At 40.6% G+C, this 144,179-nt stretch overlaps 1 long non-coding RNA gene across 2 annotated transcripts; it reads right to left on the minus strand.

The window, feature by feature from the left end:
- Nucleotides 1-29,513: 29,513 nt before the first annotated feature.
- LOC121664897 lies at nt 29,514-102,852 on the minus strand. Of its 2 annotated transcripts, XR_006016166.1 has the most exons (7): nt 102,412-102,852; nt 89,403-89,708; nt 86,998-87,767; nt 49,152-49,197; nt 33,384-41,409; nt 30,895-30,969; nt 29,514-30,570 (listed from the first exon to the last, which is right to left on the minus strand). It is a non-coding gene; the product is annotated as an uncharacterized LOC121664897 (long non-coding RNA). The 2 variants fall into 2 exon arrangements; XR_006016167.1 differs by lacking the exons at nt 29,514-30,570; nt 30,895-30,969; nt 49,152-49,197 and having other exon boundaries at nt 32,580-41,409.
- Nucleotides 102,853-144,179: the final 41,327 nt, after the last annotated feature.

Raw genomic sequence — 144,179 nt, forward strand, 5'->3', positions numbered from 1 at the left:
TTCCAAAGCAGCAGCTTTTATTCAGCTGTGGAGCACAGGGCACTGCATCTCCTACTCTCTTGGCCTGTAGGGAATTTCAGATATGCATAAAAAAAGAAAGCAATCATAACACTATTGACTTCCGTGATGTTTTGATGTTTTGCTGGTAGAACAGAACATCATTTGGCTTTAAGCAAGTGAATGTGAAATCTAATCAAGAGAACCCCAAGGAGAGCCCAGGATTTACAGCTCTCTAACAGAGATGACATCATTTAACCTTCTGTCAGCTCATTTCTAAAGTACTAAAGCACTGTCTAGTGGGGGGAACTGCAGCACTGGAAAGAAGATGCCTTGAACTCCTTCACAATGGTAGGAGGTGTGATGGAGATTTCAGATCTGAAACTGTTCAGAATTGCTCCCAAGAGAGTAAGAGCACACAGAGCACCAGCACCATGGCAGGACACCACGTCTAGGCTCACATACTTTGCCAAGAACCAAGGCTGCTCAGTGGATGGACACCTTGGTGGATCCTGATAACCCCCATCAGAACCCACTAGTCTGGTTGATCTGTATTGTGCCTTCACACAAACTGTCAAAAGAGAAAACACCTACAAAGGGGGCCAAGTTTAAGGAGGACATGGTTGTCACTCCATTTTGAAAAGTGCAACAGAAAGTAGCATGAAACTTTAGGCTCACAGAGAGCAGGCTTAAATTAGATATTAGGAAGAATTCTTCCCTGTGAGGGTGGTGGGGCCCTGACACAAGTTGCCCAGAGAAGCTGTGGATGCACCATCCATGGAAGGGTTTAAGGCCAGAATGGATGGGCCCTTGAGCAATCAGCCCTAGTGGAAGGTGTCCCTGCCCATGGCAGTGGGTTGGAACTGATGGTCTTTCAGGTCCCTTCCATTCTAAACCATTCTGTGATTCTACAATTTGCTGGAGCTGTAAATTCACAATTCAGTGTGTAGGATGATGCAAATCAGGACACATGCTGCTGGGACGTCAATCTGTACTGCAGAAGTCAGAAATCAGAGCTAGCTTTGAATGGTATTTAAGTGCTCTCAAACTGTGCTACTGAATCATACATATTCATTTTGTTTATTTTTCTGTTCATTTACTAAATGTGTTTATCAATCAATCCCCACAACTATTTGTCATAAGCTCCAGTATTGCTGTCCCACACATGAGTTCTTTGATGCCAACCAAAGCAAAACTGGTTCCAGCTTGCTGCTCCAGGACAAGGATCTGGAGACCGCCCTTGCAGCCCCTCCACTCCTGCCACACATAGTGCACAACATGACAATACAGATGACAAGCCCATGAAGTAAGATGATTATGGGCCTCCAACCTCTGTTCCTCACGTCCTCCCACAATGGCTGGTTCTAAACAAAGGCTCTGCCAACAGATTTACTTTTTCTTGCAATGTAACCAGTTCAGGCTCTGGCCTTGCACGTTGAAGCTTCCTGGTTTAATTCACACCCATGAAAACGGCTGTAAAATTTGAAACATTTTTCCCTGGCAATTGTTAAAGAAGCTCTGGAGTCAAATTCGCATGAGGCAGCAGCGCCTGGTAATTCTTCCTTCTCAGCACTGTGTGTCATATAATCCCATCTCCCACCATACCATCAGTGCTGTGCTGAGCAAAGCAAACTAACAAACTGCAGCTCAAGCCTTTTATACTGCAAACCATTGCGGTCACGCTAAAAACTTCATCACAAATGGTCACACTGATTCATTAAAAGCTGTTACTGCACCAGAGGTAAAAATTCTCTTGTGTGGGTTACCTTCTCTGGGGGTAAAAGCCTCCTTCTCACCAGAACATAAATCATCATAAAGCCTTTTAAAAACTCTCGTCTGGAAGAGTTTGCATCTGGTTTTTCCCCTGACTTTTTTACCAAGAAGAAAAGCTGCAAGATTAACTACAGGATAGTTCAAGAAGTGTTCGGACAATGCCCTCAAGCACCTGGAGTGATTTTTGGGCTTGTCCAGTGCAATGCACAGAGCTGAACTCAATGATCCATGTGGATCTCTTTCAGCTCAGGTTATTCTGTGATTTTTTCTTATTTTTCCTAGGTTAGTGTTATTTTGATAACAACCTACCCTGATTTTGTGTACGATATTGTTCTCTTCAGTTTCCACTGTATTATTTGCACATGAATGCACCAGAAACCCCTTCCCTGAGATCACCACCAGCTAAAACACCATACAGCCTTTCAGGGCATACGTTAGCATACAAAAACCTTATTTTGCTCTTTTGTTTTCTTGTATTAGTGACATCTACTGGATTTTACCTAACTAGAATGTTTACATTTTCCCTCCACTAAAGTGTAATATAACAGAATGAGTGCTAGATGACCAACCACTCCCCTTCTCTCTTGCATGCAGTTACCATCCCCTTAAGAGCACAAAGAAAGCCAAAACAGTGCTGCACTTTTTGAGAGAAGCTAGAACTTACACCAATGTATTGAACAAATCCAAGAAATTATTCCGTGTTTTCCCTGCTTGAAACAAACAAAACCTTCATGGCCCTGAGTGTACCAGTAGCCTTTGGCCAACTTGAGCAGCCTTACCTGAGGCTTACATGACACCAGCCCTCCCCCAAAACAGCCTTTGGCTCCTGCTTTGCTGCCTCAGTGGGGCAGCCCCACTCATGCTGCTCCATCTCAAAGGGCTCCAAGCATTCCTCCCTAAAAATATCCTTTTATGTGTGGTGTTGTGTCAAGTACATACTACCCGTGTGCATCACAACAGCTATAGACAACAGCGATTCAAGAAAATAAAAAAATCTATAAATGGCATCACCTTGCATTAAACTTTTGACTCGAGGTGAACATGGAGTAGACTTGACATTCACAGTTATTCAGGTCAGACATTTAACTCTGCGTGGTCCAGGTCCATCTCTCCCCAAGGAAAGGCTGTTCTCTCTTAATGAATGCATACGCTCACTTTACATTTTCCTGAAGCCAGAAGAGGCTCAGATGGAGTTTGGCTGATATCCAAGCTCAAGCTGCACAGAAACACGAGGTGACTGTGAATACACTAATCAAAAATGTAGAGTAAAGAAAGGAACACTGTATTATGTCTTAAGAGGAGAGTTGAATTCTGGTTTCTACCCTGATATTATACCAATGTTGTCTCAAATATTAGCAATGCTATTTCTAATCACCCCTAATATGACAGAAAAGATAATTAGATTAAGTATAGCCAAAGCCTTTGACTTCTTTGTTCACCCAAATCATCGCACCAGAATGCTCACAAAAATCATGTACTTCTTCAAATAATCCTTTTGAGTTCAGAAATAAATATGGGCAAGTAAATTTCAAAATTAAAACAAATTTCTGAATAGGCAAGCCAGATTAAAGAAAGTGGGACAAAAATGCAACCCCTCACAGCAAGCAAAAAAAAAGAAAGAAAATTTTTCCTCTAAGGGTCAGTAAAGTAGGATTAGTTTCTTTTATTGATGAAGGTTTTAGGATTATGTTCAGAGGTTTACAGATGACTTCTGAAAAAGAAACAAGATGCCTAAGTGACCTGTGGTCAGTTTATGAAAAAAAACCCCAAAACATCACTCAGTTTTAACACCAGTACCTATGTATGTAAATCAATTCAATCTGAGGATACTTCAGATTAAATATAGGGGGCTTTTTTTAGCCAGACCACTGTCTTATTCAACACCTTTATTATCTACATGACTGGACACTCCAAAGTTATAAAGTGAGTAGAACTCCAATACTGCAAGACCTGAATAGCAGATGGACTCATTAAACTACTTTGGAAGGTCAACTTTGGCATCTCTCTGAGGTCAAGATCATCTGTGCACATGTCCTGGAGATTTCTGCTGGGCTGAAGCTCTGCTCCTCCTAAATCTGTTGTAATGCCACAACATATGCAGATGTGTTTAAAACAGAAGAATATTTGACATTAGAGGCTTGTCAGAAGCAAAACCAAGACCATCCAGGTGCCACCCAGTCAAAGGGCTGACAGACCTAAAGCTCTGTTTGAATCCAACCACCTGTTAATCTCCCTGCAAGACTGCTTGGAGCCTCGCTTCATATTCCGTGCTCCAATGTGTTTGATTTTATTAGATGTTCTCATTGATTCCACTTAATGATTTATATATTACTTATACTCTAAGTGATTTGGCATTTTGCTATTGAAGGTAAGACAAATTACAAAGGGAACCCACAATGGGTCACATAAAACAACCACAGCAATCTCCAAGGAGATATTAATTGCCAAGTTGTGGAAACAGAGTAACCAAAGAAAAATAATACAACAGAGCTGAAGGCAATTAGGGTGCTTCACATTACAGATTGAAACCCGAGGACCTCAGATTCGTAAGAGTGAACTTCAAAACCAGTGAAGTTGTTGAGTTATTAAAATAACAGACCAGCAACTTGTGTGCAGCTGGTTCTTGTAACAATAACGTTCTACAGTTCTCAGGCTGTACAATTCCAGATGGGAACAAGGAGCAGATGCAACAGCATGGATGTAAAGGGCTCAACCTACAGAAACCTCTGCCAGTTCTTCGTGCTGCTCTGAGGACCTGAGCCTATAATTCCACCTGAAGCAAGATGGAATTAGAAAAATTATTTATTTTCCCAGAAGACCACCAAGTGCTCTAGAACATATGGTAAAACAACCTTTTCACATCAGAATAGATGTGTGGCTCCAGCATACAATCCAAAAGAAATGAAAATAAAAAAAATATTTATCTTGGTTAAGTGATAGCTCAGCATGAGTAATCCAAAAGCAGAAGAAATTAAGTATTAATAGCAAAAAATTTGTAATGCAACATAAGCATTATTATACATTACATTAGAGGTATTAGCATTTCACTAATAAGTGAAGAAATAATTCTTTGGGAACCACCAACTGTTTCACTATTCCTGGCTTAACAGACCTTCTTTAGCTCCCAGCTGAACAGTGTCTATACATGAACTTGTTTCCAGAAGTCATCTTTGTTTCTTAAGCAGAAAAAAAATATAATTATTAATAATCCAAAGGGGTAAAAAGTTTAAAATAAGTAGTATTTTTTAATGTATTGTGTCAGGTAAGCTGGAGAAATCACAATATTTGTGTTAAAGTGGAGTAAAGATTATGAATGAGACGAGATTCCAATGCAGAACCTTCTCATCATGCCAAGAATTAATGAGCCAGAGGCAACATATTCATGGGCATCCAGAGGGGAAAAGATGACCACACTTCCCCCAGAAGAGGTGCAGCCCACACCCTGTGCTCTGCTCGCTCCTGGCAGAGAGAGAACAGTGTTATTCACATGGAGTGGGCTTGAGAGCTACAGCCCTGCTTGGGCAGGAGGGTGCCGTGATCCCGAGCTGACCTTGCCCCAGTGTGAGCCCTCTGGCTCAATCCCTCAGCCATCCCAGCCAGGAGAGCACTGGCTGTGCCAGCTCTGCCTCCCCGGGGCCACGGCCACCTCCCAAAAACCAGCGGCGGTGCCTGATGGCAGCAACACCGAGCAAAGCACGATTGATTTAAGGGGATGTGTGAAACACAGTGGGCTTCCATTACAACCTGTCATCCTTTTTATGCCTTTCCTACATGAGAACCTACTGAAAAAACCCCACCACTATAATCACAGATGAAGCCACAAATATGAAAACAAATAAAAGTAAAGCACTGCATGCTGTTATTCAGGACACCATACAAATTCAAGCCATAAAGAACAAGAGGAGGTAAGACGGAAGCGAAAGAGTCTGCAACAGTCCTCCTCTGGGTACTGCTGTCCCCCTTACTACCAGCAGCTATTCCTCTCAATTGTGACTCGAGGGGATAATTAAACTATTGCTGCTCCCATTTGCCCCCCAGAGCAGCCGTGCCCTGGCAGCGCCAGCTCCTGCTGCCAGAGCGGAGCCGGAGCCCCTTGGGAGAGCTGCGTGATGCCACAGTCCCGCCGTGTGACAGGGAGCTCTCAAATATTTTCTGAAGTCAGTAGCATCTCCTGCCTTCTTCTATTAGAGTTTTCAAACATCAAAGCCGCCCTTATTTCAGCATTTGCTCAAGAACCATTGAGGTTTCAGTGAAATTGGGAAGATTAATTAAGTGATAGCAAGTTTGAACATGGGAGATGAATGATTCAAAGTTCTCAAGGTAAGAGTGGGTACTATCTTTTCAGAAAATGGTACCTACTTATATTGATGAATTTCTTGCTCAGTGGTCTATAATGTCACTTCAAGATGAGAAGCTAGAGTGCTGTAAAGAGAAATTCTCTAAAAACTACTCTGCTGACATTGTAACACCACTTAAGTACAAAGTCAGATAATGCAGTATCACTCAAATACTGCCAGACTGATAATATTTTTAAGCTATTGAAATGAAATAAAGACTTCTGATTTATTTGTATTGCTGTAAAATTATCAGAGCAGTTTAGAAAAAAATAACAGCATAGCAGTTCAAATTATTATGTTTGAGTCATTTTTTCTACTTTTTTCATTTAAAAGCTGATCTGCACTTCTAAAAACTGCATGAGTGTTAGAAATGTGCCTCTGTCTGGTAAATTCTAAACATGTGGATAGAAAGGGAGGGGAATACAGACATGAGCAGCACAAGTTTTCCATCCACAGCCCAGTTCTGCATCAGGAGGATGAAATGAGAGGCAGCAGCATAGCAGGGTATCCACAAGACTCTTTGTTCTGTACTGAGCTCAGGGAGCGGATCCCGAGGAACACATGGTTGTGGCAAGGGTTGCCTGGCAGAGAGCACACAGGACAAATGACAGCATTTTGTATTGAAGTAGTGGCCAGGCAAGCTGAACAGAGAGAACAAGCTCAATCTCCCATTAGCAATGGTTTCTGGTGCTATCCACTACATTTGAATTCCTTAATTTATTAAAGTGGAGTAAAATTAAGTATTTCCAGTTTAGTCTTTAAACCAATGAAGGCTAACAAGGCCACACTGGAATCACATACGCATATTCACCAGTCATCTGAAGAGGAGCAAAAGTAAACAACTGCACTTAAGTTCAGGCATTCCTGCTTTTGCTTTTTAAATCTCTTGCTCCGCTATTTATCATAGGGCAATTACAGGTCAAACATCCCCAACTAAACACAAACAACCCTCTGCTGTGCAGTATAATGAGCCTCAGCTAGGAACCAGTCATCGATGGAGCAATCAATAGCACACATGTCTGAAGAAAGCACGGAGGTTGCAATATCATCTGTATGCCTGACAATTACCAGCAATAACAATCCCTAGAAGAAATCTGTGATACCTCTCAGTATTACTTTTTACCCAAAGAATTAATTATAAAGTTGATTTTAAACAGTGCTTTAAACTGGAAATTACTCTAGAGTTTAAATTAAGCAGTAGATTGAAACAACTAATGGTTACTAACCAGAGATTAAGTAAAAGAGCTGCAACTACTGGCTAGAAAAAGGTTTGTGCTGCTTATCAGCATGTCCTGAGACAGGTGACTGATGCTGAAATGCTGAGTGTGTGCTAATTCCTGCAAGTGGTGAGAGTGACATTCATAGCCTCTCAAAATAACATCTCAGGTTATTTAAATTAGCAATTTTCAGCTGTTTCCAGAGGCAGGACTCTGTGAGAACTCAAGAACTCGCTCAGACATCAGTCACTTTGCTGCTCACACAGCTCCAAGCAACATCTTGTTTATTCCCATCATTTTGCAGAACAGGAAAAAGAGGAGAGAAAGCAAGCACAGAAAAGCTGTGGCAGCAGGAATGAAGTTCATGCCAGTGAGGCATCTTGGACCAAATTTTTCATTTGTCTTTCATGTAAAAAGCTTGTGATTCACTTCCTATTTGGAGACATTGTGGAGTAAAAATCTGCCTGCACAAGGAAAGGACAACCACAGCAATGTCTCTATACCACACACTTTCCTGTGCACTGCAACCTCTGGCACAAAACTTGAGAAAAACTGCTTGAAATTCATGCCTCCCAGAATCCTATGTGTTGAATGTCTCCTGCCTTGCAGGAAGCTGGAACAATAGGTGAATCAAAGGCAGCAGAAAAATCACCCTGTCGGGGGCAGAGGATAGGAGCTGAAAGGCAAGCACCAGAAATAGCCCAAAAATTGATATTATTTCTGTAAAAAGAAAAATTTGAAGGTTTTGCCGGGGGGGAGAAAGAGAGGGGATGGGGAAAGAAATCCCAGACAAGAACACTTTGTTATTCTGAAACATCACTAAGGAATTTCAACTCTAAATATGCACTCAATCAGCTAAGCTGAGTTATATGGCTTAAACATGTTGGATGCTATGGTCAAAATAAACTATTGATTTACTAAAAAACTATAAAACACAATGTATTTAACCAGGAAATTTTCAAATAACCTGATTGTTTTTATTTTGTTTGTTTTAGCAGATAACATCTACTCATCCAAAGAGCCCCACCATCCCAAGATGCACTCAGCAAAAGCATACTCCAATGATTCCAGCTGCAGAGGGAATTTGCTTATTTGTTTTACAGAGGTGCTCAGGTCCCACAGACCTGCCTCCCCCCCTTGAATCCTATACAGCTGCAACCTGTTATCAGAATGCAGAGTGGGGGGATAGAGCAGCTTCTGGCTGTTTCTTCCTACTCGAATTCTACACAGAAACCTTATCAGCAGGCTGGCTCTGTCACTCAGGTACAATCTGTGATGGTGATCTCTACTGTATTAAAAGGAAGGCTAATAGCATTAGAAGTGCCCACATCAAGAACTGGAGTGCTAGGAAATATCAGAGTGTTCACACTTTTAGCTTAGCCCACCCCTCTTGGGACATATAAAAATAAACCATTATTTAAGTGTGCTTAGTTTATCATTTACTGTTCCAGAAAGGCTATTTTCCCTAGTCAGATCATGAAATAATGTGCAATCAGCAAAATAAGCCACCAAAATAACTAATGTTATGTGGACTAAGGTGGTTTTGTTGTTTGCTTTGGGTTAATTTCGGGAAAACACCAAACAAACAAGTATTATGTGGACTGAGGGGCTTTTTTTCAGAAACCAAATCCAGTGTGGTTTCTGAGAGACCAAAAAGGGACACTTTTGATAGAGGTGACATTTAGCTGCCAGATTCCTGTCTCTCTTCCAAAGTTCATGGGCAATCATTTCACAGAGATGTACTTATTTAATGTAGACCAAGTTGTAGTATCTCCTGGATTAATTCCTAGTGATGATTGAAATATTTAAATTAAATACTCCTAGAAAACGGGTATGCAAGTACCGCAAACATCCAGCCAAGAGAACATCAAGCAGAATGATTTATATCCATCAAAGCTCTCGGGTAATGGAAACAGGGCTTTTAATGAAAGGTGTTAGACCCCTCCACTGTGGGCACAGTACCTGCATTCTGCCTCTTTCCCTCTCTCCTCGAGCATCTGTAGCCACTTCCTTTACACTCTAGAGAGGATGAGGAGTGAGTGCTGATTTTCTCCTGGCTGTGCCAGCCCCATGCCATTGGACAGAGCTGTGTGTCCATGTTTGAGGCCAGTCTGTGTTCACAATGCCACTGGCTCTGAGCGCTCCGCAAGGGCCAAGGCTCCCTGTGTGCCCTGCCCTGCTCACAGTCCCCGAGGGCTGTACACACCTAAAGCAGGCACAGCCACAATGAGGGTGTTTTGACACACCAGATGCCACTCAATCAAAGCACTGATATTAAGAAGCCTAATTAGCAATTTACATCACATAGTGGCAGAGATATTTTTAGTGCATCGAACATAAATAGTTGGAGCACCAGTAGGAATTGCTGCATAAAGCTGTGTGCTTCATGTGAGCAAAAATTACATCTAAGTGAATAAATACCAAAAATGGAGATGGATACTGCCACCAGATAAGCCCGATACTCGTACCCGATAACAGCATTGCTGGGAGAAACATGCATTTAAGAGAACATAAAACAGGAGAGCTGCACTTGCAATTATAGGGTGACAAGGCTGTAACACCACAACATTTACATTACATATAAATCAGCTTCTCAGATGGTCCTTACTTGTAAAAGTGTCAGTCAGTCAAACCACTCTCCTCAAACTACCAGAGTTTTTCAGAATCATTTCCCTGTGCATTTAGAAACTCCTGTTGCCACCTAAAGAGCTTCTCAGTCAAACAGAAAGGCACTTGGAAGCTTCGCCGGCTTCCAAAGGGAAAACCTACAGAAGTAAACCACATGTTTGTGCTTTGCTGTGATCAACTGTTTCATACTCCCTGAACAGGAAACTTTTGGAAAAACAATTACATAAAACTGCAGGTCAAAATATTTTTTACATTTACAAATAGGACTATATTTTCAAAAATGCGTATGTTCAGGCTTAGCAGGAGTCTCCAAGCCATTTTCACATTTGTTTTAAGCATCGTAGTACAAATATCCTTAAAGCAGACCTCTAAAGCAGACAGCATTTACCAAGTTTGATTGTTCTATGTGGAGTTTATTCCTGAGTTTTAGATTAACCCCATTTCTACAACTAGTTTTATCACAGTGTCCTGATAATTGAACTTATATTCTCAATACTCATTCAGTTCTCCAGTCTCCAGAGTACTTGATGTTAATAATGAAGCCTATCCTGAGGATTGCTGGTGAAAACAAAAGACACCATGGGCTCTGAGAGAACCCTGACAAGTGACAGCATCTCCCGTGGCTCAGAGGGCTGAATTAATTTGTCCGCGTTGACAAAGGGAGTTCATTAGACAAGCTCTGCTGAATCATGATGGGGAAATCTAAGAGGCTGCTGCCCTTGTCTGTTCACCTGACTCCACCCTGTAATTGATGGCAGCATGAGTACACCCTGTATGAGCCATTCCCTCCTACCAAGCTGCAGGATTAGGTAAGGAGCACAGGATGTGACCTCCCTGCTCACTTTCAGGCTGATGGGCAGAGCTCACCTGTCACAATGGTTTGCACTGCCAGGAGTTATCCTCTTCCTGGCTCCTAACACCCTGCTCAGCTCACCCCACCTCTTGAACACAGTCTCATTTTTGCAATATTAATAGACAGAACAGAATGTTTTCCGTTTTTCTAGATAGTCATTTGTTGCATCATTATTTATCTGAAGAACCTAGGATACAGTACACAAAGCAACTAAAGCAATTAAGAACAAATCTTTGCAACCCTTTAAATACCCTGAGTGTTTTCAGGGTAGTAAGAAGGGTAAAATGACAGGCTGCAGACAAAGTCCCAGCCTTGCATAGGGTACATATCCATTCATAAGTGTGGACAGTAGAAAAAAAGTTCAACAAACCCTATGCCAAAACAAAGCAGAAACTTAATAGTATTCCCCATATTTAGTTTTGTTTAGTTACAAGATAAGCAAATGAAATACTAAACAAAGATTTAGGAACAGAAGACACAAAGGTGTCACAGTCTGGTAACACATTATTTTACCCAGGGTGAAAAGCAGCTTCCCATTATGATATCCTCATTAATACTGTTATTTATATTTTATAATCACAAGTATAACTTAACCAACTTTTGTATTAGTCTTAAATCAAAGGATTCTTGCCCATCCAATGAGACATATTTCAAGAGTGAAAGATACAGTAGATACACATCTCAAAATAAAGTCCAATTAGATTAAAGGAACAGAGAGACAAACCCATCCCTCTGCAATGCTCTCAGTATTACATGAGACAACAGATCCATTGTGGCAGCTGCAGTTGTCCCTTCCCCAGCTTTTAAATTCCCATTTTATAGGGGGAGCAAACCCCATCACAACCTATTCACCAGATTAGCTCTGACCAGGTTTGAAGCAACTCCCACCACACAACTGACCAGTCCATATCCAGTTCCCTGCCCTTCTTGACTGTGCCCACAGCACCCAGTGCAGTTGCCTGGCACCTCTTCAGCTCCCTGCAGCTGGGGCAACTCCTTGCATTAATTATTCACCAGCACAGCAAGAGAAACAATCTCCTCTGCTGAGGTAATATTGTTTTAAGGCACAACAATGGGTTTCCTATTCCTCTGGGGTCAGCACCATCAGCCACCGCCCAACTCAGAAGAGATGCTGCAGGTGCTGATCTAAAACTCTGAGCAGGAAAACATGGACACAGGGCAGCATCCTTCCATTTTACTCTGGGTATCAGTTTTTCCTCACTCATTCTTCATACCTGTGGTTGACGCTCCCCAAAGAGCTCACTGTGAGATCCTCTACACATGGACAGGATCTTGTCCCCACGAGGCTGTCCTTGACAAAGCCCCCACCTTCAGCAATATACCAACTTTGTATTAGCCAACCCAGCTGCACTACACAAACCACCTTTATAAGCTGCCTCCACCCCTCAGGTGGGTCATTTGTATTTCTGCCTTGCACATGATCCTCATCTCTTTACCTGCCTTCACCTGCACAGGCTCCCAGCCTCTTTGGGGCTGATCACCACAATTCCAGTTTGATAAAATCACATTTGGGGAAAGATGAGCCTAATTATTCCTACTGTTTCTTATTTTCTTTATGCATAAAGGAAAAAAAGCCTAAAATTGAGCTTCACCCAGAAGAAAAAAAACCCAAAAACACAATAAACTTTTTATAGAGGAAGAGAATGAGAAAAAAGGACTTGAAGCCAATGGCAATAAAGGGAACTCCAACAAAGTATCCTAGTCTTCAGGAATGGAGACTTTGAAAGCTCATTAAAGGTGTAGCAGTATGGAAATCCCACCAAAATCAACAGAAATCTTTCCATTTACTAGAGCAATCTTGAACAAGGCCTCTGGAAATTAGGCTCACACAGACACCTGAACAGACCATCGTGTGCACTGTCTCCTATCAAGTATTCTGAGTAATCTCTATTAATACTCCTTTCATAACAAGCTGACAGTGAAGGTGCTGACACTATTTGCTGGGTATTTTTTTTGCTAAAATCAATCCTTAACACTGACCACAATAAGCGAGTTAAGCTTTTTTATAAAATTCATACTTAAAATAGCCATGAATCTTCTTAATGTGTCATTTGACATTTGTTATTACTTGGCTGTGGACTGGCTTTGAATATTTTATGAAATATTTATGGCAGAAGGGGATATGGGATTCATAAGAGCAAGACACATACAATATGTGGAACATTAGTGACAATTACCACAAGGGTAAAATTATTATAATCAGCCATCACTTTCTTATGAAAAAATACAGACTTAATTGGTGGCAGGCAGATATTTCTTCCATTTTAAGACTGCAATTTTTTAGGACTGATTTGCATAGATTTCTTCACTTTTGCAGGATTAAATAAAATTCTGTTTAAATGTGAACTTTGGCTAATTAACTCATGGTAAACAGAGAAATGTTCTGTTTTCTTTTAAGAAATATTTTGCAAATTCCCTTTTCATCCCTAATAATTTGTCAAAAGGAGAGAGTAGTAATTATGTGCATCACATCCAGCTACTGGTGCAAACATTGTGAGCAGGTGAAAGTGAAAAAAGATATTTCTGTTGTTGTGTTTGTTGGAAAGTGGATTGAATTCAAAATCTTAAATTAAAAATTATTGTAAAAGTTCCATGGTTAAAAAATACTCTCCGGTGATAAGGACAGATCCCATTGTAGGAAAAGAAACACTGACTTGCTGTAGTGTCTCCAAAGCAAGGTGTGTTTGTACTTCCCAAAGGATGCTCTACATTGGCTGTCAAAGTGTAAAATCACACCCTGTCCTAGCTGAGCGCTATAAAATACCCTGTGCTGTGGGGACACCTTGCCCAGGGCCAGCAGCTCAGACTCTGTGAGCCAAACTTGGGCAACTTCCTTTGGAAGAAATGTTTAAGCAGTCGCTTGGTGAAAAGATTTCTCAGCCTGGATGGAAATTCACCTGCTTTTATTTGTGCAGGGCTTGAGACAACATGCACACTTGGAGGAGATTTTGCTTCTAGATTTATATCCACTGCTAGAGCAGAGGCAGGGAAAATAAGTCAAAACCGGCTGCTGTGTGTGTTGCTGCACTATCCACTGAAGTCGTATATTTAATGTAAAGCTGGAGTTTGCCTTGCATAGCAATTCTTAGTTACTACTCAGGCAACAGGACTTTCAAGGGATAGCTGGGGCTGAAGAGCCACTAAATACCCTCCTTTCAGAGACGTTTGGAACGGACTCCCTCAAATTACTCACATTTTCAGCTTGTGCCCCTTTTAACTGGGCTTAAGAAAGCAACACAGTCAGAAGAAAACTAGTCTATAATTACCTCACCCTAATTCATGTATCAGCTAATTAATAAATGAAAATACAAGGCATGTGGCTAGTTTGACCAGGGATTAGTACGCCCATGGAGGTTTACACTGTTGCTTTTCTTGCTATACACTTTTCCCTGAAGGAAGATTAGCATCTTTAGGGTCATATTTATGTGTGCGTATTTATTTATATGTATCAAATATTTATTCCATTTTTTAACAATAAGATTCAAAGCCATTTAATACCAATTTTCCCTTGCCCACTAAAGCACTGTTTCTCATGCAAATACTTGTACCACTGTGATTTTGTTCTCTAGAAATCTCTAGGGATTAGGTGCTTTAACACCAGCTGGGATTATGGCAACCAGCAATGCATTCTGCATAGTAGCACCCCATCTTAATGCATTTTGTTGCTTTTATCTAGGAGCAGACCTAAAGAGCTCTGTCTCAGGAAAAAAAAAATTAAAATAGATGTTTAAGCAGATAATACAATTCCTTTGGAGTCCCCAAGTTCTTCTCCAAGTGCATACATACAATTTCCATTAGCATTTAAAAGAACATGAAGTGAGGAGAGATCTCTGAGCCTGTTTCATTGGCTGTTGTGAATATCCTGGCTGCAGAAATGTTAATGTTTTTATGTATTACCTCCATCTGCTTCAATCCTGTGAAATTTGGGTGTGCTATTTATAAGTATGAATATGTTTGAGTTAGTGTATGTTTTGCCTGTTCTGTAGGCACTATTCATTTTCTTGCAGAAAGCACATCTGTCACTGCTTTCATTAGCAAAGGGTCCTTTTTACATTCTTTTTGAATTATAATATTGATTTTTTTTTCCCCCCAGCACTGCTGTTTGGCACAGTGTACTGTTAAACCAATTTTAAACCCTTGAAAATGGGGTTGGTAGTGGAAGTGCTGGCACACCCTGAGCTACATCGTCATGAGGCCTGATGCTGCGCTAAATGGATTGAGCCACACTGACACCCTCCACCTCAGGACTGAAGTCCCAAACACCTTGAAATACTATTTCAGCAACACAGTTATGTGGTGATACACTGCTTGGATTCAAAATAAATTCTATGAAATCCAAAGGAGCTGTGGGAATGGATAACCACAGCTGAGGTGCTGGAAATGTCTCACAAATCAATCATCCCAGGTGTGAACAGAATTTCCAGGTTGGTTTCCTACATATTTTATTTTCATGGGTTTCTTTGAAGTTGAAATCTCTTTTTATTTGTAACATCCTTGCCCTTGAGTCTTTCTTCTTTTCTAAATATTCACTCATTCCCCATAATCCCTTTATTCTGTTCTATTTTCCAGCCATACCTCCCCTGATACGCATTTCAAAGGCCTATTGTGCTCAGGCCCATCTGGATGCACTGCTACACTTGGAGTTTTGTCTCCACTTACCTCCCATGGGAAGTGGAGAGGCTGGAGTTCCTCTGGATCCTGCTTAACCAGAACTTGGGACAGAAATACCCTGATGGGAGTGGAAGTTACAGCGGGCTTTGAGCTGCTCTCAGGCCATGCCCACATCTGTCCTGCAGGACCCCAACATTCCTGTCCCCCCCAGAAGCTTTCGCCTGAGCATGTACAGCAAATTCACTGATTGCTGCAATGTCACACATAAACTCCACATAAAACATCTTTGTGTGACTATTCCTTTGGAAAAAAACCCACATTTCTGCAGACCTCATGAGAGTGTAATAGTCTACTATTTCTAGTGTAATTATATTCCCTTTAATAGTCACTGTACCAGGATGTCTTTTTTATGGAAGATATATAGACAACATCATACACACTTTCTGAGGCCTTTTCTGAAGTACAAAGAAGTGCAATCCATGAGGGCTTGGAGGCATTCTGGCTTCACTAATATTCATATATTAGAACAAAACAATGTGGATTTTTGGATTATATCCAATTGAAATATCACATTAGCCTGTGGTTTCCTTCTGAATGATTAAATATTGTACCAAAATAATTTTAGTGCTGCTATTCAGGGGAAAAACATGATGAGAAAAAGCAGAGGAAAATGTATGTATCAGTGGGCTATGCAGCAGATTGCAATGGAGGCACCCCTGCTTCTAAGTGTATTCCCTTCCCTGCTGCAAGGAACCCCTAAAATCTTGGTGGGAGGCCAGGCAGAGTGCCTGTTCAGGTGGTCACAGGGCAGGGAAAAGGTGTTCCACAGCCATGATTCTGATGGGGGCTGGCTGAAACCCTCTCCTGCACCCACACCCAAGCCTGCACTCTGGTTTTGCTGTTTGAGCAGCCCTACACCTGCACTTGGATCAAGGCAGGCTGGGGTATCCTGAACCCAAAATACCAGGTGTAGCTTTTCCCAAAGGCTGGCTAGAAAAGCCCCATCTCAGCTGCTCACCTACAGAAGCCTGTGCTGGAAGTGAGGGGGTTAAAAGTAGAGCCATTTGCAGCTCTATTTCACTTTTGAAATGCTAGATTTCTGAGATACTCATTAAAAGATGAATTCAGACAGTGTCCTTGAGACAGTTAATGAGATATGCTAATTTAAAATAAATAGGTCTGGTATGAATTCTTGATAAGAAAACATCTGCTTGGATCTGTTGCTCACTTTCAAGGGAGGTAACTGGCTCTGAAGACAGCAAGATATCATAAGGAATATGAAGCCATCTTGAAGGCAACAGTTTAAAAGAAATGATTGTTTTTCAGGTTAACCCTGAGGACATTTCTTCCATCTGACTTCTTTTGGATGTAGGGACTAAGAGAGGCAGGCCCAGGTCCAGGAAGCCACTAAATGAATTAAGGGGAACCTAATCAGCCACCGAAGCCACTGGGGAGAAAAGCAGTTCTAAGGCACTTCATGTTCCCCAAACAGCTTTGTCATGTCTGGCAAAGAGAGCAGATTTTGCCTGAAAGTCACCGAAGGAACTGAATCCCCCTCAATAACTGCAGAGCATGTCACCCTGATTCCCACCCATGTGGCACAGAGGGGGTGGCAGCCAGTGTGTTCCTCTGGGTGACCCAGCAGCAAGGGCATTTCACCTCCCCTGACCTTGGCAGTGAAGCAGAATGACTTTACAATACAGATGGACACACAGGTTTGTGTCCTGGGTGTGCTGCAGGTTTTATTATTGGGATGGAGGGTTTTTTTACTTGGTCAAAGAAATGTGCTATCTCATTTTTATATAGACATCCTTGCAACATCCCTGCCTTAGAAGCAGCAGCTTGGATAACATCTTGTGGAAGTCACAGAGCAGCAAAAGGTGGCAGGAGAAATCCTACCACTCCTAGTATCTTCTTAGCTCTGCTCTGAAAAGTAAGAATTGCCAGCCCCAAGATGGTCACATTTTGTCCAACAGCACAGAAGTGAAGTGTTATGGAGCAGGCAGTTCAGCTCTCTGGCTAGCAGTTGTAACAAAGCTTATGTACTATTGCTGTGGGGTTTGAGCTTCACAGTCATATAATGGTGGAGGGTACACGCTACAGAATTTTCTAGACATTTCAGAGATTCAATATTCAAAGATTATTGATACTGACCTTCCAAAAATTTCTGATCCAGACATTTAAATATTTAATTTAAGTCTATGCACCATACCCTGTTACAGGGTTTTTTTAATGGTACTGAACACTTTCAGGCAGTGTCACAATCTACGGGGCATTCAATCCCTTGTACTCAATAACACGAAATTAGGACTTTCATTCCCTTCCACCACACCATTCCTTTCCAGCTGCACCAGTGCAGCCAGGAGAGGCCTGAGATGAGGCTGTCTCTCTGCCTGAGGGAATGAGGAGATACTGTCTGAGAAGTACTCTTTGTACTCAACAGCCTGACTTGGACTGAGGCTGTTCTCTGTGGTAATCTGGGATCAAGATATGGCTGAAAGATCCTATTGCATTGTGACATTTCCTCACCTCTGTCTGCACAGCTTTAGGGCTGTGGCAAAAAGTCAATGAGCTGCACTTGCAGGTCTGAGCTCAGCCTTTAGGTTTTCCTTCTCTAAAATACTGATGCCTCCAAAACAGACCTGGCAGGGTATTTGGAAAACAAGACAGTACCTGCCTATGTGCAAGTGTCTGAGTGCCAGCTTTCTTGGGTGATCAGAATATGCTTACACAGATTCCTATTCCTTGATTTCATGTCTAATAATATTAGTCAATCTTAATTTCTGTTTCTGTCTGGTAAAATCTAACTACTCAAGAAGGTAAACCAGATTATATGATATAACATATCTGTTCTTCACCCCCCATTATTGTAACAATCAAATTACATAAATATTTCTTTCTCTAAAACATTTTGTTGAGGTAATTTTTTGGCACAAAGATTATTATTATATAATCATAATAATATAATTCACTACAATTATTGTCAGGCACGTCATCTTTCCTTATATTTTTTCTCAGAATCACAGAATCACAAAATCACAGAATAACGAGGTTGGAAGAGACCTCCAAGATCGTTGAGTCCAACGCATGCCCTAACACCTCAACTAGACTATGGCACCAAGTGCCATGTCCAGTCTTTTTTTAAACACATCCAGAGGTGGTGACTCTACCACCTCCCTGGGCAGACCATTCCAGTACTTCATTACTCTTTCCGTGAAAAACTTTTTTCTAATATCCAACCTATACCTTCCTTGACGCAGCTTGAGACAGTGATCTCTTGTTCTGTCAGTGGCTGCCTGGTGGAAGAGACCGACCCCCACCTGTCAACAATCTCCTTTCAGGGAGTTGTAGAGGGTGACAAGGTCACCTCTGAGTCTCCTTTTCTCCAGGCTAAACAACCCCAGTTCCCTCAATCGTTTCTCACAGGGCTTGTGTTCCAGGCCCCTCACCAACCTTGTTGCCCTCCTCTGGACACACTCAAGCATCTCAACGTCCCTCCTAAACTTCCAGAACTGGACACGGTACTCAAGGTGCGGCCTCACCAGTGCTGAGTACGGGGAAGAATGACCTCCCTGCTCTGGCCACACTATTCCTGATACAGGCCAGGATGCCATTGGCCTTCTTGGCCACCAGGGCACACTGCTGGCTCATGTTCAGCTGGCTGTCGACCAGTACCCCCAGGTCTCTTTCTGCCTGGGCACTGTCCAGTCACACTGTCCCCAGCTTGTAACATTGTTGGGGATTTTTGTGGCCAAAATGCAGAACTCTGTGCTTAGACTTATAAAACTTCATCTTGTTGGACTCTGCCCATCCATCCAACCAATCCAAGTCTCTCTGGAGAGCCCTCCTTCCTTCCAATAGATCGACACAAGCTCCCAGCTTAGTGTCATCTGCAAATTTACTAATGAAAGACTCAATATCCTCATCCATGTCATCAATAAAATATTGAACCAAACTGGCCCCAGCACAGATCCCTGAGGGACACCACTGGTGACTGGCCGCCAGCTGGATGCAGCACCATGTTCCTGAGTTGCTTTATTTCAGTGCTGGGTACATGTGCAGTCAGCATCATGCTGAGTCACTTAGTAAGTGAATCAGATATTTTTATAGCCCAGAATTTTATGTTTGGACTGGGAACTTACAGCTCCTAGTAACCTGAGCTTCAAATTCACTTCACTTAAGAGTTTGATCCCTGAGTTTATTTGTGACAATAAACAGAGAATTTTATAACAAATACTATGCACTGATGGTGCTTGGTTAGCTGTAATTATGAAAGATGATTGCCTCCTCAGTTAGTGCTGCTGCTGCAGATGGTTACTGGACTTCATGAATAAATGATCTATACCAATTCAGCAAGTTCTGTTACCCCGAATATTTTGTTCAAATGGTGTGAATGCCAGTACTCAATATATGAAATGCAAGGAGAAATGGTCCAAAATATTCTATACAATTAGTGTTTACCAAAACTGTAATGCTGATTACAAACTCTTACATATGCATAATATAAAATGGGTATATCTGAATATGTTGCATTTGTCTAGAAGAAGGTTTGAAATCAGGCCCAGATTTCAGCTTAACTGGTATTAACCAAGCTTTCATTAAGCCACCTCCTTTTTATTTAAAAAACACAGAACCGAATCTCTAGCTGATATAAATCAGGACCACTTCCAAAGCTTCATTATACATGTAATTTACAGAGATACAGTGACTCCATTCCCAAGTCATCTAAGTTTGAACTTTACTACCTAAAGGACAACAGAAGTCAATTTATATTATGAATGCTGAGTAATTCATGAGAGAAGGAAAATCTGGGCTGCATTATCCTTCACACTGGAAAAATTGCTTTCCATGTCTTTAATAGGGTGGGCTAATGGGCAGTCATTAACATGTTTATATATTTAGCAACTAGTCTATTATATAATATCAAGATTAATTTTGAGGAATATCCTTGTCATAATTCCCTTTGCTACAGCTTAATTCAAAGGTTCCACTTGCACTTTCAGCTGGGTTGCACAAGTGCTAATGAAGCACACACAAAGTCCTTGCTTTTCTGCTACTTGTACCTCGCTTAATCTCCTTTATGAACATGCCACTCATTCCTGTAAGACATCCTAATGGAGTGTCTGTGCCGTGCTGGGAGCCAGCTGGGAGCTCTTCGTGCACCACGGTGGGGATAAAGGTGAGCAGTGCCTGACTGGCAGCACTCACCGGGCTTGCACCGCCCTGCTCCGGTGACAGGCTTTGATTAGGAGGGTTAGTAAATATTAATAGCATTACTTGGCTTGCCTGGAAGGCTCCGTGGAGACTGGAGCTCCGTTGCTCATTCTGCTGCACAGGCACAAGAGGAGACAGAGCTGCTCTAGAAGGGGCTGACGGGGAGGGCAAACACGGGGGACGGGACCAGTGCCTGGCACATGAGGGCCAGGGCTGCACACTTCTGTGGGCCAGGGAAGAACGGGACTCTGCTGTCCTGAATTGTGTTACACCCTCCTCTCTCGTCACGCATTCAGCCAGCCCCTCTCTGCACAGCCGGGGTGTCACCGACCAGCCCAGGGGGCTCAGCAGCAGAACGTGCTGAGCCCCGCAGCCAAGCCAGGCCTTCCCACGTTATTTCTGGGTGGCTGCTCCAGGATCACTAAGCCTTGCAGATACCTGCAGTACATGGGCATTTGGCAAATCCTGCTAGTGCCTGTAATGTCATAATAAACTGACATGTTTATGTACATTTTATGTCTTTTTGTGATGCATCTCGGGGATATGATTTTTCATTGTTGTCATAATCAGTCAGTCAGAGAACTGGTACCTTTCCACAGGCAGAAATAATGTGTTGACACTGCCTGACTGCAATATATTAAAATTTAAATTACCCTCTGGTCTGGTGTAGGAATCATATCAACTGGTCCTAAACACACAAAAGAGGCAGAACAATAAAACTTAGAGAATGATAAATTACTGATATTCTTTCATATTTCATAAAGAAAAGATTTTATAATAGTCTAAAGTTTGCTTACTAAATGTTTATAAATGCTAAGATGATTTTTTTAAAAAATCAGTATAATATTCTAAGTTAAGAAGACATTCCTCTGACATTTGGCAGCTTCACAGCCTGGGTAAAAAAACAATTTGCAGTAATTACAAATTGCCATTCAATTTGGGGGCATGAACAGCTTAATTGAGAAAGTGTGTTAGAAGCCAACAAGCCAGAGTCACAAGTAGTAGCTTGAGTTCCCTGTGGCAAGCCCACCATGATCTGAGGATCAAACTGTAGCACCTTTGTTTCAGTAATTAAGTGCCAGCAAAGACTATTTTTGTACCTGTTTTGAGCTCCTGCAATAAAAAGCTGCATGAGCTTTCATACTGACATATACGTGTGAATTAATTTGTGTAATGGTCCAAGAGATATTTTGCAGATTTTTGTTCCTTTTCTGGATACTTTTATGTCAGAAAAAACTTGTATTTTTCAGTACATATTATTCTAGTCCAATTGCCTGGGTCCTTCCCATTCTGATAATTTCAATAACTGTGTATGTAACATGAAACCAGTCCCTTGTTGTTAATGTACTTATTTTAGTAGAGAAAATGGGGAATTTGCGGTACTTTTATTACAGTTTATCTTCATGTAGCTATGTTTGGGATCAATCTGGCTTTTGGCTATAGAGAATCAAATAAAAATCATTTTAATGCTCACATGAAAGAGCAGCTGTTACTTCCCAACTCTACCTTTTACATGTGTCTGCCTTTCCCTCTCCCCACCATGGCCAATATAATGTCTCTGGCCTATTAAAAAAAAAAAAATCAAATGGAGTTTGGCTGATGTTCTTTTGAAATGTGTTTAAAAATCATCAATGCAGGCTTTATTTTTGGGCAATTATCAAACAACCTCTTGTGAGATTTCTAAGGTTGTGGGACAACACTAAAACTTTCTTACTACATTGAAGGAAAGACTGTTAGAACAGAAAACTTCCATTACACATAGGTCGTTTCCTTCTCTGAATTCTATTAAATTGTTTCTGTTAGAAAAAAACAAGGTTCATAATGAGGTCCAAAGACAAACTGCTTTTGCAATGTGCAGGGTGGCACATGTCAGATTTTTTTTCTCTCCAGCTCAACCAACATTTCTCCTCAGTCATATTGATGTTCCTTCACAAGCTCAGTGTGTTTTCAAAGTATTTGCTGCAAAGGCGTCTCAGATTTTGCTTGCTATACTGAGCTGCTTTATTAAAACCACACTCAGCAAATCACTTTACTAAGGAGCAAAATCATTAAGAGGCTCCCTGGAATTTCGTGGAAGTGTCTTGATGCATATCCACCTCTCACACATGGTGTGCATCTCAGGGTTAAGGGAAAATTGCAAAAGGCTGGCAGGACACCGTCTGTGTTGGCATCACTACTACAATTTTTGAGTTTTGAGTTACAGTTTTGAGCTAACAAACCACAATACTGCCGCACAAAAAAAAAAGGATCATGGCTTGAACCCTGCCAGATGGAATATGGAGACAGCTCAGGAGAACTTGCCAAAAAAATGTGTGTGTGCATGCATGTGTGTGCACAAACCCTTTATAAAATTAAGCAATCTCTTGAAATTCCTCCACTTCAAGAAGCTTCAAATCAAACGTACTTTCACTTGCCAACACCAAGTTACCACCATTTATATTCATATACACATAAGTTTCATCCAGATGGTTTTACACACAGTTTCCTGTAATCTAATGCATTTTTCTGCTTGTGAATTACAGCAAGATGATACTGGTTATGACAATTATATTCACACTTGTAACTGCCTGATAAGGGCACAGGTAAATGTTTTAAAGCCAACCCATTAGCTTCAAACTTTCCACTTTTACTAATTATCTGTTCTTTGTAGTTGGTCACCTTGTCACAGGATATTATTTCTATTTTAAATGCGTGAATAAAATTTTCCAGAATAGCAGAATATGGAACAAAAAGCACGTCATTCTCACACAAATACATATTAATTTCTGAAAGACTGGGAAACTGATTACACAAATGTTACTGGATAGGGAATCATTCCTCCCATAACTGACACAAAGCTAAGCCTCAGTTGGCACTCATCTGCATAACTCCAGTGCCTTGTAGGAAGATACAGCAGTTTACACAAGCTAAGAGGATCTGAACTTTTGCTTCTTGTGTCTCTGCTGGATTCTCCTATTGTCATGGCCTTTTTACCTTGCATAAATATGTGTTAATTAGCTTTAATTAGGATAATTGCATCATAGCTATTCTACTCACACTTTCAATGGTATTAAAGAGATTCAGCCTCTTTAGATTTTTGCTAATGATGCTGGTTCACATGGAGAGCAAAGTAATATTGCCAGGCCTGATATAAAAAAATTTTTGGAAAGAATTAGGAATTTGGTCATGTCCTAAAGCTGAATAAAGGTCAAAATCTCAAATTTTTACACAAAATGAGATATATCTAGGTATTACCTAATAAAATCATGAAACAAGACATGTAAGAAATGTGCATTAGAACAGGTAACAGAAGAAAATGACAATGCTGTTGAAAGGCTTTTTCCAATGGATTACATTTTTAGTTACACCAGTAACGATATTCTGTAATCTCATTTGGTCATGTGCAAATCAACTATTTTTAACAGAGATAAACATTGTACAGGAATAGAATAGAACAGTTCAGCTGGGAGAGTCCTACAAAAACCATCTACTCCTACTGCCAACTTCCAGACTATAAGAGAAATCCTTGGCTGCCCAAGTATTTGCTTTAAAAAGGCTGGGTGGGCAGGAGGCTGTGCTAAGCCATCTTTTGACTCTGCTCGCTGTGGCTGTTGGAAATCAATTTGGGCTTTATTATAGAGTGCCATCTCAGGTCTGATCAAATCTGGGTTTGCTCCAGAAAATCCTTTTATAGCTTTGGGCTTTTGCTGCAGTTGGTGCCCCATCAACTGAAATAAATAGGAGAGTGTTTAGAGCTGGCTCTGTTGCCTCAAGGTTACCTGCAAGCAAGAAATCCCTGGATGTTGGGTTAGAGCATTTTGGGAGCTTTGGAAATGAGGCTTAGCAAGAACCATTCACCCTTAGTCAGTAATTAATAATACACAAATGTCCTCATGACTTCTGTTATATTATTAAGCAGTGCAGTGATGCTGTGTTACAAAGGAGCCCTGCACTGCCCTGCACTCCTGCTCAGGGCTTACTCAGTTTATAGCCCCTCTCACACTCGCAGATATGGACTCACCAGTCCCACAGATGTTTCACCACTTCAGCAAAACTAGCCCTGAATTCATCACTGCGGCAACATAATGTAGCTTGGCACAACTGTATTGTAGTATTGCATTCTTGTGCTATAGTTAAGGCCTGTCAGCAATTTCATTATTGAGTCCTATTTTTAGCCATTCGTAACTTAAAAAATAATAATAATAAAAGCATTTACAGTGCAGGCTTAATCTGAACAGTATTTTTTCTCAGTGGGAAATGCAATGACATACATTCTCTGTGTGTATGACAGTACAAGTAGTTCCTTCATCTACATAAAAAATCTGCTGACTTGTGTTTCCTTATATTTTTTCTGTGATTTACTGTTATTCTCAAATGGATTCTAATAAATTTGCAATTTATTGCAAAACTTTCATAGTGAGCCAGTAGTACTAATGTGGAATAATGTTATACATGGGCTCCATAAAGCTGAACATTCACAGAGTGCAGCAGTCAGTGATACAGGGGATATTGAGCTGATCATTACTGATGAAGACGTTCCCCTTGACTTCATGGGTGTGGTATATACCATGACAACCTTAAGTATCATGAAGAAAAGTTTTCTTGTGCCAAAAAATAAGCAGGATTTTATTCCTCTCCATAAAAACCCAATGTAAATCCAGAATAATCCTTGGAAAAACTCTGAAGATTTTAGTATCTAAATTGATTAAGAGCCACATTTTCTATCTGCTTTCTATACAAAAAGATTTTACCACCTATTTTGTGTTATTTGAAAAATTCAGTCATGAACTGCATCTCTGGAAATCCAAACTAACTTAAGGGATCCTGGTGGACTGCTGCCAACTCACCCTGGTGCAATAGAGCTCACATATTGGCCTCTCCACCTTGAAGGTGAAAAAGCATTTTTCATGTGATGGCCGAGATTACAAAACTAAAGGCAGTTCACAGCTCGTACAACGAGACACAATTCATCTATATATTGTTTTTGGAACAAAGGCTTGCTTTTAAAGGTGGCAATTACAAGTAATTGCATCTCTAATAGTGATATGTAGCTCAATTATCAAGGCCTTCCCGTAGAAGTGAGAAGAGAAGTATACGGAATAGCTTACTTTTTATTTATTTGCTAACATTTTTGTTAATTTATTTATTTTGAGCTTTCTACACCTGCTTAAGCTGACTCCATAATGACCTGTTCTAATGCAACACTGATGGGAATGTTTATTAATGGCTACTTAATTGCAAGATGTCCCAGAGAGCATTATAAATGCTAGAAACTGGGATAATTAGATTAAATGTTAAACACTGAATTTATGCTTGATAATATTCAGATATGCAAAATCTGCTCAAAACCACAAGCTCTTCTTACAGCAAGTTCAGCACATTTTCAGGCAAGTATTTGCTATGGAAGCAGCTTCCATAGCTCGGTCACCTCCTCACAGGAGTTCCATTAGCTGGCACAGCTTTAGCTGCAGCCTGCTCCCAGATCTCTCTAAAAGTCAATGGAAAAAGGAGACTTTTCAACAATAAACAGAGACACAGGCCAGCAGCAGAAAACGTGCAGCAGCATCAGTTTGTGCTAAAACATCAATTTTGATTAGTTACTGGCCAGTAGCTCCAAGATATTTTTCAATCTTAGCAAAGCTTCTTGTATTTTGCACTGTTTCTGCTATTACCCTACAAACAAGGGTTTGTATTCCTCAGATTTTTGTAACCATTTTTACCAAGGAAAGTTTTGCACACCTTCAGTGCTTGGCTTTCTTAGAGCTGCTCCTCTCCACTAAAATACATATCCTGATGGACTCCAGCAGGTGATGAGAAAGAGACAAGACCTGCCCAGCATCAGCAAAGTTGATGTTTGAAACAAGTTTATGATTTAGATTTCTCCATTGCTCTCAAACACCCATTAAACACTTGATGCTTTATGATACTGAGAGACCTTAATCATTTTCCATAGGCACAGTGAGACTGTGGGGAAAATATTGGGCACGTGCTCCCAAAAGCTTTGTGTGCTGGGATGACGTAGGTGATGAGTTATGACTCCTTACCCAGAGGTGGCTAACAGGGACCAGTTATGTGCCCAGAACAGAGCTGTGCCCCAGCCTGGATCCTGCAGGGTCTGAAGGGACAGCAGCCTCAGCCAGTTCTGCCAGGGCTCAGCAGGCTCAGGCCAGCTGGTGCTCACAGCGCCTTTCCTTCTGTGCCAAAACCACTAAAACAGTTTTATAATTTTGAAAGTATGTTTAAGGAACTGCTAAATCTGATTGCCTAGATGGGAGAAATGTCATTTTGTGGACAGTTGCATATGGAGACAAGTTCCATATTACTGTCACAGAAGGAGCCTGTATGAATGCTACAGCACAGTTGCAGGAAAATAGTGCTGGCAAGTGGGGCTGTCCTGTCATTTTATGGAGGATGAAGATCTATATATTTTTTCTAGGGAAAGGATGAGCAGGCACACACTGTGTTGGCAGCCCTGTACATTTTCAGCACTTTTTTTACCTACATAACTAATGCAGACTCTAATTTGGTGTTCTCAGATTTTCATCAAAGCAGCAAGAGCCTTACACTACAGAGCAGCATGGAGCAGCCAGGCAAATATCATCCTAACAGCAAAAGTGCAACTTCCTTGTCTGTGCCAGAGAAACTCCTTTTCCCACACCTTATAAATGATTCTTTTACTTTAATTGTGCACAGAGATGGAATCAGTTTTAATAAACCGTGACTAAAAATCTATCCTCACTCTGAAAAAGACTTTTCTATATATATATTTAAATATGTTACATCATAAAATGAAAAATATTTTATATATATATATACAAGCTCTATCAGACATATATATGCTTGTGTCCACATCACACTATTTACCCGCATGAATGAATTCCTTTTTAAATTAATTTTTTACTTTCTGTCAGCTCATTCACCCTGTGGCAATCAGTTCTGTAGTTTAATTACCTGTTAGGAAGAACAGCCCCTCCTGGTAAAAACAATTGGCTACCATTTTCATGGGGAAGTTTATGTCTCCAATAAGAGATTTTCTAAAATCTCTGCTTTATAAAAAAAGTTGATGATTCACAATTCATTTCCTCAACCTGCTGATAGTTTTGCAGGCTCCTGTTAGATCCTTACTGCAGTCATCAGTTTTCCAACACAGCAAGCTCCAGTCCACTTAGTACTTGCTACAAACAGATGCCATTTCATTTTTATGGTCATTCTCATGGCCTTCCTGCTATCTTTTCCACATCTCCTGCAGTCTTATGAAAATAGAATGAGGAATTCTGTACAGTATACACATTTACTACTAATAGATACAGCAGTATAATGATACATGCTAGTTTGTTCTCTTTCTGTCCAAAACAGTAATCAAATTGTTCCATATTAGGAAAGAATGACTGTGATATCATAGAGCTCCTCTGTTTTTTGGGGTTTTTCCCTTGGTGGCTATAAGTTTGATTGTCAAATTCACCATCTAAGGAAGAGACTCTGATGGTAATGTCAGAAAATGATTTATGTCACTGCTGTGCTGTGGAAGAAAACTCCAGGTTTCCATAGCTCTGAACCCATGTAACCTACTACTGGACCAGTGTGGAAGAAGATCCTCACAAAAACATCCCTTAAGGGACCATAAGGAAATCTTTGGCTTTGCCAAAAAATTCCTGCAGGGCTGCCACTTGTGTTGCTTGTGGGAAGATAATGTGCATCTGCTTTCAGTACTGTCAGTAGGGCATTTTTCATTGCCACATAATCTATTCATAAATCTAATGATCCATAAATTTGTCTATGGCTTGAACAAGAAGTGACTCTAAGCATGGGAGCAGACCTATTAACAAGCAGAGATGCTGCACATGTAGCATGACCATGGGGTCACTGCCTGCAGCCACCTGGGCTCAGCACTGACCTGGCCTGGCTCTGGGCTTGCTGGAGCTGTCTGCTGCTGGGAGCACACAGACACAGATACTCACACTCAGGCATGAATGTATAGATAAAGCTATATTAATAATAATTTTTAAAATCCTTCTAAAGGATCAAGATTCGCACCTCACAGGTAATGAAGAACTCATTATCAGGATCAAAGCCCTTAAAGCACTCCATCACCTGTCTGGCACACAGCCTAAAATAAGTATGCTGCTGGCTGGGTTAGGTTCTGCAGAATATTAATGGCTTTCATCAAAAAAGCCTGGATTCACAACTTCCCCAGGAGTGGGCAGACACAGGTATTTCTCATTTAGCCTTTCCTTTCACAACGTCCAACAGTATTTCCCCCCAGACACAGAGATGTCGCATTCAGCAGGGCAGGCCAAGGGCAGAGCTGCTACAGCCCTGGCAGTTCCACAGAAAAACTGGTCTCAGGAGGCAGGTTTGGGAATAGGGGCACTTCATTATTTCAGCTAGATGCAGGTGGAGCTGAAGAAGGAACGGTGGGTCGCCTAGTGAAAACAGATGGATGTGGCTGGGGCACGCACTGTGTGTCCCTGCATGTCCCAGCCCAGCTCTGCTTGCTGGCACAGGGACTGCCACGGGCAAGTGGCTGAACCAACAGCAATGGTGAGGAAGAACCTGAAAAATGTCTTGTGTCTTGTTCCATTTGGCGAAGGAAATGCAGGATAAATACATCATCCCTTTTCTTCTGCAGCAGACAAGTGTCCTCTTCACAAAAGACACAAAGATACGAGCAGTGGTCTCCTAGGAGGAGCCACCACAAGGATGAGGGCAACCTGTATCCCTGGAGAGCCCAGGGAACGGTCCTGGGTGGTACCTGTGGGTGCTTGTACCTACCTGGGTGTGCAGTCAGAGCACACTCCCCAGTCTCCTTAGAAGTAATAAATGAAGGCAAAAATACCTATGTATAAATCAATTTATTCATATACTATTCATTTATTCATGTATAAAACAATATAGTATATTAATTCAGGTCCACAGTGCCAAGACAACACTCCCCCCTTCCCCTTCTGAAGCAAAAATATCACATGGTACATTTAACTTGCACTTTTAATGACAGAGCTGTACAGATTTCAGACATGTTTTAAAACCTCCAGAAAATATGCATCACGCTTGTTTGTCATGCTAGAGCCTAATGTGGTTTGAATGAGAGGAGAAATTAAGCCTGACAACTAATATATTTATTGTAATAGACAGGAAATATTAAATACAAGTATTTCTATGAGATATAAAACCTGTTGTATGCATAACAGGAGGAGGGAATGGTATAGATGAGTCAGGGATCTGTTGGTAACCCCATGGCAAATGTAGCTGTATTCTGCTGTTCCAAGGAGCCGTAATTGCAGCACACAAGCCAAAGTTCTTCACTAGAGATTCATATTTCATTAATAATATCCAGGTCTTGAAAAGGAATCTTTTTCCCAGTTTGAGAGGAAATTAGTTCCCTTGCTGTGCTCTATCACGGTGCCTCCCTGATGCATAATTTTGCATTTACTTCTCCTTCCCTCCCACACTTCAGGGTAACCAAGCAAAGGTGGGTTTGGCAGATTTTCACACTGCCTCACAAGAGGCAGATAATCATGATTAAATTCCTCACTCTCCCAGCTCTACTTCTTTTTTACATAGTTTTTCTAATCATAATTGGATCATCTGAGAATTGGAGCTCTTTTCCCCCTCTCATTTCTACTAACCAGAATCATTCTCTCTTTTCTTCTTTTTTCCTCCCCAGAGATAATCCCCTGGAGATGGGAAAGGTTTTCTGTTGTGGTTTCCACGTCCATGTAAGCTTTGAACAATGACTGCTGAGCTAGCTTTGACAGGTGTTAAAATATCTTGGAGCCGGCTGAACATTCGTATTGATTAACTAATACATGGACAGAGGTTTTTAGAACTGATTGCTTCACACTGTTTCAGAAGGAAGTGGAGAAAATATGCTACATTATCAGTTTCTTTCTCATCCATTTTCATGTACTATATTCCATGTTCATCCAGTTTAACTGCTAAGCTGTCAAAGACCAGAAAATAGTGAAGAATGTAGTTATGTGCTTATTCAGAAGATTGAATCTTGCAGTTTATTGCAGCTGTTTATTCATGATATAATTAGGCAGAAATATACAGCTTATGGAAAAGTTAATAAATTCCTGAGACAGTCCTAAATGATTGATGAATATTTTTCTACCAGTCTATCTGGTAGAAATGCCTTTTCAAAATAGAGAATCTTCAAATTTGCAATTATCAGTGTCCCTTTGCCTCATCACTACAGCTAACTAGTAATAATAAATACCACCCAAAAAGATTTATCTTGTAATCCAAATACCTGATTTTATACCTGTGTTTTATGCCTCCCTTGTGACACGGTCCTCAGTGAAAATGTTCAGTGCAGAAAAGATGCAAGATGAGACCCCTTTAGGAGACAAAGCTGAAATTAATTTATCACAAATGCTTTAACAATGAGTTACATTCACAGCTGACAAGAAGATAGTAGGGCCTGATCCTCCTACTGAAGGGTGCATCATGGTTTAAAAAGACAAAACTTAATAGCACTTAAGTAAATGCTTGTTTTGATCATAAAAAGTGAATATTAAATATTTTATTGTAGAGATACCCCACAGCTAGCCTCTCAGTTTGGATTCAGACAGACACATAAAAATTTGAGATATTTAGGTCCATTTTGCCCACAACAGTAATACATTTTTCTAAAAGCTAAAATCCTAGAATTTCCAGGCTGTTCACATGCATAGCAGTTACCAAAGCCACCTCCTTGAGAAAATGCTGCATACACACCTCTAAGAAAACACAAATCATCTGCTCTTATATGCCAGCACTTGCCACTAATATAGCAGCCAATTCCCACTTGAATTGCTAATAAAAAATGTACAGGTATTGCATGGTATAAAGAAAGAGTGTTATCACAAGGCAGAACAGATGTTGATTTTTTTTCTTCACTTTTGACATTCTAAATGCCTGTGTGTGCCCAGCAGATAGCCCAGACCAACGAAAAGACTTATTTCACCTGCACTACATCCCCAGCATGGCCCTCGCTACGTGGAGACAAATCCTCCTTTACTCGGGGAGAACTGACCTTTACCCTGTGCATGAAAACCCCTTCTGGGAGGCAGAGCTTCCTTCCATGCAAAGGTGGAACAGAGGCACTGAATTTCAACTGACTTCAGGCCTGTGCATTCCTGACTCCTCCTTCAACTGACTGCCAGGATATTTTGTGGAACAACTCTTTTCTTAAGAGTCATGATTACTAAATCCAAACTTTTTTCTATCTATTTTCCTTTAATAGTACTAATGAGTTCCCATTATGCTTTAAGTACCACTTCTAACTCAAATTATGTTTACACAGTCAAGTCATGTGTGTAATGAACTGAATAGTTCTTAAATTTAAAGAGCATTAATTAATTTTTAACTCAGAAACAATTAAAAGTAAGAATAGGCTTCTTTAAGCCCCAAGGTGTGGCTTCAGATCCCTCTTTTACCTAATTTTTATTATTTGGGTTCTCCTCTTTTCAGAGTTGATTGAAACAAAACAGTTGGGCCCCTACACAAACCTGTTGCCTCTGTTAATGAATGCATGAGTACATGAGAGTTACCAAAAAGTCAGTGTAACAAAGCATTACCTTTTTTCTTTCTTTTTTTAAAATTTTACATATTAAATAATTAAATTATGGGCTATCCACTCTTTATGACTGCACACGAATCATGACCTTTCAAGACATAATGGACACATAAGAACTTCTGCCTGGACCTCTATTGCACCTATATATGAAAGTGGGGAGGAAAATTCTGGTCCTATTTATGTTAATTTAAATCTTGAGAAATATCAATGAATTCAGTTCTATGTCTCTAGATCTCTAGATTTACATTGCCATAGCAGATTCATTTTCCCTTTTTACCAGTAAAGGGCCTAACACTGAACCTAACATGAAATTACTACCTGAGCTTCAGAGTTCTATTAAACAGAAACTTATACCAAAGCCTTAAAAAGTTAAGATAAAGGATAATGAGTGTTTGCATCATACTAAAATTTATTTTATTCACATGTATTTTTAAAAACAGCCTTCTCTTTGGAATACAAAGATTTCTCCTAGTTGTAATAGATAAAAAAGTCATGTCAAGGAAAAAAGGTGAGACAATGCCAGAAGTTCTTTGTTTTTATTTATTATACATTCAGTACACTTAGTTTTCCAGATAAGCATTAAATGCATGCACTACTTTTCAGAAAACCTTCACTTATTTTTCATTAGTTGAAGTTATGATGCTCTTAGCACAATTTGTGGTAATTTTGTTAAGACAAAGCTTCACTGCATTACCCTGTAGGTCTCTTGTCAAGTCTGAGGAGCTATTTGCACAATTTCACGTAGAATTTTCAAAAATAGAAAATTAATATATTTTCCACTTTCAGGGAAACAATACAAGTCAAAGGGAAAAAAAAGTAACTAAGAAAGCTAAACCTACTCAGGGTGTAGCAGGGAAGTGGTGAAATCACTATTCCTGGAAGTGTTCTAAAAGCATATGGATGTGGCACTTGGGGATAGTTTAGTGGTGAGCTCAGTGGTGCTGGGTTAGTGGTTGGACTCAATTACCTCAGATGCCTTTTCCAGCCTATTCCAGTTCTGTGATTCTGTGATCCTGCTTAGCCTCCATGCGCAGATAATTAATCATACAGTGTGGCCTGACCTCTGCACAGAGCACCCAGGACAGCAAGATCCTTGCAATCTGGAGCATCCCCAGCAGCAGGAAGGAGGGAGGGGGATGGTAACACATTCCAGACACCCATACCTTCCAGAACCTTCTCCTTCCCTGACTCACCTTTCAAGAAGTGTTGTGGCCAGCTGCCCTATTGGACTTATCAGGATGACACTGCTTGCACTGACATCCAAACCAGGTTCCAGCCATCCCTTTGACACTGGATTGGACCTCCTGCTCACTGCACACTTCAGCATTCCCTCACCCATGGCTTGAAAGTGCAAACCAGAACCCACAAGAACATTTCCACTGAAGTCCTGTAATGGGAATAAGAGATGTTAAAGTAGACTAGTATTTCACACCTTACTGAGCTGATAACTATGCAGATAATTTACTATAGAAATATCTTTATCTTACTAACGAACAATTAGATTGGTGAAGTTCATTTCTCACTTTTAAAAAATGTTCTCTCTTCAAACTGCTCGTCTGAGATGGCCTACATTTGCACATTGCATTATTAGCAAAATGACTGTGATCATTTTAATTTAACAAATGGAAATGCACAAACACCTGCCTTCGTGCTAATGAGCTTGGCCTTTGGAACTCATGGTGAATGGCTGCAGGTTATTAGACAAGCCCAGCAAAACAGTGGCTGCAGCTTCCATTTGCAGGTCTGTTACTCACTGAACTTATCTCATTTTCCCAATTGGGTCCAATTACAACAGTGATGATAAATAACCTTCCATTGCTGGTACATTTAATTCTCTGGAAAAGTAGCTGGGAAATGGGTCTGGGGTACTTACATGAATAGGAAAGAGTGTGTTGTGCACCTTGGGGGTTGAGGGTGTACAAGCAAGAGAAACAGTTTTATAAATTTACTAAAAAACTTCCAGTGGGCAATTTAAAGGTGAGATTATGAGTAGTATAAGATTCTGTAAGTCTTTACATCATTCTCTGCATATTAAAATTGAAGTTTTTCTTAATAAGAAAGCCTGGAAATGTTTATTTTCTTGTGCATCTCTCTTTGTCCCCAGATAGGTTTCCCTTCAGTCATATCATCATAAACCTTTGCCTTGTAGATGACAGCTCCTTGCCTCACAACACTTCAAATCAAGATTACCTGACCTTAAGGAGAAGAAAAACCTTGATTTTTGGTCTTCTTTTCTACAACATATTTTTTATTTCAGCCCCCCCAATATCACCTCTTCTTTTTTTTTAAGAAAAATATTCTATTCCATTCTTTCATACTTTATCCTAGGGAAATCAGCTTCTTTATCTCAGACTAAAGTGATACTTCAGGCAAATCACTCACACTGGAGCGGAGCTGTCCTAGGCCCCTGGCTGCTGCTCAACACCAGGTGCTGTCATCTTGTAACTCAATATTATCAAAAAGCCAGTTTTCACTAGACTGTCCTGGTATTTCAGCATAGAAAGACAGAAAGACAGAAAGACAGAAAGACAGAAAGACAGAAAGACAGAAAGAAAGAAAGAAAGAAAGAAAGAAAGGTTATTTCTCATAGCCAGAGCTTTCTGCTCCCTGAACTATTTTGTTGATGTTCATTTTGTATTTCTATACATTCCCCCTGAGCACTGAACTGGAAAATAAAACTGAAGCTATTATTCCTCTCTATAAAAATAAAAATCTCACATGCTGAGCACTCATCCGGCCTTCATAACACTCCTTTGGTTTTTCCACATTGTGTGACTGGATGCAAGAAAATAGCTCAATTATCTATTGGACATGGGCACTAATGAGGCCCAGGTCACTCTGAGCTAATTAGAGGCAGCCCAGTTTTTTAATGATTGCAGTCTTAATATAGCTAAGAACCAGGATGGCAGCAAAATTAGTTGGTGCCACTCTTTCTATGCTTCCCATTTTGCCCATTCTGGCATGTAAATTCTTCCTTATTGTTACTCATGGCTGACTGCCCCACTAATGAATGTGATTTCTCCAGTCAGATGTTTATGAAAATGTCGTGCCACTCCATGCAAGATGCAGTCACTGAAATGACCCTCCTTCAGAGCAAAATTGTTCAGTCCCAGGGATTCACAAACAGAAAGACTAGTAGGAAACTGAATCAGTTGTGATACTCCAAATTTTCCTAGTCACACAGAGCTCCTTGGATAATTGTTGTTGTGTCCTGTTTGATTTTTCTTGTAACTCCTGGAGCAATGCAATTAGTGGCGATATGAACATTAATTGACCTAACCACTGAATCAGAAAGGCAATCCCTGGAGAAGGACTGCAAGAGTGACAACCCTGGAGGAAAAACCCTGACGTTTCTAGTTAGTGTTTCCACAAGCAGGTAAGCAAATGAATAGAAATTGGACTGCGTCACCACGTGTAAATGTCCCATTAACAAGCCCTGGGGAAATATTTTCTAGGAGCATCAGCAAGTGTGTGTTACGGGGCAAACAAGCTGCCATTCTAGGGAATTGATGGTTTTCATGCATAGTCAGGAAGATCCTTGTTTATGCACTGCCAGGCTGTGTCCCATTCCCAGCTGGGAAACACAGCTGACAACCATTCTGCTCCAGAGAAAAATGCTATTTCAGAGCTCAGTCCAACACACTGAGGGACATCTACCTGCTCAGATTTAACCTATTGTATGTGGAAAGAAAACTCACTATTTTCACAAAAACTCTATTAAAATATCATGGGATTACATCACCGTATCATAGAATCATAGAATGGTTTGGGTTGGAAGGGACGTTGAAGATTATCTAGTACCAATGCCCTTTCCATGGGCAAAGACACCTTCCCCTAGACTGTGGTTTCCTAGCTGGCAACATAAACCATTTCAAGTTTTAATGCTCCGTAAAGTACAGTTAATTATCATGGTGCAAATTTTTTTAGGGAGTTCAGTCCTTTTAGGTCTCATTTGTGGTTTTGTTCAGACCCCTCCACACAGTTTCAGCTCCCGAGGCAGCCTGTCCCAAACAGCAGCTCCTTCCACAGTCCCTGGTTATCTTATCTCAGCTCTCAGCCTGAGAACCTCCCATAACCAATTCCTGGATGGGTCTGAACAAAGGCCAGATGTGCAAATGTCCTGTCAGGGAGGACAACTGTGCTCACCCAGATCTTCACAGCTCTTACACACCTTCACTACAGGAAGCTTGGTCAGCTTTACCTGTCACTCCTTATAAAATCTTTTAAGCATTTGAGACCACCTTCATTGCCACACTGGCAATGCAGGGAATTTTTGTGGTCTAATATCTATCCTGTCTTGTAATTAGGCAATTTGGAGGACTGGACATTCCCACCACCGCCATCCAGATGGATTATGAGGGATTTGGAAGTGTGAGGTTCAAACCAACCCATCCTTGCCATCCTCTGCATCCGTGGCAGGCAGCAGAGGACTGGGACAATCTGTTATGGCCCCCCTACACAGCTCCAGGGCTACTGCTTGGTCTATCTGGAGGGGTGTGTGGGGCTCTTACAAGGCCCTGCTGGCTGCCAGAAACTCTCCACCGTGCCAGAGGGGCTGGCATGTCCTTCCCACTGCCACCTGCCTGGTGCAGAGCCCTTCTCATGCTGCTGACAGGCCCCAGAGGAAGGGGTGGTCTGAAGGCAGCCAGGGTTTTTCTCCCCCTCACCAGTGACAGGGACAGGAGGCCAAGGGGCTCAGGGAGCTCTGCCTGGCAGACCTCTCTACCCTCAGACTGTGGGGGAGCATCAGAGCAGATGCTCTTCCCTCAGCAACTTTGCCATTGCCCTGCCCTTTCTATACCTGAAATACAACTCCTGCCTGTCACAAATTTTTACATTGGATGTTCACACCATCAACGTTAGGCACCTACTTTAGCTGGCTAATTTAAGAGCTTGAGTCCATCTCATTGGGAACTAACAACAAGTTGTAATTAAATGACGTTTTCTATGCTATATTAAACTCTTTCAGTCAAAAAATATCTCATTGAAAAATCAGGAAATAAGTCCCCAGGGCTATCATTATCCATCTGCTTTCCTATCAAGTTTAGGCAACTGAAAATTTTAAAATAAATTTATACAGGATGCCTCCTTCTCTCATGTTGTTCATGATATGGACCAAGCTATCTTTCATGTCACCTTCTTGGAGAACATAAGTAACAGAGATATTATTTTGCAGCAGAGTGCCCCCAGCCAGCCATGAAGGCAGCAATCTCCCACATTCCCAGGTGGCCTTTGACTATTTACAACCTAACACTGAGCTGCTCCTCAGCATTTTACAGATTCATAAAGGAGGGAAGATGGTTACATCAACTTTGAACAGGCAGATGAGAAAATAGTTGACAGAGGATGTTCAACTGAAATAAACAGAAACAAATCAGTTTGGAAAGTCTGAGAGATCAAAGTGGGGAGGCTCAGTTTTGGGGAGACCAGTAGGAAGGTGAGGGGTTTTCTATCATCTAGATAGATTTTCACATGACCATGACATCCTTTTCTTAATTGCAAGCAGGGCAGAACTTGAGTTGGAATGACGAGTTCTACTCACACAGGAATGCATGAAGCACCCCAACACTGCTTAGGAAGAAGCTGAGAGGCTGGGGAGGGAGCAAGTTAACAGATTTTAGGCAGTTTAGGAACAGATTAAATCATCCAAATGGTCACAGTGTCTCTCTGCATTGTGTACACAGGCAAGCCCCCATGGCAGCTGGCCAGGTTGGCTGCCTAAAGCTGGGAAGTAGGAATATTCCCTCACAGGAGCAGCCCAAAGCTCATCAGTAAGAAAGAAACCACCACCCTGGGAGCGGAGCAGGAGGTTTGCAGGAGCAAACTCAAAGGACTGAAGGAACCATAAGTGGGTCACTGACATCTGAGCACAAAACTGCTAAGCCTGAAAATGCTTCCATTTGTTCAGTGCAAAGCACAGCGGAGTCCAGATGTTTAAATTCAATTCTTTAGACAATGAAGATGACAGCAGCTAGAATCCCAAAAAGTTTCTTTCATCTTTCAACATGATACATGGATATGTTTCAGAAAAACTTCTAAGAAAAAAAGGAACTCTGCCTCATTCCTATTATGCTTTATGGTTACACATCCTCGCTCACCTCCCAGCAGCAGCTGCCTCTTGGAGCCGCATTGTAGCAGGCTTTCCATGGTACAGCTTAGGGCAGTGGGTGATCATTAATCTTTGTGCTTCAGTTACTTAGTCCTTAGTCCAAATTTAAGCCAATAGAGACCATTTGTTTCATGCAGGTATATCAAAATTAAGATTTGAATGGCACCCACTTGACATTATTAAACTACAAGTTTTCCCATTTAGCTTCAAACACAACCAGGAATGTAAGTTATAAATAGACACTTAAATGTTCCTATCAACTGCTGTTAATCAAAAATCATGAAAGGTAAGTTTTACCTCTGGGTTCAGGATGGAAAAGCCTTCCAGTTATTTGAAAGATATGCCGTTGCCACATATCTTCCCCACCTCTTTGCTGTATGCCTCTCCACGGGGTGTGCAGTGACATGAGAGCCTGCAGAAACTGCTAAACTTCCCCTGCACAACTTTCTGGCCTTAATTGCAGCCTATAAAGAGTTGGAGCTGCTGCCACCTATAGACAAGCATCAAACACAAACATGGGTTTGCTGCTGGAAAATGGAAGTGCAAACTGACACAAAGTTGCTAATATTCCCCTGTAAATGTACTGTTCACCCCACCACTATTAATGCCAAGCTTTGTGCTAATGTGCCACATTAAACGTTTATGGCACAAGACAGAATCTGCAGAAAACATCCAGTACTTCTTGTACTGGTCCTTCTGTTGTCAGAGCTAATGGAGAATAACCCCCAAATTTCAGTAACATATTGGTTACTATGCTCAGCATGTTTAACCCATAAAGAAAATTAATTACTATGTTTAGCTCTGTCAAATAACCAAGTATGGATTAACCTTTGATTTAGATTTTAACATGCCTGAATCTTGTTGTCTAAGGACTTGGAAGGACAGCGCAACATTTTTTGATTGACTCACAGTAGCTGTACATAGATTATTTAAAAGTACATTACAGTCTCTCAGGAAAAAAAAAAAGCCTCTAGTGTTGTAAAATACTGCAACAATCCTGTCCTTTTTTCCTTGCATATTATACCTGTGTAATCTAAACAAGTGCAGAATGGAGCCATTTACAAGATGAAATAAACACAATTCTCAATATTATTGCAAGACAACAGTAGAATAAATTTCACTGTAATTTCCACTGCTGTTGTTTCTGGAATGCAAAAAAGTGATAAATGAGTATCTATCTCATATAAATCATTGTAGGATATCTGGAATCACTAAATCTAACATTGTTAAGAAGAATATTTCTAAGTTTTATTTTCCTTTTCACTACATATTAGGGAGTTGGAAGGTCAAAATTCTCAATGATTATTTATCTTGTTTCCTAACAGATGCTCAGTATCTAATATGCCTTCCAGGTTCTTGGGTTCAGGGGGCACTGTAATATCTGTAAAAATAAAATCTGAGATAGCTCAAGCAGAGCATCCAAAATCCCAAACTTCACAAACCACAGGCCATGTTTACAAAAAAGGTCCTCCTCCTTTGCCACAGAACACAGAACTGGCAGAGAGTGTGACATGTTTGCTGAGACAGGCATACACCTCACACAGCTGAGTTAGTTTCTCAGATCTGCTGAAAAGAGTAGATCTTAAAAAATAACAATAATAATTGTGAGAGATGAAAAGATAACTTTAAACATGCTGTAGACAAGATTTCTTTGTCGCAAATTTAAAGGTTCAGGAAATCACATTCTCCCAAGCTCTTTGAAGAACACTGAAAAGGAAAGGAAACCAGGAATTGTTTCATCTTCCAGTCCTTCTGAAATGGAGATGTGCTTGGCCATGAATAGCTCCACTTTCCCTCTATTGCTGGAAATATTGCTAGCCTGTGACTTATTCTGGAAGAGCAATGCAGGACCATCCTGACAATGTTCTTAAGAGCTAATTTTGTCTGTGCTTCAAACAATAAGAACACTGTTGGTCGGTCTGTGTGAAGAAACTAAAGGAGTTGGAAAATAGGGAAAAACAGTTCCTCAGAGACCACATGGCAAGGAGTAAAATACTTATAAACCAAAAGGCAAAATGGTGAAAGGAGTCCCCCAGTCTCAGGAGTGCCAGATGTGCTCTATTCCCTCTCCAGGTAAAATATGTTTTCCCTGTATGGCTTTCTGCCTGTCCTACTCTGCTCCTGTGAGGATCTGCTCCTCCCCAGGGGCATCTCTGTCCCACTAAAACACTGGCACCCCAGGGACTGCGACAACTGGCCCAAAGCCAGTCCCAAAGCCACCTCCCACACCATGGCCATGCTCATCCCAAACCCATGACTTTGCAGTGCATTTCCATGCAAATGCCTTTATTTTGGGAAGTTCCAGAAGTATATTAAAAATTACACTGAGCTTCAGCAAATGCATAAAATTGTTCATCAAAGAACACTAAATTGTTTCAGTAGCTAGAACTTTCTATAAACATGCATCTAGTTTCTTTTGGGTTAAATGATGCATTTTCCTCTGTTATGACAGAGATAATTCCTTTATCAATACACTGAGCACACATACAAGTCTGAGTCATTAACAGCGCCACATGTTCAGTTTGTACAAACTCAATTTGTCTTAAAAGCTATATTCAGATATTTCCCAGCACCTCCACTTAAATGCAATACTGGGACATCATCTTCAGAATTTTTGGGTTTGGCATTTTAGGGACGTAGCTGCCCACCTCATTCATTTAGTATTTTATTAAGTGTCAGTCATGTTCTCAAACTCCTCCTTACTTCAGCTGACAACAGTTGATATCCATTTTTTTGGGACTCCACAACATTAATAAAATATAACATATTTGTTACCAGAACACACCTGGCACATTCTAGTGTATTTCTAAAAGTCTTCTTGCTGCAAGCCAATAAAAATTGGCTTGAAAAATCTCTTCAATGCCTGTTAATTTGTGTGCAGGTTTTCTGCTCTAATATATCTAGCAAGTTTGGGTAGGCTTTGAAAGTTGAAGTTTTGAACATCCATCAGCTCAAAACATTTGATGATCTTCTTGATACAATCTTTGATGTGTTCACCATGGGAACCAAAAGAAGAATATGTAGCTGAGCTTCCTATTTATGAAGGCAGGATACCAGAAAATTTTCCAGTTGTGGGTTTCAATCCTTTATTCTTCCTTCAGTCTAGGCTCCTGTTGATTTAAAAAGCAGTTTCAGTTCTTTAGAGAGCAGAAAATGATGATGTAATTGTGCAATACATTATTTAACTGCAAAGCCACTAGCACTGGACAAACACAGTCAAAACAAATCTAGAAAATAATTAAATGAACACAGTTTTTTCTTTTACAGAATAATTTTTATACTATTTATCTCATAATAATAGATAATTGTACTGATAACACTGGGATTATGCGCAGTTTGTTTGTTTGATTTGATTATGTGCAGAATTGTAGCTAAAAACAGCAAGTGGTTTTGACATGGCGTGTTTGTTGGTCCGATGCTGGTCAGCACTGGTATGCCACGACCTTCCTAGAGAGAGCATCCTGCAAAGAGCAACTCCTCCAGGGGCGATGGCAGGCCTCCCTGGGCAGCACGGGATTTCAGCAAGTGTAGCAACTTCTCTGCTACAAGTGATTCCAGCTCTTGTGATTCAGCTTTGTGAAATCACCCAAGGCGAACTCGGGAACAGAGAGACAGGAGCCTCATTTGGTAACTCCACAGAGGTAGCTTTTATTGTCCAGCAGCCCCTGTGGAGGGAAAGGCAGAGACAAAGACTCCCTAACTGAGGCAGAAACAGGGGCTTTTTATGGGAAAGGCAGGGGGTGGAGTAGAAACCAGCTAGCCAACTGGGTACAGGCTATCACCACATAGAAACAAGGCATGCTGGGGGTGGTTCACTTTGTCACCATGGCCCGAGGAAGGTTGCTTATCTCTGGTAGTCTTTTTACACTTAGGCCTCTCTCCTCTAAGGGAGCGCAGAGGACTCTTGTGCCAAGGGCTCACAGCCCTCCACAGGTTAGGATTAATTAGAAAGAATTTTATGTTCCAGGGAATGGTATCCTGCCTGCTCCAGGCCTTTGTCTGCAAACAGAAACAACCCCGCAAAAAAATCAGTTCTTGCTCAGGAGAAAAGAGGCATGTCCCTAGGGAGAACATGGAGAGAGCAACGTATTGATGGAACTACCTCCTAAAGTAATAGTGGAGCACAGGGAGGAGCAAAGATCATGACAGAGAAGAGATAACAAAGAGGGAATAATTTCCTGAGGATAAGAGAGCTGTTTAGATTAGACAAAGTCAAAGAACAATATTTGCAGTTAGAAAGCCCGTCAACTTGAAAGGGAAAAAAAACAAACTGCAGGCTTAATTATACATAGAATTCTCAAATAAAGCAGTTACAGATAAAGTGTATTAAATAAAAATACACAACAAATTCTTCCTCAACTTCTGCTATTACTGGGCCACATGCTGTTTTTAAAAGCACTGAACATCCCTACCTTTCACTGCACAAATGATACCTTTGCAGGAAAAGCAGGATTAAATAGCTGCCATCCAGCAGGTACAGTGGGTCCTTCTGTCATAGGGTTAAAGCATATTGGCAAAACGAGAGTGGTTAGGAGAGATTCAGGTTGATGCACAGCAATGTGAATTCCATTTTATTAATCCCAGAGCTCAGTCCTGGGAGCTGCTGTCACAACGGGAGGAAAATGCAGTAAGAAAACTGAATGGGACTAGGGACCTGTGATTACATGAGAAAATAAAACAAGTTCCCCTTGTATGATTTATCAGCACAGCTACTGAGCAGCCATTTCTAGCAACTTTAGCACAAACTGCTTAATACTGGATGTTTTTCTCAAATGTCCAGTGGCTGAAGGCCATTCTCCTGCGGGAGAATCCTAGGGTTCAGCACAGGAACGAAAATGCACTTCTGTGCCTTGGGATTGCACAGAACTGTGGGAAATACAGTTCATCTAGCCTTGGGCATGTTACAGTTGTTTAAAAATGTCACCTGGCTCCTGCAAACTTAGCTCTGCGTGATGTTCCCAACACCGTGAGTACAATGTGATATTTTCTTCATGGGCAAGATGTGACTTGTTCAAACTGTGCCTAAAATTTCACACATAGATAATGAAACAATCAAATAACGGCCTCTGGAATATCTTTGTAAATGAGGGGGTTTTTGTTGTTTTCTCGGTTGGTTGTTTTCCCAGATATATTTTCATGTTAATTCACATCAGTGAGGAGCACCTTGAATCAGAGCCACTGACATCTCTGTGCTCCCAGTTTGGCAAGTTAGAGAAAATGTTTCAGTGCCTTAGCCCTTAAATTTTTTCTATTTTCTTAGAGTGCAATTGCATCTAATTGTACATTTTGAGCAAATACACATAATCACATCATTATGACATGTAATTACCTTATTGTGTTGTGTAATTAAGTAAATCACACAAGAAATTGTGCAGAACTTTCATAAGTTTTCCAAAAAAGAAGTTAATCTTTTCTGCAACTGACAGAAGAAGCCATTTTCACTTCTAATGATCATAATCAATTTAGCCTTTTCTACCCTAATTAGCGGGCACTTTGCAGGCATGTGCAGAATATGCACATTCAAGCAAAGTGCTGGGTGATGACATTTGTGACTTTCATGTGTATTTGCTATGTGAAGAGACAAACATCCTTATGTAGAATTTAATGACCAGTTGCTACAGAAAATGCAATATCAGGAGCATTCATGTATATATTAAACGTCTTCTGTTGGTAACCTTAAAAATCCACTATAATAGTTAGTTCTATCAGTATTGTTCAAAGCATATTATTACCTGTTAATGCTCATACATGCATTTCATCACAGAGCACAGCTTAGGAGCTGTCCTTTGACAGAAAGAGACTTTCCTTTGGAAAGGGAATTTATTTATTATCATAGCTGATTTTTGTTACTGTCACAGGAAAAGTCTGTGTATTACCCAATTATATATTTGCATTTTATATACACCCAAGAAAAGAGTTAAGAACTTAATATTGGCAAATACAAAAACGCACAAGTCCCTTTAACATCACATAGTCAAGCAACACAGGACTAAAGAAAAACAAGTGACTGCTGAGATTTAAATGAGATTCTTGAGACACATAAAAGGCTTTTCCCAAGTTTTTGGTTGCATTTTTCCTCCCTGGCATACAACACAGTCATGCCCAGTATGCCAGATTAGGGACTGTCTGCAGACATCCCTATGAGAGGTTTACCCACCTCCCTTAGAAACTGTTCAGTGCCATCAAGGCAAGCTCTGCAAAGCAGTAATGGTTTCTCAACAGGGTTTTCTACACAAATATAGGAAGATCATGGGTAAAGATGACACAAACACACCTTTTAGTCACAACTTTCCAGCTCACCCTGTTGATATTGACTGATTTTAGGAACAGCTGATTTATATCCAGGAGTTGGAAGCTTTATACTCTATATTCTTTATACTCTTCATGTTTCCCGATGGCAACAAAACCCCAAACTGCCCAGAAATAAACTGAATGCACATGCTTAGGAGCTACTGTCTCCAAACAGCCTGTTTCATTTAGCAAATATTTTGAGAAGTAAGGTCAACATAGATTGAGCATTGAAGAAGTGCTTTAGAGGATGCAGTAAACAGAGGAGAGATACACACAGAACATTCGACAGAGCAAATATGTGACAGATAACATTTGACAAATACAAAGCACTTTTCAAGGCATAAAAACCAGATTTTGTTTCTTCCTACATTACAAAAATAAACTGCAACTAAAGAATAGCACCAATTAAAAAAAAATAATTTGGCACTGTGTATTTAACTTAAGAGGAAAATGGGTAGTTTCCATACACACTCTGCAGCTATCTGAACAAAAATTGACATCCTCATTAGAAAGCATGAAATCTAAGTTGCTGGCAAAACCGTCTGAAAGCAGAATGAAGAAAGAAAGAAGAGAATCTGGGGTGACAGTAAGAATGTTACAATCAACCAAAACAGAGGCTGAAACTCGAATTCGCTTTTGCAGTTTCCAGTTATCAAAACTTGACACCTCTGTCACACCAGTATTCCAGGAAGAAAAAACATTAGCACTTCAAACACCTCCACCCACACCATCAAACACAACTTCTATCCACAACAACTCTTGTCAAATGTCTTTTTCTTTTCTTCTTAATGGTATTAGCTTAAACTAGATTGCACTTGGGGGAAGAAACATCAACACATAGGTCATCTGAAAAACAGAGATATGGCCACAAAGCAATGTGGTGCTATAGAAATGGATCTTTCCATCATTTTCTAATAGACTCAGACCATTAGAAAAATTTCAAGAAGAGTCACAGAAAAAATTTGGCAAGAATAATTCATATAATTATCCCTCTTAGGGAAAAAAAAAAAAGAATAGAGGGGGAAACTGTATATATTCTGCAGAGACAATGACACTGTAGCTGGGCTTCAGGAGAGAAACACTTAAAGCTTTCAAAAGAAAAGCAATCAAAAGACATTTTCTAGACACTGGTCTAACTGGTCTTTTGTTTAATAGAAACACTTCCAAAGACCGGAATTAATCCAGATTTGTTGGTTTAATAAAGGACTGAATCCAGCTCACTGATTTAATGCACTAGATTTACTGCTATGTTCTGGCCATGTGAAGAGCTGTAAATTGGATCTAGTGAACATGAGCAAGTCAATAAATGCCAGAAAGCAGACAAGATACCAGTAAATCCACACCGAAATCACTGCAAAATATCTTAACCAAAAGGTACTGACCCTGATTTTCCACTCATGCAATTGTTTTCAATATTTATACCTGCCTAGATGTAAAGAGCATAAATCAATGAGTTCCACTTAAAACCAGATTTTCAGGCAGGTAGGTAGGTCTACACTAGCTGAGAAGCCTGTCCCCACTCATTTCTCCCTTCAGAAGAAAATCACAGAATCGTTCAGGTTGAAAAGACCTCTGAGCTCATTGAGTCCAGCTGTCAACCCAGCACTGCCAAATTCAGCACTGAACCCTGTCCCCAAGGGCTGCACCTACACATCCTGTAGTGCCTGCAGAGCTGGTAGCTCCACCACTGCCCTGGTCTCCTCGCATGATTATTTCAATTCATCCTTGCCAAGAGATCTGTTAATAAACATTCTCTGTGGCAAATGTTGCCTGGCTGTTTTCTCACCTTCCTCCACAAAGAACCAGATACAACTGAGATCTCTCCTGTATCATTAATTTAACAGAAGTGTATTTTTGGCTATCCATGATATGGAATTTGACAGGGAAGTATCAAATTTGTTGAAAAAACACACAAAGTACTCTAAAAATTGACAGCTGAGACTGTATTAAACTATCATGTACACAAGTTTGGACACCCTGCAGATATATTTTAAGGCAAACAACTGTACATGCTCATTGTGTAATACTTCCTTTGTAAACGCACCTTTCCCCTCACGACCAGGCACCAGGAGAGCATCAGCCCACTGAAACACTCAATGGTTTCCTGCTCCCCAAGCACACAGGTACAAGGTCCACCAACATTCTCTACCTGCTGAGTCCTTTCCTTTTTGAAGGTGTACAATTTCACTGCAACAAACCATAAAGTCACTTTTAGTGACAGCCTTATATTCTTGAAATCCATAAACATCCAAGACACAACAGTGGGGGCAACTTGGTAAAATTCAAAAAAATCTCCTTTTCCTCAGTAGTTTGAGGAAATTGTGACTCTTGCATAAACTGTCATGTCCTCAGTTTTGAGGCAAATTTCAAGCAGTAGCACATCTGTTATGGTATGACTTCCTAAATCTACAAGGAGTCTGGCCCTCTCAGCTTTCTCATGCATGTACACAAATTAAATTTACACTTACAAAACTAACCTATTGTGTCCCTCAAATACACATTTCATAAGATAAAAATCTCTATTCTTATCAGTGAGAGCAACACAGACATTGTTTTTCCTGAGGATTTCTAAACACAATTAATCTGGGTTTAGATAGTTACATAAACCTCTGGATTTAGGCAGCACAAGCATTACCAGATCCAGACAAAAATAATCCGTATTTTTTGCCCTGAGGTCATATAATCCTCCTGAGTGCTCAGGATCTTGCTCTGAGCATTCATTTCTCTCTCTCTTTACCTGAGGCCACTTGCTTTAGCCTTTGCCTGTCTCACAGTTAAAAGAACAGTGTAAAGTTAAAAGAACTCATAAAGAAAGTATGTTCAGACTTTTTTCATTCTCTCTGAATTTTTGTGTACTCCTCTCCAAGTTTTCTTAATCATCAAAACTGTTCTGCTACAAGCAGGTGTGACTTAACATCAAGCTTTTATGCTGCCTACAAAGGACCTTTCCAGTTTCATGGAATAAACAGGAATTATTAGCTCCATATAATGATAGTCTCCAAGTAATCAAAAGAAACTCATTAAAAAAAGCACATTTACTACCAAACAAAACACAAATATATTTTGTAAATCCTAAAACTATACCCAGAAAGGGTTATGTATTGGTTCTTCTGCTTCACTCACGCATACAATGATGTGTGTTTATTAGCAATGGTACTTTTTTCCCCTTAAGTCTCACCAAAGATGCTATTAAACATGAAAAATAAGATGAAAGCCATAGGCCCCAAACTCTGATGCTAAAGCAAACCTCCAAAACAAGCCCCAGTTCGCACTGAAAATGCCACTGCTTCTCACCTCTCAGTAAGGAGAACATGCCTTTGACAACTGTGTTAGAAACTCAGTAGATGACAGTGAAAATTAGGAATTGGGCTGAGGCCACAAATAGGAAGTCTTTGAAGGTGAATAAAGCATTTCATGCTTTATAAAGCAGCTCACAGTTGAAAAAAAAATAACCAGAAGTATTCTAATGCTTCATGGTCTCTTCCATTCTGTGTGAGGTGTGTCCAGTGCAGTGTAAAGGTGACAGCTGCAGAAGGGATCAATGCAGACAGCATCGGGAATTAGAACACCTGTCATTCACATCCTACCTCATCACAGTTAAGTGAAAATTTCGTAATATCTGTAGTCTTAAAAACTAAATAAATACTCAGGACATAGAATAAAATTATACCATGCACTAATTAACACACAGTTTACAAATCCCAGACTCCTTTTCTCTCCAGTGACTGTCTTGGCAAATACAGATACCAGCACAGACTTCTTTTTCTATGTTTCCATGCTTTATCTAACTTTGCCTTTCATGGGTTCATTAAAACAGTGTTTTGTAATAGTGTCAGATTAGTAGAAAACCTGAGGCATAGCAGTTTGACAATGATATAGCTGTCATGATGGTTCTACTTTTTGCTTGTACCTACTCAGGCATCATTAGAATCAAATATCTACCTCTCAGCGTTTCTCTTGGGTTCATCCAACTCTGAAAGCTCTCAGGCCATTAAAGCATATCAATTAGTAATGATTTTTTTCCAGCCCCAGCAGCCACTGAAACATACATTAAAGGTGCTATCTGCAGTCCAAAATTTAATGTGGACATTTGAGAATTTCTACTTTGATGAAGAGATTATCAGAGAAACTCATTTGCTTAAAGTTTTAGATCACAGTTATTAAAAATATTTTATTTGCTGAACAAATGCCTGATGAACACTCTTGTATCCGTTAAATAACATTAATCGCACACTGGTTTGGAAAACACAAGAATCATTAAAGGATAAATGAGGTTGTGCAACAGCCCAGAAGAGCTAATGTTATCACTTTCTAGGCTGCTTTTACAACCTTCTGAGTAGGACTATTTTTAACTGAGTCATCACGGCCTAAGGACAGTTACTTTCATTTTTTCAGTATATCTATCCAATTGAGTAGATGTCACAGAGGCAGCTCATTACAAGCACTGGAATTAGAGGGCTGTCACATTCCTCGTAGCTAGGTTAGGTCCCTTCAGTCAGGACTATTTGGGAAAGCAATCCTTTCCATGCTCACAGGCATCCAAGCCTGAGAGGTCACTTACCTCTTGTTTCCAATGCAACTCTGAAGTCAGTTACTCAAAGATCAGACTGCAAAGAAAATGTAATTAATGAATGCAAAACTTCTGGACAATACACTTTGATCATTCTATCTATATTTAGTTATTTTTAAACACAAAAAAGCACTGCTCCTCATGGAAAATATCACAAACTAGTGAAACAGTAGGAGCATCTCAAAATCACATTTAATCCTAGTAGCCATCACCATGAGCCTCACTATGGAGCCAGAGATGCAATTGAATTTGTCACTCCTTTGAGCAGCAGAGGCTCTCACTCCTCCTTAAGAGATGTGACTCAGAACGATTTTTGGAATACAAGCATAAGATTCATTTCCAAGTTTTTATCCTACTGTTATGCCTGTAAAATTGTTTCTACTTGAACATACTTGACATTAGTTATAAATCTCTGGTCAAACAAAGGTGCAGTGTGGCAGTCTGTTAACCCACTGCTTTTGTCATGCCATCTTCCCCCTCCTGCTCTCCCCTGCCCCTAGTCCTGGCCACTCCCTCGGGTCCTCCCTATTGGTTCCTGTACCCCAACCCTGCCCAGGAACCGCCCCTGAGCCCCTGACAAAAACCCCCCACACCCAGACCACGAGGTCTCTCTGCCTCTGGGGATCGGGGGCAAGATGTGATTAAAGTCCTCTCAAGCCCTCACAGGAGACCCTTCTCACCTCCTTTGCCATCACTGGTTGTAGTGCTGCTGGCTGCCAGAGCAAGATCGTGGGGCCGTCCAAAATGGACTGCGGGAGGGCGACCAGGATCACACTGCCCTAAGCATCCCCACTGAGCTCTCAGGGAGCTACAGCCTGCTAAGCAAAATCTAGCAATTACAACAGTGAAGAAGGATGAAAATGTCATATACAGCACTCATTCTTACCTTCAGCTGCCAAGAACCTTCTTTCAGGAGAGTTGACCTGATCATCACTTGAAACATTCACGTTATGCTTTAATTATCTGTATAATCACCCAACAAATCTGACACCAGGTTTCTCAGCAGGAGTTTGCAGATTCCTTCTCAGCTAGTTAATGAGTCTTAAGGCTTAAGGTTTGGTCTGGACACAGAATACATACCTGGTATGACTCTTTCAAATTAGGCCTAATTTCTTTTTCATGTTATTTTTCCTTTGAATCTAAATAGTAGCTCTTCTGTGGCCACACATCCTTTTATATCTCTACACAAGTTTGCATACTAATGGAGATAATTTTTCTTTCCATGTGGGAATCCCCTCAAACAGACAAGATCAACATGAAAGAAGCAATTCAGCAGGTGGCATATGCTCACATCCCACCTCTTTCCTACTGCCCAGCCACCATAGCCATTCCTTCACCCTGGGCATGTCTGGCCAGCAGTGCCTGGCACACCCTTTGCATCTCTTCTCCTGCCTATTTAAACTCAGTAGGTATGTGCATACTGGGCAGTACTTCCACAAGATGTTAAATAAAAGCATATGTGGAAAGCAGATTTACAGGTTGAATTTTACGACAAGGATTTTTGAAATTGTAACCAAAAAAATCATATAAAACTTGAACGCTTTTATACTTCAGTGAATTACTTACACTTTGATATTAAAGCCTCCTTCCAATCATGGAAAAAATATTTCCAAAACAGAAAAATACTTCAGTCAAAGTGCCAAATAATCTATCTAGCCTTATCTACACACATATGCATGCAAGAAATATCTACCACCCAGGCAACAGTCTACACATCCCCATTCCCTTTCACAGCTATCAGACAAGTGTGACCTTTGGTTCAGACCAAAAATCTCCCAACCCATTCATTCTATCTTAGGAAGAGCAGTTTCTTCAGGGAAGGAGATGATAATGTATCTGCAAAGGCTGACTCTTTGTGCAGTTGGAGGGGGGAAGTGCCAGCATAACAAACTGCTCCTGTTCAAATCTATCAATTCAAAACAAGCATCTGGAAAACTTGACAAGAATACTCAAATGACCCTTGTGTTCTGACAGCTGGAAAAGAGAAAGCGCTCTCCACAAGGGGAAGATGTGTGTTCAAACTTTTTGCCTGGATAGAGAAACACATAAAACTGAAATATTTTTCCTCAAAGCTCATTAAATAAAACTTTCAGTGCAAAGTATGACTCATGTAGGCAACTATGTCAGCACTCACAAATCTGTGTTCAACACCACCAGCAGCTGGTCATGGCGATGGGCATGTTACAAATTCCCTTCTCTCATGAACTTCTATTGCTGTAACAGATCATTTCCTCCCTGTGACAGGAACCTCAATCTCCCTCGAACCCTGGCACATCAGGGCTGTTGCCTTGATGGGGAGAGCTTCTGCCTACTCCCCTTGGAGAGACCACTAAGAATGGTTCCACGAGGAACAGACTGCAATTCTGTTCTCTCCAGTCCTGCCAAGAAAAACACCTTGAGTAGGGTGTGGTATTGTAGACATAATTTCAATTTGATTGTATCAGGATTTCTGATTTGGTCAAAATATGCACTGAGGGGAAAAAAAACCAAAAAACCAAACCACTTCTGGAACTTTACAGTCCCAAATTCCTCTGTTTCTTTACTGCTGCCCCACAGACTTCCTTTTACTGCTGTGGATGTAGTCTGGTCCACAAGCCTGGTTATATTCTGTATATCTAGGATATGTGAAATATTCCAGTTTACCTACACCCTGAACTGCTCTGCAGGAGGAAAAAAAAAGAAAATTGAACAGCCAGACCCATGCTCCCACTGTGCTCAGGGATGTTATTCTTCAGACCTCTTCCAGGGAAGAGCACTCTGAAAGTGGTCTTCTTACTATAAGATACTTAAATAACACTTAAATCTACATTTATTCTTTTAGATTCAACATAACAATTGCCCCAAGTTTCCTGATTGAAACAGAAAATGGCAAAAAGAAAAAAAGACCCTCCGGAAGGCACAGGTCTATATGGATGTTTAAGCTCCCCAAGAGGTAGCAGCCCAAATTATGCCCAAAACGGATGTGGATGAAAATTCTGTATTTACCTAAAAATGTCTTGGGAAATGTTTACTAATGTATAGCCTTGTATGTTGGAAAAACAAAGTCATAATCCTCAATATTTTGCTGTTGCTTGTACAGGAGAAATGGCAGAAATTCTTTAAATTACTTGAGTTTTATTAAGCAAAAAACCCCTGGTCCTGGATTTAAGTTTGTTTTGATTAAAAGTGGCTCTGTTTGGAGGGAATCAGTAACATATTCAGTGTTCAAACCAATAGAGAACTGACACTTTATATATAGCAGCAAACACTGGACCTTATTTTTTTGTGTCACAAGAAAAATTAAACAAGTTACATTAGAAAATGGGTCACAACAGGATTTGCAATAAACACTATACACAATATCAGCCATTTGTACAGAACACAGCTGACACACACACACAGAGTTTTCTGGTTTATGCCTTACTTCTACGATTCTAAATTGATTTACAGCCCCATGTGAGACTCATAAAAGAGCCCTAGGCAACTCTACCCTGCTCACAGACTATTTGCAACACTGTGAATTTCTCAATTTGCCCATTTAAAAACATTTTCCCTTTTCCTTCCTTTCAATAACAGATTTCTGGAGGGAGTAGGGTGAGAGAGATGAGAAAAGAGATGGTTAATGTTTAGATAACTTGAGATACAAATAAGTACATCGCCTTCTCCTACTCCTGATCCTAGAGAAGCTCTGCTCTTTGGCTGGGGGAGTCACTGTTCCCCACTCACGTGCCCCATTAAATACAATGAGACATCTCTAAGCAGCATCAGCATCCTGACCACATGAGTGTGACAATGCAAACACTGCTGTGAAATGAATCACTGAGTCTAATGTGACTTCAGTTAGAAGAAAGACCTACTTTTGTTAAGGCAGATTTATAAAAACAGGGATTTTGTATATATGCACATAGGAAAGGCCTTAAAAATGAGGTATAGTTGCTCCATAAAGGAGTTTGCTTATTAATCCCCCCGCCAGCATTACACCCTGACATTGGTGGATAACTATCCATCTTCCAGTTCAGAAATTAGGTATGGAGAAATGGAACAGGGAATGCCAAGGTGGTTCAGGAAAATAGACACAGAACAAGAACCAGAATTTGCTATTCTGATGGTTAGTGCAATTGTCTTTCTAATAAGCCACATTGCTCCCCTTCATTACTGTTTTTATTTTACTTCTCTAATGGGAAAATGGCTATGGAGAACATTTTCTGTCAGGCAGTAGACATCTAGTGAGCAAATACCAAAGTTAACAACCATCTGTTCTGCTCAAGTGCAGCGCACTTCACTGGGGTTACACAGCAAAAGCTCAGTGCTGACTTAGGCCCTGTATGGACCTTTTTCTGCTGTCATTCACTAATTTAAGGCTTCATGATGAAATGGATGTAAATCTCTGCTCCTCCCCAGCACTTTGGCTGAACTGATAAGCCTAGCTAAGGTGCACCAGTGAAACCTGCCCTGGACACCCTGAATCTCAGCAGCTTAGAGTGGCCAGCAGAGCCCAGCTGCTGAGAAAGGCATCATTTAGGAACTGGGGGTTGCAGCACCCTGTGTGGGGCACACCCCATCTGTATCACCCCAGACAATCCCTGCATCCCCCAGCAGCAGCTGTTACCCTTCTCCCCCCACGTGGCCACTTGAATTCTCTCTCAGATTACATTCATAGTCTGTACACCTCTCTGCTGCTCTTTCACTAAAACCTTTCTGGTTTTCTACAAAACAACCCTTCAGTATGGTATGAAGAAGTAACAAATCACATGCAACTGACAATTTTTCTTTTACAGTCAGTCATGTGAGAAACGTGTTGATGGTTAAGATGAAGAGCCTTTTTTTCCATGAGTCATAAATTTTGAATTAAAAACTGCAGTATTTCAGGACTGTGGGTTTTGGGAACAAAATTGCAGTTAATCATAGAATCACAGAATAATTTATGTTGAAGGAAAAACCCGTGGAGGTTGTCTCATGTAACCCTGGTCTCTAAGCAAGCCAACTTTTACCTGGACCTTGTCAAACCTTACTCAGAGCCTTGTCACACAGCTTTGCCAAGCAGCTGGTCTGTTTTGTGTATTTTTTCCTTTCAAATGACTTTTTCTATAGAACATGTACAATAACAAATTGAAAAGATGATGTATAAATATTACAGCTGCTGAAGGGGTCAGTAGCTCTGACCGAGGAAGGGGTGACTGGTCCGGGGAGATGGTCCCGAAAGGAATCGCCTTCCTGAAGCCCGGTGTCTTCCCTCAGCTGCTGGCAGGAGGGCCCTTGCAGAGACTGTCAGCTCTTTAGTGATTGTCAGCTCATGATTTCAGCTCAGCTCTGCAGGGCAGCCTCCAGGCCAAGCCAGACCAGAGAGAGAGACGAGAGGCTCGTGTGGCTGGTTCCGCACGAAGGTAGCTTTATTGTCGGTCCGTACTCCGGCGAAGGGGAAAGCCAGGGACGAGCTCTCTGTGTCCCACAGGGGCAGAGGGCTTAGCTTTTATAGGGATACAGGGGATGGGTAAAGGCCAATGGGTTACAAAGGATCTGCATAGGGTCTCCTAAAGGATTGTGGGTCTGTCTTTTTTCGCAGTGACCAAACAAGTGGTTGTCTTTCCAGGGAGTCCTGCTGAACGATTGTGCAATCTCTTATCTCAGCAGACATCCTTCCAGGGCAGGGGCTAGGCATACCTCACATATAAAGGCTACTTAGAAGGCTCAAGACTAAAACAATGTCTAATTTAAGAACATTGTCAACATTACAAGTTTGAGCATTTTCTTTTTTTTTAATAAAACCCAACAAAACAGGCAAATCTTCCACAAGCTTCAGTATTCAATATACCAGAAAAGATTCTGAGTTAAAGAGAAAATAAGCAGCATGAGAACAAAATCTCATCCTTTTTGACTTGAAGCTGAAGCTATGTTGGGAATCATTTGTAATAGTGCACTCAAGATATAATTTTTTTCTTACTTAAAGAAAACAGATCTATGTTAGCATTGACTTACCATCAGACTAGACAGTGTTGTCCTTCAGTGCATCACAAGGGTCTTCCTTGATAAAACAAATCTTTTTCTCTCTCATATAAAAACAGTTTATTCTTGTGACCACTCTGAGGAGGAAACAAACCACCCCTCTGCGTGACAGCAATTGCAAAGCTCTACCAGCACGTTCACATGTGCAGACTGGTCCATCATGGGAAGGGAAGCTCCAGTGGGAGCTGTGCTGGGCCCTGGAATCCAGCTGCCAGACTCACACTGGCCACTGGGCTGGGGGCTGTTGACGCGATGCACGAGTGGGGAGGTGGAAAGAGCGTCGCATCCGTCCCGATCGCGTCCCCTGGAGCCGCTCGGGGGGTGCCGCGCTCGGACACACTGGGACACACTGGGACACACTGGGACACTCCGGAGCTGGGGGGTTCTCACAGCCACCCGCACACACAGAGCCCGACAGCTCCTGCAACGTCGCCGGGGACAGAGAGGCGGGAGGGATCCTTTGTATGGAGTTCCGAGGGGTTTGTTGCGGTCCCTACTCGAAGGGACCCAGGGACAAAGAACACAGAACACTGAGGGGTCCGGGGTTTTATCCGGATCGGCACCGGGAGAGGGCAGAACGTCAGAACCTATCCTTTGGGGGCAGGGTGGAGAGGGCGTGGGGTGACAGGACAGTGACCACTGGGGAAGGTGAGGGGTGGAACAAGGAAACCGGGAGCCAGTGGGATATCAAGGAAAGGAGAACTATCTAGAATATGGACTTTAAAAGGGTAAAAGGGGGTGGTCTTAGATCTCTGAGCCTGCCCATCAGCAGACCTCCACTGTTTTGGGGCTCTGTGACTCCTTGGTCATTCCTGCAGTGGACTCAACCACTGCAACATGCTGTGGCTCAGGTTCTCAGCATGGACATCGTCCACAGCTGCCAGGTGCCCTCCCCAGGCGCAGCCCTTCCCTGCTACTCCCTGGCAGCCACCACTGGGGAGACAGCCCAAACCTAAAACTGCTCCCAGGGCTCTCAGTAATGGTTGTTACATGCATAAAAGTGGTTTCTTTTTAACACATTTGTATTATATAACAATCTCCATTCTCCAATTATTTTTGTTGCAGTCACCACAAAAATTGTTCTTGCTTTTGCCTGTCAATTAGACCAAGATGGAGCTGTGTGCATCACAGGCCTGTCCATACATTTAAAAGAGAACGACTGAAGGGTAATTATAAAATATCACATCATGACAGCAGACACTGCTGCCCTGATCCAGTGTTGCACATGTGCACAGAGCAGCTCCTTGGCAGCACCACTGGTTTACATGGAGTGAGACAAGGACTGCCAGGGGTAAGGGTAAAGCGCAGGAGGCAGCAACAGCACCTCGTGTCTCTGCACTTCCCTCCTTCCTCCAAATGACACTAGATTGGATACTAGGAAAAATTTATTCACCCAAAGAGTTATCAAACACTGGAATAGGCTGCCCAGGGAAGTGGGGGAGTCATCATCCCTGGAAGTATTTAAAAATACGTGTAGAGGTGACCCCTGGGGACATGGTTTAGTTTCCTTGGCAGTGCTGGGTTAGTGGTTGGACTTGATCTGAAAAGTCTTTCCAACCTAAACAATTCTATGCCTTTATCACTTTAGAGGTGTCAGGATTTGTGGAAAAACCCAATTTTCATAGGAGTCCAAGTGAAAATTGAAGATCTCTGAAACCAGCCCTTCACCTCTCTGTGCCTCAGCTTCTCATTTGCAAACCTGTGATACTATTACCCTTCTCTGCCTGGTAAATGTAGATTTAAAGTTCTTCAGGCAAGAATTATCTCTAATGATGTACATGTACAATGCCTAAAGCTGGGTGTCCCAGTATAGACTGTGACCTCCAAGAATTCACACTTTACAAGAAAATATGGAGGGAAGAGGAGAGAGGAAAGTATTTTTGAATATAAGAAAGAAGTCAAATACAGCTAATTACCCAGAGCTTCCCATCAGGCTCACAGACTCCCACCGTGGACATGCTCAGTGGTTGTTCTTTATTTCTGAGCTTTACTTTAATCCCTCCTCATTTCTCTTCTTTCATTTTCAGTCAGTTCAGGTTCCTAATGTTTTTGCCAACTTACTTTTAATGGGATTGTTAGCATCCAGGAAGCCTTGTCAAATAATCATTATACAACTACTTTCAGGGACCCCTGTGGTTGCTTCCACTTGCCATGCATTCCCCCCCCCACCCCTTCTCTCCTTACATTAGCAGGGGAGATATTTTTCTTACTGGGAAGGCATCGTATTAAAAATCTGGCTGTTTGACCCTATCCTGCGTGTTCATCCAAAATCTTAGCTGCTCTGACTGCCTGATGGTCCTTTCACATTATTACATTGTCTTCGGCAATTCACATTTACACATTAGCCAACAAAAAGGCATTTGTAAAATTTTTTCTTGAGTAACAAATCGAAGTCTGTCAGCTACAGGAAAACCATAAACCCGCTGCTCTTCCTCACCCAAATGGAAGAAAGGTTGCTTTTAAATGAGACTTTTAGCCATTTCTATCTGAGAACATCTCACTGATTGCTCACCACCCACAGATCAGCCCTTTCAATGACTACTGCTTTTCAGAAATGCTGAACAATGTGTGTTGCTGAAGCTTAGTGCTTTGCCCACCTCTGCTACAGATGCTGCATTATCTCCCTATTTTGATATTTTCTGCTGTAAAGCTTACATTGTGGCAGATTTACTTTTCACCTAGTTTCCTAGTATTTCTTTCTAGTTTCATATAAAGGAAAATCATCATTACCACCTACAAAGTCTTCATGGCCAGAAATTTTAAGGTCCCAAAACTTTTAAAATTGAGGTGCAATAGTAGAGAGTTGGACCAAGGTTTCAGAAGAGCTTATCTCCCACAACTGCCACAGGAAGCTGTAGATTCTGTTACACTGTGGCCATTGAGACATTCAGAAAGCTTGTGGGATGTTTTCCTCTCAGTGGCCAGACCCACAGCTACAGTCAGCAGTAGCTCTGCAGGAGAGAGAGATTATGGCAAATCAGTCACACGCAGTGCCCTTTGTCAGCAGCCCTTCCTGGCATGGGGCAATTTCTCTTTCCTCTCTGGTGCACCAGAAACAAGAGCTCTGTGGTGCTGTGGGCTCTGGCTCACCAGGCAGTGCTGCTCCCTGGAGCACAGATCACTCATCAAGGTGCTTTACCCTTTTGAGACTGTGTGAGGTTTGTTGCCCTGGTTTTGAAAGGATTTTGAGGAGATTCACTTGATTCATGTCAAAACCATGATATCTCAAAAAGTTTCAAGAGGAAACTCAGGAACTTGAGAGTGCAGAGCCTAAATCTATCCTTCCAGGACCTGCCCTTCCTGCTAGCCTATTCCCATGTGTGCAATCAGAGTTTCCAAAGCTGTGATTTTGAACACAGTTTACCTTTTCCAAGTTTATTCTTGGTATAGGACAGGCTTGCTAGACTCCTGACATTTCATTAATCGACTGAAAAAGACGCTGGTGTAGAACTGCTTTTTATCATTTTAAGCCTACATTTTCTGGGGGGAGAGAATCCAGAATAAGTGTGTTACTTCATACATCTGGTCTGATGCTTTTACAGGGACTCAGGGAGAATCTGCTTGAGACAATAAATCAGTTGGCAGACATTCATTTTTGGCACTGTAGTACTTGTATTTTTCTGACAGAGACAAATATTGATGAGATCAACAAAACTAGCCAGCTGAAGACAGTTGTCATTCTCAAAGAGGATAAATCCAGCATTGGAAAGGGTCGACAGACATGCCTGAGGAAGGTGTTTTGTTGCTGTTCTCCTAATGGCCCCACCCAGGCAGAATTAAAACCAGTCTGAAACTGCTCTGCCTTTAAAGGAGCAGAACCATCTTGGGAGGAGCTCAAGCTGGCGTTGCAGCAAAGTCACAAAAACGCCTTTTAGAGCCTGTTTCTCCCTAGCAGGTCACATTGCTGCATGGGTGAATGGAATAATTTATATTCAGTCCAGGTCCCACTTAATTAGAGATTGACCTTGATTCTATTTATTAGCATTCAAAACCCTGAAAAATCCTGATCCATCCTAGCTTGTTACATTAAGGAGAGTCAGGTTCCAATCTCTAGCCCTGGACAGTGCACTCTGCATTACACCTGCCCTGAATTACGTGCCTTAGCAGAGGTACAAACAATTGTGCTCAAAGTAGAGATGCAAATAATTGTGCTCAAAGTAGAACGTATACAGACTGCTCCAGTGTTACCTTGCAAGGTATATCTGCAAGTAATGATAGCATAGCAGATTGCACAGAAACATGTTCTTGACAAAATTCACCCCTTTTTGGCTTGGCAAGTCGTTCATGAACCAACCTTGACTACTATGTATTTATTTATTGTCCATAAATATTTCCCAATTAGCTTCCACGAACTATTGTCAACATATTAGTTGCAACCAATTGATAGTCATGAATATTTGCTATTCATTATGAATGCAGTAAGGCAGGTCACCAGGGGTCTCTGTTATTGTTTCTGCATTTGCTTTGGACAACTGTTTTTAAGAGGAGATTAATGAATCCTGATACGAATGATGTAAAGAATAAATAATCCAAGCGACAATTATCAAGTGAAAAAAACCACTTCTGTCAAAATTCTTAGCTCAGAGATGGTAGGATTCCAAGAATTAACAACTCATAATTAGTATAGCCTCACAAATCACAACAAAATAAACCTTTTCTGTCCATACAAGTATTATCAAGCCAGTGCCTTTAACGATTGTTTAAAAATCTACAGTGCCAGACATCATCAGCATTCCTTTAAATGTAGCAGCTACTGTTTCAAATGCTAAAGATATTTATGTAGAAAGCAGAATTTGGTAATAGTTCTGAGCACTTGGAAATACACTAACGAGCATTTGCAGAAATAGCTCTTCTTGACTGGTTATTGCAACAGCTTCACAAGAGGATTGCCTGCATAATTTAACAACAATGCTCTTAAACCTTGTGAAGTAAGCAATGAAAATGTTTAAAGTTTTTTATACCTATTCTCTGTCTTAACACTGTTAGGAATTAAACCATTACAAGGAAGCTATCTGCTAGGAGTACCTGGGTTTGCAATTTCACTTGCACAGGCTGTGGTACAGATCTCAAAACTATGATGAGTTGTTTTTTGAACTGAACCCTCTTAATGTAACCACTCCACCCTGTCAATCCCTTGAAAATGAACTATGCAAAAGCACGAGTTTCATGAGGAACTCCATATTAAATATCAAGCCTGCAAATCAAACACTCAAAAGCTGAAAATGCCACTGATCTCCCTATTGATTTCTCGCTAAAGCCCTCCTGTCCAATCTGTCTGCAATAGTCACTCAGTCTTGCCAAACAAAACCTGAAACTTGGAATACGACGCATCTGGTAACATCCCAGTGGCAATTCTGATCCCATTTATTATTACCTGGCACCGTCAGCTATTTTGTATCAAAAAACCAAATGCTAGCAGTATGTGCAACAATGGGAAATCTGCATTGTAAAGGGAGTGTCAGCGTTGGCGTTCCCTTGGCCAGGACACATGGAATTTTTCCTCTGAGCGTTTCAACCAAAACACAACCATGAAATTCAATGCTCCAGCAAAACCCAGTTTCTTTCAATGGCTGAATGAATATGAAAACAGCATGTTAAGAACATCTACAGTGGATAACAACAACCATTTAAGTTCAGTTACATCATCTTTGTTACCCAAATTATGGCCTAAAGGATTTAACCCCAGACAACTCTGCAGTAGATGGGCTGTTCTGTTAAATGGAAACTTGAGAAAATGCTATTATATGGTTTATCATACCATGAATATCAGCTCATCGTAGCACATAGAAATCTAAGAATTCAATGCAATTTATGGAAAAAGCTTTTGAGGGAACAGTTGATAAATAAAGAGCAACATTAGGAATTAGGTGCAATTCCAAGTATTTCCAAATTAAATGCACTACAGTCCAACAAACCAAACAAGGACCACAGGAGTTCACTTGCTGACATGCAATGGGATTTGCCCTAATGCTATGACAAGTGCCACATAACTCGAGAAAATTAGAAATTCTGAGCAGTCATCAGAGTGGGAAACCTGACAAATAGGGCCCAATGCCACACACTGAGGAAAACCAAAACTGAACATCTGTTCATTAAGTGATCTCTGTCCATATTGTGCACTGAATGGAGCTGGGGCTCAATGTCAAAATAGAATATGCTTATTTAATTAAAATCTCATCATCAGAGACACAACATTGCACAAGCACCACTGATTCTCTTTGTTTAAAAATTCATGGCCTTGTCTTTGGAAACTAGTAAAATTCTTTTATTACAGTTCTGTGTGTAACAATTATACACAAAGCCTTGTGCTGTGGTAGGAGGCCTGAGCTGGAAAAGTAGCAAAAAGTGAATCTTCACAAAGCTTGAATGTCACAGACTTCACTAAAGGAAAGCTTAACTTTACATCTTTCTGTAAAACCATTCCCATGTCACTGATTTAATCTAAAAGGTAAGATTAGGTAGTGAAAGGGTAAAGTAGAGCTTTAATGTCTAGATTTTAGGTCTGGTTGCTACAAGCACTGTAAATTGGCTCTTCAATAAACAAAGGTGAAGACAGACAATGGATGAATCCCTGAACAAGATGGTTAAACTCAAAGAAGCCCACATAAGTGTACTTTGGCCTGTCAAAGTGAGCCATGTGAGGTAAATGGGCTACAGAAATGTGGGACTCGCCATACATTAGCAATCACAGAGGCACTCTAATCAGGACAGCACTTTAAACTTGGACCTCAAAGGCAACAAAAACTGTTGGCTGTGTTTGATTGGAGTGAATGTTCCTTGATTTCATAGTAACCTAAACTTCATTCAAGGTTCTTCTGGAAAGGATAAAATAAAGTGGCATGTGGTAATTGCCTTGACGTCTTTCAGGAAAAATCAATAATGAATGAGTGAAGGGTCAGTGAAAGGAACAGACCCACTACTGGGCTAACCTAGAGCGTTTAAATCAAACTAACTAGTTTTGATAAACAGTGAAGTCTCTCTCATCCATGTGTTGTAGGTGAACTTAGTTATATTGCTCCTGAGAGCAAAGTGCTAATTACATCCTGGCAGCATCCCCAGGCAGGACACAGCTGACACTGCGTGGTTCCTCTGGGCACTCAGCTTTGCAGGGTCCTGGGATCCAGACCCATGCTACTCCTGCCCTCCCAAGCCCTGTGTCTCTTCCTCTGCAGTGATGGGCAGTCACGATCAATTATGTGCTGAACAGACACCCCAACCAAACTCTACTGCCTGTGAGAGCAAAGAAATGGTGAGCCAGGAGGGCTGAAGGTTGCAGGGAGGGGGGAAAGAATGAAAGGATAATTCTGCTGCCAAATGTATGGGCAGGCTGAGATGCCTCTGGTGAACTGCCACTTGTCTTGCAGATGCAGCTGATCCTGGTCTTCAGGTCATGGATGCACTTCCAAAAGCATTTACCTCTACACTGGGCATGCAAAACAGTGAGATGTGTGGCTTGTATTTTAAATTCCCCTGAGAAAGGGTAAAATCCTCAGGTGGCAAAATTTCATTCCAAGGCTTCACTCTACCCTATACTGAAAATTCATAAAACAACTGCTCTTCTACTGCTTGATACTCAGGATTACAGTGAGGGGAAAAAATATAAATATGGTTACTCAAGATGGTCCACACATCCTTGACACATGCACTGAGAGTAAAAATTGCTGGAGATTCTCTGCTCCCTCATTTTCTACTGAGAAATTTCTTCTATGCTTTTGTGTGCAGGAATAACTGTTATACACTAAAGTTTTTTGTGGGGGCCTCTAATTAATGGTGAATAACACTGGCTAGCAATAAAACAAGTCCATTTTCCCAGAGTCCAGATACTGGCAGGAAGCTTTCCTGGGAGAGTACAAAGCTAATGAAAAGTCTGTTCATTTTGCAGCTCAAATACAGACAACATTTGTTCCTCTAGCTTTCCAAAATGAACATATAGTCATCAGATGTAATTGTTTACCAAATTTGATACTTTTATATAGTGTCATTCTGGAGCTTGAATAAGTACAAATAAGGCAGAAATGTAGCACAGAGAGGAGGAAAGAAATTGCTCCAAATCCAAACAAGCCCTCATTGTACTTCATGGTCTTTCTAAAACACTGCAGAGTCTGGCTCTGCTTTTTGTACCTTATTAGCACCATCTAAGGGAAGAAAATGGAAATCACCTAAGGCTGGATAGAATTTGTAAACAATAGTGAAATCTTCTCACTGTGGTGAAAATTTATGTCAGAATGTTTCAACTCAAGAAGACAAAAATCTGATTTTAGTTCTCAAATGACTCACACAAAAGGACTGATTAAAGTTATCAGTGAAAAAAAATCAGAACTTTAGAATGTAACTCATGGTTTTCAAATTGAGGTTAATATTCATATGCAGAAACAAGAAACAGTGAAGATTTTTTTCCTCTACTAATAGTTCCACATTAATGGAAGAGGAGTAGGATGTGATGGCCCACAGAAGAATGAAATAATTCATTTTGTCAGAAAAGATTGCAATTTATTCTCAAAAATAAACTAATATGCGCTTTGTGGGGAGGCAGGAAGTGGGAGTTGTTAACGCCTATCCAAAATAAAAACTAAAGACTTGGATTCACAGTAATGACAATTTGGTGTGACAAAGAGTCACCTAACAAATCAACTTGGAAAGTCAATACAGCTCAGCAGTTGGCTATAGGTGTAGAAATTACCATCTGCCACTCAGTGGGGTATTCACTGTCAATCTTAGGTCTTACTCAGTACCTGAGTTAGGGCTTTTGTACTTAACTACCTGAGAGTCCTCCAGCTTCTGACTGGGACAGGCTGGACAGATGCTGGGAGGTGCCAAGTCATTAAGGAGCCCTGCCTGGGCCAGTGCCCCAGGGGAAACCTTCCTTCTCCTTGGCTGGCCCTGCTGAGACCACTGCATTCATGAAGAAGAGCTGAGAGAGAAAACATACTGGGAAAGACTTTTTGGCGTTGGGAAATAAAGCAAAGACTGACTTGTGAAAGCTGGTGTCTTATTCCAGCTTTATGTTTGCTACAGCAAGCACCTTGTGCTGCCTTCTCTCTTCAGTTCAATGCTGTTCAGCTGATTACCTTTGTGTTTTCATCATAAATATCTACTGTACATTCGACTCAATTTGTGCCTTTATGCTGCCTTTTCCTCGTCATTGGACTTCTGTTTGTGAGTTCTAAAATCTTTATTTCTTCGGTTTTAAATTAAAAAACTATTTTATGTTAAGCAATTAGAAATTATTATAAAGATTCTTCCCTCATAAAATAGCTTTCCCAGTGAATATAGAAACAATTTATCAGCATGTGAGTCATGCTGGCATCTGCCCCATTTGCAAAATAAAGGGACAGCCAAACACAGAGTGAAATAACTAGAACATAAAGAAAAAAAACTATAAATAATAGGTTCTTCAATGTAACAAATAATTACATATGGCACCAAAGAGAGAGAAATTCAGGTTAGAGAAAAAAGAAACAAATCTTACAAAGAGGACAGACAACTACTGGAGTCCTTTGCCACATTTTATGCTGGCACCTCCACTATGTTCATTTTTAAAGCAGGATATGACATCTTTCCAGAAGCTCTACTCTGCTTCAATTAAGAAATAATTAATCCAAGTCTCCTCTACCATGCTATAAAGGAGGTCAGACTAAAAGATCACAATGATTAAAAAAAGTCAAATCACTCTTACCTGGACTGTGAATAATTTGTCAGATATCTTTCTTCTTGTTCAATCATTGGCGTTTACACATGTAAACTACTTGTTCTGTATAGCATAGTAAATAGTGCTTATGGAGCAAAAACCTTACAATAGGATGATCTATTACTTACACAGCAATTTCCTGTTTTCTCAAAGAAAACTTCCAGAAATTAATCTCCATTTCTAGTACTTCACAATTTTAAATGCAAAATTTGCTTCATGTACTCACTGTAAAATATAATTTTTAACTTAGATATTGTAACAAGCATTCCTTCCCTAAGGATTGTGCACAGAACACATAGGAAAAACACAGATGTGAATGTAATCTGAGTTTGTTCAGGAGTCTAAACTTTTGTCACAGATTTTATAGAAACAGGCTCAGTTCAATTTATTGGCTAATTCAGTATCCCTATAATGTAAAGGAAAAGGATGCAAGAGCTTTCACAGCTAGTCAGAGAAGAAAGACCTGAGAAGATGTCTATCTAAGCAACTTATTCAATCTTGTGCTGCAAGCCAACCCATTAATTTACTTGCTTTCATTTTAGCTGTCCCTATAAACAGATGCAGATTGCAGACAGTCAGTAAGCAGAACAAAATGAAACAAAACCTAAATGGAATAGAAAAAGGCAAAAGAAAACCAATGCAAGAGAAAAAGCAGCTGGTTCAACATGACAATTCAAGTCACCCTCAGAAACAATTTTCATCTGCCAAAGGAACAACAGGGCCTGCCTTTCCTCTTGCAGGAACACACGCACAGGGTTTATAGGAGTTGATAAGGAGAAGGAGCATGATGACGAAGAAAACCAGTTTGGTGGTATAAAGGTTTAGTAATTGTTTATTGGCCTTTGAATTTTCTGTGGCTTTAGCTCATACCAGCCTACACAGAGTGGAAAACACAGTGACAATGCTGGGGCTGCATGGCGAGCACATGAGAAGAACACACGCACTGAGCCAGATGTGTAGGAGATGCCATTATCAGGATCAGAACTTGCTTTGGTTTCCCAGCAGAGTGGGAATATGTGACTTTCTCTTTCTATGCATTAAACCTGTTTGATGTCCATCTCAAACAGCCTGCCTGCTTCTATTCCCTTTCCCTGCAGTGCCACTGGAAAGAGCCCATTACTTGGGTTGAATGTTTTCTGAAGGCAAGACAAGCCTTTTTGTCACAACATTTGTTGGCTGAATAACTTTTACTGAATTCTGTTTACAACAGCAAGATTTCAGCCAAATTTCCAGAGTTTGAGTTGCAAAGCCACTATTTTTCCTCCTTTCCCCAAACAAAGGAGGGGACAGAAGTCTTCCTGTTGTCCCAGAGCCGAGGACAGCCTGTGGGCTATACCTTCGCAGCACATACCACAGCGCAGTAATAGAAAGCTAAACATGTCCAAAATGCCTGTGTCTGCCACCCTTTCTGGACTCTCAGCTCCAACCTGTGCCAGCACTCAGAGCCAGCACAGGGCTGAGGCTCAGGGCTCCCAGTGGCCTGTTTGCCGCTGCAGAAAAGACAATGTCTCTCCCGGAAAAATACTGCTGGTTCAGTTTCCTCTGCTCAAGGAAATGGAAGGTGCTGTGGGATATATAGGAGCCAATACAGTGAAACAGGAAAACACACACTAGAAAGTCTAAGCCATAAACCAGTAGTAGAAAAAATAAAGATCTTCTCCCTTTTGTATCCATGCAGGATCTAAGTTCATCACTAGAGCATGTCCCTGCTCAGTCTGCTGTGTGCTACACAACATACATGATATTCTTTTATCTACAAAAGGTGTATATTTTACTTCCTTTGGGGAACAGCTTTTGTTTTAACACCTACCTGGAAATTACTAAGAACATTGCTAGTGCTATAAAAACAACGAATTGTTGTAATAACAGTAAATTGTATTTGTGACTACATTGAAGATTGATCAACCCAAAGTTCATGCCACAGCAAAGATTTCATTTCCACTGAAAAAAGTAGTAAGATGCTCCTCTACAATGGACTGCAATGTGCTTTTATAAACTATTTTATATCTTTCAAAATTATGTTCGTCATTCAAGAATTGCATTGACTTCAAATCCTCAGGATGCTCCAAGAGCACATTAGCTTTATTACTTTAGATTAGCTTTTCAGATAGTACTCACAGTGCATTTGAGTTAACAACTTAGCAACCCACATAGTGAAACACATCATTTCACGAATCCCCAGACTTACAGAACCGTGTTCTCCTGCACACTGACAGGGCTCCAGTGAAGTTAATGCATTGTTAATAATTTGTGCCAAAATATAAGGTTTATTGTGAATTTATGACCCCATCAAAGTCAATGAAAATTTCCACTGGTTTCAACAGAGGTAAGCTTTTTCCTCTAATTTTTGGAACTCCTCCCTTTTTCTCTGCAGCATCTTCTTTCTGCATAACCAGAGGATCAGCTTCATCCAGCTAATTTCACACATCCAACTGATGGTCAGTAAGATCTATATATGCATTTAAGGGAATGAAAGGGGTTGCCTTAGGACAATTCAGGAACTGTGGCATCCCAGCCATACTTAGGAAATCTTTTTCTCTCTCTCTGTAAATAAAGTCTGCTGCTGACTGAACTGAGGAGACTTGAGAGAGTGGAGGAAGGTGAACACTAGAAAGAGTGTATAAAGGTAAGAATTCTGACAGGAGGATGACTCAGAATAAGTGGTCCAGCCTCTGCAAGCAAAACTGAAAACAGAAATGCACAAAAATTGAAAGTTTGGAGATGAAGATTAGGTGTGAAGGACTTCCTTTAACCATCCTGCCAGTCCCTTGCAAAGCAGTGCTGGTACAGGGGAGGGACATCCTTGCCTTTCCCAGGAGAAAGAGCCCCATTCAACAACATTTATTTACCCAAGAGCACAATATGACCTAATTCCATTACTTAACTGCACTTACTGCTAGAAAAGGTTTCTGAAGTGTAATCTAAGTATCTCTGGCTGTAGGCATACATATAAACTCAGCCTATTATATCTTTTCGCTGTCCATTGAGCATAAAGGAGTACTTTTCTCTTTGTAGAAGCTTTCTGTATATTCGAAGATGTTGAAAACCCTCAATTTCCTTTCCTCTAAAGTAGACTACACTAGTTCTTCCATTGTTTAACATCTTGTAAGCAAGAAAACAACCTCAGCAAAGAAAACCCCTTGTCATTCTCCCTGGTTGAGATCTATTACTTGTCTTAGAAAAATGTGATAACAGTACCATAGAAGATGGAATGAACAAATTCTGTGTCTTAAACACAGTTCTCGGATTGTCCCAGAGCTACATTTGGCATCGTAAGGTAATGTTAACTCATGTTTAGTTTATGATGGAAATACTCAACTAATAATGAGTAGCTAATTATTCCCTATTTAAACACTGCACTTTGGGATTTTATTCATCCAAAGTGTACATTTATATGAATATTTGCATAAGTGTAAGACCTGACCTCATTGATTGCCAGAGTTCCCAAAATGATCAAGAATTCTGATCATTTTCTGCAAAGCCACTGCAATCCCTTCTGGATCTCACAACCTACAAAACCTATAAAATAAACTCAATTCCAGCAGCCAATGATGAAAATATAGAAGTGAACAAGACCAACAACCAGAGTTGACTTATATGTCTCTGACATGACTTGGTTATTGACATCCATGACTTATTTCAGTGCAGCTTTCAACCAGCTGTGGACTCACACTACAACAATTTTGTCTGGAAAACACTCCCTTTCTGTTTCAGGGATGGCATGCTGAGGTGTGCTGCTTACCTCCCATATCCATCTGACAACTGAGGGCATTCATTTATCATGACAAGCAACCTTGTGCTAATCTAAGTTTGCCTCTCTCTTCCTGCAGTCTCCTTATGCAAATTCAGCCTGGCTGAGTATCAGATCTCCTGTCCTGAGGTCATCTTTAGATTTTTTCCTTTCAAAAAGCTCTCACATTTAGAGTACAAAACACAGTGATTCTGACTCTCTACCAGGTAACAGCATTTTCACATGATCCTTTAATAGGACTTGCAAAAGCAGCCCAGCCTGACTGGTTTCAGGGGATCTATTACCTCTTGGATTAAGATACAAGTAGTTGCTTGTCCACTTCTATCAAAACCACAGCCAGTTGTAATCTCCATCACAGAAATCCCAAGACATTTGGCAGGAACAACCAGGTTTTGCCTGGATGTAGAAAGCAAAGCCACATGCAAAGCACGGCCTCCAGGGTTTTCCCACTGAGCCAAGCTGACACACTGCAGATCACAAAGGAAAGTGCCCAGGAGAAAGAGGGGGGACTTAAAACTTCTGCAGATTTTTGGAGAATTTCCTGGGAACATCCACTGGTGCTCTTCAGAATTATTGCACAAACTTGGAGGAAAAATCACCTCTGTGTCAGGAGGTTATATAGCAATATCTATGGAAAGAGAAGGAGAAATCACTCACCTCACCCCATTTAGTGAAAAAAAAAAAAGTATCACTAGAAAAAGTACATCAAACCCTTTAAAGGTAGCCTGACACATTGTTTCTCCATCTGTTTACTTCACACAAATATTCAGTTAACTCCATTTCTCCCTCCACATGACAAGAACTTAGATGAGGAAGGAGCCTAAAGACAGCAGCACAGAGCAGAGGGTGGGTTTTTTCACTCTGTAAAGAAGTCCTTTTCTCTCTGTACTGTCAGCTCCAGCAGCAGAACCATTGTGCACCATCGCAGCTTTTCCTGATTCATTAATTAAGGCTGCAGTCATTGTCTCAGGCATTCTCCCTCTTTTCCTATACTTATTGACAGAGAAGGACAAGGAGCTTCCAAACAGCACATCTTGCCCTATTCTCCAGCACACTTCAGTGTCATAGTTGCCCTTTGAGGCCACTCCTTTTGAATTTTCCTGTGGTGGTCTGTAACCTCAAAATGCTCTGAACAGACTTCAATGAAGAAGAAAACTGCAATCTCAAACGAAATTATTTCCTTTACAAATATTATTTCTTTAATATTCAGTCTCTCCTGATGAGCCTTTGCCCCTGAGGAATCTTTGTGCTTAGCAGTAATACCCCTGCCACAGTGTTGGCAGCCTTGGTGGTAGCAGTAGTTTACGCCTAAATATTTTTCTTTGCATATTCTGGAATGATGTACTTCTGTTTCATAACTCTTCTTTCCTGCTTGTGGGTCACATCCTGATTGTCCAGAGCCTTTAAAGCACATTCTTGCCTTGTATCTAGTCACTCTAAATCTCAGTAGATAGAAGTCATTGTTGCTGCATGGATTTTAGTAGTTTTATTTCCTACAGTTTCCTTCATCTAAGACAAGAATAGACATAGTGTTTTACTGGTCCAGAATGGATTCCTAGGTTCCTAAAATTTGTAGTCAAAACCCAGACAAAAGTAGATCTTAAAATGTGCTGAAAAAACTTCATTAAACTATCAAGGCAGGTTCTTCCAAAGCACTTTTCCCTCAAAGCACACATTTTACCCAGGGCAGTGTGTCCTCTCACTGAACTCTCACTGTGCATTACACCCACCCCTCGAGAGCAGCTTCTCTCTCTCCCACTCGTGGCTTTCTGATCTGGCTGGTGAGGAAGGAGGCAGCCCCTACTCAGTCCAGCCTGTTTCAGCAGGTGGCTTCTTTACTACAGCCATCTGTGTTCTGTGCTCCAGCCAGCCAGCCTTTTTCTTCACTGATGTATTTATATGGCTCTTGTTTTGAACCCACATCCTCAGAAATCAGCTGTAACTGGGCATTAGTGGACATGGAGCACGGGAACAGTCTCCAGGGTCCTGCTTGGCTCAGTCCAGGTGCTCCTGGTGGACACTCGTGCACCAGCCTGGCAAGAGACTGCTCCACAACCTACACACAAGATCCCTGCATCCTCCTCACCTGCTGAATGGGAGTTTATTTCACTTAAGTATGCAGAGAGCCTGAGGCCACCCTTATATTCAGCAGAGGGAAAACAGGAGCTGGAAGCTGCACACATAAAGTAGTGGGACCTTTACAACAGCATTGGATCACATACTGTAACAAGTAGGGGAGAAAAACATACTGAGACAGAAGAGGACACTAGCAGAGCACATTAAAGGAAGAGAAAATACACTCTTCATATGCAGCTTGCCTGAACTAATCAGCATTTTCCTCTTAATTTGTATGAATTTTGCAAAAATCCATTTTTTTCCTCATCTGATACAAATTGGGTTCTACTTCATGGACTGACAAATAGTTGCTTTGCTCTTTAGTAGTCTGCACTTTGCAAATGATTGAAGTCTCCCAACCTTGAAAGGTGTGTCTTCATTTCTAAGACTGCCACACTGATTCATGACTCATCTTCAGAGGTGTTACAAGGCTGGTCAGAGCAGGATGGCAAGTGGCTCTGCACCAGGCTCCTGTCTGCACCTGAGCTCATGCCTTGCTGTATTGAGATACTCGTGAGTGCTGATATAGCATTTCCCAAACTAGAAGGGACTCAAGAGGCTCCTAAGGAGAACTAGAGAAAGGTTCAAGGAAGTTTTCCCTTCAGAAACCTATGTGAGGTCCAGCAGGGAGGGAAGCAGCTGCTGAGTTCACTTGCAACATGAACACTGATCAAATTTTGCCAAAATCTCTGTGTTATGTGAAGCTTTCCTTTTCTGCAAGGAAGAAAAGTTCACGCTCTACAGACAGATACTCCTGAAGCACTCTTCTAGGAGTAACTTTAGTCTTGCTGAAGTCTGGCTGGTCTGATTCATTTTCTCACAAATGTATTGATGTGCTGCTCTTCCAGTCAGGTTGAGCCAAAATAAGTCAGTTTGTGCATTTGGTCCAAGTTTGCAATGAGGTGTGAGGTAAGATTTGCCCAGCTGGCTCAGTGCTGGCAAACCTCAGTGTGAAACACACTCCTGCCCCTTCCCCAGAGGGCCTCTTTCTTCATAGTTCCAGGCCCTGGGAATGTAAAACAGTATCAGCCATGCTGCACGGCAGGATCTCCAGTGGCTGAGCATGAGCAGGTCATGATCTCTCTGATTTTCGTGAGCTGTCAGATGAAAATGGGTGAAGTCTCGAGGAATTTCAGATTTCTCTCCTGTATCTCCTCATTTGTTTTCTCAGGGTCTTTGTGGTTCCGAGAATATCTAATTGAAAGGCAAATGCTCAACAGCAAAAGCTTTCTATAAAGTGTATAGCTTTTCTACCTAATTCTTCCATAACCTTACAGTAAAGACAAATAAAATAAACTTCTTTTTCTCTCTCCCACTGAGTTGCTATGTTTCTTTCCTCATTAACACCGTGTACTATACCCTTGATTTGCAGACTCACTAAACTTGGAGAATTTTTTTCTGCAATAAAATTACAAAATTTGTTTTAAAGATGAAACACAGGCATTTAACCTGTCAAATACAAAGTTCAAGTCTGCAGATTTCTGTATTTCTGCCATTAAAGATAACAGACCTGGCCCTGCAGGTTTTTTCACTCAAGGAAATCTCTCAAGTTTGAATGGGAATTTTGAGTAAGCAAAGATTCATGGTGAAATATGCCTTCAAAGCCCTGCTATCCTGTCCAAGGGCACAATAAATTGCTCTCACATTGGGAGTCTAACGAAGATAAAGGGAAAGGAATCCTCCCCTCAGTCTGGCATCCCAGTGCTGCTAATGAGTTGTAAGGATTACAGAAGCAGCCAAAGCACCTATATACCCTCTAAAGGAGGCTGTTTCAGTGGGAGCAAAGCTGAAACAGAATTAAACACTGTCAAAACCCCCATTTTTTATGTACATAACTGAATATTAACTTAGTGTCAGGTCAACTAGTTACAACCTATTGTAGCTCTCTCCCTCCAGAGAGGAGATCTCAATGACAATACTCTGCCAATGACCATGAACGCTTAGAGGGCATATCCAGCATAGCATAGTCGATTACAGTCAGTTCTTGCAAAACTCCTCATTTTTAGACTTTTTCACTTCTGAATATACTTTGGTGTCACCAAACCATTCAGAACTTCTAATGCAGATATCATTTTTCAGGGTGCAAGCCATGCCAGCTAGGCTGTTATTTATCTTCATTCTAAAAGTGAACACAACCCATGTTTATCTAGCTAGGGGAGTCCTATTTCCATTCCAGAACATCTCTCCCACTCCCTTACACACTGCAGGCATGCTCTTTAGTTGGTGTGCTCCAGGGTAAACCACCATTCATTTAAAAGTAGTGAATTTGTAACAATCTAAAACTGGTGAACTTAAAACTGGACCTTAAATGTCTAGTGCTGATAATCTCAGTTGTGAACTGATTCAGCACTGAAATTATGCTGCCCACTTTCAGTTCTCCAAGTGACTTTTTGTCATCATATGACAAAGTCAACAAAAATCCTGTTTATTATGGAGTCAACTACTGCAATCACCATGTATCCCCCATCTCTTGTGTCTCTAGATGTTATCTTACTGTTTGACATTTTATTATTAACAACAGACCATGGATTGAAAAAGAAACTAAGTGAAGAAGGCATCACTATAAATAATCTGTAGAGCAAATGGAGACAGAGAAAGAAAGCAGTTTTAAGAATGTCCTAAAAGCCTGTTTTATAAAGACAGCATACAAGTATTATACTATCATACTCCTGAAGATAACCAAATTTAAATTTCCCCCCCCCCATTGGGTTGCTGAGGAGACAAACACCCTTGAGCTTCAGGGTTCATGTAAGTCTAGTCCCAAACACCAACCCAAGTGTTAATTAAAAAAAAAAAAAAAGAAAGAGAGAGGAAGAGCAGGAGAAGCAGCAGATAATCAGGAAATTTTGGCACATCCTTTAAGTGAGAGCCAAAGTTATAGTCATGGTAAATCTGCCATCGGGTTGCTGGGCAAACATAATAAAAGGGCTCCAGCTAGAGAACTTAAGGATATCTAATACGAGAAACAGGGCAGGTAGTGATGATGGAGCATTGGTTTTGTTCCATGTTAAATTTGATAATAGATAGCATTCAGAATGAGGGAACAGCTCAATTAAACCAGGAGCAATGCGAATCACTCCAGAAATGTTAAGATATATGTCAATCTATAGGTCATGAACCAGAAACCAACAAAGAAATACTCAAATTTCTGCATGGTCTGAATGCGTTTCTACCACACAAATAAGGTATGCTGGGCACATTGCTGATGCCAAGACCCATGCTAAAGCCCCATCACTGTTTGCATCAACCAATGATCTATATTTTACAATAGTCTATTCAAAATGTTACTGATAAAAGCATCTCCTGCTGCTTTGCCAGACTTGGCAGACTTTAACTCCTTGTTCCTGCTGTCTCCTGAACCTTACCCAGCCTGTTTCCCACCTGCCAAGTGTTTCTGCATCTTTCTGTTCACTCCCAATCTCTTGTCTCTAATTTGTTGTTCCCTTCTCTGCCTGCTGCCTTCTCTCCTCACCTTCTCCCTCTATCTCCACAATACCAATCATCACCGCTCTTTTTCCAGCCTCCCTTCCTTAACACCTTCTTAGGACAGATACAGCAAGTCTAATTTTGTTTTCAGAAAAGAATTGGAATAATGAGCAAAGCCCTCTAATCCTTTGTGGATCTAGCTCAACTAGAAAAGCATCCCAAAATTTCCAATTTCTCTGCTTAAAAGTCTTGAAAACAAAACCTTACTACTAGACAGGGAAATGAGCAAGAAATCTAGTGTCCTTCACTGTGTTTGTTGTTTTTGCAACATGTTTGGATTGCACAGACTGGATACATTTCAGGAAAATGACACAATCTTATTAATGCAAATAGTGTATGGTTAGTGCAAAACATGTAAAAGTGAATTCATATTTAAAATGATAGTTGCAGTTATACACGTTTAGATCTTGCAATCATGAATGAAATATGGCAGCCACGTGCTTTATGCCAGCAAGAACATCAAGGAAAAGCTATTGTATGATATTACTAGGAGAGACCTCTAATGATTATTAAACCAGTGAGGAGACCCAAAGCTTAAAGCAGAGGTGATCCATCAGAGTCCTGCTGCCTCTGAAACTACAGCAACACATACTGACCCCCTTCACATTTCCATTTTCCAGGTCCACACAAAACTCAGTCAAAAAAAATCCCTGGACCAAGGGAGTATAACAAAGACATTTCCACCTGTGTGCATGCAGTGGCAAAACACTAGGATAAAAAAAATATATATCAGTCTCACATTCCAAACTTTCCTTCTGCACTACCTGCATGGAAGTCTGGCCTTGGTATCTGGATGAGAACCTTATACACACAGCAGCACCAGTACAGCAATATAGAAAATTAAGAAGTCTGTGGCACCAACCCTTAAAACATTAGGGGCATAAATAGCATTGAGACACTTACGTAGTTACCTTCAGGACAAAATTCTTTGCAGACAAAAGTAATTACTTCTCCATTAAGAAAATGCACTTAAAGATAACAGAAAGCATTTCAAATTAAAGTATCTGTCATACCATGATGAAAGCAGCCTTGTCTTCGCAAACACCTCCTTTCCCTTTTGGTTGGCTGAGCAAGTGGAGCCTAGGCTGTCCCAGGTCCCTTGGCAGGAGCATCTCCTACACTTTGAGTCAGTGCAGGTGATCAGGGAATTAAGCAAAAGCAGTGTCCTGGCATCCTCATTACACTGAAGCTCAAATGAATCCAGACCACAATCAGACCTTGTTCAGTTTGGTCACTGAGAACACACACTCCCACATACAGCAAATTGTATCATTTCCCAAACACATCTCAAAATTTATCCTCATTCTAATTTAAATAATCAGAAATATGTCATCTTGGTACACCACAAAGGTAGCCAAGGAAGAAACCAAAGTTGTTGTTGGTTTTTTTTTTTTCCAATGAAAGCTTATATAAGAAAAAGAAAACAGAGTTAAAGAATAATCATTGAGTTTCCCTCTCCTTCCAAATATTTTCTACTTTTAAATCACTGTGTGCCATCTGGATGAGCACCTTATCACTAGCCAACAGGGGGAATTCAGTGTTTGTATTTATATTTGCATTTATATGGCATTCTCATATACTGTATCTCAAACCACTGACAGAGCAATGAATCACAGACCTGGGGAGTGGTGACGCATCACGGCAGCAGCACCGCACAAACGGTACAGCTGGAAACACTTTGGGTGCTAATTAATCTTGGCTCCTAGTAATTCAGAGAGAGGAGAGCCTGGCCTGACAGATTTGGCTCTGCCTTACAGTTTGGAGGAGAGCTCAGAGAGACAGCATTTAAAAAAATTGCTTTGGGAATGCCTGACATAGCATTCCATTGAGGGGATGGGACCAGCACAGCGCTCTCAAAGGCAGCATGTGTTGTAGATGCTTAACTAAAATACAGTGCTATACTGTGGGCTTCAAGTAATTTCTTCTCTTATTTGAAAATGTAAACAGACTACATCTGAGATATTTGGAAACTTAGAAGATCAGTTCATTTAGTATGAGAGAATTCAGAAAAATTACTGAGTGTATTCAGGAGAAAAAAAAACCGAACAAATAAAAACACCGAAAAAACCCCCACACCAAAACAAATCAGCTTTCAAAGGATCATAAAAAGAATGTAAAATTCAGTCGGCTCTAAGTCTGGCTCAGGCTATTTGCAAAACCTGGATACGGTTTGGAAAAACAAAGGGGTCATCGCTTTTTTAATTTGCAATTCAAAGCTACAGACAGTGCAGATCTGAGACCACTGTTAGGAGCAGTAAGACCTGTCCTGTTATAGGGATCAACCCAGTGATTCTGTAGACAGTAATGCAGCCACTTAAGATGTGCACATCTGCCTGCTTCCCACAGAAACTGAAACACTTCCAGGGTCACTAAAGCCACTCTTGTGCTGCCAGCAGGAAGGAATTGCTGTACTCATGAGGAAGTCAGAATTCCTGCAGGACAGCCCCTTTTATGTGATGGAAAGGAATGGGAGTGACTCCCAGCAGCCTCTCTCTGTACCTCATGCAAAAGGTTGCTACATCAGAGCCCCAAATAATTCATATTTCTCATTTCTCATCCCCCCTCTCATTCAGTCCCTCTCTCACCAGCACACTCAGTTGTACTGCTGAGGCTGCAGACTGCTCTGATTAATTGCTCTCATTACAAGCTCATTTTTTAAATTTTCCTTCATTTTAATGCAGAACTTTTCTCTGGAACTTGACTTGTAATAAGCAGAAAGCAGTAATAAGTATGAAAACAGGTCCCAGTGGCTGGCAAGAAGTGACGGCTTCACCAAAGGGAGAAAAATGAGAAGGCAGCCTCTCAGAAGAGAGGAGCTAATGATGAGCAATCACAAGCCAAGTGACCTGCAGACATACATAACAGGGGCTGGCACTCAGGAGAGGAACAGCAAGAAGCAGCATTGCAGAAAGGCCATGGGAAGTGCCCTACAACACCTGGATAAACCCTGCAGCCCCTGCCCTGCCGTGGGTGCTGCTGGAGAGGTCAGAGCAATGATAGGGGCTTCACTCCAAATGACAGGAGAGGCAAGTTTCTCTATAAAAATGGCACATTTCCAGCAGGGATTTTCTTTGAGATAAGTGAAAAGTAGATAAAATTCCAAGCAGTTCTCAGAGGTGTATCAGAGGACTTGCTATGGAATTACTGTAAGTATGGAAAACCAGCAAATATCACTCTCTCTTCACTTTAACACTGACAAACATTCCCTTTAAAACAGAATGAATGTGAATGTAAACTTGAGAAATGAGGGGGACAGAAATATTTTTTTTCTAAATGGATGAAATGTTGAAGTTACTGAATACAGCACTCCCAGGCTGTTATTCAAATGCACTGCCAGTAAAAGGGTGCATGATGATTGTTCTTTATGGACCAGTTTCCATAAGTTCAATACTCAGAAAAGAAATATTCGTCTAAATCAGGACGAATACTTATACTTCTATCACAACAATTCAGCTGTACTGTGGTGGAAATGATAATTTAACTTAACTTACCTTGCCCCAGCTGATTCTGGAGTCATCCTGTTTCTGTGAGTGTATTCAAAGTTTCAGTGTCACAAATCAAAGTTTCTTAACAACCACTCTTTACTATGGAAAAGAGAGAATAAAGTCTATCTATTTTATTGAATAATATACTGTTTGTTACTGAATACTACTTGCTGTTTGAATAATACTAACAGGATGAGAACCATAGAAGCAAGGTACTGCTGTAAATCTCCAAATATAAGGAGGCAGATCAGGAAGAAGTTTCCATTTTCTCCAAACAACATTCCCATTTCATCACTAGCAGACACAATTCAAGGCAGTCATAGTGGGCTATCGGCATAATACAGCTCCTCCAGCTATGAAAATGGAGTTAGAAAAAAACCACAAGGTGCAAAAACACAGGTCCTGCATCTAGTTCTCCTTACATTTGGTGTTCTTCCTGTTGTAATAAAAAAAAGAAATGATAGTTTGCAACTCAGGCCACGTGTAAAGTTATGCTAATTTAAAATACAGGAGCACCTAATATGAGGTAATTTTGCAGTTATTAAGTACTTACTGAGCTCTAACTTCAAAACCAAATTTTTTGCAATGCATAAAGGATAGAGTATTCTTGTATTTAGTGAAATGGATAATTAGCTGAATGCTCAGTAAATAGCAAGCTTGCCCTTGACTTTCCTTGCCACTATTTGCCTGCTTAGCAGCGATTTATGGATGCTTGACTAAAAACCAGTTCAGCTCTGTGTTCACTCCCTGACAGCTCAGTTGCCTGACATTTCTCAGTTGCTCTGCACTGATGTATGCTGTTGAAAAACAAACTGATGTACCAACTCTGGTTCTCTGTGATTATGCACTGCATTTCCCAGTCCTTATTTTTACCAATTAAAATTACTTCTTTAAGATTTACAGCCCAGAAATCCCATGTTCCCTGACATCTCAGGCTGCAGTTCAGTCCAGAGAGAGAGGCAATTCCTCCAGAAAGCCCAGTCTGACACAATCAAATACATCTTGTCAAAGTCCAGCTAATCACAAGCCTGCACTTAATCACTTCAGCTTTTTCAGATAACTCCAGACAGCATTACATTTGAGGATTCTTGAAAAGCTCAATATAACCCAATATTCAAATAACCCAGATCACAGCTTGTTCATCAACTTGATGCTGCTTTCTACAAATATGTCAGTGTTCATTAAGAATGGTGTCATAATTTGATACACAAAGTTTCTGAGAACTTGCTTACATTCTGCATGTTGCCTGGATAGAGATCAATGTCCTGGGGACATTGGAAATGCCTCTGGGTTTCTGATGTTAATTTCTGCACATGTCATTTAAAAATAACATTCCTCAACTGTTTAACTGTTAGCCATCCATGCATAAAATCAATAAATACATCTCTATTTTTGAGAATGTTCTCAATTCGTGAAGCTTCTTGAAGAACTAGCTAAAATTAGGGACCAAATTATTTGTTTTGTTTGGACAGATCTAAGAGTTCAGTATTGCTGCCCACTGTTGCGGCTGTTTTCAAAACAGAAGGCAGACTGAACACCGAGCTAAACAAAGCTTAGGCTACCATCACACTTTCTTCTACAAATATCAATCCACCCAAGCTTCCATTTCATTCAAAGTCACCTTGGCTCTAATGTTATGTTATAGCTGCAGTGCAAATTATTGCTCCTTTTCCCTGCTTTTCAGCATTATGAATGAGTGGAAGACATTTTCCATTAAAAATTTAAACCAGGTAGAATGTCATGACTGTGAGACGAAAGTAAGGTTGCTCAGAAAGTAACTGAAGTAGATGAGAGAAATCTCCTCACAGGAATGCCATGCCCTGTGGAGAGGGGTAAGCAGTATCACGCCACAGCACTCCTTTATTTACAAGGCATGTGGCCACTTTTGAAGGAAAGCAAACGGAGACTCTCTGCAGCCCCTCAGCAGGAGTCTCTCAAAGCCACCAGGGTGTTCTGCAGCTCCAGGAGCCGTGTAAATGCCATCCTGACCGAGTTCAGCAGACACCCAGGGTGGCCAGGTTGGCCTGCACTGTTCGGGGCTAACAGCTGCTTCTAGCCCCAGCTGCCCCCGTTTTCCAGTTAGTGGGAATACTGCAAATCCCCACACATTTAATGAAATGAGACTGGGGTTTGCTGGCTTTAGTGATTAGTAGGACTTTAACTCCTGCTTTCCAGTAGTCCTGCTAACCAAACAGCAAAATACATGATAGGAAAGCCCCCAAATGCTCTCATTAAAAGCTTCCTATGATTTTAGCATTATTTAATGGCAAAAATAATTTTTAAAAATTCAGCTATTTTCAGTTTATTCTAACCTTCAAAGCTTGCTTGCCTTCAAAGAGAAGTTCCACTTCTCCTGAGGATTATTATTTAAATTAAGTATTATTAAATAATACTAAATCAGTTCATTTGCAAAGAAAATAATTAAAGTCACACTAGGTATAAGAAGAGGAGCATGACTGATCTGAGCTATTAATTAAATTATTAACACTAGTCAGCAACAACACAGTGAAACGACAAAGGAAAAGTGACCTTTTTATGTCTTCACTAAGAATGGAAACAGGGCACCATCAGCATTTAAATCTTTTCAAACTGTAAGTTATAGAACCACTCACCGCAGAAATCATTCATAATTACAACCTTCCAAGTGCAGTGTATATATGGAATACATACTCTGCTCAGTGCATGGAAAAATAGCTATTCTCAAAAGTGACCAAGAGGAAAAAGGTCAGCCTGTCATATTTTACTAGTATTTGTCTTAAAGGCTACAAAATGTATTCCTCTGAAATGGATGGACTCTGCTTCAGCGACTCTGTCAAAGCCATTATAAAAGTAAGTTACCAAAGTGTTAAGAGGTAAACTGGACTTCAGTGAAGCCACAAATACTTAACACTAAAAGTGAAAGACAGTGTAGGGCTTTCTTGCCTAGCTGTAACTCCACTCTTACAAAAATAAGGTTAGAAATAAAAAAAGGGGAGGGGGCATGTCTGCACATAAAGAAAATGAAAGCTGGCTAAGACAAAGAAAGTATTTTTTTCTTTTTTAAAGATTTCCTAACTTTCTATATTTTGAATTATAGCTTTCAAATTGAATTAATCCCAGCTTGAACAATAGGTTAAGGTCTTCATGTTATCTTAACACAAGGAATTTACAGATTGTGAGTGTTTATACCCTGAATGAAGCAGAGATAAAAGAAAATTGAAACAGAGATTTTTTTTTCCTGCCTTTGTGGGTTGTTCCTTTAATAAACTATATAGGCTTCAGGCACACAGTGACACTTGGGTTTCTGTGGTAGCTATATAGCAAATAGCTCTGAAATGTATACTACCAAATATATAGTCTGCTTCTGCAATTTACTTGTAAACCAAGTAGGAGGCAAGAGTATATCACATGGTGAGCTGCAGTTTTATTCAGATCCTCTGATCCAGTCATATCCTTCCCAAGCAGCACATCTAATTTGGTAACTGGAATTTTGTTTTACACTGCTTTCTACGACTGAACAAGGCTGAGACTTTAAGTTCTGGCAGTATTTTTGGACACCCACACAGTTCTAAAAGAAGCCTAAACCAGACTTCTGTTTTCTTTGCTAACACCTGGCCCTTTAGCTGAGATCAAGGGCAGCGTCAGTTCAGCACCTGAGACACCGCCTCCCAAGAAGCCTTGCTCTGCATTAACAGAGAAGGGGACTCAGTGATACTGAAACTTTTCCATCACCTCTTGTTAATAACCAAGTCATTAAAGTGCAAGGCCTTACTATGGATCACCTGGAGCCTCTTCAGCCCATTTTCTCATCCCAGCTTTTAGCTGTACATGGTTTGGACTCCTATGTTTATTTTGATGACTTATTTTTCCATTCTTTATCACATGACAGTGATACATATGTACCTTCCCAAGGCTGAATACCACTAACACAACTACAGGAAGTTGCATGCCCATCTGTATTTTTATAATACTTCATAGGCTACATTTCATGGTTTGCCTCCTTCTCTGTTTTTCTGTCAACACAGAATTAACTTCTGCTTCATTAGAATAATTTCAAATATAGAAAAATATATACAGGAAAAAAATTTTTCATTTTAATTTCATTTAAACCATATTCTTTGAAGGCTGCAGCACATAGTTGTATGTCTTCACAAAACCCATCTGAACACAAGAGTGAAATGAGCTGTACAGATGTTCCACATAAAGAGAAATCAGTAAAAGCTCTACTTGAAGAGCTCTGCTACATCTGACTTTGAGTCTTATTTCCACTGCCACCTTACCCTGATAAAGCATTTTCAACTAGCACAACAACCAATTCATTGATATTTTGTATTTTTATAGTTATTTCCTCCTAGGACAAAACAAGGTCAAAAACATAAAAAGTACAGCTAAAAATGCAAAAAGCCCGAGGGATTCCCTTAGGTCAGACATTGCAGCATCAGACACATCTCTCTTTAAGTGAGCTCACATGCAGACATTTTGTTTCTCAACTGTTTAACAGTTAGGACAGTAAAAAAGAAAAAGCCTATAGTTCTTTGCTATCTTAAGATTATTTCCAATATGCTGCTTTGAGAATTTGACCAGGATGACAGCTTCTTGCCAGTGCCAACATGTTATTGGCTTTTGTGGATTTTTTTGACCACTGCAACAATTAGGCATGAAGAAGAAAGAAAATAAACTTACCTCTTTATTTCTAACTTATCAGGTTTTTGTTATCTAACCCTGAAGTGAAAGAAATTCTATGCACTTTCCCACATTTGTTTCTCATCTTTGCAAATCCCAGTGGCTCCACAGTCTCAAATGTGAGATAATCTGTAGATCAATGAGGGCGGATGTAAAACTCTTGCTAAGCCATGTTTTCCCAGCTGGGGGTAAATTCACTTGCCTGTATGTAAAATTTCCTAATTAGAAATGTCAAGTCTCTGTTAAAAGCTTCCAGAAATTGATGCTGAGCTCTATAAAAAGTTAACTATTCCATAGCCGTGTCTTATATGACTCATCAGGAGAAACTTTCCCATATTATTCATAATTAGGGCTAGAGTAGCAGAAGAATTTCAGAATTTTACTAGATGGGGGTTTCTGCCTATCAGCCATAACAGCTCTGGGGATGTGTCCCAGAAGGACCAGAGCACTGGCACTGGGCACTGCCCAGGCTCTGGGCATCCGTGGAGAGCAGTTCCCTAATTCCCAGAGACTCCCCACAGCCCGAGTACAGTTTGAACAGAGCAATTAGGAAAACCTTTGATTGCCAGCCCACTGATAGGAGCTGCAATATTGCTCAGCTCAGAGAGGAGCAGGAGTCCAAACTATGTAATCCCCATGTTATAGAAATCAGAACAAAAATCTGGGGTTTTCAGTGCTTAAATTTACATCCTTACCATTGGTGATGGATCTATTGAAATTCTGATTTCCATGTGAGACTGATAAAGGCAATATAACATATTCAAAATTTATATCCTGTCCTCCACGTATTATGGACTTTTCATCACCATAACATAGTTATGCTCTGGATGGGTTTCTGCAATGTTGCTTTATTTCCTGGCTCTCAGTACAATTAGAAGACATTTTAGAATGAAGGCACCGTTACAAGTAACAATTTTCCTATGTTAAAACTCTCTTATTTGGTAAAATTGCAGAGTGTTCATGTTGGTGGAGGTGGGAAATGGCTTTAAATATTTGCACAGAGATAGAGAGCCCTGACTGCATCCCAGCTGATCCCACTTGTGTATGTACAAACCATTAACAAGTTCATGGAAGCAGAGGTGATAACAAAGCCCTGATTACACCAAAGCATGGTGAAATGCCAGAATCATGGCCATAGCATCCATTTTACCCTTATTTTAACTAAGGAGTTTTTGTCATGATAAAACCTGATGTGTGGTATCTGTAAATGAAAATCCCTTTAGATAAGTAGAGACAAATTCAAGATAAAAATAGTCATGTTCTGCTTCTTCAAAGAAAAAGCAAATTTGGATTTGTGTTCTCAGTTAAGCTGAAAATAAATAGGATAAAGAAAAAAAGAAAATGTTGACAAAGACCTGCCACAGTGCTCAGTCAGATATTTTCTGGACTGCAAACCAGAAAGTGGAACCTGCCAATATAAGCTATATTATGGGTTGATCTTGAACATCTGGCCTAAATGTAACGAAATACTTGAACATCTGGCCTAAATGTAACAAAATACTCTGAAATCTGAACAGTTTCAAGTCTCTCCAATAAACATTCAGGGCAAAAGAAATCTCAGAACCCAAAAAGAGCCACCCCCTGCCCTATACTACTGCCAGCATCACTTCTAACATTCAAGAAACCCAGCAAGAAACCTTATTTCTACCTGTTTATCCAAAGAGAAGTAATGACATCTACACAAACAAATATTGCCAGAAGTCACCTACAACTTTTTTTGTACATCTGAGCTTGCTCATATAATGTCAGTAATTGTCCTCCCTGCTTGGGCTGATAGCTATGAAATAACCTGTGTTTCACTCCTATTTGCAGAGTTCCAGTTATTGCCATGATTAGGTGGTGAACAAGTACAGAGCTTCAGGCCTTAAGTGCCATTCTCTCCTTATGAGCAATCAAACAGCTCTACTGCATTCTTCATACAATGACTGCAAAGCTTAAACTTGTGCTCATACTTTCTCTCCCTGTAAGAAATAAAAATTATGGAGGAGAGGAAGAAAAGTTAAATCAGCGTGGCTTTTTTCACATTTTAAATGAAATAACTGGCTAAAATGTAATGTCCCTACCACATTGTGAAATAGCTTTCAAATAATGAGAAGACATGAAAGTGGGTGCTACAAATAAGTGAAATGTTTCCCAGGAAGACAGCAGTTTCATTACAAGAAGAAAAAATAAACACATCTCAGAAAGGCAAACACATGTGGACTGTAAACAGGGGTCTGAAGGATTGTTCAAAGGCTCACCATTTATTTCCAGTGCTCATACATAACAAATATCTTTTTTTCTGTTTTGTTGTACTTGTACATAATGGCTACTTAGGGGGTTTCAAAGACAAGTAACAGAATAATTGAAGAAGAAACTAAAATGGGTTATATCATCTGTGAAGTTTCCATTTAAGAAAAAGCTACTAAAACTTGGTTAACCTGCCCTTCAAAGAACAAAAGTTAGGTGGCCTCCAGTGACAGTAATTAGGATTAAGGGAGACCCTTCTTCTCTCATCATTTTAAAAGCAGATTATGGTTACAGCAGAAAAATAAAAACGTGTAAGAAAGTATTCCTTCACAGAGTGCAGAATGAACCTGTGGCACTGGCAGAGCAGGGCACAGTCACTCCTGGGAGAGGCAAGAGGAGACACTGACATTCCCACAGCAACACTGGCACAGCCAGGAGAGGCAGGTACTCACTGGTGGCTCTGGGTGACAGGTGATCACCACAGGAGCTGGAAGAGTGAATCCCCCCAAGAATGCTGTATAACAACCTCTGAAGCACAAGTATCAGATGTCTGCCAAAGCTGCATATTGATGGTGGTATTGTTTGTGTCATTTCTGGTGATTAGATTACTGCACAGCTGAGGTTTTTTCCTTTAAACAGGAGCTTCCCCCAATCCTGAACCCCAAATAAATGAGAACAGAAAATACTCCTTGCTGAGAACTAAAGAGCTGATGAGTTCAGGAAATGATCCATTAGTTTTCTAGGAATAAAATACTGCAGAGAAAGACAAAACTACCGTTTCATCCTTTTCTTTGCAGGGGATAGAGTGCCAGCAACGCTGCTCTCCTGCCCAGCACATGGCCTCAGCACAGCCAGCTGTCTGCAGCAGCAGTGGGCAGGAAGCTCAGCATATGTTCAGCCTTCTTGGGCACTTGGAGTTCAAAACACTCGTCATCTCCAGCAGAATGAAATCAGCAGGTCGTACCATTGGTGCTGGAAACAACACATTGTGCTGGCCAGTGGCTGAAAGAGCTACCAGGGCTCCCCTGCTGCAGAAGGGATGATGGATTTGAGCATTGCTATCATTCAGCCAACAAAAGACTAATAAAAGAATAACTCTTTCCTCTCCATCTCCAACAAAAATTCTCTCACATCCTCTTTCAGATTCCTGTTAAACTAAAGCATGACCTATTAAGATGAGTCATTGTGACAAACAAGAGAAAATGCCACATTGTCAAAAAGTAGTTCTGAAACTCGGGACAAATTTGCAATTTGGGGAACTAATTCTCACTTCTCACAGACTGCAGTTCTCACAGATTTTAATTAGATATCTATCATTCTCATAATCACTACTGTAATTACAGGAGTTATGAAATGCCGAACGTGGTTCTTTGTTATTTGAAGTTAAAAAAAAAAAAGAGAGTTTTTAGAAACCTCAAGTTCTTGTACTGACAGCAACCACTTGCTGTTTTAGACCATGGGAAGTTCTGACAGAAACTCGACCGTGACCAAACTGCATCTGTGCAAATCAGGATTTGGGCTGGCATTTTGCTATTGCAGGAATTAATCCTACACACTGAACTCTTCCCCCTAAACAAGACACCCCCACAATTTGCCTGCAGGTACCCACTGGAGTTACTTTCCACCACTGAAACACTGATGGTTACGTGAAGTGTGTTACCCACAGCACACAGAAAAAAACAGAAGAGAACTCTGACCACAATCATATTTGTCAAACACTGCTAAATTCAGAAGAGAAGTAAAGGTACACATGTGATTTTGCACTCTCTGCTAGAATTACTCATTTAGATTTGATTTAATAATAAACAGAAAACAAACTTTTTGATAGGGATATGCCTACTCGTCTCACCTTGTACATGACAGACTGGATGAAAAATAATCCTCAGTTTGCAGTGTACAGCCACATTTGCTGTACTTTTCCAGTATTTATGCACACACATATCCTTTACTTGACCTAAATCCATCCTCTGGAAGCAAACCATACCAGCAACTTTATATAGAAGTATAAAATGAGTATTCTCATTAAAGGCTTTAAATAACGGGTGTTAATGAATTCAGCCTGATCTCCTACCATCACACAGACAGACAATACTTTGCAAAACTTTAAACTGCACAGGGAATTTTGCATTATAAGGGAAAAAAATAGCTAGTGATTCTGGCAGTATGAAAATAGCACAGTCCTTTGGTTTTGACATAATTGTTGTGCTATTAAATAGAATAACAGCCCTAAGTTAAATAATGGAGGTCATTTGAAGGGTACACATATTTTGCTTTTCTTCTGGGAAAAAAATAAAAATTTTGAAACCCTGTGCCTGACTATTTATAGAAACTGAGAATCACCCTCTTAGCCACAAGGGAGTCAAAACATCCAGGGTCATTACTTCATTAATTTTGATTTGTTTCTAGCTAATGGAACTTTAAAGAATTTTGACTACTTACCACAATATTCCATACCAGTCATTCACTCTCAAAGTCAGTGTGTCACTAGGCAGAGTTATGCCATTTTCTTTCTTCCTTCACCCACAGAGCTCAGACACTGTTTTTCCTCTTTCATTAGAACTGCAGAGATTCAGTTGGGTGACCTAAAAACCTAAGTAAGCCTAATAAGAAAATTAAAGTTTTCCAGAACAATGACTAAGTCACTCTAAAATATTCATTCCTCCAGCAGGAAGCCTATTCCAACACAAGACATTGAATTTGATTCAGCACTGAAGAAACCCAGTGCAATATCTCTCTCCAACTTAAAATCCAACCTGCTTCAGTGAATTACCATCACCACACATTTTTTGTTGAATTGAGAAGCCTTATTAATTAAACGGCCCAGACCTGCTGCTGTGGCAACTCTTAGAGCAGGGACCACTCACGCTTCTGACTGGGAGATAAGATTATCCCCCTATTATGAAAATGCAAAAAAATCTGAATATAATTATCCTAATAAACAGAGACTAAAAAATAGGAAAATACTGTAGATTATCAGATGTGAGGCACTAATGTGAAGGTTACTATGGCTTCCACTCAGGATGAATATTACTTCTGGAAATAACACATTTACTTCATTCTTGTCCATGCTGGGAAAACTGAGGAGCTCTCATGGTCCAGAGACATTTGTTTGTGTCCTTCAAGCCATCTGATCTTTGGGGATACACATAGAAGACTTAAGCTCAATACTAAATATTGTCCAGGTCAACTGTATAAGTCCAATATTGTTCCTGAAGAGAGAAAATAACAAATGCTTTTCTTAAAGCAGTCTCTGGGGCTTTTTTAGTTTTTCCCCTTTCCTAAGGGAGCATGATTAAGCACATATTACCCAATAAATTTTCAAATGAAAAATGCAGCAAATTATTTAATGTAGATTTCATAGTATTTCTTCTGATATAATGTATTAGAAAAGAAATATTATCCACATTTACGCTTTAACCAGAGTTCAGTTGCTCATGCTTCCTCTAAATAAATGCATATTCTGGCCATAGCTTTCTGTATTCTTTCCTTTGTCTGGCACTGTGCTGTGAAGGAAATAGATTGAGAGATGCAGTAATACACTTAACCTTTAGCTTAGCTCTTATCACAAGGAAAATAGTTACTGTTGCTATGGTTGTTTGGTCAAACTGTCACCCTGTATCTGCATTGTTAGCATTCACACCTGATAAAATGATATCTTAAGAAGAGAAGAGAGGGGGAAGTAAAGCAAAATTCTCTATAGAAGGCAACCCAATTCTCATCTAATCTCTTTTAAAAAATCTGCTGTGCTAATGCTATCCTTCACACCTATCACTGAAATGAGACTTCAAATAAGGGTAAAGATAAGTAGAAAATAATGAAAAATAGAAATCTGTGCAATTTTTCTGATTACAGTGATGTTTAGATTTTTATTTGTAAACTACCCATAAGGTATTTTCAAGGTCAGAAAAATAAAAAAAGTTTTAAAAAACAGGGATGATTTTCAAGTACATCTAAGCTGCATTAAATCTCTGAACTATTGCTCTACAACATGAAACCAATCCCATATGAGACTATTATTTCTCAGCATCTTGTTAGTCCTACTTTGCACATAACCTTGTGAACTACTAATCTTTCTGAATAACTGCACTCTGCCCTAAAGGCACACCAGCAACTTTTACAATTAGACTTGAAAATTTATATTAAATTTTGTTTCAGACACAGCTGTACAAGGCACGTGTTTCACAGTATTCCTGCAAGGCAAAGTTTTAGAAAGTTCAACAGTCTAAAGAGTGAAATATGTGAGCCCGAACAAAATGAAAGAGCCCCTACAACGAACCTGAGCTCAGACACAAGCATGAAATGTTTTTGATTCCCAGATTTCATTGTAGTGGAGATGCCACCCCCCACAGTGAGCATTACATAAGGTTTCCATTAAGCATAAACACATTACAGACCACTAATACATAGTGACAAGATGCTTTTTGCTGCTCTCTTTCCTTCCTTATCCATTTTTCACACAACTACTCAGAGCCAAACGTTGATTATTCATCTCTGCTCTGAGGAGGATGAAGGCACAGCACGGCCCTGGGACCCGTCCTTCCCACAAACCCCTTCTGGTGCTCACCAGCTCCCCGTGCTCTCATCAACTATTGTCTTTACTTTTATGGTCAAAGATCTTAAAAAATGTCAGCAGACCTGGTTCTGCTGGCTGGGAAGCTCCAGAACCTCCCAGATGTCCTCCCCATGGAGCTAATTGCAGTGATTCACTGTGGATATTTACCCTGCAGCTGTTGCAACCACAAAGACTGCTTGCTATAGCAGACACATGTGCTGTGCTGGTAAATAAGATAAGAAACTTTACTGCTTATTCTAAAAGCCCAGATGAGAAACTGGCACACTCTTACCTTCAGCACCAGTCTTGCTTAACACCCCACTAAATACTGCTCACAGGGAACCAGGAGTGCAGTGACACTGTTCTGTGACAAACGTCGGTGGCTTCTTGGTCTTCATCGCAGCCCAAGCCTCCAGAGACTTCTCTGTACCCACAGGTATTGATGCACTCTGCTCATCCAGTTGCATCTGCAGCAAGGACCAGATGGTTGCTAAAGGAGTCTCTTTTCCAAAATATTCATTTGTTCTGCTGTCTTCGGGAAATAGGATGCCTGTTACTGCCCTTGCAGGTGTAATGGAGCCAGTATTTTATCTGTTGGCTTCAATGTGAAAGGGTGAAAAAGGTTGTTTTATTCCATCCTAAGGATAAGGCACAAAAACTGTGCATGCAAACCAGTGATTTGTGCCTATTGCTGCAGATAAACAAGTACACATGGAAATAAAAGTGGGGTTATTTAAAACTGGTGACAGTGTGTGTTCTTTCTGGTGTTTTAAGGCAGACCTCTTCTGTTTTACATAACTAAAACTAGCAGTTTCTTTAAACACTTTCCTAAAAATTCAACCCAAAATGGTGTCTCAGGTTCAGTTGTTTCCCCAGTCAGAAGTGACAGCCTATTACTTTGCCTCTGCACACTACTGCAATCCAGCTACCCGGCTCATAGGTAGATACAGATTAATGTATACCCCAGCAGCAATGAAACTCAAAAATAAGGTTGCTACTGAAAACATGGATGTTGAAAGCTACAGGGTGTCATCTTGTCCTGGTGATGCACACATGCTGCTCAAGTCTTCAAACATTTTGGTAGTCTTTTTTGGCTCCATCCTAAAGCTCAGATTTTAACTTGGACAACTCTCAAGCTTGGTTACTTCAGCACATAAGTTGTCATGTGCATGTTTTGGAAAGCTAAAAGAAAAAGAATATGCTGGCAGTTAAGGATGTTTACAGTACTTGCAGAAGTGAGGGCTAGGCCATAATGGGTTCTCTGGAAGCAATCACAGCACAATATATTTAAACGTAAAGCGAATAATCACTTATAACAGCAGGGTAGGCAAGACTGCCATTTGCGGACATCAATGCATTTATTGAGTTAGTGTTCCTGAACTCAGGATACCAATTTATTTTTTACAGCAATTAGATCCCACTGGGAGAGAAGTAGAGAGAGGTGTGAGACTGACCACCTCTCTGATGAGCAGTGCTTAAGACAGTTTGCAAAAACATTCTTCTCTCTGTCACACAGTCAGTGCCACTTAACAATGCAGGGAAATCAAATCCAAAAGAAGAAATGCATCTGAGACATGAAAGGAAGAAAGTCCAAGCAAATACCTATTTATGATGCTGTTGTAGATGTCACTCAGACACATCCACCAAGTAGAAGGTTACATACAAGATTTTCTCAGTTCTTTTTTCTCTCTTTAATAAAAACTTGAGGCTCTTGAAAGCTCTAATCAAATCTCAAAACAATCTCCAGCTATAAAAGAACTGTGTATTTTGAATTACAATATAATCAAACCCAAGTATATATTGCTCAGCTTAAACTACCCCTCTACCTGAGCTGCATATTAGCCATGCCAAACTGAGTTCTGTTAGTCTCCCTCCAAGCTTTTGCAACTCCCTAGAAAAGTAAATAGGTCTACATGTCTGGAGTGAGTCAGGTCGGGAGGAAGGGAGGTATCTGAGCACATTGGTGTCCTTTATGTTCTCTGAAATCAAAGCAATTACAGCCAATTTTCTAAACTAGGAGCCAGTGAGGGATACTGTGCAGCAATAGGAGGGACATAAATTAGGAAAAGACAACACTGTAAGAAATGAAAATATAAGAACAATTATCCTTCTGGGACATTAAATATTCAAACAAGGATGAGAAATGGCAAAACCTAAGTCAGCATTAGCATGTCAAGCTATTAAACTTGCTTTATGTATGGAATGAAGAACAGAGACAAGCATGAAGTTGGAGGGAAAAGAAGCTGAAACACAAGGGTAATTGTAGGGTCAGGAAAGATGGGGATGAGCTCTGGACATTGCTGTATCATAAATGGGTACAGCTACTGAAGAATGAAATGCTTTAATAAAAAGTAATTGGAGAACAGGACAAATAGTCACCCTTGAACTTACTCAGGATCTTCTTCCAACTCTGTCTGAACATGTCGATTTTTAGAGGGGTTATTTACTGTCAATAAACAGGAGAAAGGCTACATGACTGTAAGTTCCATTTTTTTGTCAAGCCAGAAAATGAGTGCAATGGCTGTTTCAAGACTCTACAAATGACTCTGTTCTCCCCAGCTTGCTTTGCTCTCGTTTTCACTGCTCAGCCAGGGGCAGTGGGTGCACTGAAGTGCAGAACAAGGGGCTGTGAGGCACCTTGTGGCACTGTGCACAGCACCCAGGTCAGATACTCTGCAGGCAGTGACAGCCACAGAGATCCTTGAGAGAATTTTGGCAAGATTTTGTCCTAAAATACAACAGCTTATTCAATTCAACAACAGATGCTTTCTGTGTTATCCCCTACAGCGAAGAAGTTATTAAACAGCCAGCCAAAGCCTCAATCCTAAGGCTGCCAACTGGTGGTTGTGCTGAGTTTTGTATTTCCCTTCTACACCATCACTTACCATTATTACTATAGTCTTCCTTCATGCCAATTTTTACCAAGAAATGGCTGCCCCATTCCACACAGTGTTAAAATGCCATCATTTTCATACAAGTTGAAAAATTAAACCAAGCTGGAGTGCAAGGGAAGATTTCAGTCCCTTTGCAGCCGTACGTGTGAGCCCCACGGCCTCAAGCTGCCTGTGACTGACGCCTGCAGAGCCCCTCATGAGCTGAGAGTGGAGGGCCCAGGGCTTCAGCACACACAAGGACCAGTGATGGATGCAGGGAGTTGTTCAGCTTGGAAAGGCTTCTGCCGAGTTACACAGCACACCCTGCTCGGCTCAGCCTGCCAGGGGCTCAGAGGTGCCCGAGGCACAGACACCAAATAAGCCCAGGAGGAAAGGAATCCACCTGCCAATTACAGCAACTTTAGGATTTAGCAAACAGACCATAAAAGGTGTCACAGACATGTGCATTTCCAAATTTGTGAAGACACGCATCTTTTGCCGCTTGTGTTACTCTCTATGCAGAAGACAGAATAACAGCAATGTAAACAGTAACACAGCCCATGTTTTTCAGTACTTGGCTCATAATATTTAAAAAGGCAATTTTTTGCTAGGTACTTTTTATAGGCATTAGGTCCAAAGGGTGAAAATTTCAGTTAAGGCCAAAGCAGAGCTAAACAGCTGTTAACTGAGAGGGAATTGATCCATGGGCCAATTTATAAAGAGACAGTGATATTGTAAACACATGGAGTATCTAAAGGAATACCAATGTTTTTTGCAAAGAATGCTTCTTCCATTGAGCCATGCTTACTCTGGTGTGGTTTCAAGAACCCCAAATTTGGTAAGGCAACCCTAGATGAAACCCTCAGAGGAATCTCTAATTCTTCTGCTGGGCAGCAAAATCAGACCAGATCATAAAGAGGAACTATCACTTCACTCTTCAGTTTTTAAAGAACAAGTACCAAAAATGCAAAGTCACAGAATTTTGGATGACAGGTAAACCCTTTTATCCAGAACAATATTTCTGTATAAACTTCTCATGTGACAGGACTACTAGTTCCTCTTTGATTTTATTAAATCAGGATAGTAAGGGCCAAGAGAGACTTTGAATTAATTTTTAAGACTGCTTCTGGCCAATATGCAAAGCCAATTTCAAGGAGACCTTCTGTCCAACCCTGCCCAGTAGGAAGCTGAGGTATGAGGCAGATATGTATACAGATGGGGAAAAAAAAAATAGAAAGTTTCCTCTCACTCAGCTTTCCCCTTACCATGACCTTCTCTCATACTTGCAAAAAGAAAGAATAAAAAAGATAAATCTGCCAACCAGACTTAAAAACTTGTAGGTACAACTTGTGCATGGGAGATATCGAGCCTTCCCTAGACCTGGGCCTCTGCTTCCCTCCTGGTTTCTCAGCCTCAGTGATGTGCAGCTGCATCTGTCATGAGGCATTACGTTATGTCAGCGATTTAATGCAATACGAGATACAACTGGTTCTGGCACGTAAGAAAACGACAAATCAGTCTAGAGAATTTGAACAGACAGTTTTCTGGAGGAACACAGGTGCACAAGCTGGGATTTAACAAAAGTTATTTGAAATGCAGGAAGTAAACAATAAAAAAGGCCATTTTACCCTAAGTAAATTTTAGAAAATAGGTTTTCTATCCAAATGTTTTGCTACAGCTGCAAGTCTCAGATTCAAAAACTGACAAATAAGATTTCTTTCAAACTCCAACATGAAGTGAATGGTAGAGATTGAAAGAGACAGAATTTCATATCCATTAGGATCCCAGCACTCCATTTTAATCAGGAATCAGTTGCAGACTATAAGAAATTGCCCAGTCTGTATATCTCATTGAGTCTTTTGCTAGAAACTCAACTACTTTATGTGTTTGGAGTTGCATCCTCACATAGGAATAAGCAGTTAACAAAGAGACCTTAGTGAGACTGCAAACCTTTCTCCACAGAGATTGTCCCACCGTTATACAGTCACACTAATAAACAACATTCCTTTTATTATCAGTCTCTTATTTTCTGCCTCCAGTGTCCTCTCCTGTGGGTACAAAAGGTTCTGGGTGCAGCAGTACAGGAGTTAAATGATCCCATATACCCCATTTCCAAGGTTAAGAGAGGTTTTCACCACCAGATCACACACCCTTTTTACGTCACTTTCTGTCTATTGCCATCCATTTCACTGCCTCTTGCACTAAAATAGTGGTTAAAAATAAACAGAAGATTACAGAATCACAGAATGGTTGGGGTTGGAAGGGACCTCAGGAGTTCCCCTAACCCAGCCCCTGTTGCAGCAGGTTCTGCCAGAGCTGGCTGCACAGAATCACACTGTCCAGGTGGGTTTTGGACATCTCCACAGAAGGAAACTCCATGACCTCTCTGGGCAGCCTGTTCCAGTGCTTGGTCACCCTCACACTAAAGAAGGTTTCCCTCCTATTCAGGGGGTGGAACTCTGTGTTTCAGTTTGTGCTCATTGTCCCTTGTCCTGCTGTGGACACCACTGAAACGAGTTTGGTCCCATCCTCTTGACACCTCCCTTAACACATTTGTGTGCCCTGATGAGGCCCCCTCTCATTCTTCTCATCTCCAGCCCAGGCCCAGCTCCCTCAACCTTTGCTTGTATGACAGATGCTCCAGTCCCTCACCACCTTCACAGCCCTCCACTCGATTCAGTAGATTCTTGATCTTCTACTGTCAGCCCACAGGACACAGACTGAGAACTCCTCACTGAAGCTTCATACAGCCTCCCATCTAAACCCATGATATATTCCTCACCAGCCTCGTCAGAGCTTCCCAGAGTGAAACTCAGGCTGTACAATCCTTCAAATGTAAGAGTGACAGGAGCAGCCCCAGAGCCACAGCAAAGGAGAGGAGAGAGCATATTCTTCTTTTATGCTGGAGGCGGCCTCAAAGAGGCTTCCTTCCACCTGCACACCTCCCACTGATACCAATGAGAGCTAAGCATCAGGAGTGGGAAAATACAGAAAAGTCAATGCTAAAGAAAAGATTAAGTGTAAAATAGTGGGGGTTTTATATTAAAAAACCAAAAACAATATATTAAAAAAAAAAAAAAGGAGAGAAACAAACAAGACCTGGCATTAAAAAGTGGGTGCTGACTTCACCCAAACACCCCCCAATGATTTTAGTGTATGATTTTTGTACCTCAGTGCAGCCTGGCTCACTGATGTTTTGCCAGTACTAGAGATAATCTTTTGAAATCAAATTATATGTGTGCAACATGAATTATGCTTTTGGCTTACACTGCAGTAAAACTGCACATTTTGCATATTTTTTTAAAAGGAGGGGAAGAGCGAAAGAAAAAAATAGAGAATTAAATGTCAAAACCAACTTATCAGAGATTCAGATAACTGCAGACACAAGCGACGTCTTAATTCATGGGAAGGATATGTAGTATCAGATACATTTTTTTTTTTTCCTGAGAAGTTGCCATTGTCATGAAACTATTGTAATATTTTCCACAGGAATGTAATGTTGCACGGAAATAACCATCACAGCACACCTACAGCTAACGTTGGCAATCCACCATCTTCTTCCAGTGACACATGGCTCAAATATTCTCCCTGTGTTTCCTCTACACTTAAAACAGCCCAGGAAACACAAGAATTTTGAAGGGGCAAGTTGGGCCCTGTTGTCAAGGATGACTGAAATATGTTATTTATGTGTAAGACTGGGAAACAGTGATCATCGAGATTTGAAAACAAACACCAATTTTTTTTCTTTATTTCCCTCTGGAAAGTGTCTGATACAGTCTCTGAGAAATGTCTCAGCAGTATTGGAGCCTTAGTCACTGTTTCTGAAGTTTTCTGGACATAAAAACTACTAGGATGTATAATAAGGAATCCACTGGCCTAAAAAGGATTTATTTCTTCACTCACTGGCACACCAATTTAATTAAGACACCAAACCAATTAATAAGCCCTACTAATAAGACCCACTATCTATTAGCATATGCAGTGAAAGCAATTTCTGGCTGTGACTATTTATGAGAGTAGTTATTCACTTGGTAACCATTTACATAGTAACAGCACTAAAAAATGCTAAGGTTTGAGGACGAAGAGGATGGGAAATTAAATGCTGTCTTTTACATTGCATCATTTTTAAAAATATATTTCCAGTGAGAATAAAAAGAAAGGGGGAAATTCCTGCAAAGAAGAGCAAAAAATAAATATGTCCCCATGCTTGCCAATGCCCCTCCACTCAGCCATTCCCACGCACACTTCCCAGCACCTTGGTGGCCCCAGGAGCCCATAATATATCAATAAGAAATCAGGGTCACAGCAGTAACTGGCACTGCTAAAACTAAGGTCACATTTAAGCCAGTTAAGTGTTCTCACTGTACTCACCAAAGCCACGCAAATTAGAAAGAATTAATTAGCAGGTGTCCCCTTTAAGCAGGAGAGCCAAGAACACCAGTGCCAGCTTTGCCCACCTGGGACACGTCCTGTGGCCAGGAGCCAAGTGAATATCATCACCAGGCATATTTCAAATCCACCCATGAGATATCATATTGCAAAGCTCCCTGGAGGAAAGGATCATTATTCAGGAAACGTTCTCTCCCAAGTGGTAGACACCATTTCATTTATCAGCTTCTGTTAATTGCTGTCTCCAACCATCTCATTCCGCTAAGGCAAGCAAAAGGAAGTTTTCTGGGAAGAGATCCGCAACCAGGAGGAAATAAGATTCAATTAGGCCACTTCGTTTCTGTTCTTATTTACAGTAATTTCTGGTTTCATATTCTCACTGAATCTCATCTCAGGGCAGTATATGTGTCTATATCAAGAGGAAACTTCTCTAAGATGCTCCCAAATTTGCCCCAGTTTGCTTAAATGAGAGAGAGACTGGAGTGAATAAAGATGCAAAGAGGAAGTATCAGAATCAAAACTCTTGAGTGAGATGAGAAAACATTTCCCCAGCACTGTAACTGTAGCATACATGATGCACACTGTTTGTGCTAGGCCAGAAAAAGTAATAGAAAGACTTCCAAATAATGAAAAAACAATCTTTCCAGAAGGTTCTGGGCTCCTCAATGAATTTCATCCAAATGTCATGCAAAATAAAAATACTGCCACATATTTGCAGTAGGAATTCCTAAATAAGCCAGCAGTGAAAGCAAGGGGTGCATAACTGACTCTACCTATGGTATACCAATTGAAGAAGCAACTCAGCTGTGAAATTTGAATTCAGCTGTTTTTCCAGATCTCTATCTGGCACTGATTCAATCCAGACAATTAGATATTTATTTCAGATGGCTGCAAACACACTTCTCCCCATTGGCTCTGGCCACCTCTGTGCTGCTTTGCTGAAGAATGCAGGTGATATTTCAGCAAATTTCATCTGCAATAAAATATCAAAGCTGAACATGAAATTTGGTGAGTTTATTATTACTGCTTTCTTTCCCAGGGAGGAGAGAAATGAAAGGCAAGCCAGAAAAAAAAAATTAGAGGCTAACCATATTTTTGGTCAAGTGTATATTAATGGTAAGTATGAAAAAAAGTCAGCATCCCAAAGTGATGTGAGAATCACACATCAGCAAATGGGATAAGAACAACACAAAATTAAAATTATTGGAATTTTTGATTTGGACTTTCTCTTTTCTTTTTAGCCCAGATCATTTCGGCAGTCTTGCAAAACCTTGCAATGAAAAAACAGGTGGGCTTGCAATCTGCAGCAACAGGCTGGAGTGAAAGGGAAAAAAACTGTGTATGTGACAGAGTAAAACACTCCTAACAAGAAGAAAAAAGAAATAATCCAATTCTAAATTTTTTTTCTCATAATTCTTCTTTCTACTCATAAAGAAATTAATTGTTACAGAAACGTACACAACCTGGCAGAAAGCTCCTGGTTGATATTAGCTTCTTTCTGGTAAAACAAGGAAAAAGAAAAATTGTTGGCAATTGTCAGGAAACTTATTGAATGACCTGAAGTGGTCTATCCTACTTTTTTGCTAAGGATGAAATATTCAGGCAAGGTGATTTCCAAAGCTGAAGAATAATGAAGCCCAACAAACAAACAGCCAGCTGCGAAAAAAACTTAGACAATACAATATCCTGGAAGAGACTCACGAATGGGTGTCAAACCAATTTGTGCCATTATTCACTATTTTATTCATCAAGGACAGCTTGCTCTCTGAATTCCATTTCTATAAAGCCAGTTTTAATTAATATGGTTTCCCAGCAATCCCTTGTACCTATTACTGTGACTTCAACTGAAAAAAGTCGCAATATAGCTCAGCAGCAGCACAAATAAAAACCACGTTTGGTGAAAAACTTCATTTTCCTCATTTCAGCTGTTACCATTTCTGTTATTTTTTTCATTAGACACTCCATCCCCACTTACCTCCCTCAGGCAAAGCTTACATGACTGATCCTGAGCTTGCAGCACCTGGTGCAATCAGAAAAATGTCCTTCCTGAAAGAGCTCCAGCACAATGCAAGGAACAGCAGGAACCAGGAGGCTGAGAGAATTCTTCTTCCCTCTCTACAGCTCAGGCTTGTGCTCCTTGACCCACATGTGCTTCTTGTTAGTCCACTTTTCCAACCTGTCCAGGTTCCTCCTGCAGGTGACTCTCCCTTCCAAATGTCAGCTTCCCCACTCAGTTTGGTATCACCAGAAAATTCAGAGCACACTTTATGCCATATTCCAAATCACTTATGATGACAATAAATAGTATCAGGCCCAATATCAATCCCCACTGGATTACATTTACTGTAAAATCTTCAGTCTGCAAGGAGTACATGCAACAGGTAAACAGGTCACCCAGAGTCACAAAGCCCAAAACTGGTTGGAAATAAAAACCTCAGGTCAGCACCTCAAGGGGCTGTTGAAATCAGGAATGCTTCATCTACTTACTCCATCAGAAGACTTGTTGCAGAAATGTTTCAGTATTTATAAAAAAAATATTTCTGTTGAGTTTCTAATCTGCATTTCAGTCACCCCATAGCAGACAAATGTGCATTTTAAAATATATCATAAAACTCAATCTCTGCACTATCTCTCCTCTTGTCAACATATTAATTTTCAAGATAATACTATTTGCTTGAAGAAAACTGTTCCCAATATATACCAGTGCGAGAAAGAGGGGAAAATACCCCAAATTATGTAGTTGGAAACGAAAAATTGGGGATACGGAGCTTCTAAATAAGGGATTTGCACTTAGAGCACAGAAAAATGTACATGTGGATACATTTCATTTAGAAAATTATTAGAAATCTGATGTGACCCATGTTCCTATCAGTTTATCTCAGCACATCCTGCAGGCAGAGGGAAAGCTGGGAATGTGAGACAAAGTATTATGAAATTAGTACAATTGGGTTTTTCCTCCCCTAACATTCAGAAGAATTTTCTTTTCCTGAAAGGGATCAATTCTCTAATAAGACTGAATTATGCACATATCTCATTTACTGGAAGAAAACATGAGAAGAGTGGTTTACAGGAAGGAAAACGGATAAGAAACACTAAATTGGATCTTGAATAGCTGTTGTAAGTGAAGATTCTTCATTTGGTTTTGACATTCTTTCACTTGTCTCTTGAAAAGTATGTTACACAGAAGGGACTGCTGATGAATTTTTGACAGTGAGTCTGGTTTCTGGGGTTTTTTTAAAGGCATCCTGTAACATAGTCTCCAAACTTCATATCATAATTGCATGATATCTCAAATATTCCAGGACTCATGTGAGAAATTAGGCTGCTTTCATGTACAACCTGAAACATTCTCTCGTTGTCAATACAGAACTGCTCAGCAAAGGTGTTTTTGTCAGCAGAGTTTCTGAGAATAAAACAGTAGAACGTCTCACGAAGATGTATAAACTCTGAAATTCCAGTCATGAAGGGTGAATTCAGTCTGTCATGGGCCCACTTAAATAATTTTTTGTGCAATTTTGTAAACAAGCCTTAGCATTCATTTACAGGGCTTTTAAGATTCTACTGGAGCTCATCAAACTGTGGGGGAAATTTTTCACCTAGTTGTAAAAAAATTCTGTCTTTTGGGAATTTAAAAAAAAAAATAAAAACCTAAACTAAGATCTTTCAGTTCTTTTCCACGTGGACTGGGATGTAAACAAGAGGTTACTGTCACTGGCCAAGGAACAACTGAACACTGTTAACTGGGATCAGCAACCACAGAACCTACTTCCCACGATTCGTAACAAAGGAAGTTTTGGCCTTAGGTTCAAGTTCACAATGATTTCTTTCCTGAGAGGGCCTGAGTCTTTCTACACAAGGCAGAATGGGAGACTATGAATTATGAATGTGCTGATAAGCTCTGGAAGGGATGAAACCAACTGAGATACAGGCAGTCATTTGGAGACAGCAATGAACTCAAAGCCTGCAGCAATTTGTTTCATATCTCATACATTGACAGAATTTTGAGTTTAATAACTCTTACAGATTTATGGCTCACGGAGATGCTACAGCCTAAGTTATGACATGAACAGATGAGTGCACCTCCACACCATCTCCAGGTGCAAGCTGTTACCCCAACCCACCCTGGGGTGACATCAGTGATGTATCTTTCCTAGAGCAATGCTTTTAGTGCTCTCCTTTTGCTTTGCACTCCCAACAGGGTAAAAACCTGCACACAAACAGCTGCTCTGAGTTCTCACAAATTCACACCCTGCCTCCTCCTGCTCTAATGTAATTGTTTGCCCACATACCTGAAAGTAGCACAGACATATGTCAGATTTTACTAACAGGATCATGGCAGGTGTCGCTTTAATTTGGAATTATGGTAGGGAATTCTTCATCACCATTTTGATAATCGTATTTGTGAAGTGGTAACATTTGCAAGGCCTAAGGACAAGTACAGACACACCTTCCTTAGAGACTCTGTGTGTGTTGGGCAGCTGCTGCTCTGTGTGCACCACCCCTGTGCCTTTTTCTATGCATACACTGTTGGCATACACCTTACGAAAAGAAGCTAAAGCATTTTTAAGTGCAAAGTTAGAGTGGTTTCCACCACGCAGACATGGCATTAATGCTATGCAGAGGACAGAACCTGGCACAGAAAATATTTTGAAACATCTGTGGTTTGTTTTGGTTTGTTTTCTCTTTCCCAAACCTGAGAAAGCTTTTGTTGGTGGTATGTTGCTGAAAGGCTTTTTTGCCTGCAAGAGCAAGGCTCTTTCAAGTGTCTAGTAAAATGCTTCAGTGCAGAATGCATGAAGGGCATGCATTAACATACATTGATTACTTGTATTTTTAAATGTAAATGTTGTCTGCTCAGCATCTGCTGGAATTATACCAGTACAGTCAGTAAGTGTCATTGACATTCCATTCCCTGTTCTGAAGCTTGACAATACCTCTGATTCTGCAGTTTTTATTTGGATAATATTCATCATGGTAACAGAAAACTACTCCAAAACACGACAGCTTCTGTTTCTCAGGCTTGGGGATTTCAGATGTAATTTCCCAAGGTGTTAGTCTTTGACAGAGGGTACTGGGATTCCCTGGCAGTGCTGGTACAGCATTGATAGCCTGTGACTTACTTCGTGCACATCTGCAGCTCCATTTTCTCCTGGAAGTGGCAATTCAGATTCAGCCCAGCAGCATTCCCACCCATCAGTGAGTCCTACTCTCTTCTGAGTGTAGTAGGCCACAAAATGTCTACTGAAAATATCTTTAGTGAACTCTTGGTCTTCAACATACCACAGGTGGGGAATCCCACTCTTTGCAAACATATATCCAGTGCCCAAACCCTCACCAGTTTTCTTTCCAGACAGGATAGGGATAGTTTCATGCTGTGAAAAACGAGGTTCACTCTCCTGTGAGAATTTAAAGAGTTTAATATAAAGACAATAAGAGACATATAAAATAAAGCAAAGGGATAACGGCCAGGTGCCTTGGCGCTCTGCCAAGAGCACACCTGATGCCCGAGGTGAGTCCTTTTTATACCATTTTTACTGTCTGTTCTCTATTCATATTAAAACTTTTCCCGGAGCTGTTCTGCATGGCCACTCGTTGGTTCCTCCTTTTTAGAGCATGCGTAGTCTTCGGCCTTGTGGTTTTATTTCTTTTGATTCTTGGGGTTGGGCCCGCTAGGTAAGGGTCGATGGTGGGGTGGATCTCTTAATTCTCCAGCCAGTCAGGGCTGATTGCAGCTTTGGGCCTCTTTGCCCCCCGGGCAGAGCGGTGATAGCGGCTCCGGACCCTCCTGGCCGCCCGTTCTCCGGGCAGAGCAGCCTTTGGGCCCTTTTGTTCCCCGGACAAAGTGTTGATTAGCAGCTCCTTGGGCCTCATCCTCTGCTCGATTGGAGGTTATCTTACTTGCTCACACTTGCTAACATTCTTGCTAAAACGAGAGAAAACTACATCCACACAGCAAAAAGCATTTCTAACATTATATAATATCTACCTTAATACTTTGCGAGAAGCCAGTATTATAATATATATTTATAACAATGCTACCTGGCTTATGGAGTCCTCTTGTGCTAACTTCTGTCCTGTGACAAGCACACAGAGCCTGGCTGCAGGGGCCTCCACACAAGCCTCATCCATTGTAGTGCTGGGTTTAGTTTAGCAAGCTGCAGCTTTCCCTGAGAGCTCAGTGGAGCTGCTGAGGGCAGTGCGGCCATTTCGCCCTCCCGCAGCCCATTCCGGACGGCTCCGCAGTTTTGCTCCAGCAGCCATCAGCTCTACAACCCAGAGACGGCGAAGGAGGTGAGAAGGGTCTCCCCATGAGGGCTTCAGAGGACCTTTCATAGTTACACCTTGTGAGGTACAGCGATCCCCAGAGGCAGAGCGACCTCGTGGTCGCAGCGCAGGGGGTTTTCTCAGGGACGGTACCTGTGCGGCGTTGGGGTACAGGAACCAATAGGGAGAGCCCGAGGGAGTGGCCAGGGCTAGTGATGCCATAAAGATTTTCTGCCTTTTCTTTTATACCCGTTACACCTTTTTTACAACTTCTGTATTCCTAGTGCTTTTCCCCTACATTCTTGGACCTGTTTGTCAAGCTAAGAGACTAAACATTTTAGAAGCTTCATAGTTAGGGATCAGTGTGCCCCAGACCCCAAGGTCCTCTCCAGAACACATTCTGTAAACCAAGATAGAACCATCCAGGGGAAGGTTCCTTGGGGAGGGGGGGGCTCACTTGAGCCTCTCATTGGGGAATCTTTGATAGATCTGCTAATTAGTAAAACCTATAATGTTATACCCGATCTCTTGGAATATATTCAGTGGGGTGCATTTCAATGCGTATGACCTGGATGTGTGCACCTAAGGATCCTTAAAATAAATACCAAGGTAAAATCCCTTTTCCCCTTCTAACTGTGTTTAACTCTTGATTTTAAGACCAGGAAAAGGCATCACTAGGGGCAGGGGAAAGTGCGGGGGGAACAATGCAAAAGGCATTTAATAAATGAATTAGTGGGAAATACACCACCACACTCATCCTCATCTCTGAGCCCTTGTCACAGACCCTGGAACACAGATCCCCTGTCTGAAGTCCAAAGCAGAAAGACTTTATGGCTTAGCTCTAATGTAATTAATGCAATAGTACCTAACTCTACAAATACAAAAAATCTAGAAGGGAACAGGAACAAAAAGATGATTTTTTTTTTTGCCTCCAAATTCTCCTATTTTAAGAACAGGTGGCTACTGGCAGAAATTTGAATTACATTAACAGAGCCACCTTGCCTCCCACTGTTCATTTCTAGCCTGTGCTCTTGATGACACAGGGACAGTAATACATCAATGCATTATCTCCCACTCTTCAACAGCTTTAGAGTGTCCTAGGACTCATCAATAATGACCAGGTAGACATCAGCTCCACAGCCAGCCCAGCAACACCCACATTTTCAGGCATTGTTGCTAAATCTGGACATTTTCCCTTGGTCTGATAAGAGACTGCCCTTTTCATGCCCCCAGGTAAGACACAAACACCACTCTTTGACAGTCAATAACCCACTGCTCTTCTGACATTCTTTTGAATCCATATAGTTAATTAAGGTATGTATGTCTATCCAAAAATCTATACTGATTAAGCTTGGATTACAGAGTCCTTTCCTTGCTCAGTCTGAATAACCATGCAAAATATGAATATCCAGACAAAGAAAGCTGCTCTAGTTTCCGTGTATTTATTTGACTTGAGATCTGCCATCAAAGAAAAGAGTGTCATTACTTGAGTACCAGGCCTAAAGTGATAGATTCCAAGTGCATCATTTTTAGAGCCATTAGAGGTTATCAGGCCTATGTGGTTGCTAAGATACCATGAATCATGAAGGAAAATATAAGATAATGGTAGGCAGTCACTGTGATGGTTATCAGAGTATGTTCTCTGCATCTTACTTAATAGCATCATGATTAGGATCATTTTCATGAGTTCCTGTCTATTTTCCAGCTAGGTGCAAGAATACAACTGCATTAAGTTGGCAAATATTGTTTGTATTTTACGTTTCTCCACGAGTAAATGAATTTGTTGAAGTCAAAATTTGTAATTGCCACAGCAGAATTTATTAACAAGTAAGGGCATGTGTCTGTGTGCAGGTTTCTTTCCTGGCTATTAAATAGTATCTTCAGACTTGGAATGAAATCATCCTTCATTGATTTCAAGTATATTTTGTGATAACAGAGACTGTGCTTTCAAAGAGTTTTTAAATTAAATTTGTAGCTGAGGCAATTGCTGTTGCAAAATTATGCAACTAAAGTAAAGTGTTATGCTGGAGCTTTCTTGATATTGTAATTTAACTGCCTCTTTTCTAAATCATAAAAGTGTGAGATGCCAGATTGGGGCAAAGCATTAGGTTATTATTGAATTATTTTATATTCTATCTCTGGAAGTATCTGGTGAGAATAAAGGGATGAATCTGCAGTGTTATGAGCAGTGCTCATACCATATCCCCCAAAGTCCTCTCTGGGTTCACTCTTTCACCACTCTAAAGTTGTGAAGTCCAAGATGGGAAAATTGCCCACTCTCCCTGACTTGCTACCCCAACAAAGAATGTAAATCCTACACCAGTGGACAGAGATAGCCAAATAAGCTCTTATTAGAGAACTGAATAGGCGATGGTGGTTGTTATTTTCACTATTGGGTAGTGAGACAGTGGAATAAGTTGCTCAGAGAAGCTGTGGATGCCAATCACTGGAAGTGTTCAAGGTCAGGTTGGATGGGGCCCTGACTAACCTGATCTAGTGGGTGGCATCCCCCCCACGGCAGGAGGATTGGAACTGGATGGTCCCTAAGGTGCCTTTCAACCCAAACCACTCTAGGATTCTGTGATTCTTACCTGTCATGCACTAAACCCACAAACCTGTGGACGGATGCCTGCATGGCATTTGAAGGAAAGCACATAACACAAGTAAGACAAAAGCTCAACACGTGGGCTTCCCTTATCCAACCTTTCAAATAAAGCATCTTCCCATTCCACTCTACAGAGGCATTTTAGTATGATTTGCCAACTACCTTTCCCAATACAAATGAAATACAGTTCAGTTGAGAAAAGCTGCTGGAACACACAGCAGAAGACACCAAGTAGCCCAGGAGATCAGAGTGACGTTATGCTACAAGAATTAACCTGCATCTTCGACAAGATTTCAACTGGATCTCACACAAAACAAGACTAGTGGCACCTTTCTGGAACCATCCCCTCCATGTTAGTAAAATTTTGTTCTATGAGCCTGCAGTTCTGACTCAAAGCACAGTTTCCCTGTCCTTGACAAGAACCACAAACTGCTTTTTAATTCTTTCAAGAGCACTGGAGGTTTAGACATTCATTTAAAACTCAGAGTTTGTTAGAAGAGCCTAAGAAAGACCCACTCACAACAACGGAAAGAGGCAGTAATATTTCTAATTTTCTTGGCATCCACAAAGATGAATACACATCAACATCTGAGTACTGTAACTTTTTTAAAGTAAATGAGCCTTGAAGATTATCTGTCAGCTAAAATGTACCCAAGGGCTTGCTTTGCAATGTTTCTTTTTTAAAGAATGTTTGTTTTAACATTATTGTTGCAACCAGCCAAAGAAAAATGTAGAGCCATCATAAAAAATACGAGTAGATACCCAGTTGTTAGAGCTGGTTTAGGAACAATCATAGGAGTGATGGACTGTGCGACCCAGGAGAGGTTCCTTCCAACCCTAATGATTCTCGGAATTGATTTTCTTTTGCAACTCACTTTCAGTTAGTCCTTTAGAAAAAAAATAAAAAGGGTTAGATCAATGCTGGCTTCAATGACACAGCCATTCCAGCTCCTGCAGCATTTTCTCACCATGGCAATCTCTTTATCTTGTTTGTATGAAGACCATTCTCTACTCCTCTGTTCCTGGCTGTACATAAAAATAAGGGGCTGGGCTCATAGTTTGCTGACTTCAGGGTTGAATGTGACATTAATACAAACCTGTTAGCAGAACTCTGACTACACCTCTCAGAGAGTGAGTATACAGTTTTTCTGCTCACAGGTTGGGGGAACCAATCTTTGCATTTATTATCACACTTGCTAAATAGAGCCTCTTCTAGCTAGAAACTAGAGCAGAAATACAAATATAAGAAGTGTTTATCTCCAGAAGGATTCTGTAAGTTTAATATTACAGGATACCAACACAATTTCACAGAAACTGGTATTTGCACCACAGACTCTTAAGGAAAAATTTCCAGCACTTCCTTGCTTTCAGTTAGCAGTCCAAAAGGAGGACAGCATTATACCCCTGCTTCTTTCCCTTTTCAGTCCACTGACATAATAGTCTGGGCCTAAACAAGAAAGAAAACTCTCTGTATATCAAAAAAAAAAAAAAAAAGATGAACTCTAGGGATATCTCAGTGTTCTGAGTCACATTTTGCAATGAGATGTAGGGACCAGCTCTAACTCATCAGCACTGGCCTCTGGGATGACCCCAGTGAACAGAGAATAGTTTATGGGCATTCCAAGATCTCTCTTTTGATGGAGCTGCCCATAAATTAATTGCAGAGCAAGAGGCCCAGATATTTCTCAAAGAGCCAAGATGGTTGGAAGCATAAAGAAATATGCTTAAAACAATAATTAAAAAATCAGAACATCCATAGCTTTAGTGCACTGCACAGTGACGTTCTCCAAATCGCCTCTCTTAATCAATAACATAATAGCCTCCTTTTTGTCTCTTTCCTTGAAAGGGATTTGCACCATGGAAAAGGGAAAGTAGAAAGGTGTAACACCAAAATGGCTCAATAAAGCTCCAATATTGAAACATACAATTTCCGAGATTTGTGACTTTTACTATGCTGCCTATTTCTCATTAGGTAGGAGGGCTTCAGGAATACAGGGTGCCTAGAAGCAGTGGGAATGGAAGAGGTAAAGGGACATGAGTTACCCCAAGATTTCTGATGTCCTGCCATGACTGTCACTGACCTGGACCACAGTCTGATCTGGCGGGCAGGCAGCTTGCTGCTAAAGCTGCATGCAATGCACAAAAGCAGCACTTCGAAGGTACAGACAAACAAGACCTCATGTTGAAGCAGAAACCATTACAGAATGACAGCCCAGATGAATCCACATCGATATATTCATCCCTGGGAGCACTATCCCACTGCTTCACTTACCCCAGATGCTTTGCAGCTCATTGCAGGCAAGACTTAAATTTTGAAAACCCGAGCAGCTGGAGGCAGATGTCTCCTGGCAAGCCCTGTGGAAATCTCCCTCAGGCAAAGTTCATAGCAGTCAGTAGCCTCTAGTACTTGTCATGTATCTTATTTTTGCATTTCTCACTTTAAAAGATCTCCGTGCCCATGGGAAAGCAGAAGCAAGCCATGCAGACAAGAGCTGGTGTGTCTGTACAGGAACAAAGCTGGCTGCGGTTTTTAACTGGTTTATAGAACTTTGACTTTTCATACGTCACAACATGCCCCCAGCTCAGGACAGAATTCCTCAGGTATGACTGGACCTCTGGCAGGTGAGGGCAGTGCTGACCCCCCTCTGGTGCTGCTCGAACAGCCCTTGAGCAGCTGCAGCCCAGGGACAGCCCAGCTGCATCATTGCTCTGCTGTGCTGTCCCCATTTGGGGGCTGTCGCCAAGAATGAGCACAAGAAGGTTTCCCCAAACTTGCCTGGTCTAACTTGCCTGTCTCCCTAGGGTGGCTCATGAATTCCCAGTGTCAGCACACACTCTCTCTGACACAATGTCGTTCACCTTGGGCCAATACCTTCCTACCAGTTTATAGTGCAGAACTAAGACTTGCACTATTTCGCTTTTGGCATGTTTTCTTTCTGTTCTGCCTTCCACGCTTGTTATCACCAAATATTTTAGCAGTGCAAAGTTACTTCCTCATTGCAGGAGACTTACATGGTTCATAGAACCATAGAAAGGGGTTGGAATGGACCTTAAAGATCTTCTAGTCCCAACCCCCCTTCCATGGGCAGGGACACTTCCCACTAGAGCAGGTTCCTGAAGGCTTTATCCAGTCTAACTTTGAACTCCGCTAGGGTTGGAGCATCCACAACAATGTCCATAGCTTTAAGCACTGTCCAAAATCCTGGAAAAGTCCCTGCCTTGTGCATTTTTTTACACTGCATTGCCTTTCTAATCCCACACATCTTCTATATCTTTTTGCCTTTTTTTCTTTTCTTCTACTTTATCAAAGCCCAGGAAGTTTCTCTCTCTCCCTCTTCCCACTCTCCTTCCACTCTCCCACAACTTCTTGGATTTCCATCAACTCATCATGTGGAAATGTATGCAATACAATTCAGAGAGGTCACCTACTGTGTTCTTGATTTATTTTATCCAAGTCATACTATTCCTTATTGCATTTGCTGTTTTGCAGACAGGCAATTTCTAGATGACACATGCATGGAAGTGGCATATATCCAAAAATATGGCTACTTCACATAACACAGAATTTGGATTTGGCATGGTCTCATGTTGCCCTGAAAAGCAGCTTTTATTGTGGGCAAAAGATCAAAGTAAAAAAAATTGAAGCAAAGTCGATCTGGTCAAAACTTAGACTTTCAATTGGCCTGAAATATTGACATTGTAGCATTTGTTTAGCTCATATTCAGGGTAAATTGGCATTTTGCCTTCTACAAGGAACATTTAATAGAAATTTTCTTGCTTCAGAAACACTGTTTCCAAAATTCATCCTGAGACCAGAGGCAGCTGACTGAAATTCGTGTTGTTTTTCAGTCTCAGAGTTCTTCCAAACACTTTTCCTGTGTACCAGACACAGAAGCAAGGAGAGTCCCAACTTTTTCAGTTCAGCTGTCCTGGCTTTCTGAACCCCGGTTTTTTAGAAGCGATGAAACTATCTTGGCTCCAAGATAGTTTGGGACTCCTAGATTCCCTGAAACATGCTCACTCTGAAGAACAGGCATTTCAAGTCATTGAAAAACATAAAATATCAACCAACAGCAGCTCAGAGCCCCAGGAGTTCACAGGGATCCAAACACCTCTTTTGGTTTTCACTGTGTTTTACTTCTGAATCCTCCTACCTGTACCCCAGAGGTTCCCATCTTCTTCACCCCTGCTCAAATAAATCTGTCTTCTTTCAAATACTCTGTTTAAAGAAAATTTCAATAACAGTACACTATCTGGAGATTATAGCATTTTGAAAAGATACGATTTCATGGGTGTGCAAGTAATTTTTTAATTTTCACTATATTTACATCAGGTCACATCTCCGGGAAGTAAAGTTAGGAAAGGGCCATGGAAATCAACACAGATGACTGTACACAGTGCCCTAAGTAATTAATCCGTTCAAAACTCCAATGAAAGAGAAGGGAGAGTTTCTTGTAACTTGCCTAACTCCACTCAGTGTGCTTGTCGAATAAATGCTGGTCCCTGGGACATCCAAATATGAACAGCAAATGAGAACTCCAAAATTCACCATTTCTAGTTCTGGGTTCAAAATGCAGCCTCTAAACAGCTGACCTCAGAAAAAGGAAAATTCTGTCCTTGTAAGGTTTTTAACTGTTCTTCACCAGAGGTGATTGATAAACTGCACCTCACACTCAAAATCAATGTTACAAGACAGAAGAGCTATATTCTGATGTTTCACATGTACCAGCTTTCAAAGGTATAGAGGAGGAGAAGCTGCAATTTGACTCTTTCAGTATCTGACTGATGGCCATTTTACAAAATTATGTTCCTATTTTCCTGGTTTACAAAATCAGTAACCCATAAGAAATAGTTTTGAAATTAGGAGCTACTGAATGCACAGACTAGTCTCATCTCATTCACAAAATGTCTTATTAATAGAGTTTTCCTGTTCTGTTCCATTTAGTCTTTTTTTTTTTAATTGCAGTCTTAGAATATTAAAAACAAACCCTACTAAGCAGGTCTTATGTGATAGAAGAGAAGAAAGAGTATAACCCAGTCAACTGCAGTCCACAGCTGAAATATCACATACATTGTCAGCTTAATTGTGTTCATCATTCAGATAAAATTTCATTAGCAAAAACTTACCGCAAAAGTCAGTGATGCTAAATTCTTTGTACTCATTTCTCTGCATCAAAACACAAAATTATATAATCTGATGTGTGTTTTAGTTATTTTTTCTATACACCTGAATGTTCCAGTGAAACTGCACAGAACTGAGTTTCAAATAAGCGTCTTAACACAGGCTGGTGCAGAGCAGAGGTAGAAGCACTGAGAACACCAGCTTTGAAAAATATTTTGATTTCAAGGTTTTCATATCATTGGAGACCAAGAAGCTGATAATTAAGAACTGGTTACCTGCTGAGAAAACATCTTCTCTAGATTCCCATTAAATTCAAAACAGAAGTACAAACTTATCTTTGAACTAATAAATTAATCAATCATCTAACTGCACAATACTGGTTTTATAATTTATAATTTTATCGTTTATAGCAAGTGCAATCTAGTAAAATGGCTTAAATAATAAGGCATCATTCTCCTTAATTGGAAGTCTTATAACAGAGACACACAAACAAACAGCAAGTTAAAAAGCCCTAATAGCAGTCCTTCTATTGGCTTTTATTCATTATCATTACACATCGATTACCATCATGCATGTTTAATTATGAGGACAAAGATCTGACCAAAGCATTTTAGCATCTCTAATTGTGTAGGCTTTTAACAATGCACTGTGCAGTGCTTGTCATATGGTCTGAAAAATTATCAAATAAGTAAGAGCTGCCTTCGGCAAACACCATCATTCCCATCGACAGAAGCACTCAGCACCTGTTGAAGTTCTTTCACAAGGAGTCTCTCCAGCCCAGTCACACACTCCTCCAAATATCTGCTTGCTATAATAATGAGAAATGTGGCTCTCATTCCTACTACTTCTTTGTGCTTGTCATTTTCACTGGTTGAAATTCAATATTGCTGATATTGGACTCTTATCTGCAATGGCTTTTTTGGTTGGTTTGTTTAAAAAGACTCTTAATTGGTTCAATTATGAATTATGGTTTCAACACAAACCCATTTAATTTAAGTGAATATGTTTACCTTGCCTTACATAGATTAAGTCTTCTGCTAGCAAGGAAGTAAAATCAGGCCTTTTCTCATCAAATTCAATTTAAACTTCTGCACAGGTGAATATCACAGCAGTCTTACCTAGAAACTCTGCAAGCTTTACAGTTCCTTGCAAAGGAACAATAAAAACTGCCTTCACTTTGATTTTCTCCTTTTACCTTCAGACATTTCAGGAGAGCTCTGGTAGTAGATTAAGTGAAGGAACAAAACAAATGATCCATGTCCTTGTCACCAGTCACATAACTGGTCCCTTAGCACTGCAAAACTTGTGAGATCTCATGCTCTCTTCTACTGCATTTTTCTACTTAAATATAATGTAGAAACTTTACACCTGGCACCTGATGAACATCCACATTTCTGGGATTGCAGTAAGCATGGCAAAGAATCAATTTGATTTTACAGAAAACGGAGGAAAACAAACGAAATAGAAAACCCCAAGCCATTTGTGTCCTTGCAGACACCTTTACATGGGAACCACAGTAGAAGGAAGTTAGTAGTGCCCTACACACCACAGGATTGTTTGGCACAACCAGCATAACAAGAGTGGCACCTCATCTTTGCCTATCTTCCCTGTAAAACTCTCCAAACCAGAATGAAGCCATGGGGAAAGGTTAGGGAACATGGAGAATCCTTGCCCTGAAAGGAGTGGAAGAAGCAATGAAATGTCAACATGCAGAAAGCTGAGCGCTGCAGTATGGGAATGGGGGGAGAAAAGGGAGGCTGAGCTCCTCTGCTCCCATGGCAGAAGACATGAAGGGGAATTTCAAAATGTCCCCAAAATAAGAAGGGAGAATGAGGATGCAAGGCCCATGGGTGCTTCTCGCAGCCAGTTCAGCCAGAAGAATTGAAAGTGAGGTAAGCTACTAGTTTCATTTTTTTTTAGACTTAAGCACTTCAGAGGAAGGATTCTTCTTTATTCTTTGTTCAGAACAATGAGGGCAAATGCCTTAGTGCCTCTGTGTGATGTAAAGAACAGCGGCAGGACCTAAAGAACTGCACGTAAGGCAAACAAAGTGGCTGAATGCATTGGGAGAAAAATCCTGCTGTCAATATATTTTTTTCCTTCTCTGTGCTTAATGTTTACTGTCCAGAGTATTTAAGGCTCAAGTTTTGCATTGACTTTTTTAGGACTGATGACAGGCTTGAAGCTAAACACACGTATGGATGCTTTGGCACAGCAGAGACAATAAGCCCAGCACAGCAGAGGATTAGATCTCCACTACAGCCACTACAGCCTCCACATTGCTTTATTGCTAATTTTTGCACATATGTCTGTGATCAGTTACAGAGCTCTGACATATGGTGAGTGCACCTGCTAAGTTAGCCAGGGCTATTGCCTCAAACAACACGGACACTTATGGCAGGGTCTGCAAGGGTATAAATAAGGGGTTATAATGTCCCTCATGCTGTAGTGCTTTGCATTCCCCAAACAGCACCATGGCAATGCAATAACCTCAGATAAACTGTCCAAAATGTTTTGTAAACATGCTACAAAATAGATTCGTCACTCTCCCACAGTTAAGCAAATTTATTATTAATTATACAAGATTCAAATTGATAAAGTATGTTTTCAGGGTTTTGGTGATCATTTGCATGATTTGGGGTGGAATAGGAACAGACCACTTATCTACCCACAGTCATGTTTTCATCTGTAAAATTACATAAATTGCTCAAGAAATTGGCAACCACATCTGTGTGAGGGAACCATAAAGTTCAGCCAGTCTTTGTCACAGAGCTGGGCAACAGCATTCACACGTTCCTCCAACACCAACATCCCTCACCTGTTCCCTCTGCACCTCCCAGGGATGTTCCCCCACTGCCCAGTTAACACCCAGTTAAGCTGCTCACCTGCAGAGCCTTTTATTCCCAGGCCTCTGAGCAGAGCTTTAATCCCTCTGCTGCACACCCCTTCCTGCGGGCTGCCACTGCTGCGGTCCTTGATGCGTTTTTCCGTTCAACCAGAATACTGACCAGCCTCTCCAGCCCATTTTCCAGAGTTTAAAGAGGTTATTCCTTACCAGATCCTTGAGGCCCCACCTGTACACCAGATTCTCCAGGCCGCAGCTGTAGTCAGGCTTTTAAAGAACTGTTTGCACACATCAGAGAGATCTGTTCCCCGTGTTTATTCTGCTGTGTTTCACCACGTTTGTTTTGGCATCAGCCTCCTTTGACAGATTGGAAATAGCATGACAGCAGCTCTGCAACTGCCCATACGATGACTCTCTCCGTAAAAGGGCTTTTTAGGACAAAGAACATCAAGTTCAAATCTCAGAGCTTTCATGGCATTTAATATCAAATCTCTAGATCTGGTCCCCAAAAGTAGCTTCTGGATTGTACCTGCAACATGGATTTTTTTATTTCACTTATCAGGAAAAAAAATTGCAAATAATGTCTTTCGCTCAAAAATGTCAGGAAAACATCTTTGAAGATTTGAATACAACTAAATACAAACCTCAAGATCTCATTTTCAGTTTGGACTTGAATCCCATTATTTTTTTTCTGCGCACCCATGTAATTTTATATTCTAGGATGTAATGCCATATCCTCAGGCACAAGAATAAGAATTGAATTTTTTCATTTTATCCAGTTCTGATTATTTTTGTCAGGGTATTGAATGTGTGGCTAACACCACTGTAGTAGTGGTAATTAGCAAAGCACCATTTTTTTCCTCAGTACTATTTCCATAGCCCTCTGTACACTCTGGGGGTCTTTCTACAAGATTTTTTCTTTCTTACTCCTCAATTAAATTTCTGCCCATGCTTACACCTGAGTACACAGAATATATAGTTCTAGTGGCATATTTCAAATTCAGGCTTTTGAAGCTCCCCCACCCTACTCCTGCTAGCAATTTTTACCTATGGAAGACTCTCCAGAGCACATTACCATCAAAATCTGCCAGAGACACTATGCAATATTAGTCAAGGCATCTTTAATAATGCAAGAAAGGTCAGCAGCTCACAGAATATCAAGCTGAATATCGAAGAATTATGAATCTTTTTCTCTGTGCAGATTTCATAGGTATTCTTTGGGGTTTTTTCCTGATTCATTTTATGCCAACAGCAGAGGAAATTTGTTTCATTTTCAGCACATGCCAAAAAAAGGAAAAGAAAGAAAAAAAAACCTTCCTATCTCATGAGAGTAAGAATGTCAGTATATAAATCACTTCTTATATGTCAGTGCATAGAAATAGTGTAGGGATCAGGTATGTAACACACTCTTTACATGAAAAGTAGCTGATTCCTAATAATTCAATTAGAAATTGCATTGTAACTCCATGTGGGAAAGTGGCAGCCAGAGCTCATGGCGGCACAGGCCGTGCCCTCTCCAGGCCATTGAACACAAGGAGCTAAATTCCATATTTTGTTCTTTCAATGCCACCAGAGTTAATGTTGCTTTACAACTAACAGGTTCTTCCTGGAACAACTCAGGATGTGATCACATAGCAGGGCCCTGACCCCTTGACTACATAATGCTTTTGTGATCAATAGCACAGAAATTAATGTGTTTATCATATCAGAGCATTTTAAAAATTTCATACATACCGTCACTAATTACCTCCAATGCCCATGATACAGCATTTTGAAGTGCTGGTCCAGTGCTTTCAAAATTCTGCACAGGAATAAGTTGAATTAGGCACTCTGAAAAATCAAACCCAACTAATTTCTTCTGTTCTCCCCAGGTCATTAATCTTCACGGGACAAATTACCACCGGCAGCTCAGCAGAGTGGCACTGATGGACTGGGGAGACAACAAAGCCACTCCAGCATAACTGAGAGGAGCATTTGCCTCATATCCTCTGTACCTTCTTCCCTGAATTTCCCCTTATTTATTTTAACTTTTTTGGTGCAAATTATTAGAATTTATTATTTTTAATTCATATATTTTTAAAATTATTCATTCAAGTTCACATTGAGCCATCCTCTGCTGAAGAACATGACTGCTTTGACTGAAATTTGACAAAGCAATTTTGCAAGGGTTTGGTTTTTTTTTTTTGCAAGTAGTTCTGCAAGAAAAGCAGAACTATTCTAATAAAAGAATAAGAATAGCAGAAGTAGTCATATAATGTTTAGAAATTACATAGCATTAGAGGCAAAATATTAATATTAAACTAAAAGGCTGTTAAATGAATTTGGGGGGATTGTCATGATGAAAATGTGAGCTCTCAGCACAAATGTAACAGCAATGCAGGAAGATGAGGTCCATCTTGATAAAAATAAGACTTTAAAATCTAATTAGAAACACAATATTTAAAAGTCTATTTCATTTTCCCAGACAGAAATTACACTCTTTCAGTGTGGTGTGATGTATGCACAGATTACCTGCAGGTCACATTTGCTTTTGCCTGAAAGCTTAAGGGGAAAAATACTCCAGCCTTTTTCTTTAACCTATAGCAGTACAGCCAAAGGCACTGATGAGGTCACAGCAGTACATAATAAGTGATCAGTAAAGAAAATGGTGCCATATGTTGCTTTTCCCTTGCTGTACTTAGTTCTCTGGAAAATGATCAACAGTAGTTGCAGCTAAATTGTACCCTATTTTTCTGTTATCAAATGGGGTTAAAAAGTCATGTAAATAAATATACATGAACTAAACAGAAACAGCTGGAAAGTTCCCAGAAGGGACCTCTAACAACCTCCAAGTTGGATGGACCATGGTAGATCAAGGGATCATTATTAAGATTAAAGGCTTACACCAAACCTGCTGTGAAATTCAATCTGCTGAATTTTAAACGTTTATGGCACAAAAGAGAAAGTACTAAATGGTGGTATTTATTAATTCTTAAAAAGCAAGATGACGAGAGAGTTGTTACATTTTCTGCATTCCAAATGTGCATGGCACAATTTGCTGAGATAAAAAAATCTGTAGGTACCTCCTGTGAAAGTCAAATCGTTCAAGCAAACTCCTTATTGTATTGATTTTCTGGAGAAAAAAAAAATTATCAGCCTCATTAGTTCTTTTGGGCTTTCTTTTAAAGGCTTTAGACCAACTTCATTTTAGAGAAACACACCACAGCAGTGACTGGAGCTAAATCTGAACTCTTGAAGGAAGGAGCTTTTTTACCTTGGTAGACTTGTGCTATTCCAATTGCATTTGATGGAGTTATGCTCCTGTGCCTAACAAATAACGAAGATGACAGCTGTCTGAGTAACACTTGCAGGCTCAGTGTCTCACCATCCTCGTGGGATACCTGCTCCCTGAATTGTGTTTCTAAACTAAGTTAGAGAAGTGTTCTACAAGTCCCCTGCAAAGGAGAGGCTCGGCGTCTCTCCCGCAGGGGATGTTCACTCTGTGTTTACACCGCACGCTGAGGCTCCGCGCAGATGCCACCCTCTGACTCGCTCAGCACTTCTCAGCTAAGATCTGCCACCAGCCAGAAAGTCCAAATGTTTCAAATCTCAACAATCTCTCTTGAATGAATGAACAAAAGAAAGCTCCCTTCTTTTGAGAGTCAGTTTCGTATCCCCAAAGAAGGCAGTGTGACAGTAATTAGTTATACTTGTTGAGATTTGTAAAAACACGGGAAATGTTCCCTCCACAGACAAGCCGTGTGGAATTTATGTATGTTTGGAAAAATATTTAGACTTCTGTCATGGCTTAGCCATCTGTATTCCTTGGCAATCATACTCCTCGGGCAAAGACCTACGATGACAATGTAAATCAGGTCAGAGTGACATTGGTCCTCCGGGGATGCTGGAAAATCTTCAAAACTGCTGAAGAACAAGTGCATCCTGTAACCTGACAGGAATGCCTCATTACTTGGGGCTGTATTTTCAAGTGATAACTGTGCCCTGATCCATTCAATCAGCACAAAGCCACATTCCATAGCTAGCAGTCTAGTATCTAGCACTTGGGCTGGCTTAGTCAGACCTTTGTCCACTGGAAAAGTGAAGGATTTAGCTTTAAGCATTAAAAGATATTTCATATGGCAAAGCATAAATGTTGAAACACTACAAACAATTTTCTCTCCAGAAAGATAATTACAAAGAGTGACAAGACACATTCTGAGACAAGATGCTTTCTGCTTCAGCCAGTTCCCACACGGAGGCCCATTAACAATATTTTGGGAGCCAATCAAATAGACTTACATTTCTAAAAGCTTGAGCCAAAGAGTTTTACATTCTCTTCTGGCATAAGGTGGCGTATTTCAACTGGTTTTAAAGCTGCCATATCAACAGGTCCCTCTGAGTGTCCTGATACCTGTGTGCCGTAGGAAAATCTGGCTTGAAACAAGTACTGGCTGAGGGAGGGATCTATTTATAAATCAGGTCATGGGGGTTCAAGCTTTTAGCAAAGGGAAAAGTTTAGTAAAAGACAGTAAGGGGAAAGCAGAACTTTAATCAGTTATGAAGATTATTTTCTTTTATGCAATTTTTAAAAGTGCATCTGTTTCTGCTCCATCTTACTTTAATCTCACAACACTTATAAGCGTGACACATTCTGTAGGAACGTGGAAGAAGCTGGGCTTCCCTGCAGAGATCCCTCCATTCTGCCTATCTGGGATACATTCTTGTAAGCTAAACTGATACAAAGGGACAGCAAAGCACCTTTGTGAGTTGATTTGTGAAAATTGTTTCAGTGAGTAAACAAATGTATTTCCTTACTCTTGACAGACAGCCTCATTAAGTTTTCATAAAAGATCTGCATTATTAAAATCCCTGTTCTCTCCTGAGGACTAGAGGTACAGGAATCTCAAGTGATGCTATAGTACCCATCCAATGAAACTTTCAATATGGATGCTATTTTTAAAAAGAACACTTAGCAATGGAGCAGGTGACCTGTTTTTTTCAGGATGATGCTCACTCTTACAAACAGGAGAGATAAAAACAACCACTTACTTATAAGTGGAAAAGAGCCTTAGTTACATTAGGAGCCCACCCTGCCTTTCTGGCATATCTTGCTTACAAAGGTATTTTCAGAAAACAAGAATAAAGTGCTTCAATGAATGTCTTTACAGTTGTCGACTTCTTTTATAACCATCAAAATGTAGCATGTGGAAATAAAAAGATAAGAAGCCGAGCTGCAAAAATATTCATAACCAGGTGTTTGGACTGCTCTTTTCACCCTGACTCCTGCCTATAAAACATCAATCTGCTATTATCCTCCTGCCAGATAAATAGTCAAGGTAGTTAAAAGTGACCTGCCAAGAAACTTTTAACTTCTGAGCACATCATCACAGCAGACACAAGAGTTTTCCCTGATGAGTGCAAATTACTGTAGGACTGGTGGGTCTCTGTGGCACACAAAGAGCAATACACTCTACCTTGCATAAAAGAGTGATTTTCACTTTGCATGAAAACGAGCCTTTTGTATTTTGAAAGTAACTAACAAAGTACCTCTGCAGGAGGCCCGCTGTGTTAGTCTTCATTAAAGGAGCCAGATCGATAGATTAAGCAAAACAGAATGGTAGCAATTCTGCCTTAGCCTGAAGCTCTTTCTTTGCACTCCTGAGCTTTATGGGAAGCACTGGAACCAAAAGGAAACTTGCTGCTGCAACAAGCAGTGAGACTTAGAAAAAAAAGGAACTTAATTTTAGAATTCAGTGCTCAATTAGAAATAAGGCAGAGAGATAAGTCTAGAGATGGGAGTGCTGCTAAGTAAAATAGAAGAAAATTTGGAAACCCCTGGAAGCCATTTAAGAGATGTGACATTGCAGATGCAGTGGCATCAGGTATCCAGGTGCACCTCTCCTTGGCAGGCTCTGCTACCTTAGCAGCTCCCTTGCAGATCATGGCAAGCGGCTTCCTCCCCAACCTGCAGAAAAATGCCCCATTTTATTCAACCATCTCCAACAGACACAAACTTATCAAGCTTCTGGCTCGCCTTTGCTTAGCTCAAAAGAAATGTCTGGTGGAACTTGGAACTGGATGTAACTCACCAACCCTGCACTGCTTAAAATGAGTTGGTTGTGGATAAGAGATTATGCTAAGTATTAAGGGAAACACTGGGAATCCCAATTCAGATAAGCAGGCTTTTGTTACCCTTTCTCTTCTGGGAGCAGCTTTAGTAACAACTTAAAGTAATCAAATGAAACTTCATTTCTATTTAAGGTTGTGAGAAAGAGTCCCACTACAAGAGAGAACTGGGAAAGAAGGAGACCTGAGGGAAAAGGAAAATACTTCTATCAATGAAGAATTGGGACTGTCTGTAAGAACTGTAGAGCACAGAAGCTTGGCACAGTAAAATCAGAGAATATTTCTGCTTTCAAAATGGGAAGTTATTACAGTCTGCAATCAGAAAGGAGATGAAAGCTGCACCAATGAACTGAAGCGCCAAACTCACACTTGAGAAACTGTAGAACTAAGTGCCTATTAAAAAGCCAGAAATCAGACAGAGAAACATGGAAAGGACAAGGTTAAGTATCATCAAAGAGAAGAATTGAAAGAAGGTCAATAACAGCTTGGACAGAAGAGGAAGATGAATAGAAAATTGTTCTGGACCACCTCAAACCCCTGCTCGGCAGAAAGGTATTGATGGGATTTGAAGTGACCAAGAAAAATGTGAAAGATGTGTCCTCCTTTCTCTCACAAAGTGAACTGAAGAAAAAAAACAAGACAGAAAAGAAAGAAAAGCCAAAGTCAGAGAAACCTCCTTGCAAGTTGCTGGGATTTGCTTAGGACAAAGGACAGACTCAATGGGACACTAAAATCACCTTTTTAAACCACCATTTCAGAAAAGTGCTCTGCATATTTACATAATACAAGTCATTGTATAATCATGAGACTTTCTGTGTATTTCACCCTTCTGTGTACTTTAACCATATAGAATCACTTTTTACTATTGACAGAGACATAACTCATTTGAATCTCTTTGAAAATCCCCAGCAGGTTTTCCTGCTTGCCCAGACAAGAACCAGAACAGCAGGTATATCTCAAATACTGCAATAATCTCATCAAGAAAACCAAAGCAAAGACCATACTGCAAAAACTGTTTATGAAAAGCAAATGGGAGGAAACTGCTCTGGTGAGATAGGAAATAAATCTGGACAATCTCGGAGAAGAATTTATTCTGGCATAGGATACTCAGAGATTTTGGTAAATCCTTTTGGCCCCTTAAGCTGCAAGTTCCTTACCCATCTAACAGAAACAAAAAGTTTATCAAAGCTTTGAGGTTTTTGCTTAGGTGTAAACAATTTGGAGCTGTGATTTTCTGGTGACCATGGCATTTGCTGCAATGAGTCTCTGCTTCTCAGCGTTGCTTTAATGCACAGAAATTTTAACTCTTTGTGTTCTCAGTGGGAGTAAATGCCTTTCCAACAAGTGATGTGAATTTGTTGGGGTGGGAGCTGTCCATGGTTGTATTATAGTGTTTCCAGACATTGGAAATGAATGAAGAGAAGTATTTGGGAGGGGAAGTAAAACTGCTTCTTGCCTCCAGAAGCCTGGGTGGGATTGGGTGTGTGGGCCAGGGTCCAGAGCCACTGGTGGTAGAAGCTACAACCAGAGCCACCAGCCAGGCAGAGGAGACAGGAAAAGAGTATCTCCAGGCCAAGGAGGAGTGGGGCAACCACACTGAGCTCAGCAGGTTTTTCAGGTCTGCCAGGGTAAGACAAGAGGAGGGGCCAGATCTACAAACCCTTCTGTATCCTTTCTTTCAGATCTCATAACTCTTTGCTTCTCAACACAACACAGATTTTCTCACTGAGAAATGTCTTCAGAAAAGGCCAGCAGTGACCAGTGTAGAGAGGTCCAAACTGTGACAGCCATCAAAAGGCTCAGTCCTGCTCTAAAACCCCTTGGGAAAGCTACATGAATAATGAAGTGTAAAAAAACCCCAGACAGACAAATTTCTTGCAGATCAGTGTGTTAAACAGGACAGAACTGGTGGGCAAAATGGGCTGTTGCAAGAAGCAGCTCGCTGTCCCATCTGTTACCTGCAGACAACACAGAGTTACATTCTGTAATTCTGTAATTTTCCATATAACAGCTCAAAATACATGTATTGAAGGAAGAGGGTTAGTCAAGATCAAGGACAGTAGTACTCAGCTGTCAGGTAATAAAAGCTTGAGAGATTGTCTACATGAGCACTTGATTCATGCAAGCATGAGTAAAGCAGAAGACAGCAGGTAAGAAAATGGCCCCAAGTCTGAGCAAACTGAGCTCCTTCCAGGGTTACAAGTATTAAACAGTGTTTTGTTAAAGTTTTTGGGGAGGACTGAAGTGTAGGACCTGTGACAAGTCCCATTTTCTCTAAGTTTCCTTTCCAACAGGGATGATAGGTTCCATATAAGCTACAGCACATGAAAGAGACTTACTTTTTAAAAAACTTGCTCTCCATTGCAGGCGTACTTGTGATGAATTGTCAGTCAAGATAAATACAACCCATTGATGAATTTAAGGATGTGAAATTAGAGGCTGGTAGCAAGACAACAACTTTTGGAAAGCACCGTGAGCAAATGATGGATGAGACCAGGAAAACAAATGGATGGATTGTCAAACACACAAACCAACAGCACACGGGAAATTGATGGCAGCTGTTCCAGCCAAAGCACGGACCTAACATGCTGCCTTAAAGCATCATTAACTTTAGTATAAAAGCTATGTGCTACACAGACTTTATTAGGCAGAATCACAGGTGTTTTAAGAACTTGATGAAGTATTTTCTCGACACAAGTGCTCTTGTTTCACACACAGATGCTGTGGGAGCCTCATGTGTGTACCAGAGTGACCCAACATGTTTGACATGCAGGAAGGATCTGGGGCACTCTGGTAAATGGCCTGCCTTGCCAAAAATGAAAATTTTGTCTAGTCAGGCAAAAATAAAGTCCATTTACAGAAGTGAAAACACCAATGAAGTGCCCATATTGGAAACAGCGCCTTCTGGAGGAGTAGCAAGGCAGGCAGGAGAAGCAGTAGTGCGGCTCATGCTTGTAGCATAGCACTAGTCAGTGATCCAGTTTGCCACTGGCATCCATCACACACAGCCTTCTCTGGGTGTACCTGGTAGGCCTCTGTCTGAAGGTGTGCAGCTGCTGCTGAAGCTGAAACACTGTTCCACAGTGGTTCCCACTCAGCTGCAGTGGAATATACGCACCCCAGCAGCCAAGACAGAAGAAAGGCTGCTTCATTACACATCCCAGGAATTTTTACTTTAGCCTAGAATTCATTCTACTTGAGTTCAGTTTAAAATAAACAAACAGTTGATTAATCCAGAGAAAGTAAAATCAAGCTGAGTCAGTGAAGAAGACCAAACTTTTCATAGCAAAGATGTGAGCTCTACGGCAAAGCTGGAAAAGAGACGGAGTCCTGCTTTCTCTGTCAGTAATTTCTTTGGCTATTTTTGATAATATCCTAGAAGCTTTTAAAGGACATTCAACAAAAAGGTCACTTGAAGTGTTTGCAAAGATTACAGGTGATCAGGATGCGTTCACTATGCACAGTCTGCTACATGCTCAATTCACTGTCATGGAGGAAGGAAACAGCAGAATTAATCCTTGCAGAGGAAATTAGGGTGATATTGTGCTGGGTCACGTTCCTGGATTATAAGATTTGCACCAGTCAATCCTGAGTTATTGCTCTGCAAATACTCAACATAATTTGATAGATACTCTGGGAAAAAAATACAATAAGAAATTACTTCCCTTGTGTTTCAGAATAAACGTTCCATAAAAAAGAGAGGCATTTAACATGACACCACTGAATGCCCAGACCTTTATTAATGGAGGCTGTATTTCAAAGTAGGTCTCTATCATTCTGTTGCTATTGGCCCTCCTAACATGCATATTTTTTGCATAGTTAGCACGAATTATTCTAGCTAGAAGGGAATCTGGGCTTGCTTAGATAGAGAGTTGCTCACACACCTATCTGTATCTTCAAGGTACAGCAAGATGTGAATTAAGGTGTCCAAAGGTCCAAAAACCCTTTTCCTTGGATACTTTACTCTAGACCCCCTGTTATGCCATAGAACAGTCTGCCTCAGTCAGGTGCTTTTCTACAGCTTTCACCCTGAAATACATGTTTTTCCTTAACTACTTCTCACAAATTCTTGAGAACACATGCAGAAGTGACATAGGTGTAATAGTTACACAGCTCAAACAGAATGTCAAAACACACAGAGATTAAAGATAGAATTTGATTTTCAGCTTCCAAGGTGACTTTGGCTCCTAATACAGGATTTTCTAAGTCACCCACACAGATAAGGGCATCTGCACTTCATGCTGTTCGTGGGAATGTAACCCCACTGGGTGCTTTCAAATTCCCTCACATGGCTCTTAAAAGCCATACTTCTGAAGGTCAACAGAAAAGAAGCTTTTCCAAAAGCACCAGTTTGGAGCGTGGGAAACAGGCAAATCCTCCAAGTCCTTTTACCACATCAGTACTGGAGATTAGAGAAAATCCTCCCTCTCCTCTGGCAGAAGCACAGGGAGCCTGGCACACTTGATGGGATGCTTCAAACCAAAAGACAGGCATTAAACCCATGGGAATCACACGTGTGAAAGGTGTGCAGTGGAGCAGGGAGATACTGCCCTGGTTATGGAGAGAAACCAGAACACAGCACTCCTGTGTAACCTTTCCAGCCTAGTCGTTCGTAGGGAGTAATTCAGCCCTTCCTGGCATTTCATAATTACAATTAAGAACATTTTGTCACGTCCAAAAGTCCAGGATACTCATGTTGTGCAGGGAGGGAGAATGACCCAAAGAGCCTGAGAGAGGCTGAGGAGAACTAAAAGTGTCAGAGCCAACTATAACACTTCTCATCCCAATTATTCTGAAATTCTTGGACATATCTCGTTAATAAATAAAAACTTGATGCATTAACTCTTTTGCTCTTGTATCAAGTGAGGTGGCTCTTGAAGCAATACAGAATTGGGATTTAGCCTGTTACAAAAAAAAAAAAAAGGAACAAGCAAACAAAGGCAGTGTTATAAATTAATTTTGGGGATGTAGCTTTCACATTCAATAAAGAATTAACCAGTAGGGGGGAAAGAGATGATTATAATTAGGATGGTTTGTTGAAAGTTATCAGTGGACTTGGGACTTGGTTGTTACAGTTAATCTTAACTGTTTGCTCATTAATAAGTTTAAGGATTCAATGTTTAAAATGCTTTGTTATTAAAATGAGTTACTAAGTTTACCTCATAGGATTGAATGTAGAACTTTCCAGAACCCAATGAAGTAATTCAAGGGGTGGGTGTTCAATAAGGAATTAACATAAAGGGATAAAACAAGGAACAGCATTGAATGGACTGAGAGCCAACAGGGAGACCCTGGACAATGATCCAACAGAAAGGAGCCAATCAAGATACCCAAGACATCAACGAGCCAATCCCAAAGACTTTGGTGGGTGGTGGGATGGGCGGTCTAAGGGCGGGGTTTGGGGTATAAAATGTATCTCCCACAGACTGCAGGTGTGCCTCTCGCACCTGTGGTCAGGGCTACTCCCCCGGGGCTGAGCTTTGTTTTGTGCCTGGCAGACCGCCGTAGTGGTTTCCAGTCGTCTATATTTTGGTTAATTGGTTCAGTGTTTAATAAATTCTTTAAATTATCAAGATTGTGATCCTGATTTTCACAGCAGGGAAACAAAATCCTCCCAAGGTGGCAGAGTCTGGGTACACCACTCCCAGTAAGTCTGTAAACCACCGCAGCCTGGAGACAAAAAATAGTATGAAGTACGAAATGTTCCCATCTCTAATAAATTCTGGACAGTCACTCACAAACTTAGGCCTCTTTTCAAATATTGTTCACATTGCTAATGTAGCCAGGAATGGTGTCTCACTGTGCAAGACACTGCAAACAGAAGCAAAAAATGGCATTTGCCCCAGGGAGGTTAGGCTGTATTTGGAGAAAGCAGATGGCAAATGCAGGAACAGAGGTGCAAAGGCAGCAGAGGGCTCACGGAGCAGCTCTGCAGCTCAGGAGTCAAACCTCTCAAATATTTGCCTGATGACCAGTGCTTCAGAATTCATTGTTTTCTCAAGTCCTTGTCCTGCCTGCAAAGTGACATGCAAATGCCTGTAGGACAGCACAGGGTATATTTTCCCTTGCATAAATCTGTAGAATTTCATGCATTCCAAAAACTCATCTAATTCAAGCAAACATTCCTTCTCTAAGTAGAATACACAGATGTAGAATGCTCATGTGCCTAAATTCTTTCACTTAAACCCAACATCAAACTCAAGCAAAAAGCCCAGAGAAAACATATCCTACTTCAAAACATTTTAATTAGTCACACTCATTTAACTCTACATTTTCCTGCAGTACAAAGCAGTACTTATCTTTATGGTTCAGACTGCAAACATCCTCACTTTTCAAGATGCTCACAAAAGAAATGTGACTGCTTTGGGTGGGGCTGTCGGCATCAGTAGGAGCTCAGCAGCAGAAATGGCTCACTTCCGTTTGGGAAGGATTCTGTTCTGTCACCCAGGTTTCTCTTGGTCATTTGTACAATAATACTGCACTTGTCGTGTCCAGGCACGACACCATCAGCTCCAAAGTAAATAATTCACTGCAGAAAATTGGCCAGTTTGGTTCATAGCTCCAACCCAGTGGAGCACACGCACTGCTGTCAGTGGGGTTCCTCTCTGCTTAAGTGTCCAGCTTTTGTCTGAGGTTTGTGAAAGAGTTAAATGTTGATTTTAGACTCTAAGTGGCCTTCCCACCAGAGAATTATATTTCAACATACCATTATGGCAAATTTTCCTGATGTCTGCCTATGGGGATATCTGTGTAATGACACCATCTGACTCTTATCATAATTTGATTCAAACTCATATTGCTTTTACATTTTATTTCTCTTTGCCATTCTGGCTTGTAGCAGCCAACAGCAGGCTGAAATTTTACCTAAATGAGAGCATTTTTGCTCAGTGAAAGAACATTAGTCTGTGCCATTTGCTTAATAGTTCACATTACTGTGTAGGGAGTGTTCCATCCTTAGGCCAAGTTCCTGGCACCCAGTTTGTTAAAAGTTTCAAGGGCAACACAGCAACAGCTTCTGCGTGGAAAAACCTTGCTGTCTGGGCAAAATTATAGTTTCTGAGATAGACAAAAAGTCAAGAAAAATCTCAACTGCATTTATGCATGGGCAGAAATAAATGAAAAAATACAAGCCATACTCTTGCCACAAAGTATCCATGTATTGTAATGAAAACAACCTTTATTTAGCAGTGTGTTCATTCTGCAAGTAGTACAGAAATTTAAGAGATGGACTTTGCCATTCCTGCGTTGTTTTCTGCAACAGCTTTCAATGATACCCAAGTTACCCAAAATTATTAAAAAAAAAAAAAAAAAAAAAAAGAAAAAAAGGAACAGAAGGAAACTACTGAACACAGGAACTGAGCCTAAAGTGGATCAACGTTGTGGTGACAAGTGAGAAAAACTATCAGCTTACTGGAGTGTGATCCAAATCAAAGGGAGCTGACTGCAGCAGGTGAGCCTGGCCCTTCCTGCTTCCTAGTGAGAAAGAGAGCTGCAGAGAGAAGGGAAGCTGCCCTGAGGGCCAAGCCTGTTAGCACAGCCCTGAGTGCCTTTGCTGTGACAGGAGGAAGGGCCAGGAAAGCCCAAGGGACAAAGTGTGTAGTAGAGTGTGTATTTAAGCACAGTATGCTGAAATACTGCAGAATATCCCGTGTGTCCAGGACTCCACTGCAGTGGATAGAACACTAGTAATGCCAACAGCTGAGCTGTGGACAATGGATGTTTGTGCTTCCTTGGATCCTAGCACATTTGGAGACTGCTTAGATTCAAATCACACAGATAACCTGAGAAAATAAATCAAGTTGCCATGTTTATAAAACCTTGTGGGACACCAGAAGACACTTTACATAGTAGGAAAGCTATCATGTCACAGTCCAAATGCATTAAATTGTGATTTTAACTTAGAAGGCAAGGAGCACTCTGCCTGCCTTATCTCAGGGTCCTAGCTCCTTCCTCACAACCCAGGAGTCACACACAACTGTGACAAAAGAAAAAAAATAGGTGTATTCTCAAGGAAGGGAAAGTGGCTTTGATCAAGCTGGAAAGAAATTTCAGATTCAGATGAAAAGACACAATATAAAAGCAACACTCATAAAAAGGCGTATGAGCTGCACCACCAAGAACAGAAAGCTATTTCAGACAGATCAGATTTTATGTCCCATGTTCCACATACTACATCTTTCCAGAAATAAGACAATAAATCTACAATAACTATGGATCCATTTGTCCCAGACCATAGTACATTGCAAGCTTAAGCCAGCTCCTAATATGCCTCAACATGGATGCTAAAACAATGCTAGCACTAGTTATTTACCTCTAGATATGACTACTATGTTCACACACAATGTCCAGGCCCTTTGATACCTGCTAAAAGCCAGTCATATATCCAGGGAAACTGTAAGTAAGAGAATGTATCTTAAGTAACAATTGTTTCACCTCACAAATACATTTCAAAACTACTTACTTATGTCCAAAACAATATACACTGAATTTAGTTTGCCCTTCATTTGTAAATGTCACGGCTTCTAGCCATTTGTCATCTTCCCTGTGAGGGTGGAGAAGCCCTGGCACAGGTTGCCCAGAGAAGCTGTGGCTGCCCCAACCCTGGAACTGTTCAGAGTCAGGCTGGATGGGGCTTGGAGCGACCTGGGATAGTGGAAGTTGTCCCTGCCCATGGTAGGGGGTTGGAACAAGATGATCTTTAAGGTCCCTTCCAACAAAAACCATTACATGAGTCTATTCTATGATTTTTTTTTTTATTATTTCCTATGATTTTTTCAGCCTGTCTATTGTTTGCTACTTCCCATTTGAGAATAACGCAGTTTGTATTTCAAACTGCTAGAATAAGGTGTCACACAGAAGCATCCACCCTTGTTAACACAGAATTCAGCTCATGAATATATTATCCACCACTAAGTTTATATTTACAGCTTGGACTCACGAGTTTCCTCTAAACTGCTGTGCTCTCTTGTGTGACTAAGGAAAAGCTGTGCAAAGCACTTCATGCAGCAAGGAAAACCTCTCTGCTCCATGCCCAGGAACCAGGGGCACTGCAGGGAACAGCAGAAGGGGCTGCACTGTGCTGAGCTCCAGTGCCTGTGAGGGTGCCTGAACACAAATACCCAGGTGTTCAGGCTTGTCACTGACAGGAGAAGTGGCCAGAGGCCATCTTTTCATCCTGAAGAATATTCTGCATTTAAGCAGTGGAACACACTGATTAGGAAGCTACTACACAGGAGCTGTATGTGCCAATGCTGCAAAGTATTTTAGCAAAAAAAGCCAAACTAGAGTCTGAATTTCAAAGCATGAAAATGTACTAGCATGAGAAAGGACTGAAAACAAACTGGAGTTTAACATACACAACTAGATGTATTAAAAAAATTTTTTAAAAAGAAAATACTATTTTTTCTGAAGTTCCATCCTCCTTTCTCCCAACAGCTGGTCTTATTTTTCCCCTGAAAAGTCTCAAAGGACGTATTTAATAGAATTTGATAAATATCTTAAATATCATGAGAAAGATGTTAGTTATTGCCAACCTGTGATTAGGGTTGATACTGATCTAGAAAGCCAGATCTTACTTTCAGATTACTATAAAATACTTCAGTGGCTTATGTTGAAATTATTTCAGAAATTGTTTTTATTAATACACGTCCATCTGTACTTCTAAGCAGGTGATAGAAGTTTGATCTGCAGCTTCAAAATTCTGAGACTCTTAGTTGCTAGGAAACCAACAAATCTAATTCCTGTGTCTCTTATAACACAAAAATATAACTATATACTGATTCTCTCAGAAAAACTCATGCTATGTATTTTTCAACTTCACCTTTTGTCAGTGATTTGAAGCTTTATTTTCTTTCATTTAGGCCTAAGGGAAGGAACATCGCTTATAAAGAGATTGGTAAATATGTTAACAGAAAAAGAGATGGAATATTCTTTAATCCATTTTTTATGTGTCTAATTTCTGGAGCAGCAAGTTATAAGGGCTTGAAATTTACTTCTAATATGAATTCACAAGTTTATCTTTTATATTTCATTACCAGAATGTTACCATTTCTGGCTCAGAAGATGGTTTTGTAGACAATCAATCTAGTGTCTTTATGAGAAACATTATTCACAAACATATGTAAAAGGCCTGTGCTTTCATTACAGCACAACCAGTTAACCATCTATGTATGCCCATCTGACCTTGCAATTACTGCTTTATCTATATGATGCATTGCAATAGAATTATTAATTCTACTTCCTTACAATTCTATTCTTTGGCTTGGCAGGTCTACTAGGAAGAATAACACATACTCCATTAATAACAATTATCAGTGACATGATAGGAACCTGAATAATATGTTATTCAAAAAGTAGTATTTTGTGTGTGGACAGAGGTAAATATAAATACCTTGAATTCTGGGAAAGTATTTTCTCAATTTCATGAGAAAAATGTATATATGAATACATGTAAGAAACAGTGTACCCTTTTTATAAGAGGAAGAAAAACTCAACAACATCTAAAATAAAACTGATGTCCTCTCCACAAGTTATCTCATGTTTTCTCAATGTATGTGAATAAAAAGCAAATGCAGTGGTGAAAAAAGTTAGGACAGCCAGTTTGTTCCCTTCTTCAAGGGATGTCAAAATTCCAGAGGTCACCATTTTCCATTGGCTTTTCTTGGGACAGGGCAGGTGCCAGCTGAACATCCTTCCCAACCTTGGTGAGAGCAGCCAAGTGCCAACACCCCGACACGCTGCATGCCCTCACTACTGCCTCCCCTATTTTCAGCTCCCCACAGGGAGGAAACGTCCCTGCTTACAAAAAGCAAGAAACCCCAACTTGCACAAACTAATTTTCCTCCCCAGTTCTGGAGCCTGGCAGCCGCAGCCTGTTCCTGCTGCCAGCTGCTGACAGAGGTGACGTGGCAGAGCTGGAGGGAAGGCTCTCAGACCATGATGATGTGCCATATAACAGCTTCTGCAATTACTCAAAACAGACTTGTTTTTCTTTTTGCCTTTAACAAAATAAATAGGAAATGACATCCAATAAATGCATTAAAATGTTTCGATTGCAAATCACACACTTCAGCTTAAGAAATGGCAGATTTATGCTGCCACACAGTCTTTATTCTGTCCTTTCAGGATTATGACATGTTTTTCAAATTCCATGATGCAACCTCCTCTTCCAAACACTTTGGGCTTTGAGCAAGATAAGAGCTCAGTGTTGGAAGATAAGTGTTGGAAGAAATCCAGCATGCATAGAATTAAGGTTGCACAAAGAATTACGTATTTAGATTTTCTCAGTTCTCCCAATTCTTGACCTTGCAACAGAGAGCCATATTTTTAATTTATAACTGTAGTGAATACATCTACATATACACTAATGGTATTATATACATATCTCAAATACACAGACAAATCCATTTCCTCTGTTGATAATGTTTCTATTAGGGAATAATTTTGAAAATCCTTTGCCCATGTAAGTAATCCTAACAGAAGGATGCTCTGCAAAGATGTAACCCTGCCCTGTTCTTTTGAACAGAAAACCTCTGTCCCTAACGAAGCATCAGTTTCTCCCCAGAATAACATCTTTCCTTCACACCCTGAAGTTTGCCCCTCATGCTTCCTGCATACACCCCCCTCCCAAGAAGGCTCTGGAGAGAGGAGCAAGCAGAACTTCTCATAAATGGAGATGGAAAATATTGTTTACATTAAGAAAAAGATTACTAAGGTAGGACCTGATGAAAGAAATGTAAAACATATTGAACTGGGGGCTTGCAATCTACCTAAGATGAGGGGGAAAACGGGCTTGCTTCTCCCTTAAAAATAAATTCTAATTCTCAGAGACACCCTCAGCATCACACATGCCTTGCTACTCCTGTCAGGTGCACAGGGAAATGTATCAGTATTGGGATTTTCTTTTCCAGCACTAATACATGAAAGAATAATAAGATAAACAGTTTCCTCCCCAAAACACAATAGACTATTACAGCATGTATTCACCTTCCTTTCCCTTATCCCACGAGCTCTAGGGCCTCCACCACTCTCATCCGGCTGTGCAATACAAAGAAAGCCACATCTGAATCAGAAGCAGGATGAAGGAAAATGTCCAGAGGACAGAAGGCTCAGCCTGGTTCACTGCACTGAAAATAACCTGCCCAGAGTGCCAGTGTGACCAGGGCTCAGCAGGAGCAAACCAAACCCCAGTCACTGCCCTGCTACATCCCTGCCAGAGACAATCAAGTTTGCAAGGCTTTGGTTACCTAAGCTTATCAGTTGAGCTCACTTTTAAAGCCTCTTAATGCACAGTTGAAACAAGAAGCTTGTAATAAATCCATAGAAGCAGTATTGCTCAGTCAAAAGGGAAAAGGAGGAATCAGATTATACAATCAAGCATTTATTTGCAAGATTACTGCTTTAATTAAAATACAGTGGAGGAATAAAACAGAATTTAACTTCAACCACCTACCGTTCAGCCATCTCCATTCTCTAAACATGTGATGTTGCTATGTATTAATGAATTTAATGAAAATTAAATTGAAGAATAGAAATCTGTATCCTTCCAAACCAAAGTAGATGGAATTATCTAAATCAAAAATGCGACAAAGCACACTTGTGGAGGGTGGTAAGAAGTGCAACAAGATCTGCAGATCACACCAATGCAACAGATAGAAGATTCCTTGGTCCAAGCTAAAATAATTATACCCCCCTTGCAAATCAGTTTGCAGGTTTATTCCAGCTAAGGGCCTTTCCCAAATGCGAAAGAAAATTAACAACCTTAAAGAACATATATCAATATCAGTGCTTTTGCACCATATCCTTATTAAAGAGAAAGCCTTGCAGTTTCTCCATTCCTTGGTACTCTCACACATCTTAATAAATTTTGTTCATTTGAAATAATGAGTACTTCCAGCATTATCTCTTTTGAGAGGGGAAAGAGGAGGGGAAGAGAAAAACAAGCAGAAGATTAAAGTAAGAAGATCTTAAATCTAGAGCTCCAAGTCTAAAAGGTAGCTTAATCTCCTTCTAAAATAATAGCTCCTGCAGCACTCTTTGGGGACATACAGGACAGGAGAATTAATTTGGAAGCTCTCTTGTATATATGATACACAAACAAAAAGGCTTATATATACCTTACACAGGAGTACTAGAGTTTATCCACTTTGAAATAATCCTTTCACCTTCCCCAATATTTTAATTTATACCAATAGTTATTTTATTTACAATACAGTGCTTAGTTAAATTAAGCAATATAGAGAAAAATCAGCTGAAGCTCAAAGGTTTAGTACAACAGAAACCATATATAGTTCACCACAGAGAGAGTAACTGCTACAAGGTCAAGATTAAAGACACATTATCTTTTTCATATTGTATAAAATAGAACATTTTGGCATATATTTTGCATTTTATACCTGGAGCCATAAAGAAAAGGGTAGCTCTAACCAGTAGCTCTGAAGAACACGTTTCATATCCCTAGTGCTGTCAATAGCAACAAACAACTAATCTTCACTCAATAAATGTATCTTTTATAAGAGTGCTTCCTTTTACAATTTCTAGCATAGAAACTGCAAGAAAGGAACACATGAGATTAGATGAGAGCAACTTGACCTAATATTGAAAAACAGATTACTGCTCTCCTATATTACAGAGGTTATAAAATCAGTTATTTTGTGTGGAACAGCTCACAAATACGTGTAACCTCACACATACCAATTTCTTGCGGTAGAAACTGGGAAGAAATAAGGCATCATCCTCTTCAGTCTGAAATAATGCAAGAATGTTAGGTTCTTTTTTTCTCTCTCAAAATGCAAAGGTGACTTACAATCTACTGTGCCTCAGCAATAAATTGAGAAAAAAATAAAAGAGGTGACTTGCTACCTGTACACACATATACTTTTCTATCATAATTAATAATGATAGTTTTATTACGGCCCATGTAGCAGGTAATCAATAAGCTTTGATACTTGCACAGTCAACAACAGCTCCTGTGTGCTTGCATAATGTTCTCTATAAAACTTTTAGGTGCTCAAGATAATGCATTTACTACCAATGGCTCAAAGTCAGCAGAGAAAACTGTATTTACAGTCCATACATCACTCTTCACATTTGTTCAGATACAGGCTGAATGCTCCAGAGTGCAGGGGAGAATGGCAGAAGACAAGTGAGAAAAACAAAAGGTAGGGTGAATAGGAGGTGAGATTACTGGATATTTAGAGATGAGACTCACAAGTCTACTACTTCTGAACCAATTTTTTCTGAGTTAGCTCAGAAGAGCTATTCCACACTACCTCAGAAGAAACAATCCAGAAAATAATCCTACTTCTCTCATAAGGACAAGGTCAAACATAAGATTTGGAGATGTGACCCAAAGGCATCAGGAGAGAGAAGCAAGTTTCCCAAGAGCCTTGGACACATCTCTGGTTTAGCTATTGCAGGTTCATAAGGCCTAATTTTTCCTACTTTTCATGACATATTTCATTCATTCACCAATCCTCGTTCATCTCAGTAATGAGTCACTGAGTGAGTGGGGTTCTTCAGAAGACATTGTGCTGAAGTTCTTCTAATTACATATAAATGCTTGACTTGAATTTTTATCTTCTTCAAATTTGGGATACCTCAAATATATTGAGAAAGTGTAGGTGACCATGACCTTTCATTTGGAAGAGCCACTTTGGTTTTGAAATCGCAAAGACTGAATCCTATAAACCTCACAGGGCATTCCAAAATCAAAGATTTCCATATAAGTGTCTACACTGAAGCCAACAGCTTCACTATCTTGAGTCTTCCCATTCCTTTGCTTTCATCTCCTTTCTCTGGAAGACAGTGTTGCTGAACTAATTATTATCAGAAAGGTGGCCAGCTACAAGACAAAATGCAGTGTACAATGTAATATATGTGTTTAACTGCAGAGCTCCTTTTGTTTTGCAGCTGCTATCTTGAGACTTACACTTTTCTAGTACAATGGAGGCTACAGAAATGACAGTAGTAGTGATTTATGCTCAAGGTTGGAAAACAGATGCATAAGAAATTATGTTCTGGTTGGTTATGAGGAACATCTTTTGTCTTACAGATGCATAAGAAATTATGTTCTGGTTGGTTATGAGGAACATCTTAGGAGCAGTGACTTTCACAAAGCTCTTTCAAACTGTTCAAGGACTATGAAAGGAGATTTGCTATCCTTCCTGCTTGCTGGATTCAAACTCCTGTAAAACACACGAACGTTTCCTTTCCTTTTGTTTCTACAGGAGAATACAGAATTTTTCTCCCCTATTTTCTCTTGCTTTTTCACTCATTCTCACAAGTATCTTCCACTTTGATTTTCTCCCCTATTCTTCCTTAAATATTAGAGATAAATTTTCTACTTCAGATGGTGTTTTCGATTTCTCACCTTTCATCTTTCTTGCCTACTCCATCTAATCTTTTAACTCTTTTATTCTATACACCATTTTATACACTTTTATATTCTTTCTAACAAGATGCTTTTCACTGTACCCACATTTTATACATTATTCTGAATTTTCATGATATTTCTACCTAAAGAAACACCCACAATCTTTTTCCCCCCTCTCATTTCCTTCACTGCTTGTTTTACCTGGCCATCTTACTCCTGACCTCTCCATTTTCCATTCTCATCCCTTCTAATTTATGGGCTTGCCTCACCTGCACCTTCACAATTAGCCTTTGACTATTTTTTTACACAGTCCCTGAAAGCACTTAGCTCTAATCTTGTTTACTCTTCCAGCCTGTTAATTCATAACCCCTTTTGCATTATCCAAAACAATTATTCAAGTGAGCACCTCTTGCAATTCCAACACATTTTACATCTCTGAGTAGATAATTTCTACAATATTCGTGCTGTTGAAGGAAATTTATTACATCAGACAACTACAAGCAACTCATGAAGGCCACAAAAAGTTGAGATGTGGCCACTGGAAGATAAACAAGATCATTTCTGAGTGCAGCACAAATACCTGCTAGACCAAGTCACCAATTCCACCAGCCAGGGCAAAACAAAACTCTCCCTTACCCACCTGCCAAGACACTGCACTGACCCACCATTTGTCCACAGTCACTGTTCCTCTTTTGTTTTCCGCCTTACACTACAGACATCAAGTTTTTCAGACTAGAAATACCCAAGGTTTTTTTCTTAGCAAAACATTTCTGGTCTTCATTAGAATAGGTATGGGAATTAAATAAATTGAGATATATTTTGCTTTGGTTTCACTACTCAATTAAGCACAAAATGGCCTTCATTTGAGTAATGAATGACACAGCATGTTTTTTACACACCAGGGAAATTTCCTGTGCTCTAAAGACTTTTTCTCCCCTGCAGAGAATCAGAACAAGACTAACAATCTTTCTGGCTGACAAAAAGGATTTGACAAGAACTTTCACCTTCTCTTCCACCATCAGCAGTGGGCAGGGCTGGGGGAAATTTCACATAGGATGCACCAGAATGGGCACAGAAACATGGAACATTTACTTTCTGATTGTGGCCTCCAATGGCTATGCTACTGGACAAGTGTTACTATGAATTCACAGCAGGACAGGAGTCGTATTTCTCCAAGCTCATTTCAGAGGAATACACAAACCCCAGTATGTCAGGCCTTTCCTGAAGAAGCTTCTTGCTGAATTACAGTGGATCATCAGGCACACTGACACATTATTGACTATAAATCACCTATGTTAAGTCAGGAGGAAATGCATAATCAATGGCAGGAAAAGCAAATACTACACTTTAAATTGCCTTGGTATTGACTTCAGGTTTACTGGAACCCAGACTATGTCAGTATGAGAGTTACTTTTACCTCATTAGTGTGACTATTGCAATAGAGGATTGGTGCTATTTTCTTTAAAACAACCACCTGTCCACCAGGTGCTGTGCATAACCCACTGCACCACTGTAAACAAAGGTAATGGGGAAAGCAACCATAGCCGATCCTTTCCAGAGTAAACGGAATCTGAAAGGAGTCAGAGAGCTCAAAAATCTGTCCTGTGGCATGTGACAAGGTGCCTCCAGGACTGCTCTCATTTTTGGTAACACACAGGATGCCCAGGTTCCCAGTGGGGGATGCTGGGGTGTGTTCAGATCTACACAAGCTGGCAGACAATATGTAGGTACCAGATCTACCCCTGGATCCTCAGCATGTTGAACACGTCCTCTCCATCCTCTTTGCGAAGTGATGTGTCATATATACATGAGGCTTCGGGCTATAGGCATGACAGGGATGATGTACCAGAGTTGTTACAGATGCATGGATAGCCTAACATCCAGCAAGATCACATTTCCTTATTAAAGTAGAAGATTTGCAGGGGAGGAAAAAAGGCAACACTTGCTAAACAGTGAGAGAAAAAAGGTCTCTTTTCTGCAGCACAGAAACATGGAAATCAGGTACATTTGCAATGCACTACCTCACTACCTTAAGTCCTGGACCAGCACCAAGAAGAAATATTAAATTTTATTATCTTTTTAATTTTACACTTACTATTTAATCCATTTAATGGGATTTCACCCTATGATTCCTACATCTCTGAAGGAGGTCAGAGTAGATGATCACAGTAATGTCTTCTGGCCTGCAAATCTAGGAAATCACTGGGCCATTATAAACTCTCAAAAATATGCAATTAAGAAGGACTTTTAACACCAGCAGCTGCCTGAGATTCAGAAAGACTCTCTGGCTTATCTGGCTTAGGAAACTGGAAGAGAAGAAAAAAAATCAAGCTGTTAAAACTTCCACAGTTTCCCAAGATTTCTAACAAGGGAGGTAAAAGCTTCATATTTGAGATGACAAGATGGTACCCACCCATGTCTCCTATATACTTACCATTATCAATCTTAAAAATAAAACCCCAAACATTGAATTCAGTTTGAGCTGAAAGGCTTGCCTAAAAACTATTTTTGAAGAGGAATGTTTATGAATGCTAGAAGCAGAAATTAGGTTGGATTCATTTGTGGTGGTGGTGGGAGGTATAAAATGGGATTTTTCAGGGCCTGCTGCAGTTGCCACATGCCTGAGAGGCTCAGATGTGTGATTTCACATGCCTGGTGAAATACAGGGGCTGAAGCACTGGTCACAGTGGGCTGTATCCAGCCCTGGACGCAGAGGAGCGGGGAGCTGCATGCACTGAGAAAAGAAAACGATAAACAAGAAAAGGAATGAGTTCGTTCTTCTCAAAGGAGCCAGGACCATTTATTTTGGCCCATTACCTGTTTGAAGCAGCATTTTGCCAGTTTCAGAAAAGAGAAATAAATACAGATGAGGAATTAGAGACACAGGCTGGGTAACATTTCTAGTTCAGACCCATAAGAAAACTTCGCAGACACTTGGATCTGAAAATTATCACCACCTTATCAAAACCACACAAACTGGATTGATCCTAGAGCTACTCTCTGACTTCCACTCTTCTGTGTTTCTCCTGAAGAAAACCTTGATTCACCACTGTATTTTCTGACGAAGTGAGGAAACAGCTTTCTAAAAGACCAGTAAGTCCAATAAGCAAGGCGGTTATAAAACTTCAATCACTTAAATTTGTAAAAAATGTTATAGGAGTAAATATCACTGAAGAACACTCAGTTACTCAAGCCCGAGCCAACAGAGCACTTTTCCATTCCAGAAACCCCATGCAGCAATTCAGCGGCCTCCCAGCATTTGGTGATCACATCAAAACAAGTGGTTTGTAAAAGCTGGGTAACAATGTCATTATGGTGCTGCACTTTTCTCCAGTTTACAAATATTGCTCTCTGCTAAAAGGGAAACACTGCTGCTGCCCAAAGGGTTTATTTTCCACTGGTTTCTAGAGGTAACTGAGAGCACTCCAGTATCATCCTCACACTCTGACAGTAACTGCTGCCTCGTGCTGACCCTGCAGAGCACCAGGGTTAGATAATAATGGCTTGGCTTACTTTGCAGGTGAGATTTTATTTTATAAACTATACAACCTTTAACACATTGTACAAGGTCAAAGAAGAGGCTGCTCAGAGCAGAGAAGTCTGCAAGTAGCTCACAGCTCTTAAAAGTGGAGAGAGCTGTGTCCCAGGGAGCAGGGCAGGGTCAGCATGCCTCTAAGAGGAGTTAGTGGCAATTTTGCTACTGAATTCAGTGAGAAGGGGAAGGCAAAAGCATAAGGAGCACAGTTTTCTAAAAGTGAAGGAGCAGCAGAAATGCAGGACAAAAAAAAAAAAAAAAGGACTAGTAGAGAGCTCTAGAGGTGCAAAGTACTTAGGAGAAAAACTGTAAATACAGGTTTTCAGGGGAAGTAGAAGGGTCAGAAGAAAATGGACAAACTGTGTGTGGGGAAAAAAATTAATTTCTTAGCAATTACTCCTCATCCCCAATAGAAAAAAATATGGAGGAAAGCCATCTGTACAAAAGCAAATACCAATTGAGAAAGGAGTTATGCTTTAATAAAAATGTACTCGTCAATTTCTAGTTCTGCAAAAGGAACCTGGAACTGAATATATTCAGCTCCTTTTCATTGGGTTCTTACGCTTCAGAGGTGAGCAGGCAAAAGGCCATCTCATTTACCAGCATCAACATCTACCAGCAATGTATTTCTAAAGTCCAGGCACCCACACCCTCAATTACAGTTTGTTTTTACAAACAACACTTTCACAAATCTCTTTGTTCTCTAGAGAAGGTGAAGCAAGCTCAGGAAGCACCACACATTAAATAGCTTTATCTAAACCCATCATAGACTCCTGGAACGGTTTGTGTTGGAAGGAGCCTGAAAAACCTTCTTGCTACAAGCCCCTGCCATGGGCAGGGACACCTTCCACTAGGCCATGCTGCTAAGAACCCCATCCAGCCTGGTCTGTGATGGATGTTCAGTGTAGGCTTAAGAACACACGCTATTTAAAGGCAAGGGAAAAGGCCTCACTAGAGGCAGCACTACTAGAAAGAAAGAAGCTGCACTATTTACCATATGTTCAGATCAGTAATGCATTAAAAGCCATCAAGAAGTTACATGTAGTCCACATGGTTTTCAATGTGGTTTTTCTATCTTCCCTTTTTTACTGTCTTGGTTCATATAAATGATGGACCAGCTATGGAGTGAAAATGGTTTCTTGGGAGACATGGGTATCACAACCATTATATGCTGTTGATTCCAAGCATGTAAGGGATGGTGTTACACAGGAAATTGCTGCAATGTTAAATTTTATTGCAATCCATTTGCTGTGAATTGATGTAGCCAAATAAAATAGAAGAGTTTATTACAAGTCCTTTCATAAGAACTACTAATTAGAACTACCACTCAGTCAATTACACATACTAGAGTTTAGGTTTAGTCTTAGACACTTGCATCTGAGGTAATTCACCAGCTGGGGGCAGAAATTTTCCTTCCCCTCTCCCTATCTTGGACCCAGTTTTTATACCATTTGAATAAGGTCTGTAAAAGATAAATTATACCCATCCCTTGAAAAACAAAGATAAGCTCCTCTACACACAGGGATTGTTTGCTTCTCATAGACTGCTGCTCTTGCACTTGATGTGAACAGAAAATGAAGAACACCTTCTTTGAAACTGTATTTTTCCAGACATCTTCTCCTCCTATGGAAGGTTCACTTAATGCTTTTTATGGCATTATATAGCAAAGATAAATTAACAGTGTGGCAACACCACTGGTCTTCTTATCTTTCCAGTATCCCAGGGAACAACAAACACGGGTTTTGTGAGACAACTAAAATGGTAATCAAATGATAGTTCAGGATCACTGGTCACTCCAGCCTTAGAATTGCCAGTGAGAAATCTAAATCTAACTACAGCAACACTGCCAGGCACTTCATCAACTTACTGCTTTGGAAAATTATTTGCTTGACACATTTGCTTCTCTCAATCATGGTGGGATATTACTGGGAAAATTGTACATATTATGTATTTCAGGTTTTAAAAATAACTCTAGTCCTTGTTTTAACAGGCTAGATCCAATTCTAACTTGCTGTTTGTAGATCTCCTCCTTTAATACACCACTAAAAATGATTGCATAATCAGGCCACTTAGTTATGATATGACCATTTTTTTACATGGCATGTTTTAATGAATCATTAATATATTCTGTGGGCACTTTAAGTAATCTGCCCTTTACCTTGGTATTTTACAATACACCCCAGGCTTAATGGCCCATTAAAAGATGCCCTGTTGAATCTTGTGGCTTAATTGATGCACTTTTGCTGTTTTGATATTATTTTCAGGAAATTTGTTTTTGTTTTCAGCAAGGAAGGACAGCACTAAATTGGAAATGAGCTCAAAAGGCCATCTATTAAATGGAAATGTGGGTGTTTTCTTTATCATTTTTTCTAATCCTCCCGGTGTTCAAGATTATGGCACATTTAGATTTAAATTACCAGATTGGTTGATCACAGCAGGAAACAAAGTAAGCACATTACTTCTGTTTTGACAGAACAATATAAGATTTTTATACATTTCATTAGGCAGAACTACTTAAAGAAAAAAAGTCTCCCTGTGTAGCACCATCTTTTACTCACGAACATCCTGTTGAAAATCCAATTAGTATTTTCAGAAGGAAAAGAAGTCCTGCAGTTAAACTCCATTGTCACAGCAGACATCGTAAGTATGAAATTAAGTTCCAATATTTAAATTTTTTTCCATTATCAACCTTTGCAGTGCCAAAAATTTATCATAAATTATACTTTAAATTAGGATTTTTTTCTTATCTGTTTTTCTAGTTCATGCAGAGAAAATGGAAGTACATAAACAAGCTTAATACGAACTCTGAAAGCATTAGCCTATCTGCAAAGAGGAGCTGGTCAGGAAAAATGCTGATGAGTGGACGTTTCCTTCATAGCAATGTTTCATTCTTACTGATTGTCTTGGTTTGAAAGACAGGTGTCTGCTAAGGAAGGCAGGAGCCCCCCTTGGGATGGCAGATTCGACCCCCCTTCCCTCCGAGTTATTATAATTTTGAAATCGAGGGGGCTTTTAGGCAAAGACGTGGGAAATAGGAATAACAGTTCTTTACTATTACATATCTGTATGTGTATAACCAGTCAAACAAACAGCAATAACTATGGCAGTAACAGCGAACAATCACAAACCCAGTGCCAGCCCTCTCGGCTGTCAGGCCCTTTCCCCTCGGGTGCAGTTCCGCTCGCAGCCGGCAGGGGCGCTGGCGGCTCCCGGTGAGCAGGGCAGGTGCGATGGTTCCCCCGCGGCTGCAGGGGGCGCTCCGGAGCGAGCTCGGGGAGCACGCGGCACCGGTGCCCCGGGATCCCGGGAAGGGATGGAACAAAGGCTTCACAAACCGCTGGGCAGCCGATCCCAGTGTCCGGCCGGACCCTCGGGAACAGCAGGCTGGAACGGCAGGGACGAGCACGAATCCCAGGTGGCTGATGTGATGTATCCAAACGGGGAACCCCCCGGAGGTCTGGGCAGGCAGGGCGAGCGGGGCTACAACGCAGCGAAGGCTCAAAGCAGCGGCGGGGGCAGGGCGGCCACAGCCCAGCTCCCAGCGGGGCAGGGAAAGGCGGGCTCGGGATCCCGGGGCTTCTCCAGCAGAAGGAAAAAGGCAGCCCAAGAAGGCAGCCTCTCTCTCTGTCCAAATGCTGGAGACCGACTGCCCGCACACCCAGGTGAAACAAAAGAGTAGCGAGATGCACTGCACCCCTCGTAGCCACCGCTTTTGTTTTTCTGAAGTACCCAGCAATTTGTCCCCCTAGCAACACATATGGGGAAAATTCCTTTAACAGAAAAAAAAAAAAAAAACCAGGAGAGCTCCTAAAACCCCAACACTGATTCCAATATTACATTATGAAACTGTATTTGTCTTTTCCTAGGGAGCAGATAACTGGCAGCATAGAAATTTCTGTTAATTTTAGGCTTTTTAACCGATCCATATGCAAATATTAATGCCAAATATATAGGTGTCTCCCTGACACTAGAAGCTAAAGGTAAAAACAATTATTTCTCTGCAAATTTGTGTAAGGGACTCTTTTTATTATTATTGTTATTATTATTTTTAATCTGAATGTTATGAACAACAAGAGCAAATGCACTGACTGGTTACATGAGGGTTACCATGTTTATCTCATTCCATGAATGATAAAACATCAGAGCAAGTGGCAAGAAATTTGGAGGCGGTCAGTTTTACACCTATTGTATCTAGACCCAATGAAGTTCCAGTTACTCTAGAATGGATGGCTTCCTCCCAAAACCCTGCTGCTGTTGTTTTGCCATACATTAAGTTAATGCTGTTTGTTACCACTCACATTTAAGAAACAGCAGTGAATGTGCTTCAAGAAATGTTTGGTGCAACACAGAACTTTCTCCCTAGAGATAAGTGTTGCATAAGGAGGTACAGCAAGCAGACTGTTCGGGTGCCACGGGATTTTAATTCAGCCTAATGCAGGGTAAAGGCCCTTAAAATTACATAATAAAATACTATGCAAATTGCTAAGGCAGAGGGAAATAAATATAACACAGACAATAGCAGATACTTGAAACACAATGACGTAAAGGGCACAAACAGTGATTTCTATTTGTTTTCCTCCCCATTTTTCTTCTCATTCATTCCCATTGAGAAACCATTAAAAATGAAACTACAATCTAGTGATTAAGGCATTTAGTCTGAGCTGATCTTAGGCTCAGACTTAATTCCCTATTAAGTTGATACAGACTGCCTCTTGCCTGAGCAAGTCATACATTCACACTGTTCCTTGTTCTCCATGCCCTAAAATTGGTTATTCCCTTTTCTCCTCAGAGGTGTCAGATGCTCCAGTACTGCAGTGATATGGACCAGAACTGTAGTAGCCAGCAGGATTTGCCATGGCAGGCAGTCTTTGCTCATTATCTGCTTTCACCTTCTAATGCTTTCAAAGGTGATACTGCCTGAAATGTAGCACTGAGTCTAAGCATAAGATAGAAAATTATTAATAAACCTCAGCCAAATTACATGCAGCTGACTGTGAGATGGGACAAACTACTGCCAGTAACACAATACAAAACTAATAAAGGTAATTTGTCATTAAATAATACCACATAGCTAAGATAGTATGATACGAAATCTGCATTCACTGGGGGAAGAAACACCAACCCAAAAAACAACTTACAAGAGTAATTCTTTTGGCAATGAATCCCACCAAATCACACAAGTGTCACAGAATCCTATCTAATACGCACATAGTCCAAGGTAACAAGTAGAGCAGCACAGCAGAGGGGATTGCTAAAGTAAACAGCTGGTTTTGATGGACAACATCCTGCTGTGTGCATTCAGGGATGAGGGGGGAGGCAGCTTGGACTATCTCTTCTCTGATCCAGTGCGCAGGGTACACGCAGCACCGTGCTGCAGCAGCACATCTCCCAGTCCAGTTGTATCACAGAATAATGTAGTTGCTTTGCTCTCCAAGGCTGTTCTGTGAAGCAAATGAAAAAAACTGGGGATTATTGGGAGGCTCATTTCAGAAGCCAGCTCCCAATCTGAACGACAACTTTAATGCAAATACATTTTTGTAACACATGAAAGTGCTTTCTGTGTGGCATAAGCCAGCCTGGGAACTTCAGTGTACCTAGTGGCATCTTAGAATTATCCCAACATGCTGTAAGGCAACATGAAGACCTTCCAAGCAGTGGAATAATACATTACAGTTTGAATGCCAGAAGCAGGATTGCAGGTGAGCCCTAACATGAAAAGTTAAAAGCCCTACATTCCAGTGGCCCGGCAGGAACATAACAGAGAAATGAATTAACAGCACCACATCCTCCTACAGTAGGTTTGGTCTTATCTTTCCAGTTTCCCAGAGAACAAGGAATATGGGGTTTGTGAGGAAACTAAAATGATAATCAAATGATAGTTCAGGATCAGTGGCAACTCCAGCCTTAGGTAGCTTGATAGCAGGCTTTATATCACTCCTAGCAAAAAGGAAAGCAAAG

The sequence above is a fragment of the Corvus kubaryi genome, unplaced genomic scaffold (genome assembly GCF_017639235.1).
Source record: "Corvus kubaryi isolate FWS band 111438036 unplaced genomic scaffold, C.kubaryi_AGA036_p1.0 130, whole genome shotgun sequence".
Lineage (NCBI taxonomy): Eukaryota > Metazoa > Chordata > Aves > Passeriformes > Corvidae > Corvus > Corvus kubaryi.